This window comes from Oreochromis aureus, linkage group 8 (genome assembly GCF_013358895.1).
Source record: "Oreochromis aureus strain Israel breed Guangdong linkage group 8, ZZ_aureus, whole genome shotgun sequence".
NCBI classification, from domain to species: Eukaryota; Metazoa; Chordata; class Actinopteri; order Cichliformes; family Cichlidae; genus Oreochromis; species Oreochromis aureus.
The window spans coordinates 184,930-303,862 of NC_052949.1; the positions used below are offsets into that span (position 1 = coordinate 184,930).

A 118,933-nucleotide genomic window follows, 5' to 3' on the forward strand; every position below is an offset into this window, starting at 1 on the left:
AGTAAAGAGGACGGACGCTTATCACTACACGGCTCAATTTGTTCACTGACTCATCTACAGCAGTCAGTTTTGAAGTCAGTGTTGAAACAACGGTCATCTCCAAATTTCATCATTTTCCTCAGAATGATGTCTGGTTCTAGTTCAGACTAACAGCAACGAGTCAAAATGATCAAATGCTTTAAAGTGTTTATAAAGTTTTAAATGCTTTAAACTGATTTCTCTCCGAGTCCATCTCGAGTCTATGAACTGAGCAGATGCTGCTGTCATTACAAAATGCTGTGTTTTTATTAAACTAGGAGATCCAGTGACTAAACAAAGAGCAGGTTCAGCTCAGCTTTAACTTTTTCATCAACATCAACTTTCAGATATTTAAACTCAGGTTTTAGAGCAAATTAACAGCCTTTTATTCGAAAGGAGATCATTAGACCTCTCGTCTTGGCTTCTGATTGGCTCTAGTGCTTAGTGTCAACTAGGTCACAGATTTATTGATCTCGTGATGTGAGTTGGATATTTTTTATTTGGATATAATTGCACACAGTACAGAACAACAACACTCATGCTGCATGGCTGCTACCTACCAACAACTGCACTGTTCTTTAATTCTTTTAGTAGAACTGTATTTATACTTTTGTTTTATTAGTCTCTCTATTTTTATTATATTGTTATTTTATTCTGTAGAATGAATCATGAGTGAAAGCATGTAATAATGCATGTGTGCTAGTCTGCTCCAATTTCTCTGTAAGTACAATGACAGTAAAGGAATCTTTAAATGCTGAGGCCTGAAGGATCTGTTTATCTTCACCTTCATCTGTAGTTTGACTCTTAGTCCACACACACACACACACACACAGATTAAAAGAAGTGTATGTGTGTTCACAGATGATCACATTAAATTTAGGATTTATTCCTTTTTCATGAGCAAAACTTTTTTGCAGTCTCAGAATCAGAATCACATTTATTGGCCAAGTATATGCACAAGCACATACAAGGGAGTTTTGAGAGTCTGTCCGTCTCAAACCTGCAGTAGAATGTATTCAACAAGAGCTGGGTCGTTGGCTGAGAGCAGTTCTTTCAGCTTCTGGGAGTAGATCTTTTTAGCTGCTTTGGTCCGTGTGCTCCTGGTTTGCTTGTACAGGGCCCTGTCACCGCTTCTGTAGGTGTCCTGTTTGGCCCGATGAAGATGTTAGAGTTTAGGAGTGAATCATGGTTTATTGTTGTTGTATGTGCAAACAGTCTTGGTTGGCACACACACATCTTCACAAAAACTGATATATGATGTCACAGTGTCTGTCAGCTCATCCAGGTTCTCAGCTGCAGCTTCAAAAACAGTCCAATCAGTGCAGTCAAAACAGTCCTGCAGTTCCTTCTTTGCTGCGTTATTCCACTTCTTCATAATTAATAAATAAATGTAAAATAAATGATAAATGAATAAATGTAAAATAAGCTCAGCAGGCTCAAACACACAAACCTCCATCATTTGGAGGAAACAAATACCTCATACCAGCTGCCAGTACGGTGGTGGAGGGATGATAAACTGAGTGGAACACGAACTCCTTTCTACACCAAAGTATTCTAGAGTCAAAAAGTGAGGCCATCTGTTCCACAGCTGAAGCTTGGACCACACTGGGTAATCAACAGGACAATGATTTTAAGCACAGCAGCAAATTTCCAACAGAACGGCTGAAAAAGATTATAATCGAGGTTCTGCAATGATCCAGCTTGGTGGTTGCTGGTTGGTAGCTATTAGCTTGTATTTGGTTTTTGGTTGGTTGGCTGTTGGTTGGTGTTTGGTGGTTGTTGGTTGGGGTTTGGTGTTTTGTGGTTGTGTTTGGTGGTTGTTGGTTGGTATTTTGTGGTTGTTGGTTGGTGTTTGGTGGTTGTTGGTTTGTGGTTGTTGTTTGGTGATTGGTGGTTGTTGGTTGGCATTTTGTGGTTGTTGGTTGGTATTTTGTGGTTGTTGGTTGGTGTTTGGTGGTTGTTGGTTGGTGTTTGGTGTTTTGTGGTTGTTGATTGTTGGTTGGTGTTCGGTGGTTGTTGGTTGGTGTTTTGTGGTTGTTGATTGTTGGTTGGTGGTTGTTGGTTGGGGTTTGGTGGTTGTTGGTTGGGGTTTGGTGGTTGTTGGTTGGTATTTCATGGTTGTTGAAGTAAATTAGTGTGAGATTCGGTTTAATGATTGGGGTCGGGGTACCGTATCTGTGTGTCTGATTGATGTGCCGCTGATATCAGACTGATATTTCCTTACATGTAAAGTATTTCTGCACAAGTAACCCCTCTCTAATACCTAAATATACCACACCTGAGTGTACCTGCTGCTGAGCCTTGTTTCAGGTTCTCACTTCCTTTAGTTTTTAGTCAGTACTGTAGGGAGCGGCACGACGATGCCCATTCCTAATATTTAGTTCAGTATTGTACTAAAATATAGCATTACTCAGGGAGGTGTTACTGTAGTACACTCAGTAATCACAGTACAGTGAATGAAGTCTTTAATTATTTATGTGATGAGAGGATAGAAGAAACAAATCTACAATCAGCCTCTAACTTCTGAGAGCAATGAATCGTTGTGATTCACTGCACGAGGGATGAGAACGTGATGTAACAGATCAAACTCAAAGATCTGGAATACGTCGAGCTAACGAGTTCACATGACTCCATAAAGGACGAAGAAGCTCCAAGGATCTTCTGTGTGTGTCTGCAGATTCACAAACATCCCATAATTTCCTTATTTGTTATTGTCGGTACACCATCAGACGCCACCACGGCAGGAAGAAAAAAAGTCCTCCTTATCCTGAACAGCAAGTCTGACCTCATGGTCAGTTGTATCGCCGGGTTTGTCACACTCTCAGTCGAAACAGTTTTAATTTATCTTTGGACTGAACATCCCAGGAATATTTCCTGGTTTTTAGTCCTGTTTGAACATTGTTCCCCAGAAAGGGAATGAGTAATGCAATGTCTTTTTAAAAATTTTACTTCTAAAAAGTAAAGATAAGTGTATATTTTATGCCCAGCCGTGGTTATGATCTGAGTTTGCAGATATGAGGAGTTATTGGTGGTTTGCTGATGTCGTCCGAGTCACACTGAGACAGCTATATCTGTGGGCCGTGTTTTAAATGCGCAGAGATAATGATGATCAGGTGAAGCATCCACATTTAAACTTGCAATCCAAAGGACCAAATTTGTGATGATCTCATTCCGAACCCCAAAGAGTAGTGTGTGTGTGTGGGGGGTCTGTCTGCTGTGACCGCGGGGAGGATATGAATTGCTGAATAATTATTTTAAAGTGAAACTGAATCGTGAACTGTGTCTGTGACATTTCACTAGAAACTGAAGTAGAAGGAAGAAAAACAGGAAATGAAGTGAAGTCTCCACAGCCTGTGGTCACACTAACCGTATGCCCACGAATGGCAGTATTTGTACTCCAACTTTGTAATACGCTACGACGTTGTTCCAAGTCGTCTTATCAAGGATGTGTTACATGACTATACTTATCTGTAACAAATGACTGAAGCAAAATAAACACTCACCATCTAAGGATCGGTAACTCTGAGTTGTGTGAAGGTTGAAGGGTGAGATTAGCGGGATATGAGCATTACAAGGTTAAACAGAACTCACATTTTCATTTCACTAGAAATAATACAAACCTCTCTCTTGCCACAATTTTCCCGGGTGTGTCCAGATGGAAACGCCACCGTCCGTCCTCCTCCTTCTCCTCCTCCTCTTCTGGCGGCGTGGCCTCCATCTCGGCTGCGGGTGCGAGCGGCTTGGCATCGCTGCGGCCGCGGACCCAACGACTCAAAGTTCAGTGTCTTGTTCTCGAACGCTCCCTCGACATTGCAGAACATCCCGCCGTACTTCATCCGAGGACGAGGAGAGTCTGAGCCGAGCCGCGACAGGAGAGAAGAGCAGTCATCCTCCGGGGAGCACCTCCTCTCAGACATCCTGGAGAGATGTGACCTGATCAGAAACAAGCAAGAGAAGAAAAGGAGGAGGAGGCGGGGAGGATGAAGATCTCAGACGATAAACGAACTGACAAGATGAGGAGGAGGTGGAGGAGGAAGAAGGGAAGAAAGGAGGTCATGGGCCTAAACTGAGATTAATAGGGAGGAAGAGGAGAACACAAACCTTCTACCAATCAGATTCACAGGTTTGTCCTTTGTCTCCTTTTCTCTCTCAGGAGTTCATCTTTACTGCTCTGCATACACTCACACCTCCTCACTCACTGATCATCTCTGACTTTATCAGCTTTGAATCAGACGAAGGTCGTGACCAACACACACACACACACACACACACACACACACACACACACACACACACACACACACACACACACACACACACACTCAAGTCAGTGCTCATTACTGCTGATGCTCTGAAGTTGCTGCAGTTTGAACTGGATTTCTTGGGCTGTCAGATTTAGTCCATCTAATCACACACACACACACACACGCACGCACACACACACACACAGTCAGTGAACTGTAACAAAGTCTGTAGTTCATGTCCACATGAAGCTTTCATCTTTGAAAATGAAGTCAGAGTATCTGTTCAGAGTTCTTAAACTGAATGCAGGGCGACCGCAGTCAGGAAGTAAACAAAGGTTGTAACAACAAACATCAGGTTACTGGATGATCCAAACACAGTAAAGAAAAAAGGAAGAGAGAGGGATAGACGGCTGAAACTACTTCATGTTTAAAGTGAGTGGAAGTTTCTGATGAAAATGTTCTGCAGGATCTTTGGAAATCTTCATCAGAATGTAAAATAAGATGCTGACTCTTCTGCACAAACACAGAGAACCTTCGGAACTAAGAAAGAATCCTCCCAGGATGGCGTGAAACGCAACCAGAGTGGGCGGGTCCACCTTTCTTCACTTAATCTTCCACTCCCCTCACTCATAAACACCGCCCCAAGATACTCAAATGTTGGACTTGGACTGCAAAACAGGCCATGACTATCTTCACTTTCATTTCAATATCTAGAAACCGCATGGCTGTTATGTTTTCATGTCTTATGAAAATGGGATCTGATATTGTGTGTACTGGGACATATTTGAACACCAAGACCAGAAACTTTCACAGGATCAGTACTGGACTATGTCAAGTTCTGTATTGGAAATGTGACTGTGGACAAAAGCATTCGGGTTTTCCCAAACCAAAAACCCTGGATGACCCTCGAGGTCCGCACATTCCTCAAAGCCCGCAATGCCGCCTTCAGGTCAGGTGACAGAGCTCTGTACAAGGCTGCTCGACCTGACCTGAAAAGGGGAAAAATCCAAGACAGACCACAAAGAAGGATAGAGTTCCACCTGTCCAGCAACAACACACAGGAGGTGTGGCAGGGAATACAATTCAATTCAATTCAACTTTATTTATACAGCGCCAAATCACAACAAAAGTCGCCTCAAGGCGCTTTATATTGTACAGTAGATAGCACAATAATAAATACAGAGAAAAACCCATCAATCATATGACCCCCTATGAGCAAGCACTTTGGCGACAGTGGGAAGGAAAAACTCCCTTTTAACAGGAAGAAACCTCCGGCAGAACCAGGCTCAGGGAGGGGCGGGGCCATCTGCTGCCACCGGTTGGGGTGAAAGAAGGAAAACAGGATGAAAGGCATGCTGTGGAAGAGAGACAGAGATTAATAACAGATATGATTCGATGCAGAGAGGTCTGTTAACACATAGTGAGTGAGAAAGGTGACTGGAAAGGAAAAACTCAATGCATCATGGGAATCCCCGGCAGCCTACGTCTATTGTAGCATAACTAAGGGAGGATTCAGGGTCACCTGGTCCAGCCCTAACTACATGCTTTAGCAAAAAGGAAAGTTTGAAGCCTAATCTTGAAAGTAGAGATAGTGTCTGTCTCCCGAATCCAAACTGGAAGCTGGTTCCACAGAAGAGGGGCCTGAAAACTGAAGGCTCTCCCTCCCATTCTACTTTTAAATACTCTAGGAACAACAAGTAGGCCTGCAGTGTGAGAGCGAAGTGCTCTAATAGGGTGATATGGTACTACAAGGTCATTAAGATAAGATGGGGCCTGATTATTTAAGACCTTGTATGTGAGGAGCAGGATTTTGAATTCAATTCTGGATTTAACAGGAAGCCAATGAAGGAAGCCAAAACAGGAGAAATATGCTCTCTTTCTAGTCCCTGTCAGTACCCTTGCTGCAGCATTTTGGATCAGCTGAAGGCTTTTCAGCGAGTTTTAGGACATCCTGATAATAAAGAATTACAGTAGTCCAGCCTGGAAGTAATAAATGCATGAACTAGTTTTTCAGCGTCACTCTGAGACAGGATATTTCTAATTTTAGAGATGTTGCACAAATGGAAGAAAGCAGTCTTACATATTTGTTTAATATGTGCGTTAAGGACATGTCCTGGTCAAAAATGACTCCAAGATTCCTCACAGCATTACTGGAGGCCAAGGTAATGCCATCCAGAGTAAGAATCCGCTTAGATACCATATTTCTAAGATTTTCAGGGCCGAGTACAATAACCTCAGTTTGATCTGAATTAAGAAGCAGAAAGTTAGCGGCCATCCAGGTCTTTATGTCTTTAAGACATTCCTGCAGTTTAACTAATTGGTGTTTGTTACCTGGCTTCATGGATAGATAGAGCTGCGTGTCATCTGCATAGCAGTGAAAATTTATGCTATGTCTTCTAATGATGCTGCCTAGGGGAAGCATGTATAATGTAAACAGAATTGGTCCTAGCACTGAACCCTGTGGAACTCCATAATTGACCTTAGTGTGTGAAGAGGACTCTCCATTTACATGCACAAATTGGAATCTATTAGATAGATATGATACAAACCACTGCAGCACAGTACCTGTAATACCTACAGCGTGTTCTAATCGCTCTAATAGGATATTATGGTCAACAGTATCGAACGCAGCACTGAGGTCTAGCAGGACAAGCACAGAGATGAGTCCACTGTCAGAGGCCATAAGAAGATCATTTGTAACCTTCACTAAAGCTGTTTCTGTGCTGTGATGAGCTCTGAAACCTGACTGAAACTCTTCAAATAAGCCATTCCTCTGCAGATGATCTGTTAGCTGTTTGACAACTACTCTTTCAAGGATGTTTGATATGAAAGGAAGGTTGGAGATTGGCCAATAATTAGCTAAGACAGCTGGGTCTAGAGATGGCTTTTTAAGTAAAGATTTAACTACAGCCACCTTGAAGGCCTGTGGTACATAGCTGATTATTAGAGATAGGTTGATCATATTTAAGACTGAAGAATTAATTAATGGCAGGACTTCTTTGAGCAGTTTTGTAGGAATGGGGTCTAAAAGACATGTTGATGGTTTGGAGGAATTAATTATTGAAGTTAACTCAGAAAGATCAATTGGAGAAAAAGAGTCTAACTTAACATCAATGGTACTAAAAGTAGCTGTAGATAATATTACATCTGTGGCATGATTATTGGTAATTTTTTCTCTAATGATTAAAATGTTATTTGTGAAGAAGTTCATGAAGTCATTACTAGTTAACGTTAAAGGGATGGTTGGCTCAGTAGAGCTCTGACTTTTTGTCAGCCTGGCTACAGTGCTGAAGAGAAACCTGGGGTTGTTCTTATTTTCTTCAATCAGTGACGAATAGTAAGATGTTCTGGCTTTATGGAGGGCTTTCTTATAAAGCAGCAAACTATTTCTCCAGGCTAAATGATGATCCTCTAAATTTGTGACACGCCATTTCCTCTCCAGCTTACGAGTTATCTGCTTTAGGCTACGTGTTTGAGAATTATACCACGGAGTCAGGTACTTGGATTTGAGGCCTTAGTTTTCACAGGAGCTACAGTATCCAGAGTCGCATGCGTAGTGAGGAGGTAAAATTCTTAACAAGATAATCGACCTCTGTTGGAGTAGCGTTCAGATAGCTGCTCTGCTCTATGTTGGTACAGGGCATTGAAGATGATAACAGTGGGTGGATTATATTCTTAAACTTAGTTACAGCACTTTCAGAAAGACATCTACTGTGATAAAGTCTACTCTCCACTGCTGTGTAATCAATTATTGTAAATGTAAATGTTATCAGGAAATGACCAGACAGCAGAGGGTTTTCAGGAAACACTGTTAAATGTTCAGTTTCTATGCCATATGTTAAAACAAGATCTAGAGTGTGATTAAAGTGGTGGGTGGGTTCTTCTACATTTTGAGAGAAGCCAATTGAGTCTAATAACAGATTAAATGCGATGTTGAGGGTGTCATTTTAGCATCTACATGGATGTTAAAATCACCCACAATAATTATTTTATCTGAGCTGAGCACTAAATCAGATAAAAGTCTGAGAAATCAGAGAGAAACTCTGTGTAAGGCCCAGGTGGACGATAGATGATAACAAGTAAGACTGGTTTCTGAGTTTTACAGCTGGGGTGGACGAGGCTAAGCATCAGGCTTTCAAATGAATTAAAAGTCTGTCTTGGTCTTTCGTTAATTAATAGGCTGGTGTGAAAAATTGCTGCCACACCGCCCCTCGGCCTGTGCTTGAGATTTCTGGTAGTTAGAATTAGAGATGGACCGATCCGATATTAATCGGTATCGGTCCGATACTAACGTAAATTGCTGGATCGGATATCGGTGAGAAATAAAAATGTAATCCGATCCATGAAATATCAAAAAGCACCTCACAAAACTTGCGACATGGCATAACTCGGCTCATAACCGTAGCACGTCGGAGCAGTGCGCTCATGTGATAGAGCAGCTGTGTGTATTTGTAGCCTCACTAGCAATCCAGCATTATCTCCGAGGAAGTTATCCCAGAGAGGTAAAGCAAGTGTGTAAGTTCATCTCTGAATGTTTGTAAAGCATTCCCACGTTAAGCTTAACAACCGATATATGGGCGACGGCCTCTCTCTCTCTCTCCTGCCGCTACTTCAATCGTGAAACTGCTTAACGATCAGCTGATCGGCTTTTCTGTGGAGTCCGTCTCTCTTGTTTGTTTTTGGCCCACTTTGCACCAGAAAGAGGAAACCAGCGGCTGAACAACAGCAGCACGTTTAAGCTTGATAAGCTGTCGTTAGAATGTATTTAATATTACTTTCTACACCAGGAACGTAGCTGACGGCTGGTAACTGTGCAGGGGCGGATCTAGTAAAGTTTAGCCAGGGGGGCGATGGGGCATGAACAGGAAAAGGGGCACAAAGACATACTTTTCTTTCTTATTCTCATTTAAAATGTCTCGCTTTTAATAAATAATTATCTGAATCTTACACCCAAAGTTTTAATCTGATGTAAAATGTATAGAAGTCCATTACTGTATATACTAAGTGTTAAGTCTAATATACCCTAGTAAGCTATAGTACTTTTCCTTTGGGAAGGTAACGTCTGTGCAGTCTGCAATTCTGTAGAAGAAAGATGTTGAATCTATTTAATTATTCTTGAAAAATAATTTAATTCTGTGCATTTTTTTTCACACTGCATCAAATTAAAGTTGATTACGTCGATTAAGCATTATGAGGTGGAGGGTGGGGGTGGGTCCCTATTTTTTTTTTTTGCTGGGAGTTTGCAACCCTATTAGTTAGGTTGCTTAATATTTCTGCTAAGTACTCTTTAAAATACCAGAATAGGGAGGATGGAGTAGGTTTAAGTTTATTAGATTGATCAGTATTGCTGAACTATGAAATATTTTGGGTGTAGTGTATTTTTACATACAGGTATAACAGAATAGCTTTTAGTGTTGTTGTTTATTTAAACTTGAGTATGAACTTATACAAAATGCAGCAAGATATTAAAAAAAAAACAGTTTTATTGATTAAAAACACACTATATCGGATTAATATCGGTATCGGCAGATATCCAAATTTATGATATCGGTATCGGTATCGGACATAAAAAAGTGGTATCGTGCCATCTCTAGTTAGAATGACTCGGGGGTGTTGATTCATTTAAACTAACATACTCATCCTGCTGCAACCAGGTTTCTGTAAGGCAGAGTAAATCGATTTGTTGATCAATTATTAAGTCATGTACTAACAGAGACTTGGAGGAGAGAGACCTAATATTTAATAATCCACATTTCACTGTTTTACTCTTTGGTTCAGATGTGGATACTGTATTGTTCTTTCTTTGTGATTTTTATGTTTAAGTTGTTTATTGCTGGTTTTAGTTTTGTTTTTGTCTGTTTGGGAGCTGACACAGTCTCAATGGAGATGGATTTTTGGGGGTAGCAGGAGGAGAGAAGCTGCAGAGAGGCGTGTAAGACTGCAACTCTGCTTCCTGGTCCCAACTCTGGATAGTCATATTTTGGGGGGTTTAATAAATTGGTCCATATTTCTAGAAATGAGAGCTGCTCCATCCAAAGTGGGATGGATGCCATTTCTCCTAACAAGACCAGGTTTCCTCCAGAAGGTTTGCCAATTATCTATGAAGCCCACATCGTTTCTGGGACACCACTCAGACAGCCAGCAATTTAAGGAGAACATGCGGCTAAACATGTCACTCCTGGTCTGACTGGGGAGGGACCAGAGAAAACTACAGAGTCCGACATTGTTTTGGCAAAGTTGCACACCGATTCAATATTGATTTTAGTGACCTCCGATTGGCGTAACGGGTGTCATTACTGCCGGCGTGAATTATGATCTTACTGTATTTACGTTTACCCTTAGCCAGCAGTTTTAAATTTCCTTCAATGTCGCCTGCTCTGGCCCCTGGAAGGCAATTGACTATGGTTGCCCGTGTCTCTAGCTTCACATGTCTGAGAACAGAATCACCAATTACAGAGTTTGACCCCGGCGGGTGGGTGTGTCGCCGAGTGGGGAAAAGCAGTTAGACACATGAACAGGTTAGTGGTGTACCTGGGGCTTCTGTTTAAGACTATGCTTCCTCCTCACCGTCACCCAGCCGCCCTCTTTCCCCAGCTGCTTGGGGTCTGCCGGGGAACAGCTAGCGGGGCCTGCGCTATCTTCAGCTGCACCAGCTACAGGGGCCTGGCTAGCTACGGGTGAATGAAGGGTGCGAAGCCGAGTCTCCAATTCAGTAATCCTGTCCTCCAGAGCTGCAAATATGCTACATTTGTTACAGGTATCATTACTGCTAAAGGAGGCTGAGGAGTAACTAAACATCTGACACAATGAGCAGGAAAGTGCAGGAGGGACAGGTGAAGTAGCCATGGTGCTAATGAGTCGGCTACGAGCTAAGCTAGCGAAACAGTAAAGAGACAGTGAGTGAATACTTTGGCTATAAATTAGGTAGTGAGCACACAGAAAGGGTGATTCAGATGAAGCACGTTAAGATTATACTATGAAAAAGGGATGTATCAAAAGATTTAAATTAAATTGCTAAGCAGAAAACCTACTCAGAAACACCACTGTGTTTGAACAGGAACAGGAAGTGATACTCTACCACAAAGCGAGCGAACACCAAGTGACAGCGCCACCAAGACACATCAACCACAGAGGCTGTGAAAACAGAAAACCTGAGTGTGCAGCTGGCAGAGGAAATAAACAGCTTCTTCGCCCGCTTTGAAACACCACAACAGCAGCACTCATCTGCTTCAGCCCTGCTCCCATCCTCATCCTCACCTGGTTCCTGCACCGCTCCATTCACTGTAATGGAGCACGATGTCAGACGTGTTCCTAGCAGTGAACCCCAGGAAGGCGGCTGGTCCAGACGGAGTACCTGGCAAGGTGCTAAGAGCATGTGCCCACCAGCTCACCCTCATCTTCACCAGACTCTTCAACCTCTCACTGGACCAGGCAGCCATCCCATCCTGTCTATAATCAACCACAATCATCCCAGTGCCGAAGAAGTCTCCCATCACCAGCCTGAACGATTACCGCCCTGTGGCCCTCACGCCGGTAATCATAAAATGCTTTGAGAGACTAGTCCTTCAGCACATCAAGGATTACCTCCCCCCAGAATTCGACCCCTACCAGTTTGCATAGCGTGCAAACAGATTGGGAAAACCCGAATGCTTTTGTCCCTATCTTTATGACTCTGCGTCATGAGAATCAGCTGAGAATCTCTGCAACAAGATGGCGCCAGTGTGCATGGCAAGCCGTCTCCATCTCCCCGAGCTCTGTTTATTGTTTGCTATTTTGCTTTCTGTATGCTTTCTGGATGTTACTGCACTAATTTCCTATGACTGTCAAACTCCGCTGAGCCTCCGTCCACTGAATCATCTAACACTGGACTAGGGATGGGTACCGGTGTCATGGCACCGGTTCTGACATAAACGGTAGTAACCAGACCGAAAAGCAGCGCACATTTCGGTGCTTTATTTCGGTGCTCTTTTTTTTTTTTTTTTATCCTGAGCCAATTCTAGCCAATCATTTTACGTTTCCGAGGATAGTAGGTGGGGCCAGGTACGTACGTTCTTTTAGAGCAGAGCTACACATTAAAAATGCCCAAGGCCAAGCGGTCAAAGTCTGGCTGTACTTCACAGCAAAAGATGCAAACTCAGCAGCCTGCAACAAGTGCTTTAAGCTGATGACAGAGGAGGTAACACCTCGAATCCGATGAAACACCTGGCGACACATAGCGTTTTTTTTAAAGCCGAGAAATGCGCAGTATTTGATAGCTTGCTGAGACCTCACACCGTGCACATCTACTGCGGGTGTGGTGCCTGTTATCGGACCCGGAGTTAGCAACAAGCCCCAAAAATCCGAAGAGTAGAGTCCTGGCCCCTAGCCCTGCCAGTGTAGCAGAAATGATGACGGATGATGATGGCAGCAGCCGCCGTTCTTCTCTGCGTGAGTCGCTTAATGTTGTTCGTGTGTAATTTACATTGAGTACGCTAACCACGTTATTAAATTAATGCATGTAAGGTGAACTAGCAAACACCGTCGTAGTTACATGTGGCTGTCTTCTTGTTTGATGGCAGATACTCCCTTCACCCTGGCCAAAAAGGCTAAAATGACCAAAGAAAAAGTGGAAAACAGTTAAACATGAGAGGTTTTTGGACCAATTTTGTTTTTTTTCCCATTGTTTAAGCACTGCTTCCAGCCAAGAGTGATACCATATATGCCCTATAGCTGCAGAAAAGGCTAACATTGTTATCTTTTTACAAAAAAACCCAGCTAAACATGAAAGGTTTTTGGACCAATTTTGTGTTCTCCATTCTTTAAGCACCGGTTTGAGCACCGTTTAAGCACCGGCACCGTTTCAAAAGTACTGGTTTGGCACCGGTATCGGATAAAACCTAAACGATACCCATCCCTACACTGGACCCGCACTCGAAACCAGGGAACCCTCCCCCATTTTGGACGGACATTCGTATCTGCATACGCTGCTTGCCTTTTTCCCCCTACACATAAGAAACGACTGAGAAGACGGGGTAAACGGAGCGGCATCTGTGCCCATATCAAGGCCTACCTAAAATCACACGAAGAGATTAACTACTCCGACATCTCGGATATTGTTAGGGTTCAAATATTAAGGAGGGATATAGGAGAAAATCCAAATAACAACACTGGTCCAGGACGATGAGTCAAACGATGATTTTAATGAACAGACGCAGCGTGGGGAGATGTACACTGCAACATCAGCTGTAGATCTCCGCCCAAAAATACACAAGACAATCGTTTTATAGCATCAGGGTATGTTTACCGATGCCCCCTCATACGTCATCCGATACAATACATGCATACGTCAAGTCAAAACCACAAACGTTCAGTTAACTTTTGACACAGTCTAAAAGAACATTTGCTTCGTCTCCTCGCCAAGTGCTTCCTGTTGAACTTCCCACTTTCGCTTATGTCTGGAACAGCAGACGCACGTCCTAGAACAAACTGTCACTTATGCAAGCACAAAATGCAGTTACAAGCAAAATATGTTTAAACTCTTACCTAGAAATGAGTCTACCGACTATGTGTGCGTGTCTCGACCTCAGATGCACTCTGTCTCACCTCACCGACTAGCTCCTGACTTCTCACCAGACAGAGAGACAGAAGCCACTCTCATATGTGTAATAACCGAACTGAAACTATGTATATGTAATCTATTGAATAAATGTTTTAATCAAGCACCTCTACTAAAAGCTTAATCAAAAGATATAAATGAATAGAAGACAATAATGAATAACCTGGTTATTCAAATAGCATCATCCAAACAGCTCCTCAAAGTAACTTACACTTAGATTCTGCTTTAGTTTCACTTTCACAAGCACGCTCAAAAGCCTGCACTTCCTGTCTACTTTGGCACAGATTGTACTCAGAGTTAGGCCTTTCTTTTATAAGTAATGTAATCTGCATATAAACATTTAAGATTATAAAAAGCATTCAAAAGCATTTAAGATTATAAATTCAACTCAACAGTTTAAAGTGGTTATAACTGCACCTGTAATAAAGGTTAACATGATACCAGTATGTTTAAACATCTGAATGCAATATCAATATTAATTATTAATGCAATGGTAATGATGATGATTATAAACAATAGCAGCAAAATACCTCCCTCCTATCTACACTTACGCACCCTACTTTCCTCCCGGGATCAGACTACTTTCAGACTGTTTCGCCATCACCCGTCATGTCAGACAGCATGCCCACTCGGACTTACCGGTTGAGTTTCTACCTGCTCGGAGTTGGATGCGGGGCTGTGGAGGTGGCGTGAACCACAGCAATCTACACCTGCTGAGGCATGCTCCAAGAAACAATAAGACCACGATCCAGATGGCTGTGCTAAACACCAGGTCACTGGCGAATAAATCCTTTGTGGTTAATGACTTTTTTCTCTTGTCTGGGCGGGACTTCTTATTTCTGACGGAGACCTGGATTCGCCCTGGTGAGTCCTTTTCCCTTTCGGAACTTCTTCCACCGCAATGTGCCTTTTTTAGCACTCCTAGAATCTCGGGCAGAGGCGGAGGGCTAGCCTCGGTTTTTAAAAACAAATTCCGAGCGTGGCTTTTGCTTCCTGCCTTGCCCTCCATCTTCGAAGTGCAGCTACTGGAGTTAAACTGTGCCCCCTCGATCGTCTGTGCTGTTGTGTACCGACCGCCAAAATTTAATTTTATTTGTGAGTTCGCCGATCTTTTAGGTAATCTTTTTTAAGTTACAACTGTATTCTTATTACCGGTGATTTTAACATTCATGTTTGTTGTGAATCAGACCCGCTGGTCAAGGATTTTCTGGCTCTCGTTGACTCTTTTAATCTCACTCAGTGGGTAAGCAAACCAACGCACATTAAAGGCCACACGCTTGATCTCGTACTGTCATATGGCTTGGACATTTGCATTATGGATATCAGCAATGCTGGAATTTCGGACCACTTCCCAGTTATGTTTAATGTCAAAATATGTAATGTGAAGTTGAACTGTGAGGACTCCCTTGTTGCGGATTCAAATCAAAACAATGATAGTCCAGAAGGGTTGGGTCAAAACAATGATTTTATTTGAACACACGCGCAGGGAGATAATTACTGCACACAATCAGCATGGATCTCCACCCAAAATACACTTCAGATTGCTTTTATATCATCAGGGTATTATAACGCCCCCTCTTGCGTTTACAAGCACATAATTTGCATCTTAAGAACATTATTTGCCTCTTTTACAGACAATGATCAATTTTAAGAGATAAATGCAGACACAGAAGTTCCCCTTTCTGGCATCTTCTTCCAAATAAGGCAATGGTCTCAGGCCTTTGAGGTCCCCATGGACTGGTCCTCTCCTTCTGTCACCTGTTGTCAAGTAAACTCTAGTGCAACATGTTGCTGAATACATTCAGGCCTCTGCTCAGGCCTGTTTCTAGGTTATATGTGGTATATATGTGTTTTGTAAGCATGTGTGCGATCTTTCTTCAGCTCTAAGCCACTTATCCAATAGATCGTCCGGACCTCACGCCGAACGAAGCTTTTGACCTTTAATTACTTGGGCGAGCTTCAACTCTTTTATAAGCACAGAACTGCAATGTGTGTATAAAGATATAAAAATATAAAAATGGTTATACCTGCATCTGTAATAAAGGTTAATATGGTGTCGGTATGTTTAAATGTCTCAATGCCGTCTTAAAGCTATAAGATAAGATAAGATAAGATAAGATAAGATAAGATAAGATAAGATAACCTTTATTAGTCCCACACGTGGGAAATTTGTTTTGTCACAGCAGGAAGTGGACAGTGCAAAAGTTATGAAGCAAAAATTAGAATAAAATAAAATAAGAATAAATACAGTACACAACTGTACAGAATAGAATAAAATAAAATACTATATACAGTAGAATAAAATAGAATAAAATATACAATAAGATAAAAATAGAATACAAATGCTATATACAACTGAGTAAAAATACAACGATGCCAGAAAAGATTATTGCACATTAGTGTTATTGCACATGTGTGGATGTGTGTGTTTGATCAGTTAACGTCTTTGTTGTGGAGTCTGACAGCAGTGGGGAGGAAAGACCTGCGAAATCTCTCCGTCCCACACCGTGGGTGCCGCAGTCTCCCACTGAAGGAGCTGCTCAGTGCTGTCACAGTCTCATGCATGGGGTGGGAGATGTTGTCCAACAGGGATGACAGCTTAGCCGCCATTCTCCTGTCACTCACCACCTCCACTGGGTCCAGAGGGCATCCTAGAACAGAGCTGGCCCTTCTGATCAGCCTGTTCAGTCTCTTCCTGTCCCCAGCAGAGATGCTGCCACCCCAGCAGACCGCATCATAAAAGATGGCTGAGGCCACCACAGAGTCATAGAAGGTCTTCAGGAGTGGGCCCTCCACTCCAAACGACCTGAGTCTCCGCAGCAGAGGGCGTCTGAATTATGAGTCCAGTCCAGTTTGTTGCTCAGATGAACACCAAGGTACCTGTAGCTGTCCACAGCCTCAATGTCCATACCTTGGATGTTCAGTGGTTGCAGTGGAGGATGTTTGTGCCATGTGAAGTCTACCACCAGCTCCTTGGTTTTACTGGCATTGATCTGGAGGTAGTTCAGCTGGCACCAGTCCACAAAGTCCTGAGTCAGTCCTCTGTACTCTTTGTCGTCCCCATCAGTGATGAGGCCGACTATTGCAGAGTCATCAGAGAACTTCTGCAGGAAGCACTGGGTGGAGTTGTGGGAGAAGTCTGCAGTGTAGATGGTGAAGAGGAACGGAGCCAGAACCGTTCCCTGTGGGGCCCCCGTACTGCAGACGACCCTGTCCGACACACAGCCCTGAGTCCTCACATACTGTGGTCGGTCGGTGAGGTAGTCCAAAATCCAGGTAGTGAGGTGATGGTCCACTCCAGAGTTCTCCAGCTTGTCCTTCAGAACCGAGGGAAGAATAGTGTTGAAGGCACTGGAGAAATCAAAGAACATGATTCTCACAGTGCTCCCAGCGGTCTCCAGGTGAGCGAGGGAACGATGTAGGAGGTGAATGATGGCATCATCCGCTCCAATGCCAGGCTGGTAGGCAAACTGAAGTGGGTCCAGTGATGAGCTCACAAGGCGCCGAAGCTGAGCCAGGACCAACCGCTCCAGGGTCTTCATCAGGTGGGATGTCAGAGTGATATTGTATGTGATATTGTTAATGCAATGTTAATGCTGTAGATTATATTGTAGCAGTAAAACATCCACAATTCCTCCTTTTGACCTCTTAACCACAAGAGGTCACCATACTGTGTGTTGTGTCACTCCTCGGCCCACTCAGCTGCTTCCATGTCCAGCAATGGCATCATGGACACCGGGGTCACCGCTCCGGGGTCCACTGCCCTCGTAATTACCTTTTCCAACAATCCTCTGACACAAGGAATGAGACAACACCCACAGGTGACCAAAATTCCTAGAAAAGCAGCGATAGAAAGCATTGCAGAAATCACGAACCCTTTCCACTGCCCGAACACGGATGTCATCCAGCCCTCAAAGGGATTCTCAATCCCTGAATGTTCATGCATGGTTCTAGACAGAGTTTTAAGGCCCTCCAGGGCTCGGGTAACCGAGCCATCTGGGGCAGTGTTGTTGGGGATGAAGGTGCAGCACTGGTCACTGAACATGGCACACACGCCCCCTTTTTCCGCCAACAACATGTCAAGGGCCATCCGATTTTGGACTCCCATCAATGAAGGCGGGCCCAATTGTTCCACTAATCCCTCCATGGCGTCTCTGGTTAGGTTTGAGAGTCTCAGCACATTGTAATGAACATAGTTTATTCTGTCCACATTCTTATTTGGCGTTACCCATATGAATATGCTTTCAAATCCCGAGGCTACTTGATCCGCTAGTTTATATTCATCGGGAACTTCCCTGGGCACTCCTATTGAGTCAATCCACGTGGGCGAGTCCACCCTGGGGTCGTATGCTTGTGCCCCCTGTATACCCCTCTTTGCCAAAATGTGTCTCTTGCATCTGGCTGCCAATGTGCGTGTTTCTCTTTGTGGTATGACTTTTACTTTATTCCCAATCAGCATCAGTGGGGCTCCTAGTCTCACCATTGCGCACATCCCGACACTTCCCATAGGAACACGAACCAAAATAGTTTTCTGCCCACAGTAATAATATAACCCACTTCTTGCCCATGTTCCAATTACCGTGCTTGAGTCATTCCTATTGTTAGTGGTCCTTCCTGTGAGTGTCACAGAGCACCAGCTAGGGTCAATCTCTCCCAGCTTGTATCTTGTCTTATCTGTAGAGAACTTAAAGCACGTGTAGTTGTCTTTTCTGGTCATGAATGGTCCTACCTGTGTCTGCTTGTCAATTGGTGGGAAGAGGCTGGCCAAGATTGAACAGTTGCCAGCACTCACCGCTTCCCTAGTAAGTCGCAGCATACAGTCGTAGCCCCACTTGTCCTCCGGATACAGTGGTGCGGGCTCTGTAAACAAACGCGGCCTAGCTGAAGCACAAGCAACACAGTTAGATACCTGTTGTTCTTTAGCATTTTGAGCCACCCAGTCCAGCCAAAGGTTACTGTCACTGAAACCGGTGGCGCGCTCAATTAAGTCCTGAGGCTTCAACCTAGTATAATCGACCGTCAGGACTCGTCTGTCTTTTGGTTCTTGTTCCTCTGGTGTGACGGTTGACGACCCGTTCCCTCCTTTTCCTGTAATGTTTGTGACAGAGTTTGTTACATTGTTAGTCATGTGTATTACTGGCTTGGGCTTTGCATTGACTAAGTTTATTCTAACTACCCCTATTGGATCTGTTCCTGTTAAAAGAATATTGTATATAATATGATCAGCTATATGAAATGTATCTTTTTATCTTATTATTAAGGACATGTCTAAGTGACTTTTCACCTAGTAACTTGTGTGATGAACCGATGCAGCTACTAACCGCTTCCTGTCTTTAGAGAACAGAGAAGTGAAACCTCAGCTCTTTTAGAAGAACATGCAAATGTAGTGAAGGGGAAAAACCTGTGGCTCTAAATGACGTTGTTACCTTTGTACACATCCACACACACACACACACACACACACACACACACAAAACATCTTGTATAAATAAAGGACGCGGACAGTCGTGGGGGCGCAGTTCGTATGCGTTCCATGACTGCCCTCGCGAGTGAAAAACTTCTGCAGTGTTTGTGTGTTTTCTAACTCAGACGTCTCAGCTGAAGAACGGCAGGGTGATTTAAAGAAATCCCCTGTCATTTAAATTGGTCCTTCGAACCTAGAGATGGAAACACCAGACACGTTTCTGTGACTCCAATAAGGTCTGATTGCTGCATCCTGACGTCGTGGGAAAGCCAGAACCGAAGTCTGTCGACTGCCCTCTCCAGGTAGAGGTGAAAGCCCTGGGCGTAAATTCGTATCCAGGCCGGGCCTGGTCCACGGTGTTGGGGTCCAGCCAGATGACCTGAACAACCAGCAAAAGACGACTGAGGGTGAGAAAACACTTTTTGGTTTTAAACCGCCGGAAGGGTTTAGAAGAATGCGCAAAATAGGTTTGCTGTAGCCGGAATTACTTCGTGAAATGCGCAAAATAGGTTTGCTGTAGCCGGAATTACTTCGTGAAATGCGCAAAATAGGTTTGCTGTAGCCGGAATTACTTCGTGAAATGCGCAAAATAGGTTGGAAGTAGCCGGAATTACTTCATAAAACACGTGAAATAGGTTGAGTTCGCCGGAAGGAACTAAATTTAGGCTGGTTTTAGAGGTAGCCGCAATTACCTCGTAATAAATTATATTTAGACTGGTTTCAGAAGTAGCTGAAATTACTTCGTGACAAATTAGCGCTCAAATGTCTATCTGTGTGTATGTATATGTGTGTATGTGTTTGGAAGTAAGTTGATTTTACAGCACAATAAGCTGCTGAACTACTTCCATTGTTTTTACTGTTTTCTTTGTGTATCCTGCAAAAAGCTCAAGTACTGGTGACAAAAGGGGAAAGGTTGGGCTTTGTCTCATAAAACTGACACCGCTCCAGGAATAGCCTGGAGTTGGAGGCCGTGTCAGCAACCACCCCCAAGTCTAGTACCAGAGAAAGCTTTGCAGTTCTGTGATAATGGGGAATCAGCCCACAAAACTCACTGCTGACGAGCAGTGGTTAGAAAAGAAATGTCCAGGCGCCGGACAAATCAGTGCTTGTAGATGGAGAAATCCCAAGAAAACAAAATGTCCCACTTGGGAAGGGAAATGCAGCCCCTCAGCACTTACACAGCTGAAAGAAGCTCTTTTGAAAGAAATAGCAGAAACAAAAAACTTAAAAAAGAAAGGAAAACGCTCACAAGAATCACAATATTTCCAGGCCTGGAAAGAAGAAGCAGCTAGACGAGAGGAAAACAAAAAGAAAAAACAAGAGAAAAAAGATAAAACGTCAGAAAAACAGAACTTAACCGCCAGTTTAGTAAAACCAGAAGACGAGACACTGTGCAGTGCTCGCAATATGCGTATTAATCCACCACCATATGCACCGCCACCTCCCACTTCTGCAGCCACAGCTGCAGCATCACCCGCTTCTGCAACTACAGGTACAGCTTCTGCAACTACAGCTACAGCTACAGCACCACTTACTATACACTCACCCATATCAGGAAGAACTAGGTCACACACACATCATCATCCTTATGTAAAAGCACAGACAATGCTAAACGAACTTTCACTCAAAAATAACCCACAAGAAGAAATAGGTCGTGATCCCACTGGGACCGACATCTGGGGAGACACAGTCGACCCGCCAGCCACTGGTATCTACCCAATGGTAGCAGTAGCTAACCCCAGATTTGGCCTAATAATAGGGCCAGAAGGACAAGAAGAGCAAGATGACCGTCCAAACATACATATTTTTCATCCGTGGTCACAAAAAGACAGACAAAATGTCCTGAAAGACGTTCCTCCACTGAATGAAGGTTTTATACCATGGAGGGATGCTGTAGAACTGATCAGAAGACAATGGTATTTAAACGGTCATGAAATGCTTCAGGTTGTGCAAGATTTATTAGGATTAAAGATAGGAACAGTTAGAGGAGATTTTACCGGCTCAAACGCTGGGGGTGTAGCATACGCACCAGGAAGCACCGACCTAATCAATGACCTAACAAATTTATATGAGAGAATTAGAGTACAGTTGGCCCCAAGGGCTGACTATGGCAAAATAGGAGAGGTGAAACAAAAAGAAGCCGAAACAGCTTCTGATTTTCTGGACCGCCTGCGTCCAGTTTTTAGACAACATTCAGGTTTAAATTATGAAGAGGGTCCAGAGACCCCATATCAGCAACAACTTAAGAATGCCTTTTTAAATGGCCTCCTAGCACCAGTGAAAGCACATGTAGAAAAACACTGGGTGACTATGAACACAGGATCACTGCCCGACGCACTGCAATATGCAGAGCATGCAGTCCGTGTTATTAAAAAGAAAAATGAGAATGTAGGCACATTCACAGTAGATCCAGAGACAGGATTTATTGCATTTTCGGGAAGACAGATGCAAGGACGTAGGAGTGGAAACAGAGGAAGGGGCAGAGGAGGTTATAGAGGCAGAGGAAATAACAGATCAGAACGTTTCGACAGGGAAAGAGACAATACCTGTTGACGATGTGGAAGGGAAGGGCACATTGCTAGAGACTGTAGATCAGGAATAAATAGAGAAGGTAGGAATGAAGATTGACTAGACAGAGAACAAGGAAGTGAGGAAAAGCAGGATGATACAGAAGTGTTTAATGTGTATGAACTAGTCACACTGTTAGAAGACAAACCCATACTAAAAATTCATGTAAACGGCCAACCCATGACTATGTTATGTGACACAGGTGCATGTAAAACCGTGCTAAATCAAAAACCTAAAAACCTAAAATTTTCAAAAGACACCCTGACAGTTAAGTCTGCATCAGGTCACACTAGTGTAAAATCTCTAACAGAAGGCCTACTGCTAGTGCACAAAGAAAGTGGCAGGAGCTGTAAAAATCAATGTATATATGATCCATCCTGTCCAGTCAACCTCCTAGGGAGAGACAGCATGAAGAAATTAAAAATTGGTGTAGTGCCAGGAGCACAAGGCATGCACGCAGGATTGATGTTAAACTATGAAGAGGCAGAAGAGGAGGGACAGATTAATTATAGCAGTGAGGGAGAAGGAGTGCCCCACTACTATTGGACTTTAGACCTTCCACCATTAGAGCCTCTACAGAGATTGGCTGAAAAGTATTTGCCACCAGACTCCCGACCACTTGCTTTTGATGAGTATCACAATACTCTAAGATTTAAACAAAGCCCAGGCCCAGATCCTTCATATGACACACAAATTCACAGATTAGGCCCACAGAAGCTTACATTGCAGCACCTCTATGTAACTAAAAGTGGCAATGCTGTGTGCTCAGTGATACAAACAGGAAGAGTACAGGAAATGAATAGAATGCCAAAACCACATGTGTCTGTAGCACGAAATGAAACCACAGAATGGAGGGAGTTAGGTCACGTCCTGACTCAAGTTGAAAGAGACAGATATGAAAAAACTGAAGAAACACATGAAGGGTGGCTTCAGGGCCGTAGAACAGGATGTATGAGGTACACACTAGGGTGGGTGCTTACGACACAGCCAGCAACTCATCTATCTGACTGTGCAGATACTCACATGTCTGACACCAATAATGAATGACACTTACTCTCGATAGAGCTCTTCCCAGAATTAAAGCAGTTGCCTGAAAAGCTGTGGTCAACAGGTCCAACTGATGTTGGACTAATCAAAGGTGCAGACCCTGTTGTGGTAAAAACAACCTCTACGTATAGACCAGTTAAACCACAGTATCCCCTGACAACAGAAGCAAAAGCAGGGATCAAACCGGTAATTGCAGACATGGAGAGAGCAGGTATTCTAGTGAAAACAGATAAAGTAACTTGCAACACACCTATTTTCCCAGTAAAAAAAGCAAGCACGGGAAAATATCGTTTAGTGCATGATCTCAGAGCAATAAACGAAGTGACGGAGCAAATCCCACCCGTAGTGGCAAACCCACACACAATTTTGAATCAAGTGACACCTAAAGAACAGTGGTTTTCAGTCATAGACCTGTCAAATGCATTCTTTTCTGTGCCATTACATCCAGAGTCACAAAACCTTTTGGATTCACATTTAATGGCCAGAAATACACGCGATACGAGACTCCCTCAGGGTTTTCAAAACAGCCCAACTTTGTATGCAGAGGCGTTAAAGAAATCTATGTCACTCTGTACATTGCCTGCACCAGGGCAGTTTCTCTTGTATGTGGACGACATTCTGATTACAGGCAACACACAGAATGACTGTAAAGCTAACACAATGGCAGTACTACATCATTTAGCTGAGCATGGACACAAGGTGTCACAACACAAACTCCAATTGTGGAGTCCCAAAGTTACATACTTAGGGCACACACTCACAGGAGAGGGGAAGAAACTGTTAGACAGCAGGAAACTAGCAGTACAGAACGCTCCAAAACCTCTCACAAAACAGCAAATGATGAGTTTTCTAGGACTTTGCAATTTTTCAAGAAGTTGGATACCGGAGTTTGCTTCACTGGTCGAACCCCTGCAAAGTATGATCTATGGCAGGAATTTGGGACTGAAAGACAAAATACAATGGACTCCAGCAGCAGAGGAAGCATTCAGTAACTTGAAACTGGCATTACAGACAAATATAGTTTTGGCCTTGCCTGACTATGAAAAGCCTTTCTACTTACATGTAGATGGAGGTGCAGGTCACATGAAAGCCGTGCTAACACAGGCATTTGGAGAAAAACAGCGCCCGCTTGCATTTTACTCCTGTAAATTAGACTCTGTTGCTTCAGGCCTGCCTACGTGTGTACAGGCCTGTGCAGCAGCAGCAGAAGCAGTAAAAAAGTCAGCTGACATTGTTTTAGGGCATACTTTGATTATCAAAGTACCCCATGCAGTGACTTCAATACTACTCCAAGCCAATTTGTCCTACCTCACACACGCAAGACAACTGTCGTATGTTGGAATCTTGTTGTCACAATCACACATCAGCATTGAGAAGTGTAGTCAATTAAACCCTGGCACACTTTTGGCCTCACCCGACGAAGGTTATCCGCACTGCTGTATGACAAAATTAGATGAGGAGACAAAGCCACGAGCTGACATCTACAGCACACCACAAGCTGGTTTCACTGACATTTTTGTAGACGGTTCAGCGTCTAAAAATAGCCTAGGACAAAACTGTGTAGGTTATGCAGTAACTACAGCAGATAGAGTCGTAGAAGCGAAACCGCTAACATCCTCACATTCTGCACAGAGTGCAGAACTAACAGCAGTGATACGTGCATGTGAATTGCACGCAGGCCAAGACATAAATATCCACACTGACAGCCAGTATGTTTTCTCAGCAGTGCACCATTTTGCTAAAATTTGGCAGGACAGAGGAATGATCACCTCTACTGGTAATCCAGTGAAACATGGAAATCTTCTGAAAGCACTGTTGCAAGTGATAACATTGCCAAAACAGTTAGCATTATGCAAATGTGCTGCACATCAGAAAGATACATCAGAAATAACTCAAGGCAATAACTTTGCAGATCGAGCAGCAAAATTAGCCGCACAACAAACTGTAGACACATTAATGTCTGCATCCTCTATGCAAATACCACTTGATGTGCTTAAAGATGAACAAAAAGCCGCATCAACTGCAGAACAAAAGAAATGGTTAAAGTGTGGAGCACAACTGGAAAATGATTTGATGACTTGTGAAGGTAAACCAATACTCCCAAAGTCCCTACACAGAACAGCAGCATTGGTGACCCATGGGGTGACCCATGTTTCGACGGGGGGAATGGTCCAAGTTGTAAACACACACTTCTATACTCTGAATTTTGAAACTTCAGTAAAGGAATTTGTGAGGACATGCATGATCTGTCAAAACACACTTCACAAGGCAATCTGAGGACAAAAGAGGACATTTCCCACACCACCTCATCCATTTCACACCATTCACATGGACTTTATTGAACTAAGTGAAAGTCAAGGCTCAAAATACGCTCTAGTGATTGTAGACGTATTTTCAAAATGGCCAGAGATTTATCCAGTGAAAAAAACAGATGCAATCTCAGTTGCAAAATGTTTATGCAATCATTTCATTCCAACATATGGTATTCCTAGTCTGATAAGATCAGATAATGGGACACATTTTGTTAATGATGTGATTAGTAAAGTCTCTGAAGCACTAGGATTCAGCATAAAAAACCATTGTGCTTATCATCCACAAAGTGCAGGGTTGGTAGAGAGAACTAACGGCACAATAAAACAGAGACTCAGAAAATGCATGGCAGAAACAGGAAGACCATGGCCTGAATGCATAGGCCTAGTAAAAATGTGGATGAGATTAACACAAGGCTCTCAAAAACTGACACCTTTTGAGGTTGTTCATGGGAGACCTTTTCCACTCCCAGTGACAAGTGAACCTTTAGAAAAATCCGTCAGAGAAACAACTCTGGCAGAATGGATGGCAAAACTACTAGAAAATAAGGATATTGTTTTGAACAATAAACTGCCGTATGAATCTTCTCCAGTCTCTTGCAGGTTGAAACCAGGTGATTGGATCCTATTACGGGTGCTCCAGAGGAAAAATTGGAGTATGCCTCGCTGGGAGGGTCCATATCAAGTGTTATTGACAACACCCACAGCTTGTAAAATTGCAGAGAGACCCTCCTGGATACATCAGAGCCACTGCAAAAAGGTTGAGGTCCCGAGAAGCCCCGACACCAAGGAGGAAGCACATTAGGGAAGCCTCACTTACGCTTGGTTGCTTCGGGGGTGAGGGGGGGCAGTGCGATTGGGTCCCCGTAGGGTGAGCCCGCACTCTAATCTCCATCCGATCAACTTTAGGGCAGCCAGGTGTAGGTGTGATGGACCTATGTGCGACAATGTGAAGGGGAACCCTCCTGGTTACCTTGACTATAAAAGCTCACCCTTACAGGATCCCAGCTGCTGCCAACAGCAGCTGAGCCACGAGGCAGACAGAGAAGATGGATGTACGACAACTTACACCTAATGGACATGACACAAGATCACATCCATCCTTGGATGAAAAATGCCTGATACAGAGATGTGTTTAAGACCACAGAGAAAGACTGTTACATCTACTCACACATGTCGAGCATTAATGATTGGTTTTATTTTTATTTTTATTTTTGTTTGAGTTATTCCTTGTTTAAAAGCTGTAATTTCACAGACGACATGTTTGTCATTTACAGCATATGCAGATGTATTGAAATCAATGAAGATCATGAAGACTTTTTTCCTATTTGTTTCATGAAGATGAAGTGTAACTAATGATGTAGTAACGGAAAATGTGAAAAACAAGTAGTTACTCACTGATGAATTGTACATTTCATTTCTCTGATAAACAGGGCGGAATGTTAAAAGAATATTGTATATAATATGATCAGCTATATGAAATGTATCTTTTTATCTTATTATTAAGGACATGTCTAAGTGACTTTTCACCTAGTAACTTGTGTGATGAACCGATGCAGCTACTAACCGCTTCCTGTCTTTAGAGAACAGAGAAGTGAAACCTCAGCTCTTTTAGAAGAACATGCAAATGTAGTGAAGGGGAAAAACCTGTGGCTCTAAATGACGTTGTTACCTTTGTACACATCCACACACACACACACACACACACACACACACACACACAAAACATCTTGTATAAATAAAGGACGCGGACAGTCGTGGGGCGCAGTTCGTGCGTTCCATGACTGCCCCTCGTGAGTGAAAAACTTCTGCAGTGTTTGTGTGTTTTCTAACTCAGACGTCTCAGCTGAAGAACGGCAGGGTGATTTAAAGAAATCCCCTGTCAGTTCCTGACACATCTACCCCAATTGCCAGGTAGAACACGCCTCCCTGACTATCTGACCTGGGCAGAGAGTCCCAGGGACCCAGGGAAAGAGTGATAGGGTTCTGAGACGCAGAAAAATCCCTCTGAATTGCTATTCCCTTCAATCCTTCAGGCACATGTGGCTGCCACCCTACTCCGGTCCAACTTTCCACATTCCTCCAGCTGGGGGCGCACCACTGCCCTGCAGTATATGACGCCAGTACAGGGTGGATTCCCCGGCTGGAGTGAGGGTTCCCTCCCCTCGTGCATATATCACGGTGGCTACAAACCCACTCATCATATCCCCTCCAGCTGCTGTTTGCTCCTTTGCAATTAATCACTTCACACCAATCAAATGTGTATGAGCTTGTGGACCCTTTAACATAGTCCAGTTCTATGCCATTATATGTGCTGAGACAACCATCCCCTTTACCTGACACCTCACGCTTTGGTCTTTTCAACGGCCACATCTCAGTATTCAGTTTCTCAGTAGGTGCTGGGCTGGACTGGCCTCCGTGCTCAGACAGGTCACGTGGGGCGGTCTGCAAAATATATACGAGAAAACACACGGCCATAACTAATATTATCTGATATAACAAGCATGTGGTTGCGAGAAGCATTTTTACCAATTTCTTCTCTTCACGTGTCCCATTACGTGTATCTGATTCGTGTGGGTGCATTGTGTTGTGTGAAATTTGTGCTTTTAGCATAAGACTTTACTCCTTCCTTTCTCCTCAGTTTGTTACCACTCCTTTCTGCTGGAGTGGCGATCTCCTCCTGGGCTGTTCTCCTTGCTTCGGCCTTCCAGGTGGACTACTGGTCGGCCTGTTGCACAGGTGAGAGGATTTATTCTGCCTCTGATTTTCGTTACCACCTGTGTTTGGTGAAGCCGGGTTTTCCTTCACCAAGCTCTTGTCTGCTGCAGCACACTGCGTCCAGTGGAATCAGGTGTCGCCTTTCCCTTTCAGTCAGACCGCTGTGGCCATCCGGGCAGTCACCTCGTACGGACCGGTCCAGTGGGGCTCTTTCCACTTCCGTTTAATGACCTTCAGCCACACCGCTTTTGCATCTGGGACCTCCCTTTCTGCTGTGGGTCTTCCAGAGGTAACCTGTTTTGTGAAACTGGACACAAGAGCTTTCAACTCATTAAAATATTCAGCATGAGACCTGTTACTTTTTGTGGGCTGCTCCACTGGGACCACTGTCCAGGGTGCCAGAAACTGTCTTCCTGTCAACAGCTCGTAGGGTGTGAAACCTGTGGATTGGTTAACAGAACATCTTATGGTCATCAAAGCAATTGGCAGGGCTGCAAGCCAATTTAACCCCGTCTGCGCGCAGATTTTAGCCAATTTGTTCTTCAAATTTAGGTTCATTTTCTCTACTTTCCCTTGGGACTGAGGATGATACACTGTCCCGAACTTGTGCTGGACTCCCAACATTTTCTCCACCTCTGCCAGATCTTGATTCCTGAAATGGGTTCCATTATCTGATCTAATTCTCTTGGGAAACCCATGCCTTGGTATGTAGTGGTTGATTAGACACTTAATCACACTTTTCGCGTCTTCTCTTCTGGTAGCCCATGCCTCTGGCCAGCTGGTCAGAGCATCCACGCACACCATCAAATACCTGACTCCTCCCGGTCCTGGATCAATCATGTCGGTGAAGTCAATCACAATTTCTTCTCCTGGCCTCTCTGGCATGAGGAACTTACCTGCTTCTGGCTTCACCGCTGGCTTTGGATTGTGTGCCCCGCAAATTAGACACGTCCTAGCTTTCTCCCTTATCATGTCTCTCAAATGAGGGTGCCACCAGTGACACAAATTTCTCTCCATGTGTGTCACTCCCACATGGCCAAGCCCGTGCGCCTCACTTACCTTCTTTTCAGCCAATTTAGCTGTCAGAACCGGTCGCCCGTGGGGTCCTCGCCACAGACCTCCTTCTTTCTGGGCTCCTCGGCTCTGCCACACCTCCTTTTCCTCTTGGGCGGCTTCCTCTTGAGCCTGTCTGGCTTCCTCCAACACATCGGTGCTTGGTTCCTCCTCAGCAGTAACCTGCACCATTTGCCTTCGTCCTTTGTAACCTGCAGCTTCTTTTGCGGCTTCATCCGCTTTCTGGTTCCCCTTGGCCACCACTGTGGTTTCTTCAGAGTGTCCTTTGCATTTTATGATACTTACCTCGTCTGGGTCATTCAGAGCCTTTTCCAGTTCCTCCATTTCCTTCTTATGGCATATTGGGGCATTGGTTGCCGTTCTGAAACCTGCTCTCTTCCACTGAGCAAGTTCCACGTGAGCTGCCCCAAAAGCATAAGCTGAATCGGTGTAAATGTTCACCCTCATGTCCTTGGCCAGTCTGAGGGCTCGAGTCAGGGCTATTACTTCAGCTCTCTGTGCTGACTGTTGACCCTCAATTCTTCCAGCCTCTTTTACCTCATACTGTTTTCCTCTCCTGCAAACCACAGCGTAGCCTGCTTTCAATCCTTCTTCATCACGATGACAGCAGCCGTCTGTGAACCAGTCCTCAGCTCCGGGGATGGGCTCTGCTTTCAGATCTTCTCTGATTTTCTCTTCAGCTTCAGCTTTTTTGGCGCAGTCATGTGGTTCCCCTGACCCCATTAAGTCTGCCATATTGATTTCTTCATGTGTGAATGTCAGGTTTGGAGCGTCTAGGACTTTGCTCAATCTCTGTTGTGTCAATGGTGTCATGGCGAAAGCTTGTGAGTTCACGTTCGCTACTACACTGTGTGTGGTGAGCACTTTTAGTTGATGGTCTCTCACTACGTGTGCTGTTTTCTGAATGATTTTTGCTACCCCAGCTGCGTGTTGTGTGCATGTAGGATGCCTGGCTTCTGTTGGATTTAGTCTTATGCTGACATACATAAGCACATCTCTGCCTCCCCCCTTTTTCTGAAACAACACCCTGTTTACAATTCCGTTTGTTTCAGAAACGTCAAGGTAGAATGGTTCGTCATAGTTGGGTGTGGCCAGGTCTGTGGCTCTTGACAGATCTTGTTTCAGTGAAATGAACGCTGTTTCTGTGGCTGGCGTCCAAGGCAATTCAGCCTTAAGATTTCGAACGCCCACCTTTTTTATCAGGTCCCTTAAAGGGGCCATTTTGCCCGCATAGTTAGGAATAAACTGTCTGCTGTAACCTGTCAACCCAAGAAAAGAAAGGAGTTCCTTCACAGTTCTTGGTTTAGGGTGTGTCAGGATTTGGTCTCTGTGTGTGTTCATCAAACCCACTGACCTGTGTGCGATTACACGGCCCAAAAACGTTACTTCTGGTCGGACCAACTGCAGTTTTTCTTTACTTACTTTGAAGCCACATTCTGCCAATCTGTTCAGTACCATGAGCGAGGCTGCCGTGCAGGCTGATGCTGACGGGGCTGCAATGAGAAGATCATCAACATACTGTATCAGTGTACAACCTTCAGGCAGGTGGCATGGTGACAGTGCATCTTTCAGCACCTGATTGAAAATGCCTGGGGACAATGCAAAGCCTTGTGGCAGGCGTGTGTATCTGTACTTCTGGCCTCTGTATGTGAATGAAAAAATGTCCCTGAGTGACTCATGTAGAGGGAGACAAAAGAAAGCATTAGCAAGATCAATACATGTAAACCACTTTTGGTCCCATGAGATGGCAGTTAAAGCCGTGTATGGGTTTGGCACGGGCACAGTGTCGGTGCGCAGTATGGCATTAATGGCCCTCAGGTCATGTGCCATCCTGTACTTTCCTGTCCCATGTTTCTCCACTGGCAAAATAGGTGTGTTCCAAAATGATTGTGAAGGCTCAAGCACACCTACTTTCCGTAGCCCTTCAATGGTTTCTGCAATCCCTTCCTCAGCTTCCGGTTTGTGTCTGTACTGCGGTCTGTTAATTGGTGCCTCCGACTTCAGCTGAAACAGGACAGGTGAACAGGTAGCGAGGCCAACATCAGTGGGCCCCGTAGACCACAGAGTGTCAGGCAGTTGTGAAAGCGCGGCGACTGCATCAGGGTGGTCAGTTTTCTCTCGGCCATGTGTTCTTGATATTTCCTGGTGTTCTAAAACCACTGCGTCGTTAGACAGACAGGTGATTCGGTACGTCTTACACTTCGGCGCGTACCACACATTTGGAATCTGAGTGCTTTGCCACCAAGCGTTATCCAGCGCCCGCTTGACCATTGGTCCCATTTCTCTCGCCTGATGACCTACATGGACCGCCAATGTGACATGAGTCTGATCCCATCTCGTACCAAGGCAGTTGTTCGTCCATCAATTTCACAGCCACTGCTACTCCTTCCGGGCCGACATAGATATTATGGCAACGCACGTTCCAAATTTGACCTTCAAGGTCAGATTGGAAGTTTTCTCAGTACATGTCATCATCATCCCTGTCATAAAAGAGAGTGATGTGGTAAGGATCGCGCGGCGGGGTGTAGAGGGCCAGGCTCATGATCCAGGGTTTCCACAGCTGGTAGTGTCTCAGAATGCCGTCTTCTACTAGACGTCCCCAGTAAATGTCGGCTGTAGCTTGTTCAGAGTTTTGCACCAGGTATTGATTCTTGGAATGTGTCCCCAGGCACGGGAACTCTTTTCCTCCTGGAAGAGTAACAGTCAGTCCATCTGCAGAACACATGATAGTGGCTCCCAGTTTCACGAGCAGATCCCTGCCCATGAGATTTACAGGCACTTGTGGGGACACCACGTATCGGTGTTTCAAAGTCTGTTTTCCCAGCTTTGTCAGTGCTGGATCAGTTAGTGGCAGAGTCATAGGAACCCCAGAAAAACCCACTACACTCACAGTGTGGTTGGAGAGTATTGCACTGTTTGGTGTGGCTCTCAGTGTTGAGTAAGTTGCTCCAGTGTCCACCAGGAAGGTCAGTTGTGTTCCTTCCACGGTCATTGACAGCATGGGATCTGCCATCCCCACGCTGTCCGGTTTCTCAGGGCTCCGTCAGTACTGCTCCCCCTTCCAGCCCCAGTCAGCCACTGGATACTGGGCGACTGGCGCTGCACCTGGGTTTGGAGCTTGGTGTCCTCCTCTGTATGCACGTCTTCCTCTTGAAGCTCTGTGTGCCTGGGTTTGGGGCGGTTCAGGGCAGTCTCGTGCCCAATGTCCTTCCGCTCCACATCTCAAACAGGCATTCCAGGACGTGTTACTGGGATTTCCCGCACCACGAGCCCTTTGTCCTCTCCCAGCGGATCCACCACGCCCTCTGAATGGTCTAGCAGCCCCCCAATTCCCCGCAGGTTGTCGCTGCTTTGGTGCATTGACGGGCCAGCGTCAATGCACCAAGCGTCACACCATTGTGTGGAATCTGCAACAGCAAAGTCTGGATTCTTCTCTAAATCAGTTCTAACTTGTTTGGGCAACCCTGCCAGCACCGCTGCACGAAACCAAGCCCTGTGTTCCCCCTCCTGGCCTGGGTGTATTCCTGTTTCTGACAGCCATTGCTCTTTTGCTTTTGCTAAAAACTTAATTCCACACCCTGTACCAAGTACGCAAGATTAATCCTGAAGCAATCGTCCATTTTTCCACGGCCTTGACTAACTCTGCCTTTTATGATGATAATTGTAAGACAACTACACCGGTAAATGAACTCACTAATTCCTTTATATCTATATGTACCTCTACCTTGGACACTGTGGTTCCCTTAAAGACTAAATGCTTTAAACCTAATCGCCAACCCTGGCTGAATGAATCCACCCACACTCTCAGACGTGAATGCCGCTGAGCCGAAAGGAGATGGAAAAAAGACAAACTCCAGATTTCCTTGGACATTTTGCAGAACTGCCGTTTGAAATATCAGAAGGTTGTTAAAGTCGCAAAAGCTTCTTTCCTGTCGGAAATCATTGCAACTAATAGCCACAAATCCCAATTCAGTGATTAACCCTTCCTCTGCCACTTTGACGGAGGCCTCCCCAGCTCTCTGTGAAAAATACCTAAATTATTTTATAGATAAAATCTCAGCACTAAGGGCCCCAAATCTATCAGCAGCAAACCAAAATCTAAATTCTGAATGCTCAACAGTCTTTCAACAGTTTCATCCTGTTACTCTCCCGACTCTTAAGGAAATAATAAATTAACTGAAAAGTTCTATCTCCCACCACGACATTCTTCCTTCCCGTATTATTAAGGATGCTATGAACATCATTGGACCCTGTATCCTACTCCTAATGAACTCCTATCTGTCATCAGGCTGCGTTCCGCCTGCCTTCAAACATGCTGTTGTGCAACCTGTTATCAAGAAAGTAACCTTGATCCTAATGTTCTTTCAAACTATAGGCCGATCTCTAAACTTCCTTTTATGGCCAAAATCTTGGAAAGGTAGGCATTCTTTTGAACATATGAACAATATGAACAAACGATGAGGACTCATTTAGAAATAAGGGCATTCTATTCTATTCTATCCTATTCTATTCTATTCTATTCTAGTTTTTTCTTCCCACTGTCACCATTGATGCTTATATAGGTGCTCTGACTAATTTTGTGTCGTCTTTACCTTATTAAAGTATATTTAGTTGACTGTTGTTGTGAATTACTGGTCTTTGAATGATGCTGAACTGATTTGGATCGGATTATTCTGGTGAAAATGCACTCGGACTCAATAATCCAACATAAGCAACAAAACACAGACTGCTCCTTGTTCGGTTTCCATTTTTAATCGCCAACTCTTCAGATGTTCAGTGTTTAGACTCACAGCAGGGATAGAAAAATATCATCTGGAATAATAAAAGTACAACAGCAGGATGCAACTTTTAAAACAACAGATTCTGATCCTGCTTCATTTGAACACTGAGGATAACTCAGAGAAATGGTAAATGGTCAAAATGACAAAGTGTAGAACTTGAAGTCAAATACGGTTGCTAGCAGAAACCCAAAAGAAACAAAAGCTTTAAAAATATTAAAGTAACGTAGGTATTAACCAAAATACAAAGTCTTTAGCTTTTTTATAATTAAACTTTTTATTTAACAATATCAGGTAACTTCAGTGTAAAGTGAAAAGGTGCATCATTTCATATAATACTAATCAATCATATATTATATATTGTGATATAGTTTAGTTTTAGTTCTGTGACATTATTTAGATATGGATTTAGGAACAGAAACATATTGGGAGTCATTTCCAGGACCTAATTCCAGGATCTCTAGCACCTCAAGATCAGAGACTACTGCTGTGCTTTTCTCCATCAAATTAAACACAGTCTGAACCTTGTTTGTCTGGACCCGGTGAACCTGGTTTGTCTGGACCTCATGAACGTGGTTTGTGTGGACCTCATGAACCTGGTTTGTGTGGACCTGGTGAACCTGGTGTGCCTGGACCTCATGAACCTGGTTTGTCTGGACCCGGTAAACCGTGTCTATCTTGACCTCCTGAACCTGATTTATCTGGACCTCATGAACCTGGTCTGCCTGCACCTTATGAACCTGGTTTGTTTGGACCCGGTGAGACTGGTTAATCTAGACCTCCTGAACCTAGTTTATCTGGACCTGGTGAACCTTGTGTGCCTGGAACTCCTGAACCTGGTTTGTCTGGACCTGGTTAACCTGGTCTGTGTGGACCTGGTTAACCTGGTCTATCTCGACCTCCTGAACCTGGTTTATCTGGACCTCATGAACCTGGTTTGTGTGGACATGGTTAATCTGGTCTATCTCGACCTCCTGAACCTGGTTTGTCGGACCTCATGTTTGTCTGGACCTCATGAACCTGGTTTGCCTGGACTTGGTGAACCTGGTTTGTCTGGACCTCCTGAACCTGGTTTATCTGCACCTCATAAACCTGGTTTGTGTGGACCTGGTGAACCTGGTGTCCCTGGACCTCATCAACCTGGTTTGTCTGGACCCAGTAAACCTGGTCTATCTTGATCTCCTGATCCTGATTTATCTGGGCCTCATGAACCTGGTTTGCTCGGACCTAATGAACCTGGTTTGTGTGGACCTGGTAAACCTGGTCTATCTGGACCTCCTGAACCTGGTTTATCTGGACCTCGTGAATAATGAATGAATGAATGAATACATTTTATTCAAGAAAGCGCCTTTCAAAACACTCAAGGACACTGTACACAAGCAATAACAACAACAAACATAACAATTTAAAAAAATAATAAGGATAAAACGCTGAGCAAATAGATAAAACAAATTAAAGTAGCAGGATGGAAAGATTTATGTGGAATAGGCTAATGTGAATAGGTGAGTTTTGAATCTGGACTTAAAGAGGGAGGGAAGTGATGTTTCTTATCTCAGGAGGAAAGGAGTTCCAAAGACGGGGGGCAGAGCAACAGAAAGCCCCGCACCCCACGGTGGCTAGCCGGGGGGAAGGGATGGAAAGAGAAAGAGAGGAGGAGGATCTGAGATACGGAGAAGGAATGGTGATTTGAACCAGGTCAGAGAGGTATGAAGGCGAGAGATGATGAGTAGCCTTGAATGTGTACAAAAGTATCTTGAAATTGATGCGGTATTCAACCGGAAGCCAGTGAACCTGGTTTGTGTGGACCTGGTGAACCTAGTGTGCCTGGACATCATGAATCTGGTTTATGTGGACCCGGTAAACCTGGTCTATCTGGACCTCCTGAACCTGATTTATTTGGACCTCATGAACCTGGTTTGTGTGGACCTGGTTAACCTGGTCTATCTGGACCTCCTGAACCTGGTTTATCTGGACCACTTCACTTCACTCTTATCTCCTAACAGACCTCCTGACATTGTGGAGGTCCTTCTTCTGTTGTAGACGAACCAGGTGTGACCTTAGCTCTGTGAATAAAGCGGGAGGAGCTAAATTCACTGTCTGCTCTTCAGGTGGAACAGCCAATCAGAACAAAGAATTATTGAACTAAACTTCTGTCAGGCTGGTTTCTGATGTTTTTATGTCTAGTTCTTATAGAGCTTTTGCTCTTCAGCCTAAGTCTGCTGAGCTCACGCATCTGTCACAGGTTACTGAACCAACCCCATCTGACAACTTCAAAATCAGCGACCTAAGCTAATCATATAGGGTGTCACCTAGTTTAGCTAGTAAGAGTCCAACACCAGTTTGGGCCAGACTCTTTTACTTAGCTGAACATCAGCAAGCTGAAACGAAGCCATCAGTCATGTCTGAGACAGCACAGTGGCATTCTAGGAAGGTGTAACAGGATAGTTTGAGAGCCAGCTGACAGCTGGGCTCTGCTCTGATTGGCTGGCAACAGAGAACCCATAGACCCTCGGTTGGTGAGCTGCTGGTTCCAGGAATCCTTTCGAGTCCTCCTGGTCTGATCCAGACTGAGCTGACCTGGCCACTCAGCTGCTGGACTGTGGTGGTCTGCACACACTAAAGCAGAGCAAACATTTTATTACACTGAGATCCAACAGGTAAACTCTGCACACCTGGGAAAGAATGACCAACCTGCGGCTGTTAGGACCATAGGATGAAGGCCAAAGAGAAGAAGAGAAACAGGAAAAGGAACTGAAAGAAGAAGAAAGCAGTGCAGAATCTGTCGATGTCAAAGGAAGCAGTTTTTTACATACGTTTCTGTTCTATTTGTCTTTACCTTCTCTTCCAGCTCTTTAATCTGTCGTTTCTGTGCTTCTATAAATTCTTCCAGCTCCTTGTTCCTCTGACAAACACAACATCATTGATTACAGACCACAAAGGAGAAATCATAATAGTGTACCTGTGCTCATTTCAGTGGTTTACCTGTTGGGTGAGCTGCAGTAGTTCCATCCGCTCTCGAAGAATTTGGGCATCTCTCTCTCTGAGCTCACACATCACAGTTCGTTTCCACTGGTCCATGGCTCTCCTCAGCTCCTCTCTCTCTCCCTCTGTCAGACTCTCAGACAGTCGACCCTCCATCTTTAATCCCTCTATCCTGGATTCCTCTTCCTGCTGCAGAGCCTCAAACAACATGGCCTCCAGCTCCAGGATCCTCTGGATCAAAGAAACATTTTTGATCAGAGTTCAGCGCTCTCATTGTTGTTGGTCAATGATGTCTTGATGCATGCTCAATCATCCAGCTAAGGAAATCCCAAAATGTTGATCCTGTTCATCTGGATGTTTTCAGTGGGAGAAACATTTCGTCACTCATCCAGGTGCAGGTTTTCCCAACCTTATAAACAGGACATTTGCACAATGACCGAAACGAGCACCACTGAATGAACGATGGGCCGTCATTTTCTTGATTATTAATATGCAAATTGTCATGGCCATTGATTGACAACCATTGATCAAAGCCCACTGATCAATGGGCCAATGATATCAGAACAGGCTCAAAGACTTGCTCTCAGTTATTTGGTTCACCTCTCCACAGTACAGGTCCAGCTATTCACTGACCTTATGGGCCTGATCCATCGACTGCTTCCTGTAGTCCAGCTCTTCATCCAAGTAACCTTTCTGCTTACTGAACAGCTCCTAGAAAGCAACAGCATCTTCACTGACATCACATTTATTCACCTCAGACAACAACTTCCCAACATGGATACTGCTACTTTACAAATCACTAAGGCCTTTTAATGTTTTCTGTACAAACAAACTCCGACATATGAAAGAGTTGAAACTAAAAGCTTCCTGTCCAGCTTGCAATCACTGCGCTCTTCTTACTGGACCGACTCACCACAGAGCACTTATTTTAGCCTGATAATTCAGATGGATCTAGTGTCATTGACCAGACCACAGATCAGATCACATGATTTCAGCAGGTATAAAAAAGTCCCAACAGAGCCCAGATACACTTTGTCTTTCACCTTCTCACTCTCGATGTCCAACATTTTCTGCTGGAGAGCCGATTTTGTCACTTCAATGGACTCCAGCCACTGAAAGGGGGTAAAGAGAGACAGGTGAGCAGACAGGTAGACAGAGACAGGCTGGTCGTAAAGCAGATATTGATTGTGCACTGTCTGTCCTCCTCATCAATCCAAGTTCATCTTTTTCTGTGTATGTTCAGCTTTATTCACAGAGTTCACACACGAATATATGTGAACTCTGTTTCTCACCTGAACTCGTTCATCCCAAACAAACAGTTTAGGAGCCTCAGGTGACACATATGAACAAACGATGAGGACCGGGCTGTGTCACGGGATACTACTGAGTACTACTTTTCAAAGCTTTTATTAACCCACAGATGCTGGAGAATCTGGGAACCTCATCAAGACTCAGCATCTTTAAATCTCACCTGAAAACTTGTGTTTAAATGTTTCTGACACTTTTCTGTTTTTCTGTATCTTCCTGCAGACATGCAAAGTACCTGTTGTTTGAATTTATTCTAGTCCATTAACAAACACATGACGGTAAGAGCCAAGCTGGTGTTCATGTTTCATGAATCACATGGTATTTTTGCATGTGCACACATTTTATATTGTTACCTCACAGAGATAGAGCAAATAAAACAGCTTTGTGAAACAATAGCGACAAGCTGCCTGATTGTTCACCTGAAACCTGCCGAGAGCAACAGCAACTTTACGAAATCAGACTGATCTTATGTAAACTTTGATGAGCCGTCAGTTATTCCATGCCCTCAATCTCACTATGTGAAGCTGCTTTTTCCCTGTGCCAATAACTCTGAGAGGTGCAAAGAATAAGAAACTTTATCTGCATCCTGTCAGAGAGCAGAAACCTCAGCTCTCTGAAAACTGCCACGAAGGTGGGACGCTCACCTTTTCTGCTAGAGTGAGTACCGTCCGGGCATGTATTACCACCACCTGCTCTTCATTGGACAGATTCTACAGAAAAACAACATGTCAGCAATATATAAACAACAGGCTCAACATGGAAGTTATTGTTGTCCTGACACAAACTCAGATTTATTCACTGATCATCACAAAGGACTCACTAATGAAACAGGGAACGTGTCACCATGGTTGCTAAACAGCATGTTTACAAAATGCACACGTTCAACACACGTGAAGCCACAAACAGATTACATGGATCACATGTTTCAGTGACACATACATGTACAAAATAAATTCAACATACACTTACGGCGTTATCTCCCAGAATGTCCAGCTTCTTCATCAGCTCACTCATCACAATGTCCTGATGGGCAAATAACAAAAACAACCATTACACAGTGAAAAAATAAACACACACAAATAGAAGACGAGACACAAAAGCAAAACAACTCAGTCACAATTAAGAGCTAGAGAGTAAGGATGTGTCTTCAGATGGGTTTTGAAGACGTCGAGTGTTGGAGAGACCCTAATTTGAAGAAGCAAACTGTTCCAAAGTTTACACGCAGCAATCGCAAAGGCCCAGTCTCCTGTGTTTCAGTCAGAAGCAACCTATCAGCTGACCTTCAGTTTATAGCATGTTTAGTTAAAAGATCAGAGAGGTACGGCGGAGCTTATCCACTTAGAGACTTAAAAACAAGCAATAACATCTTAAAATCAATTCTATAACGTGCTGGAAGCCAGAATGTAAACGAGCCATGACCGGGGAAATATGGTCGCGTTTACGCCTCCCTGTCAAGAGCACACGTAAACACGCGAGAGAGGAGCTGAAGATGAGAGAGCAGAGCTGCTACGAGGTCTGGATCAATTACTCGCATTAGCTACTCTCTCGAAGGCTTTAACAGCAGAACTTGTTTCTCAATATGAACCTGCCATCAAATAACATTCCCAGATTTTTGCAAAGACAGTTCTGCTTTTTTCCAGAGGGCCAAGGTCACCCTTAAGAGAAGAACGAGGGTCAGAAGGTCCAAATAGGACAATCTCAGTTTTTTTAATTGTTCACATTCAAAACATTTAATGCCAGCCATGATTTAATATCACCAAGACAGTCACACAAAACTTTTAGAGTCTGTAGAATTCTTTTTAAGAGGAAAGTAGATTTGTGAATCATCAGCAAAACAGTGAAATGAGAATCCATATTTTCTGAAAATAGAGCCTAATGGGAGCATGGGAAAGGAGAAAATGCTGGGCCAAGGGTAGATCCTTGAGGGACTCCACATGTAAGGGGGGTGGATGAAGAGCCACCGAACCTGGCAGAAAAACTTCTACTGCTTAAATAGAATCTAAACCAATCAAGGGCAGGTCCTTTAATACCCACACCGCTCTCCAGTCTGGACACTACAACACCATGACCCACTTTATCAAATGCAGTGCTCAGGTCTAAAAGCACTTAAATGGCATTAATAAAAGATCATTAAAAACTTTTAAAGGCATAGTTTCAGTGCTGTGTAGCACTTTGAGCCTGGAGCTGAACACAGACAATTTTCTCCAGGACTTTGGACACGAAAGGGAGCTTCCAGAATTGTTTTTTTTGCCTGTCCTGTTTGGCACTGTAGCAATCTGAATTATTGTCTGAAGGCCAAGAGAAATAGAATAGAATAATCCTTTAATTGTCCCACAAGGGGAAATTTGGTAATGCCCACCTGATTTATTTTTCCAAGTGGATCATTATTCATCCATTTGATTGATCTTTATTAATTATTTATTTTTTTAAACTTTTAAGTTATTACAATTGGAACAGACAGGACCAGTGGATAGAAAAGGGAAAGACGAAGACAGGAGACCTTCCAAAAAAAGGAAAGGGAAAGAAAAACAGAGGGGAAGAGTGACAGAGAGAAAAGACACTAAAAGTCAGCGGGATCACCTGCTGGGAAAAAAAGAAAACAAGCAAAAAGAGAACAACACAGTAGGGAGACCACAGCATGGAGCATGGAGATGATCCAGGCCCCAGACATCCAGAGGCCCCCCAGAGCACTGGAGGAGCAGCTGCGCACATCGCCATTGTGGCGACATAGCCACAGGCTCCGCCAGCAGCTGCCACCTGCAGAGGGGACTGAGCCCCCCACCCCTGAAAGTGGCCCGACCGAGCCACGGGCGCCGGGATTGATCCAGTACACGGCATGGTGTTAATAATCGGACAGTAGGTCCAATGGTGTTAAAGACTTATTATATCGAGGCTTCAGATGGGACTTCAGCCAAAGTGCACCAAGAAACAGGTTAAAGGTGTGTTCAGGGGTATTCAGCACAAACAGGATCGATATGTTGAGGATGATTTTTAGTTATCTTGCATCACAGGGATGTTTGTTCTAAACTGCAACCCGAACTTTTCTTAATCCAGATCTGCTGCTGCAACTCCACTGGCCTCTGATGTGAATGCGATGACTTATGTTTGGAGGCGGTTTGACCCTCGAATCTGTGACAGACTAATTTCTACGTCTGTTACTGAACACTGACCAAACTTCAGCATCTAAGGGTTCACAGATGCAGCGTGAACCTTAGAAATAAAAAGGTGTGAATGGTTGTCTGTCTCTGTATTAACCCAATGACAAACCTGTGACCTGTCCAGGTGTACCCCGCCCCTCGTCCTATGACAACTAGGATGTGCTGCAGCCCCCCTACAACACTGAATTGGATAAGCTAAAGAAAATGGATGGCTATAATAGATTTATCTCACTGCTGCTTGATGATCACAAATTCAATAATCTTCTGCAGCGCTGCTGTCATCTTTTTTGCAGCACTTTATTTTCTTTTATATTTTTATACATCTGTCAGCATTCCTCTAATAATGCCTCTCACTGGAGCAAAAGGAGCTCAGCTGTTCCATTTGTAAAGAGAATGAAATGACAAATCAAACGCACCTTTCAGGCCTAGTTTAACAGTGAAAGTGTAGCTTAGTTCAGCCAGCAAACACAGTGAAAGCCTGGATATGCTGAACATGCTGGCAGTGCACCCCTCAGAGATATTTACAGGTGCACTCAGGTGTACTGACGGATGTACTCACAGTGACTCCCTCTGCCTCACAGTAAACCTGTAGAGGACTGAGGCCTTTTGGGAAATGGAGCTGTTGGAAATTGATGGCGGGTGAGCGCCGCTCCCTCTCCTGAATAGCAAACAGAAATCACAGGTAAAAGTCTGGAAGTTTGAGATGCTGTTACTGGCATCTGCGACGTTTTCACCTCTAACTCCAGGATCCTGAACTCCAGCAGCTCGTTCTGGTCTTTGACATCCTGAATGTCGTTTTTCAGTCGCAGCTCTTCACCTTCCATCTGCCTGACCTGCAAACCATCCGTTGTTACATTTGGCATTAAGTCTATTCTCAGCCAAATACCAAATATACCAAACACAAGTTGTTCTTTTTGATTTGGGAGAATTTGTGTGCATATTTACTGAGACGTTTGATAAATGCGTTTGATAAATGCGTTTGATAAATGCGATTCACCTTCTCCACCAGCTCCTGATTCCTCCGATATAACGCCTGCTTCTCCTCCACCCACTTCAGGTCCTGAGACACAGACAGAGCGAACGCACTGTCAGTGTTGTGATCATGTGATCTGTTTTCAGACCTGTTCTCTGTTCTACATCACACATGTTCAGCTGTGTTCCATAGAGAACCACTGGTTTTGCTGTTATATGTTCAGATATATATTTTAAACCATCTATTCAGGATTGCATACCCCTAATCATGACTCTTAGTCTATTTATACCTTGTTTAGCTTTAATACTTGTATATTTTTTTTTTTAATTTTTGTTTACCTTGCTACCAGGTGAACTGAACTTCAGGTAAGAAGTTATGACCTGCAGTCTATCTGGGTCAGATATAAACCAAGTTTAGGTGGAGTTTATTTTCATTGTGCTGACTTTTTACAATCAGTTACAATAACTCGTACTGTGTACTAGCTAGCATGACGGAGTTTCTATACAGCTGGGTGGGTGCTATGATGTTACTGATGTTGAACTTTATTTTATTCATAAGGTTAGTTAGTGGAGTTGCCAACCATCCCGTAAAAAACAGAATCGTCTTGTATTCAGAGAAAATATTACGCGTATCGTACTGAGCTGAAAAGGAACACAGTTCGTCCTGGACTTCAGCTAGAATGAAAAAGACACAAAGCTGAAGTTATTCTGTGTCTTTACGCTGTCAGCTGCCTCTTCTTCTCTCATTCTCCCTCCCCTGTTGCTACTTCAGTCATGAAACTAATCAATGATCAGGTGATCGGTATTAAGTCCCGTCTCTCTTGTTTATCGCCCACTTTGCGCCAGAAAGAAGAAATTAGCAGATGTCGCGCTAAACTACAGCAGCACGTTTAAGCTTGATCAGCTGTTGTTAGAATTTATTTAATAATATCTAGTATCAGCTGATGGTTGCTGGAGCCACAGCTGTAAAAGATGCTGTTTGGATATGTGGCAGCTGATTGAACTGAAAAGCTCGACTCTGTGGGGGTCAAACTTTGCAGAACTACAGACGCAGCTGGAATCCATAGCTGTGCGTGTTCATAGAGGTTGCATTTTCACCTGCTGGACATCACTACCTGACAAGTTTAACTGTCTTCAGAACATTGCAGAGGCCTTATTGACAGTATTTGGCTCTACATATCTGTGTGAGCAGATTTTCTCTCACACTGGTGTCCTCAGGTAGCCTCTGAATGCTGGACACTCGGAGACCTGTGTCTCTGAGTCGGAGACCAGAGATCAGATTAACATGTGTATCTCTGTATTAACAAACATGCCATTTTGGCCCAGTTTATTTTTCTTATCATTGTTGTGAGGAGACCATAAATAGCATTTGCATTTTCTGTTGTACAGTTCATTTGCTGTTATGGAGTTTTTTTTTGTTTCAAAATAACTGATAACTATTTGCTGATAGCTGCCAACATCTGCGAACAAATATAATTGTGTGGATGCCTACGGCATCCACACAATTCCACACTGATCCACACTGAGCCAAACTGAGCCAAACTGGCACTCATCATCAGAAAGGTTGCCGACCCCTGGTCTAACAGATCTTCAGAATGAACATGGATCTGGTCAAGCATTCAAAGATTTCCTCTCACCTTTATCCATATTTATCAGAGAAAATGAAAAAGAAAAGTCAGGGCGTGCTCTCCTGAACTATCTCTCCAACCGTTTGCACCAGCAGAAATGGCAGCTGATGAAGCTGTAATGTTGTGTAACTCTGGGCATGTGCAGTAGAGGTTCAACCTACAGGAAAAACAGCGCTTTGGACACACCAAACTGCTGGATGTGGAGGTTTTACACCCACCAAGCACCAACATGAAGGTTTTGCCTCTTTCTCCAGACGTTAAGATCAGAGCTCGAGGAGGTGATATGACCTGCCTGTCACTGTGAGTGGAGACTGTATCACAGCTGTGCCTCCTGCTGGCTCTCTATGGAGTACAACTGTTCTACTATATAGTTTACTCTACCTCTGTATGGCTGTGATTGGTTCTTTGATTAGCTTGAAGACACAACCCTTTATTACAGGATTCTAGCCTAGAACCAGTCTGAATGCAGATAATATTCTCATTCATCTGCCTCCTCTTGGTTTTATCCTTCTGTAATTTTTCTGCGTTTTAGAAACTCGACAGTTTGCATGTTACCAGTCCTTGCTGCTTCAGCGCTGATTCCAGATCTGAAACTCTGCTCTGGTATCGACTGATCTCACTCAGCAGCTGCTCTCTGGTCTGAAACACAAAGAATACAACCGTCAACCTGTTAGTGCCTTGCTTCATTGCAACGAAGGCAGCCCTCTGTTCCCCCACCGCTGTCACCTTGATCTCCTTCTCTGCATCGTAGTTTCCGCCACTCGTCTCCGCTAACAGAGCATACGCTCGCTGCAGCGCTTGGTACTCCTGAGTCAGCTGACGGTAACGAAGCTCCGCCTCCTCACGCACGCATACCTAAAACACACAAAACCCCAACTTCAGACCAGCGAGTCAGAGCAGTAACTGAAACAGACTTAAGCTTTATTGTTGATGTCATCATGAAATGTAATACAGATAGCACAACCAATCATGCACAACTACACACATATCAGCCAATCAGACACTTGCAAGTCACTGCTGGACGTATAAAACACATGGCTAATATTGTACCACTTCAGATTTAAAAGATATTTCAGAAATAAACTCAGTCATCATCTCCATCAGCTCTTTAATTTAACGACTCTATTAGGACTGATGCAGTTAACTGTTTATAGATCAGGGGTGTCCAACTCCAGTCCTCGAGAGTTTTTAGACGCATCCTTGGTCCGACACACCTTAATCAAATTATTGCTTGTTACTAGGCCTTTGCCAAACTTGATGGGATGCTGAAGAGGTAATCCAAACAAGAGGTAATGTGATTCAGCTGTGTTGGAGTAGGGATGCATCTAAAAGCTTCAGAACTGTAGCTCTCGAGGACTGGAGTTGGACACCCCTGTTATAGACACTGGCAGCTTAAGCAGGTTACACCTTAAAAAGTACCTGAAGGATGTTTTGTTGTTACTATTTGAACTAGAAAGTGCATTTTCTGAAGAAACTGCAGTGTGAATGCTTGAATCTGAATGTATGCACTGAAATGAATTAATTGCTGAATTTTGAGTTATAAATTTTGAATGAGATAAAAAAAAACTGAATTTAACCTGAAAACAAAAGTGCTGAACTGCTAAAAGCTGATGTTTACACAGAATAAGAAGTTGGAAAATAGCTGAAAATGTTTTAATTGTAAATTAGAAAAACCTAAGAAATGAGAAAAGAAAATTTAAAGTCAGAAAACATCTGAATGAATATTAAAAGTTCATATTCTTTGAATCACTGAATGACTAAAATGTGATCCCTCCACTTGGATCCACACAGTTTAAAAAGTTTAAATGTCTGAGCTTTCAAAGACACAGTGTTGGAAAGAAAACAACAATGGCGACGTTTTGAGGGTAAAATGATGGCTGTAGAGCAAACACTGTGGATACAGCAGCAGTTGAAAGAGAAGTGTTTAAGATGAATCTTGGCAGAGTGAGAGACAGAGCTCGTTAGGCAGGCAGGTGTGAGCCTGGTTGCTATAGTGACTGCACCCAATGGCTCCATACACACGCTCACAGACATGCGCCTCACTTTTGCTGCTTAAAATGAACAGAAACGTCAACCCGAAACAAGTCATTCCCAAATGAAAAGTACACGTCGTATTGACAAAATTCTTTCACTGTGAGCACCAGCAATGTCCAGTCTACCAAATTCTCAGTTTTCATGCCTGTGGAGTTTATTATATGGACGTGGTGACAGTGTAAAGACAGCCTGTACTACTGATTTTCAAACGAACCTTCTGAGGCATTTTAACATTAGAGTCTATGGAAGAGTTGGAGGGAGGAGGCTGTGCATTGGTGACATTTATGAAAGAACCATAACACCTATTACAATAGTAAACACATTGGATGAAAGAGGACAGCGATGGCTACGTTTTGAGGGTAAAATCATACCTGTAGAGCAAACACTGTGGACACAGCAGCAGTTTTAAGAAAAGATTTTAAGATTAATTTCTTTCCTCCTCTCACTCTAGCAGTTGAGTTGTCTCACTCTAGCCCCAACATTCCGTCCCATACACACCCATTATAAACTCTGAAACGGCTGAAAAAAAGGATGAAACTTAAACTGGAACTGAAGAAAAAGTATGACAGATATTGAAAAGATAAATACAAGTTGAATAGTTGAATGTCTTGTCTTCGTTTTAAAGTTTGAATGGCGGCTCTACGTCAATGTATATGGAAGTAGTTAGAGTTGAAAGAGGAGTGAGTTGAATGAGAATTTGAAGGGTCTCCCCATTGAAATACATGGGAAATTTTTATTGAAAAAAGTTGAATAATTTTAAAAATATAAATGTTAAAAATGAGAAAAGTAGAAGCAGTCATGTCCAAAAGAAGAGGAATCTAACGGTGTTTGAATGGTTTTTCTAAGTTGAACGGTTTTGAAGGAGTTAGATGCCAAAAATTGTAGGGAAAAGAAAATAACTAGAAAGTGCATTTTCTGAAGAAACTGCAGTGTGAATGCTTGAATCTGAATGTATGCACTGAAATGAATTAATTGCTGAATTTAAGTTAGGAATTTTGAATGAGATGAAAAATACAGAAATATGGACCTGAAAACAAAAGTGCTGAACTGCTAAAAGCTGAAATCCACACAGAAGAAGTTGGAAAATAGCTGAAAATGTTTTAAATGTAAATTAGAAAAACCTAAGTAATGAGAAAAGAAAATTTAGAGTCAGAAAACATCTGAATGAATATTAAAAGTTCATATTCTTTGAATCACTGAATGACTAAAATGTGTGATCCCTCCACTTGGATCCACACAGTTTAAAAAGTTTATATTTCTGCGCTTTGAAAGACATGCTGTTGGAAAGAGAACATCGATGGCGACGTTTTGAGGGTAAAATGATGGCTGTAGGGCAAAGACTGTGGACACAGCAGCAGTTGAAAGAGAAGTGTTTAAAATGAATCTTGGCACAGTGAGAGAGAGAGCTCGTTAAGCAGGCAGGTGTGAGCCTGGTTGCTATAGTGACTGCACCCAATGGCCCCATACACACGCAGACATGCACCTCACTTTTGCTGCTTAAAATGAACAGAAAAGTCAGGCCGAAACAAATCGCTCCCAAATGAAAAGTATAAGTCGTATTGACAAAATTCTTTCACTGTGAGCGGCAGCAATGTCTAGTCTACCTAATTCTCAGTTTTCATGCCTGTGGAGTTTATTATATGGACGTGGTGACAGTATAAAGACAGCCTGCTCTTCTGATTTTCAAAGGAACTTTCTGAGCCATTTTAACATTGGACTCTATGGAGGAGTTGGAGGGAGGAGGCTGTGCTTTGGTGACATTTATGAAAGAACCATAACACCTAGCACAATAGTAAACACATTGGATGAAAGAGGACAGCGATGGCTACGTTTTGAGGGTAAAATCATACCTGTAGAGCAAACGCTGCGGACACAGCAGCAGTTTTAAAAAAGATTTTAAGATTAATTTTTTCGCTCCTCTCACTCTAGCAGTTCAGCTGTCTCACTCTAGCCCCAACATTCCGTCCCATACACACCCATTATAAACGCTGAAATGGCTGAAAAAACATCATGAAACTTAAACTGGAACTGAAGAAAAGTATAACAGATATTGAAAAGATAAATACAAGTTGAATAGTTGAATGTCTTGTCTTCGTTTTAAAGTTTGAATGGTGGCTCTACGTCAATGTATGTGGAAGTAGATACAGTTTAAAGAGGAGTGAGTTGAATGAGAATTTGAAGGGTCTCCCCATTGAAATACATGGGAAATTTTTGTTGAAAAAAGTTGAATAAAATTAAAAATATAAATGTTAAAAATGAGAAAAATAGAAGCAGTCATGTCCTAAAGAAGAGGAATCTAACGGTGTTTGAATGGTTTTTCTAAGTTGAACGGTTTTGAAGGAGATAGAGTACAAAAAACGTACGGAATATATAAAAATAACTAGAAAGTGCATTTTCTGAAGAAACTGCAGTGTGAATGCCTGAATCTGAATATATGCACTGAAAAGAATTAATTGCTGAATTTTAAGTTAAAAATGTTGAATGAGATGAAAAATACAGAAATTTTCACCTGAAAACAAAAGTGCTGAACTGCTAAAAGCTGACAAGCACAGAGAAGAAGTTGGAAAATAGCTAAAAATGTTTTAAATGTAAATTAGAAAAACCTAAGTAATGAGAAAAGAAAATTTAGAGTCAGAAAACATCTGAATGAATATTAAAAGTTCATATTCTTTGAATCACTGAATGACTAAAATGTGATCCCTCCACTTGGATCCACACAGTTTAAAAACTTTACATCTCTGAGCTTTGAAAGACACAGTGTTGGAAAGAGAACAATGATGGTGACGTTTTGAGGGTAAAATGATGGCTGTAGAGCAAACACTGTGGACACGGCAGCAGTTGAAAGAGAAGTGTTTAAGATGAATCTTGGCACAGTCAGAGAGAGAGAGCTCGTTAGGCAGGCAGGTGTGAGCCTGGTTGCTATAGTGACTGCACCCAATGGCTCCATACACACGCACAGACATGCACCTCACTTTAGCTGCTTAAAATGAACAGAAAAGTCAGGCCGAAACAAATTGTTCCCAAATGAAAAGTACAAGTCGTATTGACAAAATTCTTTCACCGTGAGCGGCAGCAATGTCTAGTCTACCTAATTCTCAGTTTTCATGCCTGTGGAGTTTATTATATGGAGGTGGTGACAGTGGAAAGACACCATGCTCTTCTGATTTTCAAACGAACCTTCTGAGCCATTTTAACATTAGAGTCTATGGAAGAGTTGGAGGGGGGAGGCTGTGCATTGGTGACATTTATGAAAGAACCATAACACCTAGCACAATAGTAAACACATTGGGTGAAAGAGGACAGCGATGGCTACGTTTTGAGGGTAAAATCATACCTGTAGAGCAAACGCTGCGGACACAGCAGCAGTTTTAAAAAAGATTTTAAGATTAATTTTTTCGCTCCTCTCACTCTAGCAGTTCAGCTGTCTCACTCTAGCCCCAACATTCCGTCCCATACACACCCATTATAAACGCTGAAATGGCTGAAAAAACATCATGAAACTTAAACTGGAACTGAAGAAAAAGTATAACAGATATTGAAAAGATAAATACAAGTTGAATAGTTGAATGTCTTGTCTTCGTTTTAAAGTTTGAATGGTGGCTCTACGTCAATGTATGTGGAAGTAGATACAGTTTAAAGAGGAGTGAGTTGAATGAGAATTTGAAGGGTCTCCCCATTGAAATACATGGGAAATTTTTGTTGAAAAAAGTTGAATAAAATTAAAAATATAAATGTTAAAAATGAGAAAAATAGAAGCAGTCATGTCCTAAAGAAGAGGAATCTAACGGTGTTTGAATGGTTTTTCTAAGTTGAACGGTTTTGAAGGAGATAGAGTACAAAAACGCACGGAATATATAAAAATAACTAGAAAGTGCATTTTCTGAAGAAACTGCAGTGTGAATGCCTGAATCTGAATATATGCACTGAAAAGAATTAATTGCTGAATTTTAAGTTAAAAATGTTGAATGAGATGAAAAATACAGAAATTTTCACCTGAAAACAAAAGTGCTGAACTGCTAAAAGCTGACAAGCACAGAGAAGAAGTTGGAAAATAGCTAAAAATGTTTTAAATGTAAATTAGAAAAACCTAAGTAATGAGAAAAGAAAATTTAGAGTCAGAAAACATCTGAATGAATATTAAAAGTTCATATTCTTTGAATCACTGAATGACTAAAATGTGATCCCTCCACTTGGATCCACACAGTTTAAAAACTTTACATCTCTGAGCTTTGAAAGACACAGTGTTGGAAAGAGAACAATGATGGTGACGTTTTGAGGGTAAAATGATGGCTGTAGAGCAAACACTGTGGACACGGCAGCAGTTGAAAGAGAAGTGTTTAAGATGAATCTTGGCACAGTCAGAGAGAGAGAGCTCGTTAGGCAGGCAGGTGTGAGCCTGGTTGCTATAGTGACTGCACCCAATGGCTCCATACACACGCACAGACATGCACCTCACTTTAGCTGCTTAAAATGAACAGAAAAGTCAGGCCGAAACAAATTGTTCCCAAATGAAAAGTACAAGTCGATTGACAAAATTCTTTCACCGTGAGCTGCAGCAATGTCTAGTCTACCTAATTCTCAGTTTTCATGCCTGTGGAGTTTATTATATGGAGGTGGTGACAGTGGAAAGACACCATGCTCTTCTGATTTTCAAACGAACCTTCTGAGCCATTTTAACATTAGAGTCTATGGAAGAGTTGAGGGGGAGGCTGTGCATTGGTGACATTTATGAAAGAACCATAACACCTAGCACAATAGTAAACACATTGGGTGAAAGAGGACAGCGATGGCTACGTTTTGAGGGTAAAATCATACCTGTAGAGCAAACGCTGCGGACACAGCAGCAGTTTTAAAACAAGATTTTAAGATTAATTTTTTCGCTCCTCTCACTCTAGCAGTTCAGCTGTCTCACTCTAGCCCCAACATTCCGTCCCATACACACCCATTATAAACTCTGAAACGGCTGAAAAAACATCATGAAACTTAAACTGGAACTGAAGAAAAAGAATAACAGATATTGAAAAGATAAATACAAGTTGAATAGTTGAATGTCTTGTCTTCGTTTTAAAGTTTGAATGGGAGCTCTATGTCAACGTATGTTGAAGTAGATACAGTTTGAAAATGAGTAAGTTGAATGAGGATTTGAAGGGTCTCCCCATTGAAATACATGGGAAATTTTTTTGTTGAAAAAAGTTGAATAATTTTAAAAATATAAATGTTATAAATGAGAAAAGTAGAAGCAGTCATGTCCAAAAGAAGAGGAATCTAACGGTGTTTGAATGGTTTTTCTAAGTTGAACAGTTTTGAAGGAGTAGCATTACAAAAAACGTACGGAATAGATAAAATATAATAACTAGAAAGTGCATTTTCTGAAGAAACTGCAGTGTGAATGCTTGAATCTGAATATATGCACTGAAAAGAATTAATTGCTGAATTTTAAGTTAAAAATGTTGAATGAGATGAAAAATACAGAAATTTTCACCTGAAAACAAAAGTGCTGAACTGCTAAAAGCCGATGTTCACAGAGAAGAAGTTGGAAAATAGCTGAAAATGTTTTAAATGTAAATTAGAAAAACCTAAGTAATGAGAAAAGAAAATTTAGAGTCAGAAAACATCTGAATGAATATTAAAAGTTCATATTCTTTGAATCACTGAATGACTAAAATGTGATCCCTCCACTTGGATCCACACAGTTTGAAAGCTTTACATCTCTGAGCTTTGAAAGACACAGTGTTGGAAAGAGAAGAACGATGGCAACGTTTTGAGGGTAAAATGATGGCTGTAGAGCAAACACTGCGGACAGAGCAGCAGTTGAAAGAGAAGTGTTTAAGATGAATGTTGGCACAGTGAGAGAGACAGAGCTCATTAGGCAGGCAGGTGTGAGCCTGGTTGCTATAGTGACTGCACCCAATGGCTCCATACACACGCACAGACATGCACCTCACTTTTGCTGCTTAAAATGAACAGAAAAGTCAGGCCCAAACAAATCCTTCCCAAATGAAAAGTACAGGTCCTATTGACAAAATTCTTTCACCGTGAGCGGCAGCAATGTCCAGTCTACCTAATTCTCAGTTTTCATGCCTGTGGAGTTTATTATATGGACGTGGTGACAGTGTAAAAACACCATGCTCTTCTGCTTTTCAAACGAACCTTCTGAGCCATTTTAACATTAGAGTCTATGGAGGAGTTGGAGGAGGAGGCTGTGCTTTGGTGACATTTATGAAAGAACCATAACACCTAGTACAATAGTAAACACATTGGATGAAAGAGGACAGCGATGGCTACGTTTTGAGGGTAAAATCATACCTGTGGAGCAAAAGCTGCTCACACAGCAGCAGTTTTAAAAAATATTTTAAGATTAATTTTTTCGCTCCTCTCACTCTGGCAGTTGAGCTGTCTCACTCTAGCCCCAACATTCCGTCCCATACACACCCATTATAAACTCTGAAACGGCTGAAAAAACATCATGAAACTTAAACTGGAACTGAAGAAAAAGTATAACAGATATTGAAAAGATAAATACAAGTTGAATAGTTGAATGTCTTGTCTTCGTTTTAAAGTTTGAATGGTAGCTCTATGTCAACGTATGTTGAAGTAGATACAGTTTGAAAATGAGTAAGTTGAATGAGGATTTGAAGGGTCTCCCCATTGAAATACATGGGAAATTTTTGTTGAAAAAAGTTGAATAATTTTAAAAATATAAATGTTATAAATGAGAAAAATAGAAGCACACCATTCCAAAAGAAGAGGAATCTAATGGTGTTTGAATGGTTTTTCTAAGTTGAACGGTTTTGAAGGAGATAGTCGGCGAAAAACGTACGGAATAGGAAAAAATAATAATAACTAGAAAGTGCATTTTCTGAAGAAACTGCAGTGTGAATGCTTGAATCTCAATGTATGCACTGAAATGTATTAATTGCTGAATTTTTAGTTAAAAATTTTGAATGAGATGAAAAATACAGAAATTTGCACCTGAAAACAAAAGTGCTGAACTGCTAAAAGCTGACAAGCACAGAGAAGAAGTTGGAAAATAGCTGAAAATGTTTTAAATGTAAATTAGAAAAACCTGAGGAATGAGAAAAGACTATTTAGAGTCAGAAAACATCTGAATGAATATTAAAAGTTCATATTTTTTGAATCACTGAATGACTAAAATATGATCCCTCCACTTGGATCCACACAGTTTTAAAGGTTTACATCTCTGAGCTTTGAAAGACACGCTGTTGGATAGAGAAGAACGATGGCTTCGTTTTGAGGGTAAAATGATGGCTGTAGAGCAAACACTGTGGACACAGCAGCTGTTGAAAGAGAAGTGTTTAAGATGAATCTTGGCACAGTGAGAGAGAGCTCATTAGGCAGGCAGGTGTGAGCCTGGTTGCTATAGTGACTGAGCCAGGGGCTCCATACACACGCACACAGACATGCACCTCACTTTTGCTCCTTAAAATGAACAGAAAAGTCAGCCCCAAACAAATCCTTCCCAAATGAAAAGTACATGTCGTATTGACAAAATTCTCTCACCGTGAGTGGCAGCAATGTCTAGTCTACTGAATTCTCAGTTTTCATGCCTGTGGAGTTTATTATATGGACGTGGTGACAGTGTAAAGACAGCCTGCTCTTCTGATTTTCAAACGAACCTTCTGAGCCATTTTAACATTGGAGTCTATGGAGGAGTTGGAGGGAGGAGGCTGTGCATTGGTGACATTTATGAAAGAACCATAACACCTAGTACAATAGTAAACACATTGGATGAAAGAGGACAGCGATGGCTACGTTTTGAGGGTAAAATCATACCTGTAGAGCAAACACCGCGGACACAGCAGCAGTTTTAAAAAAGATTTTAAGATTAATTTTTTTGCTCCTCTCACTCTAGCAGTTGAGCTGTCTCACTCTAGCCCCAACATTCCGTCCCATACACACCCATTATAAACGCTGAAACGGCTGAAAAAACATCATGAAACTTAAACTGGAACTGAAGAAAAAGTATAACAGATATTGAAAAGATAAATACAAGTTGAATAGTTGAATGTCTTGTCTTCGTTTTAAAGTTTGAATGGTGGCTCTATGTCAACGTATGTTGAAGTAGATACAGTTTGAAAATGAGTAAGTTGAAGGAGAATTTGAAGGGTCTCCCCATTGAAATACATGGGAAATTTTGTTGAAAAAGTTGAATAATTTTAAAAATATAAATGTTAAAAATGAGAAAAATAGAAGCAGTCGTGTCCAAAAGAAGAGGAATCTAACGGTGTTTGAATGGTTTTTCTAAGTTGAACGGTTTTGAAGGAGTAGGAGTACAAAAAACGTACGGAATATATAATAAAATATAACTAGAAAAATTTGCATTTCCTGCGAAAATGCTGTGTGGATGCCGGAACGCTGAAGCTGTCTGCTGCAAAAATTGTATGGCAGTAAAGAAACTGAAAAATTATGTTGAAAACAAGTGAAAAAACAGAAACTTTTGCTGAAAAGAGGTGAAAAGGCAAAGATTCTGCTTCAAAGGGGTACAGAAGTTCAAATTTCTACTGAAAAGAGGAGAGGTGAAAAGGTTTCCTCTGAAATGAGCAGAAGATACTGAGATTTGTATTGATAAGAGGTGAAAGGCTGAAAATTCTGCTTAAAATAGGTGAATCAGCAGAATTTCTACTGAAAAGAGGTAAAGAAGTAGAACGTTGCACTGAAAACAGGTGAATCAGCAGAATGTCTGCTAAAAAAGAGATTTCTGTTGAAAACACCTGAAAAAGCTGGGATTTGTGCTGAAAAGGGGTGAAAACACTCACAATTCTGCTGAAACGGGTGAAGAAGAGGTGTTGGGCTGTTGAGAAGAGTTAAATAAGTTGAACTGATATGTTTGGGTACAAATACAATGATTTGGCAATAATACTGCGTTTTAGCACAACTCCTGAGATTTGATTGAAATACTATGATTGAAGAAATATTATGACTTTGTACAAATACAATATTTTGGCACAAATACTATGATTTGGTTCGAATGCTATGATTTGAAACAAATAATATGATCTGGCAGAAATACTATTATTTAGTAGAAATACTATGATTTACCAGAAGTACTATGTTTCTGCAAAAATACTATGATTTTGCAGAAATACTATGCCTTAGTAGTAATACTATAACATCACAGATATATGATGATTTTGCAGACATTCTGGTTTTACACAAATACTATAATGTGGCAGTATACTATGTTTCAGCACAAATACTATGATTTGGCACATATACTATATTCAGCAGATATACTATAACAAAACAGAAAGTCTACGACTTAGTAGTAATACTATAACATAATAGACAGACTCTGCAAAATCATAGTATATGTTTTTGCACAACTAGCACAATATGGCAGAAATACTATGATTTGGCACAAGTACTATGATTTAGTACAAATACTCGTATTGGCAGAAATACTATGTTTCAGTACAAATATTACAATTTGGCAATAATACTGGGTTTTAGCACAACTACTGAGATTTGGGTGAAATACTATGATTTAGAAGAAATACTATGACTTCGTACAAATACAATGTTTTGGTTCAAATAATATGATTTGCAAAAATACTATGATTTGACACAAGTACCATGATTTAGTACAAATACTACGATTTCGCTCAAATACTATGAAATTGCAGTAATACTATGATTTTGAAGGAATACTATGATTTGGTAGAAATACTATGCCTTAGTAGTAATACTATAACATAGCAGATACACTGTGATTTTGCAGACATAGTATGTTTTTGCACAAATACTACGATTTTGCTCAAATACTATGAAACTGCAGTAATACTATGATTTTGAAGGAATACTATGATTTGGTAGAAATACTATGCCTTAGTAGTAATACTACAACATAACAGATATACTGTGATTTTGCAGACATTCTATGTTTTTGCACAAATACTACAATTTGGCAGAAATACTATGTTTTAGCACAAATACTATGGTTTGCTATAAATACTATGGTTTGGCACATATACTGTATTCAGCAGATATAATTTAACAAAATAGAGAGTCTACGACTTAGTAGTAATACTATAACATAATAGATATACTATGATTTTGCAGACAGTCTATGTTTTTGCACAACTAGCACAATGTGGCAGAAATACTATGAATTGGCACAAGTACTATGATTTAGTAGAAATACTCTTATTGGCACAAATACTATGTTTCAGTACAAATACTATGATTTGGCAATAATACTGCGTTTCAGCACAACTACTGAGATTTGAGTGAAATACTATGATTTAGAAGAAATACTATTACTTCGCACAAATACTACTATGTTTTGGTTCGAATACTATGATTTGCAAAAAATACTATGATTTGGCACAAGTACCATGATTTAGTACAAATACTACGAATTGGCAGAAATACTGTGACTTAGTACTAATACTTTAACATAACAGATATACTGTGATTTAGCAGACATAGTATGTTTTGCACAGATACTACGATTTCACTCAAATACTATGAAATTGCAGTAATACTATGATTTTGAAGGAATACTTTGATTTGGTAGAAATACTATGCCTTAGTAGTAATACTATAACATAACAGATATACTATGATTTTGCAGACATAGTATGTTTTTGCACAAATACTACAATTTGGCAAGAAATACTATGTTTTGGGCACAAATACTATGATTTGCTATAAATACTATGATTTGGCACATATACTATAATCAGCAGATATACTATAACATAACAGAAATTCTACGACTTAGTAGTAATACTATAACATAACAGAAATTTTAATTGGGCAGAAATAACATGATTTGGCAAAAAATACCATGATTTGGCGCAAATTACAAATACTATGATTTGGCACAAATACTATGATTTAGCAGAAATAGTATGTTTTAACATAAATAATATCTTTTGACAGAAATTTCTGCTAAAGGTACTATTTCTGCTTTTAGCAGAAATACTGTAATTTTGCATAAATACTATGATTTGGGATAAATACTATGATTTCCCAGAATTACTATGATTGAGCAGAAGTACTAAGATGTAGTAGAAGTACTTTGATTTAGCAGAAATACTATTATGGAGGAGTAATACTTTAACATGGGAGAAATACTGATACACACACACATACACAGAGCGCAAAGGGAACAGTGGATGTTAAGAGTCTGGGCTTGGTATATCTAGGTCAGCTAAATTAGCTGCACCTGCTGTAATCAGCACTTACACACACAGACACAGAGAGAGCTCTGAGTTTTCTTTAGTGTATTTCTCACATTCAGGATTCCCCTCGAACAAATGGCCATAATTTCCTAACCGTGAGGGGCTAGAACGCTCATTCTGACACCGTTTTGTTCAGAAGAGATGGGGAAATCTCCAGGTCTTCATAATTCAGAGATAAAATATAAATTATTAAAGCTATATGACTTGTAACACACTGCAACTGAGAAGAGGCGAAGCAAAACTGCCTTGACTTGCCCTCAAACAACGTTGTGTAACTCTAGATCTCTATGGAGCCTCAAAATCATTCTTTCACCGTAAGAAACAGCAGGCTTTGGTGAACAGTCATGGAAATTTTCAGGGCTCTGTTGAAATCCATCAAAAGATATGACGAGAGAAAAAAGTGCCTCATTTCCACAGTTTGAAATCTGAAGAGATCTGAGTGAGAGACAAATTTCCTATCCTCAAACAAATGTAATTCATGGCCAAACGGTAATAGGTGAGGAAAATACTCTTGAATTGTGAGCATCAGGAGAGTCTGAAGATATATTGGCACAAGCGTCATGTCTCAACTTTGTTTCGTTAAGGAGATATGACGATTTGAAAATGCCTCTCATTAGAAAAATTCAGCGGTGATTTTGAACAAGCTCTCCATTGACTTTCTATGGAGAGTTTTAAGACCTTGTGTTGCTCTGAGGAGATTTGCAAAAATCTGTAAATCCCACAAGAACGATAGTGACATTTTCTGAAAGCCAGCAAAAAATACCTACGTTTTGATGTATAATTTGTGGGGTTGAGTGGAAATTGAGCGAGTAGCAAGAAGTTGTTCAGACATGAAGAGAAAATTCGAACAGACCAGCCCTCACTCTGAGTTAATTGCATAGCAACCATAGCAACGCATGTATTTTCTGAAAATCACAATTTTGCAACTGAAAACTTAAAGAGGCATAAAATTAAAACGGTAGAAGATCTGAAACAGCTGAATCACACAGAAAAAGCCCAATAATCTGAGAACATTTTAAAGTTTGAATGGAGTTTCTAGGTGAAAGTATGACAAAGTAGATAAGTTTCAAAAACAAGCAAGTTTTAGCAGAATTGTGGAAGTTTCCCATTCATTTCAATGGGACAAATTAAAGGAAAAAAGTGTAATATTTTAAAAAGTATAACAGTAATAAACACCAAAAGTCATAGCACCCATCTCCAGAAAGAGCAGAACAGTATAGAGTTTGAACGGAGAAAATCGGCTGAAAACTGAGGGAGTAGATAAAGTCCAAAAAACGTACGGAAGCAACTTGAAAAGAAAAATAAAGAATAAAGAGAAACAGGAACTCAATAGTGTGGAAGTTTTTAGGGCATCCACACAACTAGAAAGTGCATTTTCTGAAGAAACTGCAGTGTGAATGCTTGAATCTGAATGTATGCACTGAAATGAATTAATTGCTGAATTTAAGTTAGGAATTTTGAATGAGATGAAAAATACAGAAATTTGCACCTGAAAACCAAAGTGCTGAACTGCTAAAAGCTGACAAGCACAGAGAAGAAGTTGGAAAAGAGCTGAAAATGTTTTAAATGTAAATTAGAAAAACCTAAGTAATGAGAAAAGAAAATTTAGAGTCAGAAAACATCTGAATGAATATTAAAAGTTCATATTCTTTGAATCACTGAATGACTAAAATGTGATCCCTCCACTTGGATCCACACAGTTTTAAAGCTTTACATCTCTGAGCTTTGAAAGACACAGTGTTGGAAAGAGAAGAATGATGGCGACGTTTTGAGGGTAAAATGATGTCTGTAGAGCAAACACTGTGGACACAGCAGCAGTTGAAAGAGAAGTGTTTAAGATGAATCTTGGCACAGTGAGAGAGAGAGAGCTCATTAGGCAGGCAGGTGTGAGCCTGGTTGCTATAGTGACTGCACCCAATGGCTCCATACACACGCACAGACATGCACCTCACTTTTGCTGCTTAAAATGAACAGAAAAGTCAGGCCCAAACAAATCCTTCCCAAATGAAAAGTACAGGTCCTATTGACGAAATTCTTTCACCGTGAGCGGCAGCAATGTCCAGTCTACCTAATTCTCAGTTTTCATGCCTGTGGAGTTTATTATATGGACGTGGTGACAGTGTAAAAACACCATGCTCTTCTGATTTTCAAACGAACCTTCTGAGCCATTTTAACATTAGAGTCTATGGAGGAGTTGGAGGAGGAGGCTGTGCTTTGGTGGTGACATTTATGAAAGAACCATAACACCTAGGACAATAGTAAACACATTGGATGAAAGAGGACAGCGATGGCTACGTTTTGAGGGTAAAATCATACCTGTAGACCAAACACCGTGGACACAGCAGCAGTTTTAAAAATATTTTAAGATTTATTTTTTGCTCCTCTCACTCTAGCAGTTGAGCTGTCTCACTCTAGCCCCAACATTCCGTCCCATACACACCCATTATAAACTCTGAAATGGGTGAAAAAACATCATGAAACTTAAACTGGAACTGAAGAAAAAGTATAACAGATATTGAAAAGATAAATACAAGTTGAATAGTTGAATGTCTTGTCTTCGTTTTAAAGTTTGAATGGTGGCTCTATGTCAATGTATATGGAAGTAGATACAGTTTGAAAATGAGTAAGTTGAAGGAGAATTTGAAGGGTCTCCCCATTGAAACACATGGGAAATTTTTGTTGAAAAAAGTTGAATAAAATTAAAAATATAAATGTTAAAAATGAGAAAAATAGAAGCAGTCGTGTCCAAAAGAAGAGGAATCTAACGGTGTTTGAATGGTTTTTCTAAGTTGAACGGTTTTGAAGGAGATAGACTACAAAAAAAACGACGGAATATATAATAAAATATAATAATAACTAGAAAGTGCATTTTCTGAAGAAACTGCAGTGTGAATGCTTGAATCTGAATATATGCGCTGAAATGAATTAATTGCTGAATTTTAAGTTAAAAATGTTGAATGAGATGAAAATACAGAAATTTGCACCTGAAAACAAAAAGCTGAACTGCTAAAAGCTGACATCCACAGAGAAGAAGTTAGAAAACAGCTGAAAATGTTTTAAATGTAAATTAGAAAAACCTAAAAATGAGAAAAGACTATTTAGAGTCAGAAAACATCTGAATGAATATTAAAAGTTCATATTCTTTGAATCACTGAATGACTAAAATATGGTCCCTCCACTTGGATCCACACAGTTTTAAAGGTTTACATCTCTGAGCTTTGAAAGACACGTTGTTGGAAAGAGAACAACGATGGCTTCATTTTGAGGGTAAAATGATGGCTGTAGAGCAAACACTGTGGACACAGCAGCTGTTGAAAGAGAAGTGTTCAAGATGAATCTTGGCAGAGTGAGAGAGAGCTCGTTAGGCAGGCAGGTGTGAGCCTGGTTGCTATAGTGACTGAGCCAGGGCTCCATACACACGCACACAGACATGCACCTCACTTTTGCTGCTTAAAATGAACAGAAAAGTCAGCCCCAAACAAATCCTTCCCAAATGAAAAGTACATGTCGTATTGACAAAATTCTTTCACCGTGAGCGGCAGCAATGTCTAGTCTACCTAATTCTCAGTTTTCATGCCTGTGGAGTTTATTATATGGACGTGGTGACAGTGTAAAGACAGCCTGCTCTTCTGATTTTCAAAGGAACTTTCTGAGCCACTTTAACATTGGAGTCTATGGAGGAGTTGGAGGAGGAGGCTGTGCTTTGGTGACATTTATGAAAGAACCATAACACCTAGTACAATAGTAAACACATTGGATGAAAGAGGACAGCGATGGCTACGTTTTGAGGGTAAAATGATACCTGTAGATCAAACGCTGTGGACACAGCAGCAATTTTAAAAAGATTTTAAGATTAATTTTTTCGCTCCTCTCACTCTAGCAGTTCAGCTGTCTCACTCTAGCCCCAACATTCCGTCCCATACACACCCATTATAAACTCTGAAACGGCTGAAAAACATCATGAAACTTAAACTGGAACTGAAGAAAAGTATAACAGATATTGAAAAGATAAATACAAGTTGAATAGTTGAATGTCTTGTCTTCGTTTTAAAGTTTGAATGGTAGCTCTATGTCAACGTATGTTGAAGTAGATACAGTTTAAAGAGGAGTGAGTTGAATGAGAATTTGAAGGGTCTCTCCATTGAAATACATGGGAAATTTTTGTTGAAAAAAGTTGAATAAAATTAAAAATATAAATGTTATAAATGAGAAAAATAGAAGCAGTCATGTCCTAAAGAAGAGGAATCTAATGGTGTTTGAATGGTTTTTCTAAGTTGAACGGTTTTGAAGGAGATAGACTACAAAAACGTCACGGAATATATAATAAAATATAATAATAATAATAATAATAAAGATTAGAAGAACAATACTGTGAATGCTTTTTACAAGCATTCACACTAATAATAAAGATTAGAAGAACAATACTGTGAATGCTTTTACAAGCATTCACACTAATAATAAAGATTACAACAACAATACTGTGAATGCTTTTACAAGCATTCACACTAATAAAGATTAGAAGAACAATATTGTGAATGCTTTTACAAGCATTCACACTAATAAAATAGAAGAACTAGAAAGTGCATTTTCTGAAGAAACTGCAGTGTGAATGCTTGAATCTGAATGTATGCACTGAAATGAACTGATTGCTGAATTTTAAGTTAAAAATAAAAATGTTGAATGAGCCTGAAAATACAGAGTTTTTAACCTGAAAACAAAAGTGCAGAACTTTTGAAAGCTGATGTTCACACAGAAGAAGTTGGAGAATAGCTGAAAAGTCTTTAAATTAAAATTTGGAAAACCTAAGAAATGAGAACAGAAAATTTAGAGTCAGAAAACATCTGAATGAATATTAAAAGTTCATATTCTTTGAATCACTGAATGACTAAAGTGTGATCCCTCCACTTGGATCCACACACTTTTAAAGGTTTAAATCTATGAGCTTTGAAAGACACGGTGCTGGAAAGAGAAGAACGATGGCTACGTTTTGAGGGTAAAATGATGGCTGTAGATCAAACACTGCGGACACAGCAGCAGTTGAAAGAGAAGTGTTTAAGATGAATCTTGGCACAGTGAGAGACAGAACTCGTTAGGCAGGCAGGTGTGAGCCTGGTTGCTATAGTGACTGCACCCAATGGCTCCATACACACGCACACAGACATGCACCTCACTTTTGCTGCTTAAAATGAACAGAAAAGTCAGGTCGAAACAAATCGCTCCCAAATGAAAAGTACAGGTCCTATTGACGAAATTCTTTCACCGTGAGCGCCAGCAGTGTCCAGTCTACCTAATTCTCAGTTTTCATGCCTGTGGAGTTTATTATATGGACGTGGTGACAGTGTAAAAACACCATGCTCTTCTGCTTTTCAAACGAACCTTCTGAGCCATTTTAACATTAGAGTCTATGGAGGAGTTGGAGGGAGGAGGCTGTGCTTTGGTGACATTTATGAAAGAACCATAACACCTAGTACAATAGTAAACACATTGGATGAAAGAGGACAGCGATGGCTACGTTTTGAGGGTAAAATCATACCTGTAGACCAAACACCGTGGACACAGCAGCAGTTTTAAAAATATTTTAAGATTTAATTTTTTTGCTCGTCTCACTCTAGCAGTTCAGCTGTCTCACTCTAGCCCCAACATTCCGTCCCATACACACCCATTATAAACTCTGAAACGGGTGAAAAAACATCATGAAACTTAAACTGGAACTGAAGAAAAAGTATAATAGATATTGAAAAGATAAATACAAGTTGAATAGTTGAATGTCTTGTCTTCGTTTTAAAGTTTGAATGGTGGCTCTATGTCAATGTATATGGAAGTAGATACAGTTTGAAAATGAGTAAGTTGAAGGAGAATTTGAAGGGTCTCCCCATTGAAATACATGGGAAATTTTTGTTGAAAAAAGTTGAATAAAATTAAAAATATAAATGTTAAAAATGAGAAAAATAGAAGCAGTCATGTCCAAAAGAAGAGGAATCTAACGGTGTTTGAATGGTTTTTCTAAGTTGAACGGTTTTGAAGGAGATAGAGTACAAAAAACGTACGGAATATAGAAAATAGAATAACTAGAAAGTGCATTTTCTGAAGAAACTGCAGTGTGAATGCTTGAATCTGAATGTATGCACTGAAATGAATTGATTGCCGAATTTTAAGTTAAAAATGTTGAATGAGATGAAAAATACAGAGTTTTTAACCTGAAAACAAAAGTGCAGAACTTTTGAAAGCCGATGTTCACATAGAAGAAGTTGGAAAACAGCTGAAAAAGTTTTTAAATTAAAATTAGAAAAACCTAAGAAATGAGAAAAGAAAATTTAGAGTCAGAAAACATCTGAATGAATATTAAAAGTTCATATTGTTTGAATAACTGAATGACTAAAATGTGATCCCTCCACTTGGATGCACACAGTTTAAAACATTTGTATCTATGAGCTTTGAAAGACACTGTGTTGTAAAGAGAACAACGATGGCTTCGTTTTGAGGGTAAAATGATGGCTGTAGAGCAAACACTGTGGACACAGCAGCAGTTGAAAGAGAAGTGTTTAAGATGAATCTTGGCACAGTGAGAGAGAGCTCGTTAGGCAGGCAGGTGTGAGCCTGGTTGCTATAGTGACTGCACCCAATGGCTCCATACACGCGCACAGACATGCACCTCACTTTTGCTGCTTAAAATGAACAGAAAAGTCAGGTCGAAACAAATCGCTCCCAAATGAAAAGTACAGGTCCTATTGACAAAATTCTTTCACCGTGAGCGACAGCAATGTCTAGTCTACCAAATTCTCAGTTTTCATGCTTGTGGAGTTTATTATATGGACGGGGTGACAGTGTAAAGACAGCCTGTACTTCTGGTTTTCAAACGAACCTTCTGAGCCATTTTAACATTAGAGTCTATGGAGGAGTTGGAGGGAGGAGGCTGTGCATTGGTGACATTTATGAAAGAACCATAACACCTAGTACAATAGTAAACACATTGGATGAAAGAGGACAGCGATGGCTACGTTTTGAGGGTAAAATCATACCTGTAGACCAAACACCGTGGACACAGCAGCAGTTTTAAAAAATATTTTAAGATGAATTTTTTTGCTCCTCTCACTCTAGCAGTTGAGCTGTCTCACTCTAGCCCCAACATTCCGTCCCATACACACCCATTATAAACTCTGAAACGGCTGAAAAAACATCATGAAACTTAAACTGGAACTGAAGAAAAAGTATAATAGATATTGAAAAGATAAATACAAGTTGAATAGTTGAATGTCTTGTCTTCGTTTTAAAGTTTGAATGGTGGCTCTACGTCAATGTATATGAAAGTAGATACAGTTTTAAGAGGACTAAGTTGAAGGAGAATTTGAAGGGTCTCCCCATTGAAATACATGGGAAATTTTTGTTGAAAAAAGTTGAATAATTTTAAAAATATAAATGTTATAAATGAGAAAAGTAGAAGCAGTCATGTCCAAAAGAAGAGGAATCTAACGGTGTTTGAATGGTTTTTCTAAGTTGAACGGTTTTGAAGGAGATAGATGCCAAAAAACGTACGGAATATATAATAATAACTAGAAAGTGCATTTTCTGAAGAAACTGCAGTGTGAATGCTTGAATCTGAATGTATGCACTGAAATGAATTAATTGCTGAATTTTAAGTTAAAAATAAAAATGTTGAATGAGCTGGAAAATACAGAGTTTTTAACATGAAAACAAAAGTGCAGAACTTTTGAAAGCTGATGTTCACACAGAAGAAGTTGGAAAATAGCTGAAAAGTTTTTAAATTAAAATTTGGAAAACCTAAGAAATGAGAACAGAAAATTTAGAGTCAGAAAACATCTGAATGAATATTAAAAGTTCATATTCTTTGAATCACTGAATGACTAAAGTGTGATCCCTCCACTTGGAACCACACACTTTTAAAGGTTTACATCTCTGAGCTTTGAAAGACATGCTGTTGGAAAGAGAAGAACGTTGGCTTCGTTTTGAGGGTAAAATGATGGCTGTAGACCAAACACTGTGGACACAGCAGCAGTTGAAAGAGAAGTGTTTAAGATGAATCTTGGCACAGTGAGAGACAGAGCTCGTTAGGCAGGCAGGTGTGAGCCTGGTTGCTATAGTAACTGCACCCAATGGCTCAGTACACACGCACACAGACATGCACCTCACTTTTGCTGCTTAAAATGAACAGAAAAGTCAGGTCGAAACAAAGTGCTCCCAAATGAAAAGTACAGGTCCTATTGACGAAATTCTTTCACCGTGAGCGGCAGCAATGTCCAGTCTACCTAATTCTCAGTTTTCATGCCTGTGGAGTTTATTATATGGACGTGGTGACAGTGTAAAAACACCATGCTCTTCTGATTTTCAAACGAACCTTCTGAGCCATTTTAACATTAGAGTCTATGGAGGAGTTGGAGGGAGGAGGCTGTGCTCTGGTGACATTTATGAAAGAACCATAACACCTAGTACAATAGTAAACACATTGGATGAAAGAGGACAGCGATGGCTACGTTTTGAGGGTAAAATCATACCTGTAGAGCAAACGCTGCGGACACAGCAGCAGTTTTAAAAAATATTTTAAGATTATTTTTTTGCTCCTCTCACTCTGGCAGTTGAGCTGTCTCACTCTAGCCCCAACATTCCGTCCCATACACACCCATTATAAACTCTGAAACGGCTGAAAAATCATCATGAAACTTAAACTGGAACTGAAGAAAAAGTATAACAGATATTGAAAAGATAAATACAAGTTGAATAGTTGAATGTCTTGTCTTCATTTTAAAGTTTGAATGGTGGCTCTATGTCAACGTATATGGAAGTAATAAGAGTTTAAAAATGAGTAAGTTGAAGGAGATTTTGAAGGGTCTTCCCATTGAAATACATGGGAAATTTTTGTTGAAAAAAGTTGAATAATTTTAAAAATATAAATGTTATAAATGAGAAAAATAGAAGCAGTCATGTCCAAAAGAAGAGGAATCTAATGGTGTTTGAATGGTTTTTCTAAGTTGAACGGTTTTGAAGGAGATAGATGCCAAAAAACGTACGGAATATGATATAATAACTAGAAAGTGCATTTTCTGAAGAAACTGCAGTGTGAATGCTTGAATCTGAATGTATGCACTGAAATGAATTAATTGCTGAATTATAAGTTAAAAATGTTGAATGAGCTGGAAAATACAGAGTTTTTAACCTGAAAACAAAAGTGCAGAACTCCTGAAAGCTGATGTTCACACAGAAGAAGTTGGAAAATAGCTGAAAAGTTTTTAAATTAAAATTTGGAAAACCTAAGAAATGAGAACAGAAAATTTAGAGTCAGAAAACATCTGAATGAATATTAAAAGTTCATATTCTTTGAATAACTGAATGACTAAAATGTGATCCCTCCACTTGGATGCACACAGTTTAAAACATTTGTATCTATGAGCTTTGAAAGACATGCTGTTGGAAAGAGAACAACGATGGCTTCGTTTTGAGGGTAAAATGATGGCTGTAGAGCAAACACTGTGGACACAGCAGCAGTTGAAAGAGAAGTGTTTAAGATGAATCTTGGCACAGTGATAGACAGAGCTCGTTAGGCAGGCAGGTGTGAGCCTGGTTGCTATAGTGACTGCACCCAGTGGCTCCATACACACGCACAGACATGCACCTCACTTTTGCTGCTTAAAATGAACAGAAAAGTCAGACCCAAACAAATCCTTCCCAAATGAAAAGTACAGGTCCTATTGACGAAATTCTTTTCACCGTGAGTGGCAGCAATGTCCAGTCTACCTAATTCTCAGTTTTCATGCCTGTGGAGTTTATTATATGGACGTGGTGACAGTGTAAAAACACCATGCTCTTCTGATTTTCAAACGAACCTTCTGAGCCATTTTAACATTAGAGTCTATGGAGGAGTTGGAGGGAGGAGGCTGTGCTTTGGTGACATTTATGAAAGAACCATAACACCTAGTACAATAGTAAACACATTGGATGAAAGAGGACAGCGATGGCTACGTTTTGAGGGTAAAATCATACCTGTAGAGCAAACACCGTGGACACAGCAGCAGTTTTAAAAATATTTTAAGATTAATTTTTTCGCTCCTCTCACTCTAGCAGTTGAGCTGTCTCACTCTAGCCCCAACATTCCGTCCCATACACACCCATTATAAACTCTGAAATGGCTTAAAAAACATCATGAAACTTAAACTGGAACTGAAGAAAAAGTATAACAGATATTGAAAAGATAAATACAAGTTGAATAATTGAAAGTCTTGTCTTCGTTTTAAAGTTTGAATGGTGGTTCTATGTTAACGTATGTGGAAGTAGATACAGTTTGAAGAGGAGTAAGTTGAATGAGAATTTGAAGGTTCTCCCCATTGAAATACATGGGAAATTTTTGTTGAAAAAAGTTGAATAAAATTAAAAATATAAATGTTATAAATGAGAAAAATAGAAGCAGTCATGTCCTAAAGAAGAGGAATCTAACGGTGTTTGAATGGTTTTTCTAAGTTGAACGGTTTTGAAGGAGTTAGATGCCAAAAAACGTACGGAATATGGAATAATAGATAATAAGAAAGACTAGAAAATGCATTTTCTGAAGAAACTGCAGTGTGAATGCTTGAATCTGAATGTATGCACTGAAATGAATTAATTGCTGAATTTTAAGTTAAAAATGTTGAATGAGATGAAAAATACAGAAATTTGTACCTGAAAACAAAAAAGCTAAACTGCTAAAAGCTGACAACCACAGAGAAGAAGTTGGAAAAGAGCTGAAAATGTTTTAAATGTAAATTAGAAAAACATAAGAAATGACAAAAGACTATTTAGAGTCAGAAAACATCTGAATGAATATTAAAAGTTCATATTCTTTGAATCACTGAATGACTAAAATGTGATCCCTCCACTTGGATCCACACAGTTTAAAAAAACTTTACATATCTGAGCTTTGAAAGACACGCTGTTGGAAAGAGAAGAACGATGGCTTCGTTTTGAGGGTAAAATGATGGCTGTAGAGCAAACACTGTGGACACAGCAGCTGTTGAAAGAGAAGTGTTCAAGATGAATCTTGGCAGAGTGAGAGAGAGCTCGTTAGGCAGGCAGGTGTGAGCCTGGTTGCTATAGTGACTGAGCCAGGGCTCCATACACACGCACACAGACATGCACCTCACTTTTGCTGCTTAAAATGAACAGAAAAGTCAGGCCCGAAACAAATCCTTCCCAAATGAAAAGTACATGTCGTATTGACAAAATTCTTTCACCGTGAGCGGCAGCAATGTCTAGTCTACCTAATTCTCAGTTTTCATGCCTGTGGAGTTTATTATATGGATGTGGTGACAGTGTAAAGACAGCCTGCTCTTCTGATTTTCAAAGGAACTTTCTGAGCCACTTTAACATTGGAGTCTATGGAGGAGTTGGAGGGAGGAGGCTGTGCTTTGGTGACATTTATGAAAGAACCATAACACCTAGTACAATAGTAAACACATTGGATGAAAGAGGACAGCGATGGCTACGTTTTGAGGGTAAAATCATACCTGTAGATCAAACGCTGTGGACACAGCAGCAGTTTTAAAAAGATTTTAAGATTAATTTTTTCGCTCCTCTCACTCTAGCAGTTCAGCTTTCTCCTCTAGCCCCAACATTCCGTCCCATACACACCCATTATAAACTCTGAAACGGCTGAAAAAACATCATGAAACTTAAACTGGAACTGAAGAAAAGTATAACAGATATTGAAAAGATAAATACAAGTTGAATAGTTGAATGTCTTGTCTTCGTTTTAAAGTTTGAATGGTGGCTCTATGTCAACGTATGTTGAAGTAGATACAGTTTAAAGAGGAGTGAGTTGAATGAGGATTTGAAGGGTCTCCCATTGAAATACATGGGAAATTTTTGTTGAAAAAGTTGAATAAAATTAAAAATATAAATGTTATAAATGAGAAAAATAGAAGCAGTCATGTCCTAAAGAAGTGGAATCTAACGGTGTTTGAATGGTTTTCTAAGTTGAACGGTTTTGAAGGAGATAGACTACAAAAAACGTCGTGAATATATAATAAAATATAATAATAATAATAATAATAAAGATTAGAAGAACAATACTGTGAATGCTTTTACAAGCATTCACACTAATTACAACAACAATACTGTGAATGCTTTTACAAGCATTCACACTAATAATAAAGATTAGAAGAACAATACTGTGAATGCTTTTACAAGCATTCACACTAATAACTAGAAAATGCATTTCTGAAGAAACTGCAGTGTGAATGCTCTGAATCTGAATGTGAATCTGAATGTATGCACTGAAATGAATTAATTGCTGAATTTTAAGTTAAAAATGTTGAATGAGATGAAAAATACAGAAATTTGTAGCTGAAAAAAAAAGCTGAACTGCTAAAAGCTGACAACCACAGAGAAGAAGTTGGAAAAGAGCTGAAAATGTTTTAAATGTAAATTAGAAAAACATAAGAAATGACAAAAGACTATTTAGAGTCAGAAAACATCTGAATGAATATTAAAAGTTCATATTCTTTGAATCACTGAATGACTAAAATGTGATCCCTCCACTTGGATCCACACAGTTTAAAAACTTTACATATCTGAGCTTTCAAAGACACTCTGTTGGAAAGAGAACAACGATGGTGACGTTTTGAGGGTAAAATGATGGCTGTAGAGCAAACACTGTGGACACAGCAGCAGTTGAAAGAGAAGTGTTTAAGATGAATCTTGGCAGAGTGAGAGACAGAGCTCATTAGGCAGGCAGGTGTGAGCCTGGTTGCTATAGTGACTGCACCCACTGGCTCCATACACACGCACAGACATGCACCTCACTTTTGCTGCTTAAAATGAATAGAAAAGTCAGGTCGAAACAAATCGCTCCCAAATGAAAAGTACAGGTCCTATTGACAAAATTCTTTTCACCGTGAGCGGCAGCAATGTCCAGTCTACCTAATTCTCAGTTTTCATGCTTGTGGAGTTTATTATATGGACGTGGTGACAGTGTAAAGACAGCCTGTACTTCTGGTTTTCAAACGAACCTTCTGAGCCATTTTAACATTAGAGTCTATGGAGGAGTTGGAGGGAGGAGGCTGTGCATTGGTGACATTTATGAAAGAACCATAACACCTAGTACAATAGTAAACACATTGGATGAAAGAGGACAGCGATGGCTACGTTTTGAGGGTAAAATCAGACCAGTAGAGCAAACGCTGCGGACACAGCAGCAGTTTTAAAAAATATTTTAAGATTAATTTTTTCGCTCCTCTCACTCTGGCAGTTGAGCTGTCTCACTCTAGCCCCAACATTCCGTCCCATACACACCCATTATAAACTCTGAAACGGCTGAAAAAACATCATGAAACTTAAACTGGAACTGAAGAAAAAGTATAATAGATATTGAAAAGATAAATACAAGTTGAATAGTTGAATGTCTTGTCTTCGTTTTAAAGTTTGAATGGTGGCTCTACGTCAATGTATGTGGAAGTAGATACAGTTTAAAGAGGAGTAAGTTGAATGAGGATTTTAAGGGTCTCCCCATTGAAATACATGGGAAATTTTTGTTGAAAAAGTTGAATAAAATAAAAATATAAATGTTAAAAATGAGAAAAATAGAAGCAGTCATGTCCAAAAGAAGTGGAATCTAACGGTGTTTGAATGGTTTTTCTAAGTTGAACGGTTTTGAAGGAGATACAGTACAAAAACGCACGGAATATATAATAAAAATATAACTAGAAAGTGCATTTTCTGAAGAAACTGCAGTGTGAATGCTTGAATCTGAATGTATGCACTGAAATGAATTAATTGCTGAATTTTAAGTTAAAAATGTTGAATGAGATGAAAAATGCAGAAATCTGCACCTGAAAACAAAAAAGCTGAACTGCTAAAAGCTGACAAGCACAGAGAAGAAGTTGGAAAATAGCTGAAAATGTTTTAAATGTAAATTAGAAAAACCTAAGTAATGAGAAAAGAAAATTTAGAGTCAGAAAACATCTGAATGAATATTAAAAGTTCATATTCTTTGAATCACTGAATGACTCAAATCTGATCCTTCCACTTGGATCCACACAGTTTAAAACCTTTACATCTCTGAGCTTTGAAAGACGCAGTGTTGGAAAGAGAACAACGATGGCGACGTTTTGAGGGTAAAATGATGGCTGTAGAGCAAACACTATGGACACAGCAGCAGTTGAAAGAGAAGTGTTTAAGATGAATCTTGGCACAGTGAGAGACAGAACTCGTTAGGCAGGCAGGTGTGAGCCTGGTTGCTATAGTGACTGCACCCAGTGGCTCCATACACACACGCACACAGACATGCACCTCACTTTTGCTGCTTAAAATGAACAGAAAAGTCAGGCCCAAACAAATCCTTCCCAAATGAAAAGTATAGGTCGTATTGACAAAATTCTTTCACCGTGAGCGACAGCAATGTCTAGTCTACTGAATTCTCAGTTTTCATGCTTGTAGAGTTTAATATATGGACGTGGTGACAGTGGAAAGACAGCCTGTACTTCTGATTTTCAAACGAACCTTCTGAGCCATTTTAACATTGGAGTCTATGGAGGAGTTGGAGGGAGGAGGCTGTGCTTTGGTGACATTTATGAAAGAACCATAACACTTAGTACAATAGTAAACACATTGGATGAAAGAGGACAGCGATGGCTACGTTTTGAGGGTAAAATCAGACTAGTGGAGCAAACGCTGCGGACACAGGAGCAGTTTTAAAAAAATATTTTAAGATTAATTTTTTGCTCCTCTCACTCTAGCAGTTGAGCTGTCTCACTCTAGCCCCAACATTCCGTCCCATACACACCCATTATAAACTCTGAAACGGCTGAAAAACATCATGAAACTTAAACTGGAACTGAAGAAAAGTATAACAGATATTGAAAAGATAAATACAAGTTGAATAGTTGAATGTCTTGTCTTCGTTTTAAAGTTTGAATGGTGGCTCTACGTCAATGTATGTGGAAGTAGATACAGTTTAAAGAGGAGTAAGTTGAATGAGGATTTTAAGGGTCTCCCATTGAAATACATGGGAAATTTTGTTGAAAAAAGTTGAATAAAATTAAAAATATAAATGTTAAAAATGAGAAAAATAGAAGCAGTCATGTCCAAAAGAAGTGGAATCTAACGGTGTTTGAATGGTTTTTCTAAGTTGAACGGTTTTGAAGGAGATACAGTACAAAAAACGTACGGAATATATAATAAAATATAACTAGAAAGTGCATTTTCTGAAGAAACTGCAGTGTGAATGCTTGAATCTGAATGTATGCACTGAAATGAATTAATTGCTGAATTTTAAGTTAAAAATGTTGAATGAGATGAAAAATGCAGAAATCTGCACCTGAAAACAAAAAAGCTGAACTGCTAAAAGCTGACAAGCACAGAGAAGAAGTTGGAAAATAGCTGAAAATGTTTTAAATGTAAATTAGAAAAACCTAAGTAATGAGAAAAGAAAATTTAGAGTCAGAAAACATCTGAATGAATATTAAAAGTTCATATTCTTTGAATCACTGAATGACTCAAATCTGATCCTTCCACTTGGATCCACACAGTTTAAAACCTTTACATCTCTGAGCTTTGAAAGACGCAGTGTTGGAAAGAGAACAACGATGGCGACGTTTTGAGGGTAAAATGATGGCTGTAGAGCAAACACTATGGACACAGCAGCAGTTGAAAGAGAAGTGTTTAAGATGAATCTTGGCACAGTGAGAGACAGAACTCGTTAGGCAGGCAGGTGTGAGCCTGGTTGCTATAGTGACTGCACCCAGTGGCTCCATACACACGCACACAGACATGCACCTCACTTTTGCTGCTTAAAATGAACAGAAAAGTCAGGCCCAAACAAATCCTTCCCAAATGAAAAGTATAGGTCGTATTGACAAAATTCTTTCACCGTGAGCGACAGCAATGTCTAGTCTACTGAATTCTCAGTTTTCATGCTTGTAGAGTTTAATATATGGACGTGGTGACAGTGGAAAGACAGCCTGTACTTCTGATTTTCAAACGAACCTTCTGAGCCATTTTAACATTGGAGTCTATGGAGGAGTTGGAGGGAGGAGGCTGTGCTTTGGTGACATTTATGAAAGAACCATAACACTTAGTACAATAGTAAACACATTGGATGAAAGAGGACAGCGATGGCTACGTTTTGAGGGTAAAATCAGACTAGTGGAGCAAACGCTGCGGACACAGGAGCAGTTTAAAAAATATTTTAAGATTAATTTTTTGCTCCTCTCACTCTAGCAGTTGAGCTGTCTCACTCTAGCCCCAACATTCCGTCCCATACACACCCATTATAAACTCTGAAACGGCTGAAAAACATCATGAAACTTAAACTGGAACTGAAGAAAAAGTATAACAGATATTGAAAAGATAAATACAAGTTGAATAGTTGAATGTCTTGTCTTCGTTTTAAAGTTTGAATGGTGGCTCTACGTCAATGTATGTGGAAGTAGATACAGTTTAAAGAGGAGTAAGTTGAATGAGGATTTTAAGGGTCTCCCCATTGAAATACATGGGAAATTTTGTTGAAAAAGTTGAATAAAATTAAAAATATAAATGTTAAAAATGAGAAAAATAGAAGCAGTCATGTCCAAAAGAAGTGGAATCTAACGGTGTTTGAATGGTTTTTCTAAGTTGAACGGTTTTGAAGGAGATACAGTACAAAAAACGTACGGAATATATAATAAAATATAACTAGAAAGTGCATTTTCTGAAGAAACTGCAGTGTGAATGCTTGAATCTGAATGTGCACTGAAATGAATTAATTGCTGAATTTTAAGTTAAAAATGTTGAATGAGATGAAAATGCAGAAATCTGCACCTGAAAACAAAAAGCTGAACTGCTAAAAGCTGACAAGCACAGAGAAGAAGTTGGAAAATAGCTGAAAATGTTTTAAATGTAAATTAGAAAACCTAAGTAATGAGAAAAGAAAATTTAGAGTCAGAAAACATCTGAATGAATATTAAAAGTTCATATTCTTTGAATCACTGAATGACTCAAATCTGATCCTTCCACTTGGATCCACACAGTTTAAAACCTTTACATCTCTGAGCTTTGAAAGACGCAGTGTTGGAAAGAGAACAACGATGGCGACGTTTTGAGGGTAAAATGATGGCTGTAGAGCAAACACTATGGACACAGCAGCAGTTGAAAGAGAAGTGTTTAAGATGAATCTTGGCACAGTGAGAGACAGAACTCGTTAGGCAGGCAGGTGTGAGCCTGGTTGCTATAGTGACTGCACCCAGTGGCTCCATACACACGCACACAGACATGCACCTCACTTTTGCTGCTTAAAATGAACAGAAAAGTCAGGCCCAAACAAATCCTTCCCAAATGAAAAGTATAGGTCGTATTGACAAAATTCTTTCACCGTGAGCGACAGCAATGTCTAGTCTACTGAATTCTCAGTTTTCATGCTTGTAGAGTTTAATATATGGACGTGGTGACAGTGGAAAGACAGCCTGTACTTCTGATTTTCAAACGAACCTTCTGAGCCATTTTAACATTGGAGTCTATGGAGGAGTTGGAGGAGGAGGCTGTGCTTTGGTGACATTTATGAAAGAACCATAACACTTAGTACAATAGTAAACACATTGGATGAAAGAGGACAGCGATGGCTACGTTTTGAGGGTAAAATCAGACTAGTGGAGCAAACGCTGCGGACACAGGAGCAGTTTTAAAAATATTTTAAGATTAATTTTTTGCTCCTCTCACTCTAGCAGTTGAGCTGTCTCACTCTAGCCCCAACATTCCGTCCCATACACACCCATTATAAACTCTGAAACGGCTGAAAAACATCATGAAACTTAAACTGGAACTGAAGAAAAGTATAACAGATATTGAAAAGATAAATACAAGTTGAATAGTTGAATGTCTTGTCTTCGTTTTAAAGTTTGAATGGTGGCTCTATGTCAACGTATGTTGAAGTAGATACAGTTTGAAAATGAGTAAGTTGAATGAGGATTTGAAGGGTCTCCCCATTGAAATACATGGGAAATTTTTGTTGAAAAAAGTTAAATAAAATTAAAAATATACATGTTAAAAATGAGAAAAATAGAAGCAGTCATGTCCTAAAGAAGAGGAATCTAACAGTGTTTGAATGGTTTTTCTAAGTTGAACGGTTTTGAAGGAGTAGGAGTACAAAAAACGTACGGAATCTATAATAATAATAAAATAGAATAAAGATTACAACAACAATACTGTGAATGCTTTTACAAGCATTCACACTAATAATAACTAGAAAAATTTGCATTTCCTGCGAAAATGCTGTGTGGATGCCTTAACGCTGAAGTTGCCTGCTGAAAAAGCTGAAAAAGTTGAAAACTTGCAAAAAGTTATATGGCGGTGAAGAAACTGAAAATTCTGCTGAAAACAGGTGAAGAAGCATAAAATTTTTGCTGAAAAGTGGTGAAAAGCCAAAATTCTACTGAAAGGGGTAAAGACGGAGAAATTTTTGCTGAAAAGTGGTGAAAAAAATTTCTCCCTGAGCAGGATTCGAACCTGGCCTTCCTGGTCTCAAGGCAGCCACTCATCTCACTGAGTCAAACTCATTCTGACAAAGAATAGGTGGAGAGACTGACAAGTTTGCTGACATGAGCAGAAGCTGCTGAGAATTGTGCTGATAAGAGGTGAAAAGGCTGAAAATTTTGCAGAAAAGAAGTGAATCAGCAGAATTTCTGCAGAAAAGAGGCAAAGAAGCAGAACGTTGCACTGAAAAGAGATGAATCAGCAGAATTTCTGCTGAAAAGAGTTTTTTTCTGAAAACAGCTGAGATTTGTGCTGATAAGAGGTGAAAAGGCTGAAAATTTTGCAGAAGAGGTGAATAAGCAGAATTTGGGCTGAAAAGAGGTGAAAAAACTGAAAATTTTGGTGAAAAGGGGTGAAAAAGCTGAAATTGAGTTAAAAAGAGTTAAAAAAGTTTAATTGTTAACTGAAAGAAATGTTGCCATAAGCGGGATTTGAACCCAGGCCTCCCAGTCTGAGAACGGCTGCTCATCTCACTGAGCTAAAACACAGCTCAGCCCGGTGAGCAGAAACAAGTGACCACATTGATAATGTGTTCCATTCATTTCAATGGGCAAAAAATATTGCAAAAAAAATTCAATATCTCAAAAAGTATAGAAGTTATGAGCACCAAAAGTCATAGCAGGAAAGAGCAGAAAGAGCAGAATTTTTTAAGAGTTGAATGGTGCAAATAGCACAAAAACTGAAAGAGTAGATAAGGTCCAAAGAACGGAGCAACTTGAAGAATAATAATAAAGAATAAAGAGAAACAGGAAAACAATAGTGTGGAAGCCCTTGAGGGCATCCACACAATAAAGAATAAAGAGAAACAGGAACTCAATAGTGTGGATGCATAAAGCATCCACACAATTTGCATTTCCTGCGAAAATGCTGTGTGGATGCCTTAACGCTGAAGCTGTCTGCTGAAAAGCTGAAAACGATGAAAAGTTGCAAAAAGTTGTATGGTGGTGAAAAAAGAATGTCACCCTGAGCAGGATTCGAACCTGGACCTCTTGGGCTCAAGGCAGCTACTCATCTCACTGAGCTAAACTCATTCTCTCAAAAAAGAGGAGGAGAGACCGACAATTCTGCTAAAATGAGCAGAAGCTGCTGAGAATTGTGCTGAGAAGAGGTGAAAAGGCTGAAAATTTTGCAGAAAAGAGGTGAATCAGCATAATTTCTGCAGAAAAGAGGCAGAACAAAAGAACAAAAGAGAAAACTGAAAACAGGTTTTGTCATGACCGGAATTTGAACCTGGCCCTTCTCGTTTCAAGGCAGCTGCTCATCTCACTGAACCAAACTCTTTCTCTCAAAAGCAAGAGATGGAGAAACTGACAATTTTGCTAAATGAGCAGAAGCTGCTGAGAATTGTGCTGAGAAGAAGTGAAAAGGCTGAAAATTTTGCAGAAAAGAGGTGAATCAGCAGAATTTCTGCAGAAAAGAGGTAAAGAAGCAATAAGTTGCGCTGAAAAGAGATGAATCAGCAGAATTTCTGCTCAAAGGCGGCTATTCATTTCCCTGAGCCAAAGTCATTCTTACAAAGAAGAGGTGGCGAGACGGACAATTCTGCTGAAATGAACAGAAGCTGCTGAGAATTGTGCTGAGAAGAGGTGAAAAGGCTGAAAATTTTGCAGAAAAGAGGTGAATCAGCAGAATTTCTGCAGAAAAGAGGCAAAGAAGCAGAAACTTGTGCTGAAAAGACATGAATCAGCAGAGTTTCTGCTGAAAAGAGTTTTCTTTTTTCTGAATACAGCCAAAAAAGCTGGAATTTGTGCTGAAAAGGGGTGAAAAAAATGAAGATTTTGCTGAAAAGGGGTGAAGAAGCTGAAGAAGCTAAAGTATACTAAATCAAAGTATTTGTGCCAAAACATAGTGTTTCTGCCATATTGTGGTACTACTACATTACAACATGAATACGGATTAAAGATGAAAGAAACTGGCAACAAATTCCTCCACTACAAACCAGTCTGATACCACTTCTTTGCAGTGTTCACGTTTACTAAGGCACTACCCAAAAGGCGTCACAAGAGGGCACTCCAACACAAGAGAAGAGGTGAATGAGCAGAATTTCTGCTGAAAAGAGGCAGAAGGTTCTGTATGTAGAAAAAGAAACACTGTTGAACCATGTGTGAAATAAATAAAGAAATGAAATGAAAGAACAACCTGGTTCTGCTCAAATTCACCAATCAGAGGTACTGCCTCTGTCTGCTTCATCAGGCTGTGTACTTGTTTCTGCCATGGAGCGTTAACAAGAATCTGAGGTCCATATTAGAAAAGCTGCTAAAATCATAAAACTTTGCAGAATTGTAATAAATTAGCAATATAAATTACAGGTCTGTGATAGTGTATAAATTTGTAGTGAAAAAAAAAAAAAACATGGACCAAGGCGGGATTGAACCCACGACCTTTGAGCTGCAAAGCCGTGTCATTACTGATTGCGCCACCTGGAAAGGGGCGGCGGTCTGAAAGACAGATACTTGGGCAGTCAGAAAATAGATCGCAGTGAGAGGCGAAAACCGCCGCCGTTTTTGGAGTTACAAAACGTCGTGTAACTCAAAAACTAGGAGGGCTAGCAGCATAATTCTTGTACTGGGTGAATCAGCGGACTTTGGTGTACTTTCACTGCGATTTTCATAGCTCGTTCTACCTCCGTCGTGGAGATATGACGAGAGAAGAAACGGCTTCATTTTCGGAGTTTGAAAACTGAGAGGAGGACAGATTTCCACCCTCAAACAAACGTAATTTCATTGCTCAACGGTAAGATAATTGTAAAAACTGCTTCCACTGTGAGTGTCAGCAGTGTCTGAAGATATATTGGCACAAGCCTCATGTCCTAACTTTGCTTTGTTAAAGAGATATGGCAATTTGAAAATGCCTCCCGTTACAGAATTTCAGCTCTGAATTTCAAAACCTCCCCATAGACTTTGAATGGGGACTTGTCAGACCTTGTGTCACTCCGAGGCAATTTGTGAAAAAACGGTAAACCTCACAATAAAGATAGTGACATTTTCTGAAAGCCAGCAAAAATACCTACGTTTTGATGTATAATTTGTGGGGGTTGAGTGGAAATTGAGTGAGTAGCAAGAAGTTGTTTAGACATGAAGAGAAAATTCAGAACGGACCAGCACTCACTCTGACTTAATTGCATAGCAACCATAGCAACGCATGTATTTTCTGAAAAATCACAATTTTGCAACTGAAAACTTAAAGAGAGATAAGATTAAAACGGTAGAAGATCTGAAAAAGCTGAATCAGACAGGAATAGCCCAATAATCTGAGAACATTTTAAAGTTTGAATGGAGTTTCTAGGTGAAAGCATGAGGACGTAGTTAAGTTTCAAAGACAAGCAAGTTTTAGCAGAATTGTGGAAGTTTCCCATTCATTTCAATGGGACAAATTAAAGGAAAAAAGTGTAATATTTTAAAAAGTATAATAGTAATAAACACCAAAAGTCATAGCAGTCATTAGCAGAAAGAGCAGAACAGTTTAGAGTTTGAACGGAGAAAATCGGCTGAAAACTGGAGGAGTAGTTAAGTGCCAAAAAACGGAGCAACTAGAAGAATAAAGATAAAGAAATAAAGAGAAACAGGAACACAATAGTGTGGAAGCCCTTTTAGGGCATCCACACAATAAAGATTAGAAGAACAATACTGTGAATGCTTTTACAAGCATTCACACTAATAATAGAGGTAGAAGAAAAGAACAATACTGTGAATGCTTTTCAAGCATTCACACTAATTATTATTTAAAATCTAGCAAAGGTGGATCTTTGAAGGTTTTGTCTTTCTGTCAGCTCTCCATCAAAGGCTGAGCGCTGTCTGTTCCAAGAGTCAGAAACTACCAGCTGTTTCCTTTTACATCCCACTGGACTTAAGAACACGTTTGGATGTTCTCACCTTTGGAAACAGTGTGTGTGTGTATGTGTGTGTGTGCGCGTACCTCATCTGGTTCAGTATCTGGAGTTCTGTCAGTGTGAAAGGACAAAGACGAGCCATCAGAATCCACAGACGCCTCTTCATCATAACCATAAAACGTCTCAATGACCTGCAGGCAACACACAGAGACACAACGTAGTTCTGAAAACCCACCACAAAGTGGCATAACACCATCAAGACATCCTCCATTTTTCTACATCACACCCAGTTCAGGATGCTTTACAGATCATCAGAGATCTGATTTCTGGTCCAGAATAGCCTACCAGAGTCGGTCCAAACAGCTCTCAGTATGTTCACATGAAATCATCGAAATCTGATGATTGGGCTGTAACCTGATTGGTCAAAGCCAGTTACTGATGGAGTTGTGACAGGAGAAGACTCTGAATTAGTAAACACGGTTTAGTTTGTGACCTTTTAATATTTCAATCATTATTCAGAAAACACTGAATGTCTGTTACCATGGTGACTTAATTTAAGGAGCTTGTAAAAACACAAGCGGCTGGACTCGTTTAAGTTTCTTGAAGATGTTTCATGTTTCATCCAAGACGCTTCTTCAGCTGTAAAACCAAATGGTGGAGAGTCCCTGGTAGTGGGAGTGTCCCTTATATTGATCATTACCCTCATCACAGGAACCAAAGTGTGAAAAAAGGTGTGGTTGCTATTAGAGATGGACCGATCCGATATTACGTATCGGTATCGGTCCGATACTGACCTAAATTACTGGATCGAATATCGGTGAAAAATAAAAAATGTAATTCGATCCATTAAATATCAAAAAAGCAGCTCACAAAACTTGCGACACAGCGTAACTCAGCTCATAACCGTAGCACGTAGGAGCAGTGTGCTCACGTGATAGAGCGGCTGTGTGTATTTGTAGCCTCGCTAGCAATCCGGCAGTTCATCTCCGAAGTTATCCCAGAGAGAAGTAAAGCAAGTGTGCAAGTTCATCTCTGAATGTTTGTAAAGCGTTCCCATGTTAAGCTTAACAACCGATATATGGAGCGACTGCCTCTCTCTCTCCCTCACCTTCCTGCCGCTACTTCAATCGTGAAACTGCTTAACGATCAGCTGATCGGCTTTTCTGTTGCGAGTCCGTCTCTCTTCTTTGTTTTTGGCCCACTTTGCCCCACAAAGAGGAAACCAGCGGCTGAACAACAGCAGCACGTTTAAGCTTGATAAGCTGTTGTTAGAATTTATTTAATATTACTTTCTACACCAGGATCCTTTTCTATGTAGCTGACGGCTGGTAACTGTGCAGGGGCGGATCTAGCAAAGTTTAGCCAGGGGGGCCGATAGGGCATGAACAGGGAAAAGGGGGCACAAAGACATACTTTTCTTTCTTATTCTCATTTAAAATGTCTAGCTTTTAATAAATAATTATCTGAATCTTACACCCAAAGTTTTAATCTGATGTAAAATGTATAGAAGTCCATTACTGTATATAGTAACTATTAAGTCTAATATACCCTAGTAAGCTATAGTACTTTTTCCTTTGGGAAGGTACCATCTGTGAATTCTGCAATTCTGTTGAAGAAAGATGTTGAATCTATTTAATTATTCTTGAAAAATAATTTATTTCTGTGCATTTTTTTTCACCCTGCATCAAATTAAAGTTGATTACACTGATTAAGCATCATGAGGTGGAGGGTGGGGGGTGGTTCCCTTTTTTTTTTTTTTTTTTTGCTGGGAGTTTCCAACCCTATTAGTTAGGTTGCTTAATATTTCTGCTAAGTACTCTTTAAAATACCAGAATAGGGAGGATGGAGTAGGTTTAAGTTTATTAGATCGATCAGTGTTGCTGAACTATGAAATATTTTGGGTGCAGTGTATTTTTTACACACAGGTATAACAGAATAGCTTTAGTGTTGTTGTTTATTTAAACTTGAGTATGAACTTATACAAAATGCAGCAAGATATTAAAAAAACAGTTTTATTGATTAAAAAACACACAATATCGGATTCATATCGGTATCGGCAGATATCCAAATTTATGATATCGGTATCGGTATCGGACATAAAAAAGTGGTATCGTGCCATCTCTAGTTGCTATCAGCAGAGGTTTAGGTGAACCATCGTGAGACCCTGCCTCACACTGTCATGTGACCTATTGAGATCAATTCACCCATGTGAGTGGGCGTTAAGGTGTCTGTGAAGGATCTCAGAACTGGATAATAGATGGCAGACAGTTGGTGTCGTAAGCCCCGCCCTCTGTTCAAAGATGGCCGTTCACAGTGGACATAGATGCTTCTTTTACTCCTCTTTCAAAGCATCTGTCTTCTCTGTCCAAAATAGAATAGAATAGAATAGCTTTTTATTGTCACTGTTACAAGAACAGTGAAAGGCAATTTGGCATCTCTCCATGTGTGTGGAGTACACAATAGCGTAAGTATTTACACAATAACAGACAAATTTACATTTACACAAGAAAGATATGTACAAGTTATACATACACCTGCAAACATACACGCACATACATACATATATGTATATATACATATATGCATCCGTACATACATACACACACATATTTCCACATACACGCTTACATCTATATACATACACATACATGCCATCTAACTAGCAGGTGCATTGAGAGGTGCAGTGTGATCAGTGATATTGCACATTGAGTGGGGTGCTGTTGGAACTATACTAAATAAGGTTATAATAAATACAGCTTAAAGAGGTAAGGGTGTTGGTTGCACTGACGTATAAACAGAAATACGATTTATAAATAAGGTGTAATGTCCATGAGTATTGGCAGTGCAGTTATCCTCCAATCAGGGTGGAGGTAGGGCATGTTTGACAGCCTGTGGGTAAAAACTTCTGTTGAGTCTGTTTGTCTTTGACCTGATGGACCTGTAGCGTTTACCAGAAGGAAGGGGGGGAAAAGTAAGTGTCCAGGGTGCGAGGGGTCTTTGATGATGATGCTGGCTTTCTGCTGAAGTCTGCCAGTATAAATGTCTCTGAGGGGGGTTAGTGAAGTGCCGATTGCCCGCTCTGCTGCCCTCACCACCCGCTGCAGTTTCCTCTTGTCCTCCGCGGTGCAGCAGTTGAACCAGAGTGTGCAGCAGTAAGTCAGAAGGCTCTCAATGGTGGAGCGGTAGAAGTTTACTAGCAGTCTCTGGGGTAATTGGGCCTGACGTAGTTTCCTGAGGAAGTACAGCCTTTGTTGTGCTTTCCCTACCTGGTGGGAGATGTTTGTGGACCACGTAAGGTCGGCCGAGATGTGGACTCCGAGGAACTTAAAGCTTTCTACCCTTTCTACCTCCTCCCCATCAATGTAGAGGGTAGAGTGCTCAGATCGCTTTGTTCTTCTGAAGTCGATTACCATCTCCTTGGTCTTGGCTGTGTTCAGATGCAGGTTGTTGTCGTCACACCATTGCTTCAGATGCTGAACCTCCTCTCTGTAGGCTGAATCATCGTTGTTGTCCATCAGTCCTATGACAGTGGTGTCATCAGCAAATTTTATAATGGTGTTACTGGTGTGGATTGGTGAACAGTCATGGGTGAAAAGTGAGTATAAGAGGGGACTGAGGACACACCCCTGTGGGACACCCACATTCAGAATGAGGGTGGAGGAGGTGTTCTCTCCCATTCTTACGTTCTGGGGTCTGTTGCTCAGGAAGTCCAGTATCCAGCTGCGCAGTGAGCTGCTGGGTCCTTAGTTGCTTAGTTTATTAACCAGTTTGTGGGGTTGAACTGTATTGAAGGCAGAGCTGAAGTCCACAAACAGCATTCTCACATAGGTGTTACTACAGTCCAGGTGTGTGACGGCTGTGTGAAGAGCTGTTATTATGGCATCCTCTGTCGACCTGTTTGCCCTGTATGCAAACTGGTATGGATCGAGGATGGCAGGGATGGCAGCTTTAATGTGTGACATGATGAGCTGTTCGAAACATTTGGCAATTATGGGTGTTAAAGCAACTGGACGATAGTCATTCAAGCAGCTCACTGTGTTCTTCTTGGGCACTGGAACGATGGTGGCTGACTTAAGGCAGGATGGTACTACAGACTGTAGCAGTGAGAGGTTGAAGATGGTGGTGAAAACCTCTGCTAGTTGGTCTGCACATGCTTTAAGCACTCTACCGGCTACACCATCAGGACCAGCTGCTTTCCTCGCGTTGAAAAGCAGCTGGTGAATGTGAACATTTGCATCCTTAAAGCAGTGACCTTTGTCCTTTAGTACAGCCGAGTCTTGTCCTGTGGAGGTGGCTCTTCTATGTTGTGTGTTTATAAAGTGGCTGTTTGGTGTCAGCAGTGTAGAGGTCTGAGCACTCCTCCCTACACTGTACAGCTACACTACGTTGTTGAGTTTGTGTTTGGGATGAACCAGTTTGTGTCTGAGTGTGTGGCTGGGTACACTGGGATGTCGTGCTTGGAGAAGAGTCTCCTGAGTTTCTCTGATAAACCTGCTACATGAGGGATGACAGTTGTTCTGTTTGTCCTTCTGATCCTCCCTAGTTGGTGTCTGACCGTCTTTCCTGTGCATCGTTGTTGATTTGATGGAAGCCCAGCTGGGATAACCACATGTGCCACATGAGCTTTCTTTACATGTGTGTTCCTTTGTTTCCCCTTCTGGCTTAGAGGGAATGTTTTTCCCAGCGTTGCAGGATTCCGATTTCCCCAAGTTTGTGTTCCAGAGGGTGGTGGAAGTCAAGTGGGGAGTAGGTACTGGTCTGTGTTTGTGGGTTTCCAGTAAATTTAAATGTTGAGGTTTCCATCCTCCTCAATGTGCCATAAATAGCCCCTACACGTCGGTCCTACTGACGACAACATTAAGCAGACGTTAAAGAAAGTTGTCACCTGGCGTTACAAAACACCCTCTCAGTGGACCAAAATTGGAGGTCCAAAAATGACTTATAAAAGACGTCGCTCCAGCTTCACTTTGCGTAGTGGAATGCACATTCAGTCTGAGCTGCTGGAGTTTTACAGCAGGGCTTCATTTGCTGCTTTCAGGAACAAGCTGTACACAAAAAAATCTATCACACTGAAAGCATTCTGCACATGAAAGAAATGCTGAGGGTCACCTGCTTCTGACCAGGTAAGCTGGTCAGCCTCGGTTTTCATGGAGATTCAATGGGTAAACAACTTGCTAAAGAATTAACCTGGCTTCATCATACACTTTTCTGCACATCTCTTACACACAAACAAAGAAATATTGGGGTATAGGCCTGGCCTCACCCTGCAGGCTCTGAAGGTCCGTTTTCTCCTCACCGATTCCTGACGCCGGTACCTCAGTAACATGTCTCTCTCCTATAGACAGACAGACAGCAGCATGTTTCACTATTAATAGAAAGATCTTACTCTCAGGGTTATCACTGATTCTATGCATGTTAGATACAAAGCTCACAGTCCATCACACAGGACACACCAACAACTGTATTAACACTGGTACTATTCAATACTTACAATCACATTCTTCACATAACCAGCTGTCTCCAGAGCCTGTAAACACAAACTGAGTTTTATTAAAGTGAAGTACTGAACTGTAGTACAAGTATAAATGTGTGAGTGTGTGTAGTACTAGTAGTAGCAGTAACAGTATTACTGGTAGTCTGTATGGACACAGCTGCTCACTTAATGTTTTTTTTTTTCACATTGTGGTTTCTCACTGAAGGCATCAAAACTATGAATGAACACATATGGGCATATGTGTGTCCATCCATCCATCCCCCTCTTCCACTTATTCAATTCAGGGTCATGGGGGGCTAGAGTCTATCACAGCTGTCTTAGGGCAAGAGACAGGGTAGACCCTGGACAGGTCCACAGTCTGTCACATGGCTAACACATAGAGACAGAGAACCATTAACACTCACATTCATACCTATAGGCAATTTAGTAGAAAAAGCAGAATGCACAGGAGGCAAAACTGAATCTAACAGAAAACAAGCCTTTATTGTGGTCAGAGATAAAGTTATTGAGAATTTTTGTCACGGACCCGGTTCCGGGGACTCGGGGTCCGTGAACAGTGTGGACCTTTATCATTATTATTATTATTATCATTATTATTATTATTATTATTATTATCATTATTATTACTATTATTATTATTGTATTGGTTGTATGTTTTCTGCACTGTGCTCTTGTGTTCCATGCTGGTGGGTGTATATGTGTGCGGGTGTGTCTGCGGGTGTGGCTGGAGGATGAAGGACAGCCACCTGCAGGCCTGATGGGTGTGGCCCTGCCAGCTGCCGGTCACGCCCAGGTTCTCACACACCTGCTTCTGATCAGGCTCGTCGGGGGAGCTACATAACAGAGCGATGGGGCTTCCTCCGGCGCAGGATCGTTGAGTTAGACTCCATGTCAGTGTTTAAAGAGCTGTTTAGTGTATGCCTGCTGGAGTTGGTGCCATAACGGCTGCATCTGTTGTTTTTCCTCAGGAGGAGAGCGGAACACAGGACTGCAGGACGCACGGGGTGTGCGTAGGCACAGGGGCAGAGAGCACAGGATATCAGCACTTAGGGGAAGACACGTCACGGGAGTCAAGGGAGCACTCTGGAGATTTATTGTGTGGTGTACATTTACCTCACTGTAAATAAATGCACTGCTCATTCCACTAAGTCCAGCGTTTGGGTCCTATCTCCAACATTCCCCACGGTCTGCCTGCCAGACCGTGACAAATTTAAAGCAGGCTTAGGCTACAAAAAGATTTCCCAAGCCTTGAATATCCCACGGAGCACTGTTCAAGTGATCATTCAGAAATGGAAGGAGTATGGCACAACTGTAAACCTGCCAAGACAAGGCCGTCCACCTAAACTCACAGGCCGAACAAGGAGAGCGCTGATCAGAAATGCAGCAAAGAGGCCCATGGTGACTCTGGACGAGCTGCAGAGATCTACAGCTCAGGTGGGGGAATCTGTCCATAGGACAACTATTAGTCGTGCACCGCACAAAGTTGGCCTTTATGGAAGAGTGGCAAGAAGAAAGCCATTGTTAACAGAAAACCATAAGAAGTCCCGTTTGCAGTTTGCCACAAGCCATGTGGGGGACACAGCAAACATGTGGAAGAAGGTGCTCTGGTCAGATGAGACCAAAATGGAACTTTTTGGCCAAAATGCAAAACGCTATGTGTGGCGGAAAACTACCACTGCACATCACTCTGAACACACCATCCCCACTGTCAAATATGGTGGTGGAAGCATCATGCTCTGGGGGTGCTTCTCTTCAGCAGGGACAGGGAAGCTGGTCAGAGTTGATGGGAAGATGGATGGAGCCAAATACAGGGCAATCTTGGAAGAAAACCTCTTGGAGTCTGCAAAAGACTTGAGACTGGGGTGGAGGTTCACCTTCCAGCAGGACAACGACCCTAAACATAAAGCCAGGGCAACAATGGAATGGTTTAAAACAAAACATATCCATGTGTTAGACTGGCCCAGTCAAAGTCCAGATCTAAATCCAATCCAGAATCTGTGGCAAGATCTGAAAACTGCTGTTCACAAATGCTGTCCATCTAATCCGACTGAGCTGGAGCTGTTTTGCAAAGAAGAATGGGCAAGGATTTCAGTCTGTAGATGTGCAAAGCTGGTAGAGACATACCCTGAAAGATTGGCAAATGTAACTGCAGCAAAAGGTGGTTCTACAAAGTATTGACTCAGGGGGCTGAATAATTACGCACACCCCACTTTGCAGTTATTTATTTGTAAAAAATGTTTGGAATCATGTACGAATTTTTGTTCCACTTCTCATGTGTACACCACTTTGTATTGGTCTTTCACGTGGAATTCCAATAAAACTGATTCATGTTTGTGGCTGTAATGTGACAAAATGTGGAAAAGTTCAAGGGGGCCGAATACTTTTGCAAGCCACTGTAAATAACTACACAAGCTAGAACAGAAACACCACAACTCAGAATGCTGGGTCAAAGACCCAGAACACCCACGCAAACATAGGGAGAACATGCAAGGTCCACACAGAAAGATCCTGGCCTGATGGTGGAACTGAACTCAGGACCTTTTTGCGGTGAGGCAACCGTGCTAACCACTGTTTCACCTTGCTGCCTTACGGGCTTAAGCAGTAAACAAAAAAGTGTGACATAACTCAAAACTTAGCGAACTCTTAGCAGCTGTTTGACCATAAAGGCCTGATTCACACAGATGTGTCTGCTACTGGAGCTCTGTGTGGCATCTATCTGGGCTCTAATCTGAGCTGCTGTTAACTTGTGATTTCTGAGGCTGGTGATGAATGTATCCTCAGCAACAGAGGGGACTCTTGGTCGTCCTTTCCCGGGGCGGTCCTCATGTGAACCAGTTTCATCGTAGTGCTTGATGGTTTTTGCGGCTGCACTTGGGGACACATTCAACGTTTTAATAATGTTCTGGACTGACTGACCTTCAGTTCTTAAAGTAATGATAGATTGTTGTTTCTCTTTACTTAGCTGATTGGTTCTTGCCATAATATGAACTCTAACAGTTGTCAAATAGAGCTGTCAGCTGTGTACCAACCTGACTGCTGCACAACACAGCTGATGGTCCCAACCCCATTAAGAAGGCAAGAAACTCAACTCCACATATGAACCCTGACATGCACACCTGTGAGGTGAAAAATGTCAGGTGACTACATCATGAAGCTCACTGAGAGAAGGCTGAGGGTTTGCAGCGCTGTCAACAAAGCAAAGGACGTCTACTTTGAGGAATCTAAACTATAAGACATATTTAGAATTATTTACCCATTTTTTCTTTGCCACATAATTCCACATATCTTGCTTCATATATCTGATGTCTTCTGCATATTATCTACAAGCTAAAAGGTAGTAAAAATAAAGAAAAACCATTAAATTAGAAGGTGTGTCCAATCCTTTGACTGGTAATATATATGAGAGAGAGAGAGATAACTGAAGCCATACCAGCTCGTCCGGATTAACAAGGTGTTGAGGATGCATTCATGAGAAGTGGGCTACTGGAACAAGGAGGTATAAGAGGGCAAGAGATGAGAAAAGGGCACTTTTGGAATGATACTATGCAAGTAACCCCAGGGGTTGAATAAGGAGGATGTGGGACCTATAGAACCTTCCATTCCCAGCATTCAGACTGACGGCAAAGCCACTAGTAGCTCAGTGTTCCAATATTTGGAAGAAGGAACTGCTATCACAACTGGAGATTAATGAGGTACAACACAAGGTAGTCAGGTCAAAGGGAAGTTATCATCACCCCCACCTAAGATCGACAACCAAGCCCTAAGGACAACAGAAGAAGCATTGAGTGCGAGAGCAGCTGACCTGAGAGATTGGATTATTAGAGGTGTGCGAAGCTGGAAACCTGGACCCTCCAAAGCTGGTTACCAAGGCTACGTGAAATACCCTCTGAAGGTCTACTAGAAGATGTTAATGCAACATTATGGACAATCCCTACTGTGACCATCACCAAGCCTAATCAGTTGATCTACTGCAGTGCAGTACTGATCTCGGAGCTGCTTGGCGACAAAATGAACAACCACAAGGAACAGTACCTCCCATGGAGAAGGAGACTAGATCATAGCAGCACACAGGGAATTTAAATGGACTCTTTCTTATATAGCGCTTTTCTACTCTCCCAGAGTACTCAAAGTGCTGTATACAACATGCCTCATTCACACCCACTGATAGAAGCACTTCTAAACTCAAGTGCAAACTAACTAACATTCACACTCCGATGAACGCATCGGAGGGCAACTTGGGGTTAATGTCTTGCCAAGGATATTTGGCGTGCAGACTGGGGAAGCCAAAATTCGAACTACCAACCTTTCAATCAGTGGCTGATCTGCTCTACCACCTGAGCCACAGCCACCTGAGCCCATTTAGTCAACTATCAGAGCTGCTGAAAAGTACGATGAAGAAAGGCGGACCTAAGAAGTACAGTAAACTGTCTTTTCACTTGAAGAGGTATACCAGAGAGATAGAAGGCAGGAGAATAAAGCAGCTCTACTTCCCTGAGCCATCCAAGGTATACTCTCAGTGGCAGGGGAACAAAGCATCAAAGCTGGACACAGAGCAATACTGAGAAGGACGCAACTCATAATTGCTAATCTCAGAGACCGAGATTAGGCCGAGAGCAGACCAATAGCAACTTCCCTGAGCAGGGTGGAGTAACAATCACAGTGGCAGACAACCAAGAGAGCTGCTACTCAACGTGAGACACATGTTGAAGCAACATTTGTGGTGATAAGGTAGTGTGTGTGTATGGTGTTGCATGTCTATAACAGGGATTAAGGTTTGTATACATGTCAGGTGGGAGGTGTTTAATGAGTGAGTGGGAAATATATTCACCTGGTTACCTGTCTGGCGGCATAGGCAGTAGGAAGAGTACATTTTTTGTTGACTGTGTTCATTTGTGCATGTCAATTGCCTTGCCTTGTTTAAAGTGCCTTAAGTAGTTTGCATGTGCTCAGGCTTGACTGCAATTTAAATGGATTACTGAAATGTGCAATAAATGCTCAAGGGAAAATGTTTGGAAGCCGGATCGTTTGTTGGTCTGTTTACAGTAACAGTAAGCAGTACTCCCTACTTAGCCTTGGACTGGCTCAATTTATATCAAATCACTTCAACACTTGCTATGGCTAACTGAAGGCTGGAAGGTCCTGATCCACAAGGATCCCCAGAAAGGACCAGTTCCATCCAACTACCAGCCAATAACCTGCCTCAGTACCACAGCTAAGATAAACAGGCACATGGCTCAATACATGAGCGACTGACTAACCTGTGCACTGCCTGGATTGACTACAAGGAGAACTATGACTCAATGCCCCACACCTGGATCCTGGAATGCCTAGGACTGCACAATATTAACAGGACCACGAGAGCCTTCATCAGGAATTCGATGGGGATGTGGCGTACAACACTAGAGGCAAACAGCCAATTGCACAAGTCACCATCAACTGCGGGATCTACCAAGGAGATGCCCTCTCCCCAATGCTGTTCTGCATAGGACTGAACCCCCTCAGTGAGATCATTGCCAAGACTGGCTACAGATACAGACTACATAACGGAGCAATCATCAGCCACCTCCTGTACAAGGATGACATCAAGCTGTATGCCAGGAGTAGAACAAGACATTGGCCACAACTGCCAAAAATCTGCAGAGAGGAAGACAAGTCCTGAGATGTCAGCAGAATGGAAAAAACAAGATCTGTGCTATCAACACCTACTGGTCATCAGATGTCCTGCTGGGATAATAAGTTGGCCAAAGCACGAGATAGAAGCCACTGACAAGACAAGGGAGCTCCTCACCATGCATAGAAGTGTTTCACCCCAAGTCCAGCACTCTAAGTGGAAGGCAGCAGCAGAAACCTGAGTAAGAACAGGAACCATAATGGAAGGACAGGTTCCTGCAAGGTATGTACCAGCGTCAGATAGAAGAAGTGGCTGACATCCAGAAATCCTAACAGTAGCTGTACAAAGGTGGACTGAAAGACAGCACAGAGGCACTGATCATGGCAGCACAGGAACAGGCTCTGAGCACAAGATCCAGGGCATACATGGAACGCCATAACAAACTGGCTGGCATAGTATACAGGAACATCTGTGCCGAGCGTGGTCTGGAAGTCATGACGTCAAAATGGGACAGGCCCCCCCGGGATGGTTGAGAATGACCAAGTTAAGATCCTGTGAGACTTCCAGATGCATACAGACAAACTGGTGATGGCTAACCAACCGGACATAGTGGTGGTGGACAAGCATAGGAAGACAGCCGTAGTGATAGGTGTAGATAATGCTAAGCAATAATGAAATAATGAAGGAAAATGAAAAGCTGGAGAAGTACTAAGAGCTGAGAGAAGAGCTAGAGAAGAGGTGGAGGGTGAAAGCAACAGTGGTCCCAGTGGTAATCAGAGCACTCGGTGCAGTGACCACAAATAGCTGGGCGAGTGGCTCCAGAAGATCCCAGGAACAACAGCCGAGATTTCTGTCCAGAAGAGCGCAGTCCAGGGAACAGCTAAGATACTGCGCAGGACCCTCAAGCTATCATCATCATCTTATACATACATATGTAGTAGTACCAGTACTTTGGACAAATCAGTTTGTGGTGTGTAGTAGTAGCAGTATCAGTACTTAATTGTGGTTCCAAGATTACATAAAAGTAGAATGTTAGGCAGAGTACTTCAGGCCCCTCTTCTGTGGAACCAGCTTCCAGTTTGGATTCAGGAGACAGACACTATCTCTACTTTTAAGATTAGGATTCAAACTTTCCTTTTTGCTAAAGCATATAGTTAGGGCTGGACCAGGTGACCCTGAATCTTCCCTTAGTTATGCTGCAATAGGTGTAGGCTGCTGGGAGACTCCCATGATGCATTGAGTGTTTCTTCTTCCCTCACTATGTGTTTATACAACTCTCTGCATTTAATTACTAGTTATTATTAATCTTTGGCTTCTTCCTGGTGACAGCAGATGGCCGCCCCTCCCTGAGCCTGGTTCTGCTGGAGGTTTCTTCCTATCAAAAGGGAGTGTTTTCTTCCCACTCTCGCCAAAGTGCTTGCTCATAGGCTCATATGATTATTGAGATTTACTCTGGTTTATTTGTATTATTGTAGGGTATTTCCATTACAACATAAAGTGCCTTGAGGTAACTCCTGATGTGATTTGGCGCTATACAAACTGAACTGAATTGAACTGAATCAGTAGTATGGGTACCTTGGACAGGTCATCAATGATGTGTTGCTGCTCCAGGACTTGTAACCGCAGAAACTCCATCTCTCTCTCGTCCTGACTGTAACCATGGTAACTGGTGGAGTGGCTGCGGTCCAGATCATTTAATGAACTTGGCCTCCTCTGTGGACCACAAAAGCATGGCTGTTACCATAACAATAGTACGCTAAAGTATTTGATTGATGTTTGATGGTTTTTCATGCTCACTGTCACCAAGTGCTTGGCCATGATGGGTTGTCTTATCTTTCATATAGAAATATCACTAAACTGAATAGATGTGGAAGAAATGCTCAGCAGCTGATGTAGCACTGTTTCACTGTGTTTGAATAAAGTATACTATAACTAGGGCCGTTCGATATAACGATATATATTGGATAACAATATGAAAACGTCTATCGTTTCATATTACGCTATCGTTTGTTTTGTGGTGTCGCAAAATAAACTGTTTACGGCAATATTTTTTCATCGTTTTGATAGTCACTGTAGAATTTCCTAAAGAAAGTTCTATTTTTCTCTTATGTTTAATATATAACCCACACTACAGCGGACAAGCGACTGTTTTTATGCGTTGTCATTAGCAACAACGATGGTAAAACCATCGCGTGGCTCTGCCGTCCGCTTGTTTATTTTCCACATAAACCTTTCACAATAAAGCTGAAGATCCTGTTGAGATTTTTCAAATTAAACTGAATCACATGAAATAGTATGCAAAGTATTTCGGACGAGAGTGTTTACGGACGAGAAGCTAAAAAAAGAGCTCATAAAGAAAATTGCGGCTGTTTCAACTTATGTAACACTTGACCCCAGGTACATGACGCCCAGCTGAAAACACTTCACGCAAGTTGAGTTGCCCGAGATTCACAGAATTTACAGAAAATGTGATGTACATCGTTATCGGGACGATAAATGTCTTATATAGGGATATGAGATTTTGGTCATATCGCACAGCCCTAACTATAACAGTTTCTGTTTTAGTGTAATTTCCATTACAGTAAGTAAATAAAAGTAAGTAAAATGTATTTTCACAGATAAAAATCACAAAGTCCTAAATAAAATAATATAAAACAATGAGAAAATTAATTAAAAGCTTGTTTGTATAGAAATGCCTTCAGCTGCTTTTTAAAAGAGTCATTGGAGTCTAAACAGCGTAAAGACAACAGAAGAGAGTTCCACAGCCTTGGTGCCAGAAAAGCCCATGTGTTTTGAACCCAGTACGTTGGCCAACAGTAACTTTTGACCTGAAGACCTAAGTGCTCGGGATGGAGCATGAAGTTTCAACAGGTCAGATGGACTGGGGAGCTTCACCATGCAGAGCTCTAAAAGTTACGACTAAAATTTTAAAATGAACCCTAAAATTTACTGGCAACCTGTGAAGAGTAGCCAGAACTGGAGTAATGTGTGACCTCTTGTCAGTGCCAGTTAAAAGTCTTGCCGCAGCGTTCTGTACAGTTTGAAGGCAATTCCAGAGCTGATTTGTTGGAACAAGTAAAAAGACCATTACAATAATCCCAATGAGAAGAAATAAAAGCATGAAGAATCATCTCAGGTTCTGTCTTTGACACCAGTAGTCTGAGTTTACAAATGTTTCTTAGATGATAAAAACAGTTCTGAACTAGTTGTTTGGAAAGATTCACACTGAACTGTCAAATATGACAGAAGTTTCTGAGACTCGATTGAACAGAAGGGCATAAAAAACTGATATGCTGCTTAATGTCTGAGATTATATGGTCAGGAGCAAAAATCAAAGTTGTGATTAAATTGTCATTTGATCATTGTTTGATTTCTGACAGACGATTATTTAAACAAGGCAATTTATAAAACTCAGAAGCTTAACAGTATATCTGAATGTCATCAGCATGGAGATGATAAGAAATATTATTGTAACGTCTGATAATTTGGCCTAGAGGGAGGATATAAAGCAAAAAGAGCATCGGACCTAAAACAGGTCCTTGAGGTGCCCCAGAAGGCAGAACTGATGTTTCAGACAACACCTGATTCATACAGACAGTAAAAGATCTCTCAGATAGATACAACATAAACCATTTTAAAACAACACCAGTAATCCTGAACAAGTCCTTCAGCCTATTTATCATGATGCTGTGATCAACAGCATCAAAAGCGGAGGAGAGAACCAGTATAACCAATACGGTGTACTCTCCAGAGTCTGCTGCCATCAACATGTCACCACACACTTTAAGTAAAGCGGTTTGAGTGGAGTGCAGTTTGTGGAAACCAGACTGAAAAATGTCCAGAACATTGTTCTTCTCCAAAAAGTTGTTCAGTTGTTCTGCAACTGTTTTTCTAAGATCTTTGACACAAATGGTCATTTTGATATTGTTAGTGTGATACTGAGAGGATGATGGAGAGATATTAGACCTGATGGCAGCGACTTTATTTACAAAATAGTTCAAAAATTCATTACAATCAGATTTAGTATAGACTGGTACATGAGGAATATCAGGAGACAAGATTCATAATTGTATCAAACAACACTTTGGGATTGTTCTTTTTTGAAGCTTTTAGATTTCCAAAATATTCAGTTCTGGCATTTTTTATCATGTCGGTAAGTGAGAAAATTGATTCCTTGAGATGTATCCCATGAACCTCAAGCTTGGAAGCCTCCCATAAACGTTCAAACTTGCGACAATATTTCCTAAAATTCAGAATATTTTCATTTATTCAGGGACAGAAATTTGAAGAATGGACGACCCTTTGTTTCAGAGGCGTCCCTGTATATAAGATAGATTTACATTAATTGTTAAAACGTACGTATATATCTGTGTATATGTTTGTGTATATAGGTAGGCATGTATGTGTGTATGCGTATGTACTCCTGTGTATGTATAATTTGTACATATCTTTTTTATGTAAATGCGTGTGTTACTGTGTAGTCTGTGTTACGCTATTGTGTGTTACACACACTCCCTGAGTAGGTACCCTTAAACTTATGTCTATCTTATCTTCCTCTCATATCCAAAAACTGAATGTAAATCTACATCCTGCCAACGGACAGATGCCAAACTGTGTTTCATTGTTCTTGTAACAGTGACAATACAGATCTATTCTATTCTACAAGACACCAAGAGCCCTGCCAGGGTCAAACATGGCATAGAACCTTCCAGCAGCATCCTGGTTTATAATCTAGATCATTCAATCTTTTGGATCATTGGTGTAAGAGGTGAAAGATCCAAATAAAATGACAAATTAAACTTCAGAGTCTTGTCACGGGTTGTCAATGAAGTACCTAAACCCTGAAGTTTGACTGACACAGAATAGGGTGTGTTAGAGTCAGAGGTTACCATAGTTACCATCTCCAGATTCTCCTGGGTGACGAAGCGAAGCTTGTTATCGAGGCGACGCAATGCTAGAGCCAGCTCTTCGTTTTTGCGGCTCAGACGCTTGTTCTTGTCCAGAAGAGGAAGAAACTGACTCTCGGCTTCTCTCAGGCGCTTCAACTACAGAACACACGAAAAATAAAAACATACAGGCAGGAAGAGGACAAGAATTTTATAAAGTAATTCATTAGCCCCAGGTAAGATAACATTAGGGTGACAGTGCCCTACAGTGTTTGTAGTTTTTATGATTGGAGTCCATTAAGATTACTGTCTCATTTCAATTTCCATATTTTTTTTCCTGGACTGGAGAAGCATTGCATGAGTTGTGGTTCATTAGCTGCATAAGGTGGAATGTAACAATGAATTTACTCAACATCACCCTCTACAGGTGTAGCTGCCTTATTAGTTAGGATCAGCCTGGGTTAGAGTTAGGAACAGGTAACAAGGACAATAAAGGGAAGGAGGAGCTATACTATAGTAACGTGAGACCCAGCGTGAATCTCACCGGGCATGCTACTGATTGAAAACATTTCAGTCACTAGCTTTCTCTGCCAACTTACTCCTATACAGCTTTAAAACTGTGTTTCAACCAACTTAAGCACTCTGGAGGACCACAAAGAAGACCGGGACAGTTTAAGCAGTATACTGACAAGTGTTTCAAGTCCATTGTTATGGGGAAACAAGGCACTGACTCCATCCAGCAGCAAAGGAATGCTGCCATGTTTGGAACGGGCTTCTCCTCAGACTAGCAACATGACGGAGATTTTGGTGTCCATAGATAAAAAACCATCGAACTTTGACATATGCCTGTCCCCACTGGAAATCTTGCATAAAGACTTTCAGGTGCTGCGTAAGTCTGTGGAGTTCAGCCAGTCGCAGGTGAACACACTTGCTGCTGTGGCCGGGGAGAGTCGGGGTAATCCCTCAGCGACGGTATGACCCAGATCTCACACGAAAATTAAAAAATCAAGGAAACTGTCGTCGAGCTCCAGGCCTGCAGCACGAGGGACATTTAGTGTTTTTAGGCATCCTAGAGAAGGCAGCAAAGGACCCGCAAACTACAGTGAGACATTACATCCACGGGCGACCGTGGCTCAGGGGGTTGGGAAGCGCACTTGTAACCGGAAGGTCGCCGGTTCGATCCCCGGCCTTTCTGTCCTGGCCTTTCTGTCCTGGTCGTTGTGTCCTTGGGCAAGACACTTTACCCTACCCTCTACTGGTGTTGGCCAGAGGGGCCGATGGCGCGATATGACAGCCTCGCCTCTGTCAGTCTGCCCCAGGGCAGCTGTTGCCTCCAGCAGTGTATGAATGTGAGCGTGAATGAATAATGGCATTGTAAAGCGCTTTGGGTGCCTTGAAAAGCGCTATATAAATCCAATCCATTATTATCTAGATCCACCTCAAACTCCACATGGTAAAAACATTGACTTCCATTATGTCCATCATCTGGGACGTAAGCAAGCTGATGGACGCAGACCCAGACCAATTGTGTCCAAATTGGAAAACTTTAAACAGAAAGAGCTGGTGTAGAGCCATGGCTGGGAGCTGAGAGCAACAAACTTCAGTTTCTCAAAGAGATCCTGGAGCAACGCAAATGATATGAAAGAAATTCATCCATGGAGGCTCCCAAGCTGTGATCATGGTCTATAAACTGTGCATCAGTGGCAGCTTTATCGTGACTAGACCATCTGTAGCTATACTAACGCCTTTTTCTCATTCTTTTCCATATCCAGAATTGAATTCAAAATCCTGCTCCTCACATACAAGGTCTTAAATAATCAGGCCCCATCTTATCTTAATGACCTTGTAGTACCATATCACCCTATTAGAGCACTTCGCTCTCACACTGCAGGCCTACTTGTTGTTCCTAGAGTATTTAAAAGTAGAATGGGAGGCAGAGCCTTCAGTTTTCAGGCCCCTCTTCTGTGGAACCAGCTTCCAGTTTGGATTCGGGAGACAGACACTATCTCTACTTTCAAGATTAGGCTTCAAACTTTCCTTTTTGCTAAAGCATATAGTTAGGGCTGGACCAGGTGACCCTGAATCCTCCCTTAGTTATGCTGCAATAGACGTAGGCTGCTGGGGGATTCCCATGATGCATTGAGTTTTTCCTTTCCAGTCACCTTTCTCACTCACTATGTGTTAATAGACCTCTCTGCATCGAATCATATCTGTTATTAATCTCTGTCTCTCTTCCACAGCATGTCTTTATCCTGTTTTCCTTCTCTCACCCCAACCAATCACAGCAAATGGCCCTGCCCCTCCCTGAACCTGGTTCTGCCGGAGGTTTCTTCCTGTTAAAAGGGAGTTTTTCCTTCCCACTGTCGCCAAAGTGCTTGCTCATAGGGGGGTCATATGATTGTTGGGTTTTTCTCTGTATGTATTATTGTGCTATCTACTGTACAATATAAAGCGCCTTGAGGCGACTTTTGTTGTGATTTGGCGCTATATAAATAAAACTGAATTGAATTGAATTGAATATCCTTTTCCACTGATTTAATAGACATGTCTACACAGAACAATTCATGCTGGTTTAATGAGCACAGCCTGTTTTCTCTTGTTGTTTTTTTCTTGTTTTTTTTTTTAAATTTCCCTCTATTTGTTTGTTATTTTTGTTGATATAACATCACTTGCGAATGGTTCTTTGGTGGCTGCACATCTCAGTTTTCACACCTTTTCTCTTCTCTCTCTGCACTCATTGTATTTGCTCTGCCTCCAATGCTGCGATTCACTTCACAATCATACAGCACAGGTACATACACAAGGCAGACAGACACACACACACAGCGATTTAGCGAACATTCAACACCCCACCAGTTACTTTAAACATGAACCCTCTGAGGTTTGTCACATAGAATGTACGTGGGGTTGGTTCCAGGGAAAAGAGACTTAAAATTACTAATCAGCTAAAAGACACATACATTTGCACACACACTCAACAGTTCCCTCACAGGTTTCCAGCCTGTTACAACTTAAAACAAAGACATGTAGCCATATTAATTAGCAGAAAAATAAACTTGACCATTAGCAACAGTATTACAGATCCAGAAGGTAGATTTATAATACTTAATTTATCTTTTCAAAATGTGGATCTGTGTATCACAAAATGTTGATAGGCCCTCCTTTTTAATACATTCTTCACTTCACTTTCAGATCACTCTGACACCACGCTTATAATAGGATGAGACGTCAACCTGGTATTTAATCCAGAAATTGATATGTTCAGTACAGCTGTGAGTCAAAGGAACTGGAAGTCTACAGACATTCTTAGACAACACATGAGTGATTTTGGTCTTTGCAATGTTTGGTGTTCATATCAGTGGACATTAGAGTTGGAAAGATAATAATGACCTTCCAAGAATATAACTGTGTTTTTTGAAAATCAGGAAAGATAGCAACGTGGGACAAAATAATATCTTGTCACAAGAAAAATAATATACAAATAAAATAGTACCGAAAATGTAATCATTAGAAGCTCCCTAATAACATATCATTAACCTGAGAAAACTAAAACTATAATTAAATGAAATTATTAATAATAATAAAACACAATTTCTGATACAAATGCTGCGTTTGAAGAACTTTAAACATGGCAATAAATCTGGAAAATTCCTTACTAACCACTTAAAGATAAATTAAAAAAAAAAAAACATCTATAAGGATTCAACGGAGAACAGTACTCCACAACAAATAATTATGAAACTTATATTCATCCCAGATTAATCCATGCTGGCATTGAAGAATTTCTTAACAATATAAATCTACTGAAACTAAATGACTAACAAATGACAGCTCTGGATTCACCTCTCCAGTGTCTGAATTTCACAAAGCCCTACAGCACAGGTGTCGAACTCCAGGCCTCGAGAGCTGGTGTCCTGCAGGTTTTAGATGTGTCCTTGATCCATCACAGCTGATTTAAATCTCTAAATTACTTCCTCAACATGTCTTGAAGTTCTCCAGAGGCCTGGTAACACACTAATCATTTGATTCAGGTGTGTTGACCCAGGGTGAGATCTAAAACCTGCAGGGCACCCGCCCTCGAGGCCTGGAGTTCGACACCCCTGCCCTACAGCATCTCCCAAACAATAAAGCCCCAGGTCGAGACGCTTTTCCAGCAAAGTTTCACAAAGAATCTTGGTTGAAAACAACATTGGCACCCACTTTTTTCAGAATGGTAAACCAAATTCAGAATGAACTCTGCCATTGTCAGCGTACTTCTTAAACCAGCCAAAGACCCTACATAAAGAAAGCATTTGAGCAGGTTAACTGGAAATTTAATTCTACACACATTTGGATTTGGCTCATTCATACACCTCTCCAAGTACATCGTTTGGACAAACGACCTTACTCCCCAGCTTCAATCTACAGAGGGGCACCAGACTGGGCTGTCTGCTTCCCCCGTTGCTTTTGTCATTTTCATCAAACCACCAGCAGTAGCAATCAGACACAATGTAGATATTAGAGGAATTCAAACTGGAAATACAGACGATACAGTAAGCTTATATGCTGATGTTTATTTTTGCGTGGTAACTCACAAACCTCTTTTCTGAGGACAGACACACTCTTAATATTATACTACTGCATCAGCTGAAGCAAATCAGCAGTTCTGCCTTTGAATTGTAATTTTCAGAACTGCTCCACAACTCCAGTATGGTCAGGTGACATTAATTAAATCTGGGACTCTCCACCATCTACCCTAGAACTGAAGAAACTTCTCGGATGAGAGGTGAAACGTCTTCAAGCAACTTGAAGAAGTACAGACGCTTTTCTTTCCAAGCTCCTTAGACTACGATGACCTGGATCAACTCTGTTCAGGTCTCCTCCTCCGGTCCTGGCTGTCTACTAAAATAGAAAGCGCACAATTAAACAATCAGTCCCAACTGCTCTGCCAGCCCTCATGGAACTGCCTCCGAGCCCACTGCATAGCCTCTCCTTTCCAGCACAGCCGCAGGCCAGAACTCGCCACATAATTAGCCATGACCATCTGTACCCCCAGCCTATAGAGTACAGTGGCTTGCAAAAGTATTTGGCCCCCTTGAACTTTCCCACATTTTGTCACATTACAGCCACAAACATGATTAAATTTTATTGGAATTCCAGGTGAAAGACCAATACAAAGTGGTGTACACGTGAGAAGTGGAACGAAAATCATACATGATTCCAAACATTTTTTACAAATAAATAACTGCAAAGTGGGGTGTGCGTAGTTATTCAGCCCCCTTTGGTCTGAGTGCAGTCAGCTGCCCATAGACATTGCCTGATGAGTGCTAATGACTAAAGAGAGTGCACCTGTGTGTAATCTAATGTCAGTACAAATACAGCTGCCCTGTGACGGCCTCAGAGGTTGTCTAAGAGAATATTGGGAGCAACAACACCATGAAGTCCAAAGAACACACCAGACAGGTCAGGGATAAAGTTATTGAGAAATTTAAAGCAGGCTTAGGCTACAAAAAGATTTCCCAAGCCTTGAACATCCCACGGAGCACTGTTCAAGCCATCATTCAGAAATGGAAGGAGTATGGCACAACTGTAAACCTACCAAGACAAGGCCGTCCACCTAAACTCACAGGCCGAACAAGGAGAGCGCTGATCAGAAATGATATGATATGATATGATTTGATATACCTTTATTAGTCCCACAAGGGGAAATTTCATAAGACTGCCGACCTATTGCACACAATGGCGGCGCCATCGTACCCTCCGACCATACATACATTACACAAAAACATCACATGGTGAAGACAGGTCAGAGAGGTATAACAATGGAAAATGCACCACATGAGGAAAGATAAGGAAAAAAAAAAAATAACTCCCCCCAGACTGAGCTCCAACAGGGAGATCAGTTTGAGAACAGAAAAAAACACCTCTGCACATAGCACATGAAAAAACTCTTAATACACCAAAGAAACACATGACAAGCAACAGGGGCGGGTAAAGGGTGAGAGACAGCCAATGTAGACAGCACATCCGGGCCTGCAGCCTATGCGCTGGTCTCCTTGATCCACCGTCAGCATCGGAAGGGAATAAGCGTCGACGGCGTTTGGAGGGGGGATGAGTGTATGTCTGCATGTGTATATATGTCTGTGTGTGTGTGTGTGTGTGTGTGTGCGTGTCCAGAGTTCAGCTGAGACAGTGTCCTTCACCCTGCCAGGCTAAGTAAACAGTCTTCCAGCCAACCCAGGTGGCCTTGCATAGAAAGGGAAGAACAGTCTAAACACAGTCGTTATCAGGGTGTTTTGTTCAGCTCCAGCCTTGAGACCACAGCTCGCGCCGAAGGGGTCTCTGCATGAAGTGATGGTGGTTTTTACTTTAGTGCGAACAACTCATATAAATTTCCAAGCAGTTCTACAGTCCAACACTGGTCTCTCAATCTCCTGTTGGAGAGCCGCGAGCTTCGCCATACTTGCGCTCTGTGATGTTGTCATTCTTGTGCCCAAAGAGCGGATTCTGAGAACTCACGACAGTGTGTCTCCCCGAGATGTCATCCAATTTACGCTCAGAGATGTTATGCCGAGCGAGCCCTTCCCTATCCGTGCTGCACTCAATGAGCCCATTTTGAGAAACTCACGCCTCTTCCCATCGTTTCAATCCCAGCGGGCAGCCTTGTGGGGGTTTGAACAGCCGGTTCCGCTTCTTTAGTTCTCCGGTAAGTCAGGGCCAAGCCACCTCCGATCAGCCAGAACCCTGTTACCATGGTTCCGAATAGGTAGATATCTGCCGAGATGGTTCCGAATAGGTAGATATCTTCAGCACTCAGGCTCACCCAAGCCCAAACTTCTCGTTGAGAAAGGGGTGTCAATTGCATTCAGAGACCAGTTGATCAAATCCATAATTCTGTTTTAGGTTTTAGAGAACAGACTGTGAGAGAGTGTTCCAGGGAAAAGTAATACAAAAAACACGAGACTAGACAAGGACACAAGAGGCTAAGCAGGGAAGCTAAGGGAGAGGAGGAGGAGAGGAGAAAAGTGCGACCGCCTTCGTCAAGAGCAAGAGCATTATGCAGCCAAGAGGCCCATGGTGACTCTGGACGAGCTGCAGAGATCTACAGCTCAGGTGGGGGAATCTGTCCATAGGACAACTATTAGTCGTGCACTGCACAAAGTTGGCCTTTATGGAAGAGTGGCAAGAAGAAAGCCATTGTTAACAGAAAACCATAAGAAGTCCCGTTTGCAGTTTGCCACAAGCCATGTGGGGGACACAGCAAACATGTGGAAGAAGGTGCTCTGGTCAGATGAGACCAAAATGGAACTTTTTGGCCAAAATGCAAAACGCTATGTGTGGTGGAAAACTAACACTGCACATCACTCTGAACACACCATCCCCACTGTCAAATATGGTGGTGGCAGCATCATGCTCTGGGGGTGCTTCTCTTCAGCAGGGACAGGGAAGCTGGTCAGAGTTGATGGGAAGATGGATGGAGCCAAATACAGGGCAATCTTGGAAGAAAACCTCTTGGAGTCTGCAAAAGACTTGAGACTGGGGCGGAGGTTCACCTTCCAGCAGGACAACGACCCTAAACATAAAGCCAGGGCAACAATGGAATGGTTTAAAACAAAACATATCCAAGTGTTAGAATGGCCCAGTCAAAGTCCAGATCTAAATCCAATCCAGAATCTGTGGCAAGATCTGAAAACTGCTGTTCACAAACGCTGTCCATCTAATCTGACTGAGCTGGAGCTCTTTTGCAAAGAAGAATGGGCAAGAATTTCAGTCTGTAGATGTGCAAAGCTGGTACAGACATACCCTGAAAGACTGGCAGCTGTAACTGCAGCAAAAGGTGGTTCTACAAAGTATTGACTCAGGGGGCTGAATAATTACGCACACCCCACTTTGCAGTTATTTATTTGTAAAAAATGTTTGGAATCACATATGATTTTCGTTCCATTTCTCATGTGTACACCACTTTGTATTGGTCTTTCACCTGGAATTCCAATAAAATTTAATCATGTTTGTGGCTGTAATGTGACAAAATGTGGAAAAGTTCAAGGGGGCCGAATACTTTTGCAAGCCACTGTACCTTTAACTTAAACGGCTGGAGAGCCAGATACCACTGGGTGATCCAGACGTTGAGATCCTTCATGCAGTGGAGCTATTGCAACAGTGTTTGGTCTGAATGAACATCACAAGAGATAATAACGAAGGCAGTCGACCACCCACCAAATTGCCAGACATTCCTTCTCCACCATGCTGAATATGGCCTCTGTCTCAGGGCAGTCGACCCCCCTTACCTGCTGGGGCAAAACAGCCCCGAGCCCAGTTTGAGGCATCCATCTGCAGAATGAAAGAAAGGGAAAAGTTAGGGGTGTGGAGCAGAGGTTCCCCACAGAAAGTCTCTTTGACCAGGTCAAATGCTGCCTGGCACTGACCCATCCACCTTCTCAGGTGAGATCAGACAAGGCGTTGGTCAGCTTCATGAAGCCAGACACAAACAGCCAGCCCCAAAAACCACCTCACGTCTTTTTTGGTCATGAGACGTAGGCAGGATGTTATAGCTGTAGTTTTCTCCATCTGTGGACGCACTTATCCATCTCCCAGGTGGTACTGCAGATACTGTACCTCTGTCTGTCCAACCGCACACTTCTTATGGTTGGCCGTCAGCCCTGCCTCAGCCACTCCAGGACCACTGGCACATGCTCCACATAGACTTTGCTATGGATCATAATGTAATCCAGGTAGGGAGCAGCATATGAAGTGTTTGGACGCAGCACTTGGTCCATGAGGCATTGGAAGGTGACTGGGGCTCAGAACAACAGAAGTGTGATGAACTGGTGCAAACTGTACAGAGTGGAGAAGGTCCGTTTTACTTAGACTCTGGAGACAAGGGTCTAGCCGCTGGATATATCCAGTACCTAACCAGTCCAGGAGCTCATCAACCCGGGGCATGGGATAAGCATCAAACTGTGATACCTCATTTACCTTGTGATAATCCACACAGGACCACATAGACCCATCTTTTCTTCACTACAAGAACTATGGGGTTACACCAGGAACTGTGGGATTCTTCTATTACTCCTATCTCCAGCATAGCAGCCAATATAGTGTGAGCTATTTGCTTTTATGTTCGGGGAATCTATAGGGAAGTGCATGCGCAGTCACTCAGGGTGCTTTTCAAAACGGTGCTCTGTGAGAGTGGTATGACCGGGCAGCAGGGAGAACACATCTGGAAAAAGCTTTTGCAATGCAGCAACTCATAAAATACAAAACTCTCCATAGAACAAACTATACAGGACAAAGGATGTTCCAAAAAGGTCTTGCAGACTCAAACATATGCAAACAGTGCAAAGGTAACTCTACTGAGAACTATATACACACTATATGGTCTTGTACACCTGTTCAGAGGTTGTGGCAGAGACTTATCCACATGGTTTAGTTGACATATCCCAACCTCAGCCAAGCTGTGCATCGTAGCTGATGTAAGTGAATTATATATGGAAACAAATACATCGCATAGTCCTCACTGTGTCAAGGGGGCCCGGAAGCCAGTATGTGAACGTGGACCGAAGTGCAGATCAAACATGGAGACAGCAGATAGATTTCTCACAGGCTTTATTACAAACACGAAAATAAACTTGAAACATGAGGAAGGGAAATGTGGTGTGTTCGGATGTGGAGTAACTGCAAATAAAGGAGAACATAGTTAGAAGGGAAGCGAAGGGAGCTGAACCAGAGGTAGATGAAGATTACTGGGTTTGAGTTGCTTACTTGGCAGGTGGAGCACGTGGGGCTCTGAGGGGCAAGGAGATGCTCCGGGTAGCATCGAGGAAGGCGAGTAACTGAGTTTGTTTCTGACCTTAATTCCTTGTGTTCCAGAGAGTTCCAGGCTTCTTCTCTTTGTGTGCATGGTCCAGGGCCCTGGTGCTGGGGTTGCCCATTTTCTGGTTGGGACCGTGTTTGTGTGGGGGTGCACTGCATCCCCTTGGCTGCTTCACCTGGTGGGGTGGGTAGGCCCACACTGAGATGTCCGGTCTGTGCCTTGGGGGCTTTTGAGTACCTGCAGGCTTATATGCTGAGAACTACATGCTTTTTCCCCCCCGCTTCTTCTGACAACACAACACTAACACATGTAATATCATGAGGGGGAATATATGCCTCACAGGCCTCAATCGGTAGGACTTTGCTCACTGTGCTGCGCAGCCATTAATTACACTATAGTCATTACAGTTCAGGACACATCACCACATCACATCACCACACCACATCACCCACCAACCTCTGTGATACCCAGAGGTTGGTGGGTGGGCTGCTGAGGCGGCGATGAGCACTGTTGACCAGATGTCATCTGCTCATGTCTCCTCAATTCTAATAGCAGTCTAATTTTCACACAGTCACCCAACAGGCCACCACTGCACTACAAAGATACATACTGCTCATACAAATGCTCACAATCTTTCTCTCTCCCACATATGACAAAATTGTCTGTTTGAGAATCTTGCTTTGTTGTGTCTTTCAGGTGCTATGTGTGTTTTTTCTTGAATGTGTTTTGTTACAGATGCAGCAGTTGGAGACCCTGTTTGCATCAACCTAGACTCCCCACCCCGCCTTCACCAAACTGGCCTTCAACCTCCTGTCTGCTTCGGCACAACACCCACTCTGATAATAATGTAAAAAAATAAAATATGTAAAGAAAAAAAAAGATTAACAATAGGAGCCTACAGAGAGTCTATAGTGCTCCTCTTGGTAAAACAAATGTGTTTGGCACAACAAAGCATTCAGGCCATGATTCTGTTTCCTAAAACTACCGCACATGACAGGTAAAAAGATAAATAAAGAAATGAGCAAGCACAATGGGTCCAATACAAGGTTTCGTGTGTGTGTGTGTGTGTGTGTGTGTGTGTGTGTGTGTGTGTGTGTGTGCGCGCTTTACCAATTCGTTGCGTTCTTCTGACAGTAGAGCGTTTCTATCCTCTAACTTCCTGACGACGGCACTGAGCTCAGCTATCTTCAGCTGAAACCTCCGAGTGTCACGATCCTCCTGAGACTGAGCACAAGAACGACAGCCCAGGTCAAAGGTCAGCCATCAACCAAATACCTAACTGCAAACTGCATTCAGGCCCCATCAGCGTGGTAGCATGCAAACACATGAAAAATATATAGTTTCTTTTGTATTTTCATACAATAGGAAGTTCTTCAACACTGAATTACTAAAAATATAATTTTAAACAAACTGAAAATCAAACAGAACAAACTGAGATCTTAAAATAATTCAGTAACAGTACAAAAGGTGTCAAAAGGTGAACCTCTAAGGAACTCGAAGGCACAAAGTCAACATACCTTTACAGAGGACTTTACAAGTGATTATAGACATCCCATTTTAATGCCATGGGTCTTAGAGTCTTCTATCACTCTCTGATAACTAGTCAGTAAAATGAGACACCTTTATTATAAAAGGTCCATGAGAAAGTTGAGTGCATCTTTCTGCTAGAGTGCAAAACGTCAGAGGTCTGGTTAGCTTCAGGCCAAGTTTGTTTTAAAAGCCTAAGTTTTCTTTGTTTCTCTCTGACTACCTTAGCCCTTTTAGCCTGGTCCGTAGAAGAAGACTGCACATGTAGTTTGTGTAGACATCAAATTTCTTGAGGTGACACAGCAAAAAGTTTGGCTGAAGTCAACCTGTTATTGGCCTTAATTTCCGGTCTCAAATTAGCGTGGATGGTAACTCAGGACTTTACCATGCTGTACACTTCAAGACTGTTAGGATGGCTAGGAAGGCCCTGAAACACTCTCCTGGGCAACTGGGATATTATTTATAAGAAAGGTGCCCCTGGTGGTATACTTTGAGAGGAGTACGGCGCGACTCAGCCTAACTATTAGGGGGTTTTATACTGTGTTATTTAAAACGTGTTGGATATTAGTAGTCATAGAGCAATCATTAGGTCAAGTACCATCTCAACAATGATTATGAAACTGACCTCCCAGCCCACTGTTCGTCAGTGGTGCTAGTTTCAGTCATTGTGCAAATGTTCTGTTTATAAGGTTGGAAATTTGCAGTCAGACTGAAGAAGTCACCTGGATGAGTGACAAAAAGTTTCTCCCACTGAAAACGTCCAGATAAACAGAATCAACCTTTTGGGATTTACTTACCTGGATGATAGAGCATGCATCAAGATACCAACTCAACAGTTTGGAAAGGGTTAGTGTTAACACATTAAAACACAGTTTATATGAACTATATTTGAAGAGTTTCAGTCAGGTTTCAGAGCTCATCACAGTAAACAGCTTTAGTGAAGGTTACAAATGATCTGTCCAGTAGACCTCAGTACAGTGTTCTATGATGCTGAGCATTTTTGTTACAGCGATTAGAAAATGCACTGCTGTGGTTTCTTTAATCATATCTAAATAATAGACTCCAATTTCTCCATGTAAATAGGGAGTCTTCTTTACACACTTAAGTTAATTATAAAGTTCCACAAGGTTCTGCGCTAGGGCAAATATCAGTATCAGGGCAGTGCTATTCAAAGGCGTGCCATTCATTTTTACTGCTATGAGGATAATACCCAACTTTATCTACCCATGAGGGAATGTCTTAAAGACATAAAGACCGCTAACTTTCTGCTTCTTAATTCAGATCAGACTGAGGTTATTGTACTCGGCCCTGAAAATCTTAGAAATATGGTATCTAACCAGATTCTTACTCTGGATGGCATTACCTTGGCCTCCAGTAACACTGTGAGGAACCTTGGAGTCATTTTTGACCAGGACATGTCCTTCAATGCACATATTAAACAAATATGTAAGACTGCTTTCTTCCATTTGTGCAACATCTCTAAAGTTAGAAATATCCTGTCTCAGAGTGATGCTGAAAAACTAGTTCATGCATTTATTACTTCCAGGCTGGACTACTGTAATTCATTATTATCAGGATGTCCTAAAAACTCGCTGAAAAGCCTTCAGCTGATCCAAAATGCTGCAGCAAGGGTACTGACAGGGACTAGAAAGACAGAGCAGATTTCTCCTGTTTTGGCTTCCCTTCATTGGCTTCCTGTTAAATCCAGAATTCAAAATCCTGCTCCTCACATACAAGGTCTTAAATAATCAGGCCCCATCTTATCTTAATGACCTTGTAGTACCATATCACCCTATTAGAGCACTTCGCTCTCACACTGCAGGCCTACTTGTTGTTCCTAGAGTATTTAAAAGTAGAATGGGAGGCAGAGCCTTCAGTTTTCAGGCCCCTCTTCTGTACACACTCATTCTACTTTTAAGATTAGGCTTCAGTTTTTAAAAATCTCTCTCAACACAAGACCAGAGCACTGTCTTGGTATTGGTACTTGCTGTGGTCCCTGATGCTGTTTGTCCTCCACAGTATTAGTTACCTGAACACATAATCTTATTTGTGTACAGGTTTTTGGATGGCTCAGTGAATGTTGAGTATTGATAGATGATGAAGAAGGAGCCTGACGTGGGATGTAAAAAAATACACAGAGCCCCCGAGAGCTGACATTGGGGAATGTTTGCTGGATTATTTTAGCTAAAGTGTTGCCTTCCTTCTGGTCTATGTGAACAGTGAAGGGAAACACTGCAGACACCACAATAGAGAGATGCTGTGCCAGTTTAACTCTCTGTAAACAGCTGATCTCTAGCAGCATCCAGCTGCTCCATAGGTATTATTCTCTCTTTGACTGCTGCGGTTTGGTCTGTGGTGCTGTGAATATTGTATTTGGTGAATACAGCAGGCTTGTATCACTAAAGTCACAATCATAAATCGCAGCCGTGACGACAGGCTCAGTCCCAGTGATACATGTCTGCAGAGATAATCCCTGCTACAGTCAGCAGAGAGTTGCTGAATCTGCTTTTCTTTCTGACTGCACTGGTGCAGGCTTGTGCATGGCACACAGCTGAGGGTGACACAGTACATAAGTCATGAATCAGTATCACAACACAAACAGGAACTCCCACTGTAATGCTCTGGGGCTTCTGCGACATGAAGCAAATGAGATGGCTTTTTCACATGCAGTTTAAACAAGCAGGAAGAGGCGGAGCTTACAATGTGAGGAGCGTTGTTGGGGTTGGGGTTAAGAGTGGGGTGGTTTAGCCCCGCCCTCTGTGCATCTCTCAGGGCTGCAATTTGCTGTTCAGCAGCCTGAGTCTGCAGCTGGAGGCGGTGGGCGTGTCCAGCCTGCAGACCGAGGGCTTTGTCCAAAACACTGACAGCTCTGTCCTTCAGCTTTATCTCATCCATCTGCGCACAGACAGGTGAGAGACAGACATTAAGACAGGTTAGAGGAAACGGGGTTAGTCAGCTACGTCCTTCAGTTTTCTCTCTCTTCAGTCAGGCGAGACGCAGACAGGTGAGACGGACAGGTGAGAGACAGACAGCGAGACAGATTAGAGGACGCAAGGTTAGTCAGCTTTGTCTTTGTTTTATCAGAGACAGGTGAGTGGTGAGAACTGAGGCTTGGGTTATTTCAAACACACCGGTGAGAGTCAGGTCCAGAAAAGACTTTCTAGTCTTTCTAATGTAAAATGAAGCAGGTGATTCTTGTACCTGAATAACTTGTGTATAGTACACTGAGTATCCTGAGCTTCAGGTTTGTCCAGAGAAATCTGGAGGTGCACACGCTCATAAACAAGCTAGAGTCATAAAGTTTTGTGACTCTGCCCATGATAAATTATTTTGGCTGATGTCTCAGGTAACTTTTGCAGGATGTTAGTGCAGCTGCTTTGGTGCTGGATCCAGTTTGCATCTGTGATTTTACTGTGAACTTCAAACTCCAGCTGCACACCGCTTGCTTAATCATATGTTTCCAACTCCATCATATGTAAGTGAGTAGTACGTTTTACTTACACAATCACTAACCTAAAAGGTGAGATTAGTGCAACCTGGTAACCACCCACATAAAGTCTTGGAGTGGGGTGTGAATTTGTCCGTTCTACCTTAAATGAAGTATCTGAGGGAGGGTTCGGGTTCCGAGGACATTGGTCAAAATGAAATCTTGAAAAGTTTTCGTTCCAGTATCAGTATCATGGAACCTTGTACATGATACTGGTTTCTGGTTAGTAATGTGTACGTGATAAAATCACAGAGTTGTTAACTTTGAGAGAAATAAGTTGGGCCAGCATCTTAGGTTAATCTCTTAGGTCATCGGTGTCCCCTAAGCTGATTATAACACGCTCAGCACTTCCATCTTTCTCCATCTAAAGGATTTTCTGACTCCCAAAGGCTTCTACAGTCAAGTTCAAAGGTCATGTCAGTCAGCACTAATGAAACACTGAACGAGGCACATGTTAAATATTTCTGGTTTGATTGCAGTTGGATGACTTCAGGTTCAAATGTCCAAATTGTTGAGTTTAGTATGAGTTTGTGTTGCCTTAAGATTAAAGCATGCTCAGGTCAAACACCCTCAGGTTGAATTCATCGTTGTCCCCAGTGGAGTTTCAGTGAGCCGGTGTTCAGCCTCTGTTTGTACTGCACCAGTCTGTGTTTGTGTTGTTCTGCTGCTGAGCTCTGCCGTACCACTCCGTGTTAGTCATGTATTCACTTTCATAATAATGCATTTATTCATCAGAGTCCACCAGAGGAACACTCCAGTTTTAGTGGCTCATTCATCTGCCAGTTTCACGTTTTTCATCTTATTCAGAGACAAGTTGCACGATGTCTATGGTTTAATATTTTTAAGTGACTGAGCAACGACAGGTGCTTGCTCAATGCTTTGGTCAGGTTTAAACTCTGCATCCAAACAGAAAACGACCCTTCACGCTCATTTTCTATTAAAAAAAAATGCTGCTGGATTGATGATTCCCAGGTTTCCAGAGTCACAGCAGTTGGGAATTTCATCTTAACCGGGGCTTCATTTTTGCCAGAATGCATTTTTGATTTTTTTATGAGCATAAATCTGCAGAAAGTCAAATTCTACATTTAAATTTTGTTTTTATTTTTTCATCAGAACATTACACAACTCCACCAAACCTGCAGTGGAAGAATAAACAACTAAAATTGTCTATAAACATTAATATAGTGAAACACTCAATTATAATCCATCAAATTCTACTGTGTGTTAAAGACAGAGCTGTGATGCTGATAAATCTGTTTACTTACAGTCGCCATTTTTAGTCTCCTGTCTTCAAATGAGCTGAACTTTATTATTTTAGTAGACATTCTCCAATTATACTGAACAAAGTGTTTAGAGCACACACGTGCTCATATGCTTTGGAAGTCACATTTTACGCCAACTCCCGCACTGACTGCCCAGGGTCGTTATCTCCACGGAAGATGCAAACCAGGCCGCCCCCGAGCAACATGGCGGAGGACTTTCATCGATCATCTACCCACCTTAGATGTTGCATGGGATGAGGCCGAAGCAGCTGCAGCTGACCGATTATGCTGGCGAAGACTTGGCACCCAATGCGCTGAACAGCGCAGGAGGACCCAAGTCTAAAGTAAAGACATGCTCATACAGCACTTTACTCTCACACAAATGCTATGTGCTGTGTGCAGCAGCTGTGTTTCTTTCATTCTGTCCTCTGTGTTTAACCTCTTTATATTTTCCCAGAGTCTAGGTTTACCTTTCTTTGTACTGCTAATAGTAAAGCTGTCAATGTTTGTGATATGTCAGACGCTTCAGTATCCAAACCACCAACCTTCTGATTAGCAGATGACCCGCTCGTCCATCTCAACATACAGCGCCTGGTTATGTGTAACTATCATGAATGTGTAAACAGTCATGTGTGCGTCACAGGCTCCTACCAGGCGGCGAATCTCTCTCTCACAGTCTCTCTTGGTCCTGTTAAGCTCCTCTTGGTGTTGATGATGAGCTGATCGCAGCTCGGCTGCTCTGGCCTGGCAGGCCTGCTGAGCCGATGTCAGCGCCTCCTCAGCATTCCTCTTTGCTCCCCTCAGCTCAAGAATCTCGTGTTGGAAGCGACAACGCTCCGCCTCCCAGCTCCTTCTCGCCTCCTCCACTTCCCCCAGCAGGGCGCTCCTCACCTGAATAGCATGAGAACGAAGAGTCAATGGTGTCCTCTGGCGTTAAAGAATGAATACAGCCCAGTTGCAGGTATTAAAGCTACTGTGCTGCAGGGGTCGTCTTCACACACTGAGGTTAATTATGGAGTTCCACAGGGTTCAGTGCTAGGACCAATTCTGTTTACATTATACATGCTTCCCTTAGGCAGCATCATTAGAAGACATAGCATACATTTTCACTGCTATGCAGATGACACCCATGCAGATGGACATCTGTCCATGAAGCCAGGTAACTGCAGGAATGTCTTAAAGACATAAAGACCTGGATGGCCGCTAACTTTCTGCTTCTTAATTCAGATCAAACTGAGGTTATTGTACTCGGCCCTGAAAATCTTAGAAATATGGTATCTAACCGGGAATACATTTTGAGGGGTTGTATGTTTGGCAGTTTTTGGAACTTGGAGCCTGAGGCAGGAAGACCAGCAACAAGACCACCCACCCCTCCCAAAAGCTGCCCTACCAGCCAAACCAAAAGCTACCAGCGTTGACCAAAAGCTAAAAGGAAGTACCAGCTACTAACCAAATTATCACAATTAATTATTTAATTAATTAATCAGCTAATTCAGGGTTGAAATTGACCCAGACTTAACTCAGAGCCTTGGATCACCCGAAGTAAACAGATAAAGCTTTATTTTCCAACAGCTACTAAGCCTAAAATGAGGAGGATTAGAAATTAAACATAACAGACTACATTGTTTCTGCAGTGAAATTGCAGAGGCAGCAGCAGTAAATGATATTTATTACTGGGATGTGCAGAAGCTGAGAACAGCTGATCTGCTGGCCTGCTTCATGGCCTGCCTGTGTCCCGTGCTTGAGTTAAATTCCACTCTTTGCCAACCTCTTATGTCATTTGTACAGTGTGATGCACCCATACACTATAGGTGCAACTCGTTAACCAAGCTAGCTAGCATTAGCTGATAACTTAGCACTCCACCCTCATCCAAATATATTTGTCTCAAGAGACAAACATCACCGTGGCCAAGTTCATATTATATGTGTGTACAGTGGAGGAGGGGCTTAATGCTGTGAACACAATATGGACAGATGGATGGTGACGGACAAGAGCCAGACAGGTGTGCTTTAGGTGGCTCACCTTGTCTGTGGATCCATCCCTTAAGGTGAGCACCAGTCCATTAAGACGTTGGATTTCACCATCTTTGATCTTTATGACCCTCATGAGCTCCATCTCATGTTGCCGTAGTAACGTCTCCCGGGTGAGTGCAAGCTCCTTCTGCTTCTCCTCATGGAGTTTGGTCCTCAGCTCAGTCACAGCAACTGCGGCCCGGTGATGCTCTGCCTTCAGCTCCTGACTTTTCTCCCTCTCCAGTCGGCTCACCTACAGTACTCAGTATTATCATTACATTACTCTCAGTACTGTGAAATTTTTGTAGTAATCTTTGTGGTAATCTGGGTTTTTTCTTGATGCATACTCAATCATCCAGGTAAGAAAATCCCAAAGTTTGATTCTGTTCATCTGGATGTTTTCAGTGGGAGAAACGTTTCATCATCATCAGGTTACTTCTTCAGTCTCAGCTGACTGCAGGTTTCAACCTTATAAACAGGACGTTTGTATAATGACTGAAACTAGCACAACTGAATAAACAATGGGCTGTGAGGCTAGTTCCCCCCCACAGAGTAACATAGTGTACGCTGTTAAGTGCCAGGAGGATTGCCAGGATTTCTACATCGGGAAAACCAAACAACCTCTGGCTAAGCGGATGGCACAACACAGAAGAGCCACCTCGTCAGGCCAGGACTCTGCAGTCTATTTATACCTACAGGCCAGTGGACACTCTTTCAATGATGAGGATGTACACATCCTGGACAGGGAGGAATGCTGGTTTGAGGGCGGAGTCAAGGAGGCCATTTATGTGAAAAGGGAAAGACCATCTGTGAACTGAGGAGGGGGCCTAAGGGTCCATCACCATCTTATAATGCTGTGATTGCAGCCATTCCCCAACTACCTGTGAATGGGACTCATGGACACTGATCAGTGGTCATGTCACTTTGCATATTAATGATCATAAACTGACCTCACAGCCCATTGTTCATTCAGTTGGCTACTTTCAGTTATTGTGCAATGAACTGTCTATAAGGTTGGGGAAACCTGCAGTCAGCTGAGACTGAAGAAGTCACTTGGATGATGATAAAACATTTTCTCCCACTGAAAACGTCCAAATGAACAGGATCAACTTTTTGGGATACTCTGGGTTTTGTAGTCCTTACCTTGTTCTTTTCCTGTTGTAGTTCGATCTGGATCTCTGTCAGTTTTGCTCTGAGCTCCTCATTGGCTGCTTGAAGAGTTGCCATGGTGTCCAGTCGCTCCCCCTTACCCCGCCCTCCTGCTCCTCGCTTTGACATCACCACCTGCAGGCTCCACCCCCCACTCAAATGTTTGTCAATCTGAGGTTTGAGTACATCTGCACCTGTGCTCACACACACAACCAAAAACATACAGTAAGTATAAGTAGATCAAGTCACACTACCACACTACTGGCGACCATGCTGAAATCTCTCCAGGCAGCTATTTGGGTAGTTATTTTGAAACACTGCATTAACTCCTAGTTACCATCAGTGATGATCCCAACCCAAACTACTGAAGAATATACCCAAAAATGGACCACACGTCTGCCAAGAGAATGTCTGAGAATATCCATCCACAACATGAAGACAGTCATTAATCTGCTGCGGCATGGTTTGGATTACACACCTGTGAAAACGTCCTGATCCTCAGCTTCACATCCACACTGAGAGGGTTTCTTTTCTGAGGCATTCTAATGTTTGGTGGCCATGGGCTTTAGTTATACTAAGAGTGGAGAGCAATCAATCAAACAATCAATTTTACTCACAAAACCAAAACACAAAAACCTCATCCAGCGCAGGAAACCAGAACCAGAATCATGGTTGATAAATCTGATGAAAACCTCTGTAAGTGTCTGACATCATTCCAAAATAAGGTCCAAGAAGCTTTTTTCCCTCGAAGTTAAACTTATAGCATGAGCAGGTTACAGATCTTCACCGGCAAAGGAGAACTATATTCCAGTGTGGTAGCGCAGCTGCATACTGCTGTACAAAGCAGTACACAGAGGTAGTAGTAGTACTCTGCAACTGTGGCTGCACAGCTAGATGCCTTCTTACTCACCTGGCACTGATCACATGTTCGATGTCTGACAGGTGACTTCTCTTAAAGAACAAATACATGACTGTTTCCATGGCAACAGCAGCAACACATAGCAGTTGTCATCAACATATTCACACACACACACACACACACACACACACACACACACACACACACACACCTGAGGGTCTAACTGATAAATCACTCACCATCCAAATGAAAGCCCTGGACACTGCATTGCTTTGTGTGTGTGTGTGTGTGTGTGTGTGTGTGTGTGTGTGTGTGTGTGTGTGTCAGTAGATTAGCCTTCTCTCCACAGCATGCTAACAGCAGCTAGTTCAGTGTGTGTCAAAGTGTGTGTGCTGCTAGCTTCAGCCTGCCTCCACCTGCCTGCCTGTGTGTGTGTGTCTGTCTGTCTCTCTGCCTGTGTGTGTGTGTCTGTCTGTTTCTCTGCCTGTGTGTGTGTGTCTGTCTGTCTCTCTACCTGTGTGTGTGTTAGCAGTTAGCTCCTGTCAGAGTGTGTTTGTGTGTCTGAGCTGTTAGCATCTCTGCAGCCTCTGCTGGCGTCACCTCCTCCTCTTCCTCCTCCCAGCATCCCTCACTCTGGAAGCTGAGCCCTCTGAGTTATGTCTCCCTCTGCTGGTCACTCACCTCCATGACACCTCACTGTTTCTTCTTGCTGCTCCTCATCTCCACATGGCTGATGAAAGGCTGGCTTTTGTCTCCATGATAAAAATGATCATGAAACAGGAAAAACGTGAAAACTGTGATTTGAGACACACAGGTGATGAGCAAACTGGACACAGGTTTGCAGAATAAAGATCAGAACAGGAAGTGAAAGAAAATGAATAAAGACGACAGCTGGTTCATTAAGATAAGTTGTTCATATTTACTATTGAAGTATTAATTACTGAAAAATATGATAGGAGTGGGCTCTAACCATAGCTAACCATAGCTGGACTGGCCGATGGTGATTTTTCGTTTTTATGGGCCAATTGTTTTTTGTTGTTGTTGGGTTTTTGTTTTGTTTTTTGGTAACGGTATAAACAATGAAAAGTGGTGGATTGCCCAGATGCTGGCAGATGTGTAAAAATAACTCAATTGTTTGGTGGTGGCTATGGCGGAGCTTCCATAGAGGCCAGCAGGTGGATGAGGGAACAATCCCAGATAGAAAATATCCATTGAAACAATGTTAAATCAATATCAGGCAATTCTATTGAATCAACGTTGAAATCTGATATTGATGTAACGTCACTTTTGCACCCTCTGTTAATGTTGAAACGTCAGAATTTGATATTGAATCAATCTTGAACGCTGACACTGTTTTAAAGTCATCTTTTCAAACACTGTTAATGTTGAAACAATGTTAGAGTCTGATATTGAATCACTGAACTCTGATGTTGATTTTCCATCACTTTGCACCCTTGGTTACTATTGAAACAATAAAATCATGATTAAAAATCAGTACTTAAAAAACAGTACTTAATAGGCAATTCTATCAATACTAAACCACTGCAAATTGCTAGCAATACTTAAACCTGCAAAAAAGACAATTGTGTATGATCCACAAACAGGAAACCCATTATATGCTGGACATTATCTTACAATTTGTCATGTCCATAATAATACCGCTATAATAAGAAGCATCTGGCATCATGTAAACAAACAAACAAAAAAAAGACTGACATCTCTGTATCAATAACAAAGTAATTTATTACTGAAAAAAAAAAGTTGTGTTACATGTATTGGTTACAAGTCACGTTTTTTTTTTTTTTTTTAAAGTTTACTCTAGGATCGGGCTGGATATCGACCATTCTGCGCCACCCATGTGATCTGGAGCGTAGCAGAGACATTTCTGCTCTGCTTGGGTGAAGGCAAACTCAGAAACAGCGTTTACCCCCACCTGCGGAGTCAGGCCATCTAGGACACAAACAAACACAAAAAGATGAAAAAAAAAAAAGGCCAGATTAGAGCTTAAACATGAATAACCTCTTGTCAATTATCTTCAGCAGGGAGAAAGCATCTAAACTACTAGGCTGATTAATATGAAAGTCACAAGGCAGAAATCAGCAAACTGCTGCCTCACTTTGATTCTCAAAGAGCCATTAGCTGAAAAGCTCAATGCCTATTTTTGCAGAGATAAAATGAATAAACCAAACTATTTGCAGTGAAATGCATTTCTATTCCTGTTTGTTGGATCTTCCAATGACAGCCTGCTGTGTTATATTCAAGCAGAACATACAGGAGAAGGCCATTTTTAAGCAGTTTAACCGAATTTGACAATTTTTAAATTTCTGGGTTAGAAAAGTCACATAACCTTTAAGAACTGACCATTGCTTCATTTGCCTCCAGTCATTGCAGAGGTGTTCATCTCATCTATGTTGTTAAATGGCTAATCCAGAGGCAATACCCCAGCATCAACAGGTTCAGTGCTGCAGGATTAACGAAAAGCTCTGAACACCTCACGGAGGTCCCCAACTTCTCTGGTCAGCTCTGTCACCATGATTATAAGTTTTTAGAAGGCTGCATGTGTTGGAAAGAATAATAACACAAAGAATACTGGCTTGTGATAAATTGGAAAAGCATTGTGATGAGAAAAATAACGACATCAATAAGTGATGGCTTCACATTTTGCATTCAGGTTTAAGTAGTTCAATCTGTTAAAACTGTTTACAATTTAGCCTTTTAACATAAATGAAATCCTATGTAAAATGTCATAATACAACATTTTAGAACTTGCCTCAGAAATCTAAACAAGCAAAATATGATGACATTCAACAGCATAAATTAGTGTTTGAAGTTAAGATTACAATGAAATTGTGATGCAGCTCATTGTTTCAAAGCATACCGTCGTTAGAGAAGGCACTGAACACAGACTATTTGCTGGGGAGGTTGGCGAAAGGAGGCGGCTGGGGCATCATGTTGGGGGCAGACTGCAGAGCAGTCGAGGCTGTTTAGAAAAATGTTTTAAAAATTAAAGATTAAATACAACTCGTCTACAAAGGTTCCTGTTCTCACACTCACACACACACACACACACACACACACACACACACACACACACAGTAAACATTACATTATTACCTGGTACTGTCACACGTGGGGCCTGAGGAAACTTTTTTTTTTTTTGGAGGTTGCCATCATCAGGGTCTGTAACTGTATAAGGGATTTGGTCTAAAAGAAAAACAACCAACCAACCAACCAAACAATTAGTATTGAACTGCATTGTGTTTTTTGCTTATTTTGTCTTAAGTTGTTAGTTTTTAAAATGGTTAGAAACTAACAATTTGAAGACAAGAGTATATTACTTGTTTATGGTTGGATTGTACTTTACTGATCTGAAATTAGAAAATGAAAAAAAAAGCACAGTGTTAATAAAAAGAGGAAAAACATGATATTCAAA

General features: G+C 41.5%; 1 protein-coding gene across 1 annotated transcript; it reads right to left on the reverse strand.

Annotated features, from left to right (window-relative positions):
* Window positions 1-36,309: 36,309 nt before the first annotated feature.
* On the reverse strand, window positions 36,310-115,599 carry jakmip3 (Janus kinase and microtubule interacting protein 3). The gene is made up of 25 exons (XM_039616509.1): window positions 115,334-115,599; window positions 115,120-115,215; window positions 114,636-114,835; window positions 113,503-113,745; window positions 112,131-112,370; window positions 109,431-109,625; window positions 106,314-106,427; window positions 95,414-95,569; window positions 92,100-92,237; window positions 84,911-84,946; window positions 84,683-84,754; window positions 79,506-79,610; window positions 44,590-44,718; window positions 44,419-44,502; window positions 42,261-42,323; window positions 41,998-42,096; window positions 41,823-41,921; window positions 39,075-39,128; window positions 38,750-38,815; window positions 37,841-37,909; window positions 37,431-37,508; window positions 36,798-37,028; window positions 36,652-36,717; window positions 36,507-36,566; window positions 36,310-36,431 (listed from the first exon to the last, which is right to left on the reverse strand). Exons 3-24 carry the CDS (start codon window positions 114,768-114,770, stop codon window positions 36,516-36,518), a joined length of 2,523 nt encoding a protein of 840 aa, XP_039472443.1. The 5' UTR covers window positions 114,771-114,835; window positions 115,120-115,215; window positions 115,334-115,599; the 3' UTR covers window positions 36,310-36,431; window positions 36,507-36,515.
* Window positions 115,600-118,933: the final 3,334 nt, after the last annotated feature.

What these genes read in the sequence shown, in the direction of transcription:
- jakmip3 (XM_039616509.1), bottom strand. Translation starts at nt 114,770, where the DNA reads ATGTCAAAGCGAGGAGCAGGAGGGCGGGGTAAGGGGGAGCGACTGGAC. An exon ending in AGAGAGAGATTCGCCGCCTG is followed by an intron (nt 109,626 to 112,130) that starts GTAGGAGCCTGT and finishes GTCTGTGCGCAG; the next exon opens with ATGGATGAGATAAAGCTGAA. An exon ending in ACATTCTGGGAGATAACGCC is followed by an intron (nt 38,816 to 39,074) that starts GTAAGTGTATGT and finishes GTTTTTCTGTAG; the next exon opens with AATCTGTCCAATGAAGAGCA.